General features: G+C 40.9%; 3 protein-coding genes and 1 long non-coding RNA gene across 6 annotated transcripts; 2 read left to right on the forward strand and 2 right to left on the reverse strand.

Moving 5' to 3' along the window:
* Positions 1–16,457: 16,457 nt before the first annotated feature.
* Positions 16,458–17,174, forward strand: MPC1L (mitochondrial pyruvate carrier 1 like). The gene has a single exon (XM_047845065.1). The coding sequence runs from the start codon at positions 16,549–16,551 to the stop codon at positions 16,972–16,974; it is 426 nt and encodes a 141-aa protein (XP_047701021.1). The 5' UTR covers positions 16,458–16,548; the 3' UTR covers positions 16,975–17,174.
* A 3,057-nt stretch (positions 17,175–20,231) lies between these two features.
* CXHXorf38 (chromosome X CXorf38 homolog) lies at positions 20,232–39,731 on the reverse strand. The gene is made up of 7 exons (XM_047845064.1): positions 39,486–39,731; positions 39,182–39,316; positions 33,299–33,418; positions 31,255–31,404; positions 30,561–30,740; positions 23,293–23,455; positions 20,232–22,843 (listed from the first exon to the last, which is right to left on the reverse strand). Exons 1-6 carry the CDS (start codon positions 39,699–39,701, stop codon positions 23,294–23,296), a joined length of 963 nt encoding a protein of 320 aa, XP_047701020.1. The 5' UTR covers positions 39,702–39,731; the 3' UTR covers positions 20,232–22,843; position 23,293.
* LOC125157948 (uncharacterized) lies at positions 38,309–96,347 on the forward strand. The gene is made up of 3 exons (XR_007149095.1): positions 38,309–38,385; positions 52,884–53,068; positions 96,247–96,347. It is a non-coding gene; the product is annotated as an uncharacterized LOC125157948 (long non-coding RNA).
* MED14 (mediator complex subunit 14) lies at positions 42,167–109,944 on the reverse strand. Of its 3 annotated transcripts, XM_047845060.1 has the most exons (31): positions 109,379–109,942; positions 104,713–104,739; positions 102,292–102,397; positions 97,803–97,976; positions 96,840–96,969; positions 96,222–96,350; positions 95,791–95,898; positions 95,153–95,285; positions 93,999–94,149; positions 92,822–92,933; positions 87,374–87,499; positions 85,298–85,376; positions 80,390–80,549; positions 75,740–75,934; positions 75,182–75,316; positions 72,039–72,115; positions 66,732–66,892; positions 66,476–66,622; positions 65,693–65,784; positions 64,368–64,520; positions 63,794–64,063; positions 60,109–60,249; positions 58,396–58,507; positions 55,641–55,772; positions 53,450–53,632; positions 52,298–52,533; positions 50,591–50,770; positions 49,950–50,057; positions 47,637–47,762; positions 47,031–47,223; positions 42,174–44,419 (listed from the first exon to the last, which is right to left on the reverse strand). In XM_047845060.1, the coding sequence occupies exons 1-31, from the start codon at positions 109,591–109,593 to the stop codon at positions 44,346–44,348; spliced, it is 4,365 nt and encodes a 1,454-aa protein (XP_047701016.1). In that variant the 5' UTR covers positions 109,594–109,942; the 3' UTR covers positions 42,174–44,345. The 3 variants fall into 3 exon arrangements, with proteins under 3 accessions (XP_047701018.1, XP_047701017.1, XP_047701016.1); XM_047845062.1 differs by lacking the exon at positions 50,591–50,770 and having other exon boundaries at positions 42,167–44,419; positions 109,379–109,944; XM_047845061.1 differs by lacking the exon at positions 55,641–55,772 and having other exon boundaries at positions 42,171–44,419; positions 109,379–109,943.
* Positions 109,945–144,179: the final 34,235 nt, after the last annotated feature.

Here is a 144,179-nt window from a genome sequence, read left to right on the forward strand (position 1 = left end):
AAGACACCTTCAGATTGAAAGTAAGGGTATGGAAAACCATCTATCATCCTAATGGTCAGCAAAAGAAAGCCAGAGTAGCCATACCTATATCAGACAATCTAGACTTTAAAATAAAGACTGTAACGAGATGAAGAAGGGCATTATATCATAATTAAGGGGTCTATCCACCAAGAAGACCTAACAGTTGTAAACGCTTATGCTCCAAATGTGGGAGCACCCAAATATACAAATCAATTAATCACGAATGTAAAGAAACTCATTGATAATAATACCATAATAGTAGGGGACTTCAACACCCCAGTTACAGCAATGGACAGATCATCTGAACAGAAAACCAACAAGGAAACAATGGCTTTGAATGACACACTGGACCAGATGGACTTAACAGATATATTCAGAACATTTCATCCTAAAGCAGCGGAATATACATTCTTCTCCAGGGCACATGGAACGTTCTCCAGAATAGATCACAACTGGGACACAAATCAGCCCTCAACAAGTACAAAAAGATCGAGATCATACTGTGCATATTTTCAGACCACAATGCTATGAAACTTGAAATCAACCACAAGAAAAAATTTGGAAAGGTAACAAATTCTTGGAGACTAAAGAACATCCTACTAAATAATGAATGGACTAGCCAAGAAGTTAAAGAGGAAATTAAAAAGTACATGGAAGCCAGTGAAAATGGTAACACCACAGCCCAAAACCTCTGGGACGCAGCAAAAGGCGGTCCTAAGAGGGAAGTATATAGCAATCCAGGCCTTCCTAAAGAAGGAAGAAAGGTCTCAGATACGCAACTTAACCCTACACCTTAAAGAGCTGGAAAAAAAAAAAAAAAAAAAAAACAGCAAATAAAATCCCAAACTAGCAGCAGACAGGAAATAATAAAGATTAGAGCAGAAATCAATGCTATTGAAACAAACAAACAAACAAACAAACAAAAAAAAAACAGTAGAACAGATCAATGAAGCCAGAAGCTTGTTCTCTGAAAGAATTAACAAAACTGATAAACCACTAGCCAGTTTGATCAAAAAAGGATCCAAATAAATAAAATCAAGAATGAAAGAGGAGAAATCACAACCAACACAGCAGAAATAAAAACAATAAGAGAATATTATGAGCAATTATACACCAATAAAATGGGCAATCTGGAAGGAATGGAAAAGTTCCTAGAAACATATAAACTACCAAAACTGAAACAGGAAGGAATAGAAAATTTGAACAGACCTATAACCAGTAAGGAAATCGAATTGGCAATCAAAAATCTCCCAAGAAACAAGAGTCCAGGGCCAGATGGCTTTCCAGGGGAATTCTACCAAACATTTAAGGAAGAGTTACCACCTATTCTCTTGAAGCTGTTCCAAAAAATAGAAATGGAAGAAAAACTTCCAAACTCTTTCTATGAAGCCTGCATTACCTTGATTCCAAAACCAGACAAAGACCCCACTAAAAAGGAGAACTATAGACCAATTTCCCTGATGAACGTGGATGCGAAATCCTCAACAAGATATTAGCCAACCAGATCCAACAATACATTAAAAAAATTATTCACCATGACCAAGTGGGATTTATACCTGGGATGCCGGGCTGGTTCAATATCCACAAAACAATGTGATTCATCACATCAATAAAAGAAAGGACAAGAACCACATGATGCTCTCAATAGATGCAGAGAAAGTATTTGACATAATACAGCATCCGTTCTTGATAAAAAACCCTCAAGAAAGTAGGGATAGAAGGATCACACCTCACACCTTGAGATCATAAAAGCCATATACGAAAGACCCAACACTAATATCATCCCCCAGGGGGAAAAACTGAGAGCTTCCCCCCTAAGGTCAGGAACGAGACAGGGATGTCCACTCTCGCCACTGTTATTCAACATAGTATTGGAAGTCTTTGCCTCAGCAATCAGACAACACAAAGAAATAAAACGCATCCAAATCGGCCAGGAGGAGGTCAAACTTTCACTCTTTGCAGATGACATGATACTCTATATGGAAAACCCAAAAGATTCCACCAAAAAACTGCTAGAACTGATGCATGAATTACACAAAGTTACAGGATATAAAACCAATGCACAGAAATTGGTTGCATGCCTATATACTAACAATGAAGCAACAGAAAGAGAAATCAAGGAATCGATCCCATTTACAATTGCACCAAAAACCATAAAATATCTAGGAATAAATCTAACCAAAGAGGTGAAAAACCTATACACTGAAAACTATAGAAAGCTTATGAAAGAAATTGAAGACAACACAAAAAAAATGGAAAATGATTCCATGCTCCTGGATAGGAAGAACAAATATTGTTAAACTGTCGATACTACCCAAAGCAATCTACATATTCAATGCAAGCCCTATCAAAATAACACCAGCATTCTTCACAGAGCTAGAACAAATAATCCTAAAATTTGTATGGAACCAGAAAAGACCCCGAATAGCCAAAGCAATCTTGAAAAAGAAAACTAACGCAGGAGGCATCACAATCCTGGACCTCAAGCTGTATTACAAAGCTGCAATCATCAAAACAGTATGGTACTGGCACAAGAACAGACACTCAGATCAATGGAACAGAATAGAGAACCCAGAAATGGACCCACAAACATATGGCCAACTAATCTTTGACAAAGCAGGAAAGAATATCCAATGGAATCAAGACAGTCTCTTCAGCAAGTAGTGCTGAGAAAACTGGACAACGACATGCAGAAAAATGAATCTGCACCACTTTCTTATACCATACACAAAAATAAACTCAAAATGGATGAAAGACCTAAATTTAAGACAGGAAGCCATCAAAATGCTTGACATTGGCCACAGCAACTTCTTACTCAACACATCTCTGGAGGCAAGAGAAACAAAAGCAAAACTGAACTATTGGAACCTTGTCAAAATAAAATCTTCTGCACAGTGAAGGAAACAATCAGCAAAACTAAAAGGCAACTGATGGAATCAGAGAAGATATTTGCAAATGACGTATCAGATAAAGGGTTAGTATCCAAAGTCTATAAAGAACTTATCAAACTCAACACCAGAAAAACAAATAATCCAGTGAAGAAATGGGCAAAAGACATGAATAGACACTTCTCCAAAGAAGACATCCAGATGGCCAAGTGACACATCACAAAATGCTCAACATCTGGCACAAAAACAGACACATAGACCAATGGAATAGAATAGAAACCCCAGAACTAGACCCACAAACGTATGGCCAACTCATCTTTGACAAAGCAGGAAAGAATATCCAATGGAAAAAAGACAGCCTCTTTAACAAATGGTGCTGGGAGAACTGGACAGCAACATGCAGAAGGTTGAAACTAGACCACTTTCTCACACCATTCACAAAAATAAACTCAAAATGGATAAAGGACCTAAATGTGAGACAGGAAACCATCAAAACCTTAGAGGAGAAAGCAGGAAAAGACCTCTCTGACCTCAGCCGTAGCAATCTCTTACTCGACACATCCCCAAAGGCAAGGGAATTAAAAGCAAAAGTGAATTACTGGGATCTTATGAAGATAAAAAGCTTCTGCACAGCAAAGGAAACAACCAACAAAACTAAAAGGCAACCAACGGAATGGGAAAAGATATTCGCAAATGACATATCGGACAAAGGGCTAGTATCCAAAATCTATAAAGAGCTCACCAAACTCCACACCCGAAAAACAAATAACCCAGTGAAGAAATGGGCAGAAAACATGAATAGACACTTCTCTAAAGAAGACATCCGGATGGCCAACAGGCACATGAAAAGATGTTCAGCGTCGCTCCTTATCAGGGAAATACAAATCAAAACCACACTCAGGTATCACCTCACGCCAGTCAGAGTGGCCAAAATGAACAAATCAGGAGACTATAGATGCTGGAGAGGATGTGGAGAAACGGGAACCCTCTTGCACTGTTGGTGGGAATGCAAATTGGTGCAGCCGCTCTGGAAAGCAGTGTGGAGGTTCCTCAGAAAATTAAAAATAGACCTACCCTATGACCCAGCAATAGCACTGCTAGGAATTTATCCAAGGGATACAGGAGTACTGATGCATAGGGCCACTTGTACCCCAATGTTCATAGCAGCACTCTCAACAATAGCCAAATTATGGAAAGAGCCTAAATGTCCATCAACTGATGAATGGATAAAGAAATTGTGGTTTATATACACAATGGAATATTATGTGGCAATGAGAAAAAATGAAATATGGCCTTTTGTAGCAACGTGGATGGAACTGGAGAGTGTGATGCTAAGTGAAATAAGCCATACAGAGAAAGACAGATACCATATGGTTTCACTCTTATGTGGATCCTGAGAAACTTAACAGGAACCCATGGGGGAGGGGAAGGAAAAAAAAAAAAAGAGGTTAGAATGGGAGAGAGCCAAAGCATAAGAGACTGTTAAAAACTGAGAACAAACTGAGGGTTGATGGGGGGTGGGAGGGAGGAGAGGGTGGGTGATGGGTATTGAGGAGGGCACCTTTTGGGAGGAGCACTGGGTGTTGTATGGAAACCAATTTGTCAATAAATCTCATAAAAAAAATGCTCAACATCACTCATCATCAGGGAAATACAAATCAAAATCACAATGATATACCACCTCACACCTGTCAGAATGGCTAACATGAACAACTCAGGCAACAACAGATGTTGGCAAGGATGTGGAGAAAGAGGAACCCTTTTGCTCTGTTGGTGGCAATGCAAGCTGATGCAGCCACTCTGGAAAACAGTATGGAGGTTCCTCAAAAAACTAAAAATAGAACTACCCTACGACCCAGCAATTGCACTACTAGACATTTATCCAAGGGATACAAGTATGCTGTTTCGAAGGGGCACATGCACCCCGATGTTTACAGCAGCACTATCAACAATAGCCAAAGTATGGAAAGAGCCCAAATGTCCACTGATGGATGAATGGATAAAGAAGATGTGGTGTATATATATACAATGGAGCATTACCTGGCAATCAAAAAGAATGAAATCTTGCCATTTGCAACTATGTGGATGGAACTAGTGGGTATTATGCTAAGCAAAATTAGAGAAAGACAAGTATCATATGAGTTCGCTCATATGAAGACTTTAAGAGACAAAACGTGAATATAAGGGAAGGGAAGCAAAAATATAAAAACGGAGGGGAACAAAACATAAGAGACTCATAAATATGGAGAATAGAGGGTTACTGGAGGAGGTGTGGGAGGGGGGATGGGCTAAATTGGGGAAGGGGCATTAAGGAATCTACTCCTGAAATCATTGTTGCACTATATGCTAACTTGGATGTAAATTAAAAAAATAAAATAAACACTTCAACAAAAAAAAAAAAAAGAAGAAAAAAGAGTCAGATGCTTAACTGACTGAGCCACCCAGGGGCCCCTGGGCATGTTTTTGAGGTTCGTTTATGTCACAGCATGTGTCCACAGTTTGTTATTTTTTACTGATGAATAATATCCCTTGTATGGATATACCACATTGTGTCTATCCATTCACCATTTGGGGCTATTATGAACAATGCTGCCAAAAACACCATAAAAAAGTCAAAAGACAAATGACAAACAAGGAGAAAATACTTGCAACATACACCACAAAGTACTAATATGTCTAATACATAAAAAAACTTTCCAAATTTGAGGGGAAAGTCCAAAATTCCGATTTAGAAATGAGCCAAAGACATGAATAGACAATTCACCTAAAAAGATACTAAAATGACCCTTAAACATATGAAAAGAAATTCACTCATACTAAGAGTGCAAATTACAAATGTTATCGAGAACAGTGACTAGGATGGGCATGAAAAAAGGCAGGTAATTACAAGTGTTGGCAGGGATGTGCAGAAACGAACCCTTGTGCGCTGCTGGCAGGACTGTAAAATGTGGCAGCCTGTTTGGAAGACAGTCTAGCAGGTCCTCAAAAAATTAAACAGAGTTACCATATGATCCAGCAATTCCACTCCTGGGTATCCAACCACGAGACACGAAAACACACACCCACACAAACACTTGTACGTAAATGTTCACAGTGGCATTATTCACAACAGCCAAAAGTAGAAACAGCCCAAACGTCCATCCCCCGATGAATGGATAACCAAAATGTGGTCGACGCACCTAGTGGAACGGTCTTCTGGCACAAAAAGGAATGGAGTATCACTACACGCCACAACATGGATGAACCCAAACAATATGCTAAGTGAAAGAAGCCAGACATAACAGCCACATTGTATGCTTCCACTCATACAAAATGTCCAGAATAGGCAACTTCTTAGAGTCATAAAGTTTACAGGTTGTCAGGGGCTTCAGGGAAGGAAGAATGAGGGGTGACTTACTACTAGGTACAGGGTTACTTTTTGGGGTGATGAAAATGTTCTAGAATTGATTGTGGTGATGGAGGCACAGCTCTGTGAATATTCTAGGAACCACTGAATTGTGCACCCTAAATGGGTGAATTATACAGTATGCGAGATATGCCTCGATACGGCTGTTATTAAAAAAAAAAGAAAGAAAGAAAGAAAGAAACTACCGGAAAATACCATTTCTCTACTGTCACAGCAGCAAACATTCTAAAGCTTGATAATATACTCTGTTGACAATGCCGTGGGGGTAACAGACACTCCTATTGTGAGAATGCAAAATGGAAGGCAAATTTGATCATATCTAACAAAATTAAATTTATATTTACCCTCTGATCCAGCAACAACAATAATAGGGCCTTGCTCTTCTTTTAAGGTTAGTTTATATATGTATGTATGTATGTATGTATGTATGTATGTATATAATCTCTACACCCAATGTGGGGCTCAAACTCATGACCCCAAGCTCAAGAGTTGCATGCTCTTCCAACTGAGCCAGCCAGGTGCCCCTCTGGGGCCTTACTCTTAAAATACACCTGTAATAACAAGAAAATACACAAGCATATTCATGATTACTCACACCTGCAAAACAGTAGAAACTACCTAATCATCTAAATGAAGGATACTGGCTACATAAACTATGACACATCCACATAATGGAGTACTTTGTAGCTGGAAACAAAACAAAGAAGATGTTGGGGGGCACCTGGGTGGCTCAGTTGCTTAAGCATCCAACTTTGACTCAGGTCACGATCTCATGGTTCACATATTTGGGCCACGCATCGGGCTCTGTGCTGACATCTCAGAGCCTGGAGCCTGCTTCAGATTCTGTGTCTCCTCCTCTCCCTTCCCCTCCCCCACTCACGCTCTGTCTCTCGCTCTCTCAAAAATAAACACTAAAAAAAAATTTTTTTTTAAAGATGTTGGAAGATCTCTAGAGGATGATATGGTCATTTCCAAGAAAAATTGTAAAGTGAAAAAGAATATAAATAGTCTGTTCCCATTTGTGTAAGAAAGGGGAAATAAGTAAAAATGCACTTTATCTCCTTATTTTTGCAAAAGGAAACACAGGAAGGATGAACCAGAAAAAAAAATGAAAGTAGTTACCTATAAGTAGTGTGTGTGTGTGTGTGTGTGTGTGTGTGTGTGTGTGTGGTGGGGTGATGTGGGGGTGGGGTGGGGGGGTGGACAGCATGAAATAAATCGGGGAGGGAACAGCCTTTGCAGGGTATATCATTTTGTGTAGTTTAATGCTGGGGTCAGAGGGGACAGCTTCGAAGGGCTGCCACTGTCCAAATATGGACCAACTGGAGCATCAAAATTAAGATGACAGTAAAGGATTCTAATCACTGAATAAAACAGGAATCCAGGAGACCAATTTAGTAATAAACAGGTAAGTATATACATGGGGGAGACGGGAGGTTCTTCCTTACAGTAATGCTGACATATATATGGAAGGACTGGTAGGATTGGAAAATCTTCACCTTGCTTCCATCGTAGTAAATATTGATTTGGATGAGACTCATCCATGGATGCTAAATCTCTGGGAGAGAAAGTCTGATAAGGAGCAGGATATTTATATAGTTTTGAAGTATCCGTCTATTGACCACTTATTAGCTCCAAGGGGCAAAATTGTAACTACAGTGGGGAACCTGGCCAGTGCTTTGACCAGCTGATCAAAATGAACATCACAACCATGGGAAGGTGCACACATGCTTCTGGATGCAATCATCGCGGAAGGACACAGATCACTGATAGTATTTTGGCTGAGAAAGTATAATCTTTCTGAATCTGTGAGGAAACATCAGGCAAGCCCCGACTGAGGAACAGTGCTATAAAATATCTGGCCTGTGCTCTTCAAAAATACCCATGTCATAAAAAGTGACCAAAGGCGGAGGAACTGTTCCAGATAAAAGAGGAATATGAAATGCCCTGCATGACACTGGACAGGATCCTGCACTGAAGGAAAAAATGCTATAAAGGACATTATTGGGACAGTTGACAAAACTGAAATATGGACTAAAATCATATAAAGCATTGTATACAGTGTTACATCAATGAGTACTGTGGTTACATGAGAGAATCTATTTGTTCTTCTCTCAAATGGTTCAGACAAAATACACAGTAATGTATGCTTGGACATACATATGTAATCTAACACACACAACACACACACACACACACACACACACACACACACACCTAGAAAGAAAATGATAAAACAAACATGGAAAAACTTTTTTTTTAATATTTCATTTTTAAGTAATCTCTACACCCATCATGGGACTTGAACCTACAGCCCTGAGATCAAGAGTTGCACACTCCACTGACCAAGCCAGCCAGGCGCCCCAAACATGGAAAAGTTTTTAATTGGCTGGAATGGTCTGTACTGTGTCAACCTGGTTAAGCCAGAACCCTGTTTCCCAGAGTCGCCTTTCCCATATGTTTCCATGTCTGAGACTGGACATACAGAAGTAAAACACGACTCTCCAAACGCATTCGGGGTTAAATGCAGTGCAAGAGGCAGAGGTGTTGGCAGATTCCAGCTTGTTCTATTCTCTGCTCCATGGCCAGCTCTTCTTCCTAACTGCAGGTCTTACTGACCAACAGTGCCACCCTCCCCAGGTCCATCACCGGACTCTTGGCTGTAGCACCTCAGAGGCAAGAGTCCCCCAGGCCTGTCTGCCAGCCTCCCTTTCAGTGCCCCAGGCCCTGCTTTGGCAGCTGAATGGGCCAGAGTCTTCACGATGACCTGACCAGTTGGTGACTCCTCACCCTCCAAGTTCCCCTTTCAGACACAGTCACATCCCCAGCTCCTCCCACGGCTCTGTTCTTTTCCCTATAATAAATCCCTTCTCACTCACAGTGGCCCTGCCTCCCTGACAGAACCCTGCCATTGGTGAATCTGAGTAAAGGGTATATGAGAGTTTTTTGTATTCTTAAAACGTTTTGGGAAACGTGAAATACTTTGAGAACAAAGTTTTCAAAATTCAAAGTTCTATTTTGGTAAAATTTTAAATATTGGATGATCCATTCACTAAAAGGTTAAAAAAAAAAGGTTTTTCGTTTCTGGCGCCAAGACTATGTAGAAGTAGGCACAGCTATTTCTGATGACAGGTTCCTCCAACGAGGCCCTGGCGAGAGAGTGGGTGGAGGGTGGCTTTGCAGCCTCCTGCTCTGTTCTCCACAGACTTGATGGCAGGACACGTGAATAAGGCAGACATCACAAAAGATTGTAAGCAGTTCGCTGGACCCTGGACCCAACCTACCCCCTTCCAGCCACGTGATTGCACCGAAGTACCCAGACCAGGCTATGACATGCTTTACAGCTGGAGAAAGGGGGACACAGCACACTTAACTGGTGTTCTCATGGCTACTGAAAGATGCACCCACCCAGCCTTCAGCCACTGTATTCACATGAGGAAAAAAGAGCACACGGAAAGGCAAAAGATTAGAATCAGGGTCACAGATGGCTCTAAAATTACTTTCAGCAGTAACTGAAAATAGCAGAGTCAATATACCTACCTACTGTTTTATTCATCTAGTTAAAAAAAATTTTTTTTAAGTTTATTTATTTTGGGGAGAGAGAGAGAAAGAGCACAAGCAGGGAGGGGCAGAGAGAGAGGGAGACACAGAATCTGAAGGAGGCTGTGCTGACAGCACAGAGCCTGACATGGGGCTTGAACTCACAAACCGTGAGATCATGACCTGAGCCGAAGTCAGACGCCCAACCAACTGAGCCACCCAGGCAGCCCTTTTTAAATTTTTTTTAATGTTTATTTAGTTTTGAGAGAGAGAGCGCACGCAAGCACAGCTTCTTTTGAGGCACTATGCTATTTATTCCCTTTGGTAGAATTTAAGAGCAAATACTCCAAGGAGATCAGCATAGATGTGGCAAAAAAAATTTTTTTTCATAAAATACCCAAGTCCTAAATGTTCGGTTTTCGTAGCCATAACTCAGGAATAGTCCTATGTTTTGTAAATGTTGGCCAGCATTCCAGGACAACTTTAATGAAATACATTTCTGACTTTTGTTTTAAACCAGAAGACTAAAATTGTTTAAAAAAAAAAGAATGCTGCCATCTTTAGAGTAATACTGAATTCAGGCAAGAATCGGCAATGGGTGCTAAAATTAGTAGCTTAAGTATTTGATGAGAAAATAGATATTTACATAGTCTCAAAGTACCTCCCCACAAATTACTTATTACAAAGGGGAAAATACTGACTTTACAGTGATGAAACCTGGCAAAGACTGCCTTACTATTACTAATAACCAGACACACAGATATCACATGCCTGCCTCCTCATGTGACGCACTGGTGACAAAACATCCCCTTCGTGGGGTTCCTGCCCAAAATGAACACCCTGAAGATGGGCATGAAGAAACATCAAATAAACCCATAATGACAGACATTCTATCAAATATCTGGCCCGTACTCTTCTAAAATGTCAAGGTCATGAATGGCAAAGAAAGGCAGAGGAAGGTGGAACTGTTCTAGATGAAAGGAGGTAAAAGAGACACCACGATGAAATGCACTGTATCATCCTGGTCTGGATCCGGGACTAGGAAAACGAAATTGTGAACAGGACATTACTGGGACAATGAACGAAGTGTGAATAAGGACCGCAGATTATGGTATTATATTGTTAAACGTCTTGATTTTGATGGGTGTATTGTGGTAATGCAAAACAAAGTCATGGGTGTCCATGTGCTGAGGAAATACACACTGACATTCTTAAGAAATACCCTTAGAGGTAGAGAAAACTTTACAGGGACTGTTGCAAAATGTTAGAGTTGGTAAACCTGGGTGAAGGATAGGAGGGTGTTCTTTTGACACTCCTTGCTTTGTTACACTTGCTTTAAGCTGTTTTAACTTTTCTGTGAGTTTGAAATTATTACAAACTAAAAAGTTAAAAAGAACAGGTAAAATAAAAAGGCATGCTCTCTATGGTCCACTGCATTGGAACTCACTGAAGGGTCGTGTACTGCGAGAATTGTTAACATCAGGCAGGATTTCACAGGACCTTGTGAGCTGGAATCTTGGTTAGAGGAGAGGACTGGGCAAAGGTCTGAACCCACCTTTGTATTTGGTTGTCTTCTCCCAACGTTTTCCTCTGAAAGAGGATAGTGAACTGACTGACCAAGTTCACATTAGTGTCTCCAGGCTGAGTCGCGCAGTAGACCCTGACAGCTTTATGCTGGGAGAGGCAGCACGGTGGGGAGAAACACCACTTCCAATAATATTAATGGTAAAGAGATGGTATTTAAAATAATGATAAACCTTCAGCTGTTTAGTCTCAGCTGTTAAAACACACTGGGATACACAGCAGGGCTCACTTACCTGTGGGGAAAGGTAGTCATTGGCCAACATTAACTGTAATAGCACCCGGCTGGTCTTAAGGGTTAACCTGCTTTCAAGTTAACACACTCCTCGCTTGCTGACCTAAGGCCTTTGATCTGTAACAGAATTGATTTACTTTCTTTGAGATATGCAGACCACTGGCCTTGGGAAATGAAGGACCAGAACTTTCCCAGGCCATAGAGGCCAGCAAGTGTGTTTGAGGCTGCGTCAGCTTTCCGATTAGCCCAGCAATTTTTTAGCAAAATGTTTTCTTTTTTTAAGGTCACATAAATGACTTTACTGACCTCCCTTTGTGCATCTGTAGACCTTGCCCTCCTATGCAGAAAGAACAGGATATTCTTGCACAAGACCCTGAGTACCAAGGAACCATATCTTCTTCCACAACCACCCCCGCAAAGCAAGGAACCAGAACTTCTTGCACAGCCCGCCCTCCTGCCTCCCGGGCACCAAGGAACTAGAACTTCTTGCACAACCTTCAAACACCAAGATAACTCTGTAGCTGGCATCATCGAGTTGCACATAATCAAGAAATGCCACAGACCACCACACTCCCTTAACTGATTAAACTCCTTTCAAAATTTCTAGGCCAGGCAGAAACCTTAGAGTTGGCTTTTGGACAAGAGTCCACCTTCTCCCCAGGTGGCAGGCCATGTGAATACAGCTATTCCTTTCCAATCAACGCTTGTCTCTTGAGTATTGGCCTTTCAAGCGGCAGGCAGCCAAACTTGGGCCTGGTAACATCACTTATGTTCTCTAATCCTAAGACTGTTTTGTCACCATCTTTGCTTCAGCCAGGAAGAAGTCTCTGTAGCTGTGCTCACTCCTAGCCCTGGATCTTTCTCCAGTTTCCCTTCAAGTGCTGGCCAAGCTCCATTACTATGTCTTACCCTCCGCCTGGGCCATTCTCATAACTGTACCAACCAACACGTACCTACCAGGCACAAACCTTATACAAAGACATTACTTGGCCTGCATCTACCAGCCTGGAATCTACCAGGAAAGCCACACATTGCGTGTACCTCCATTTCTCTAGCTGTAAAATGCTCCACTGAAAGGCAGACCCTGTCTTGTTCAATTTGTTCTGGGCCATATCCAGTCAGCCTATTAAAAGGGCTCACGGGGAGAAGGAACAGTTTCTTTGGTGATGTTTTCCCTGGTCTGAGGGAACTCACAATATGGTAGGAAAGACAGAAACACATCAGATGTTAAAGTGATTTGTGCAGAGGACTGATGTGGTCTATTGCAAACTCACTGTATCACCATGGCAGATGACATGATCTCTTCAGGCTTCATGCCTCATTTGTAAAATGAGGGGGTTCCAGTGGATGATTAAAAGGTAACAGAAATTCACTGAACACTTGTTATATACCAGATCCTATACTCAGCCCTGAACAAGGATTATCACATTGAAATCTCACAATACTGCTGTGAGGTAGGTCCCACTGTCCACATTTTACAGATAAACTGTGAGATCCTGTCAACTCCAATGTTCTATAATTCTGTGATTACAAAGTAACATGGTAAACTCTGTTTTCCAAAGGCGGCCACAATATTTCCCATCCCACATGCTCTTTTTTTAAGTTTATTTATTTTGAGAGAGACAGAACCAGCAGGGAAGGGGTAGAGAGAGAGGGAGAGAGACAGAATCCCAAGCAGGCTCTGTGATGTCAGTGCAGAGCTCAACGTAGGGCTTGAACTCACGAACCGTGAGATCATGACCTGAGCCCAAACCAAGAGTTGGATGCTTAACCGACTGAGCCACCCAGGTGCCCCTCACATGCTCTTCTTAAAGTATGACTTTGGCACTCACACTACTGCCTTTGCGAGGTGGGTCTATGTCCTCTCTCATTGAATTTGGGTGGGCTTATGATTGGAGAAAGCGATGTTATGTGACTTTAGAGACTAGATCACAAAAGCCAATATAGCTTATATTAGTTTTCCATTGTGGCACAACAGATTACCACGAACTTAGTGGCTTAAAACAATACCCACTTATTATCTGGGTCTGTAGGTCAGAATTCTAGGCACAGCATGGCTGGGTTCTCTGCTCAGGGTCTCACAAAGCTGAACTGAAGGTGTTGGCTGGACTGAGTTCTCACAGGGTCGAGGGGAAAATCCACTTCCAGGCTCACTCACATTGTTGATAGAATTCAATTCTTTGTGAGGACAGAGGTCTGCCCCTCTTTGCTGGCTGTCAGCTGGGGCTGCACTCAGCTCCTAAAGGCTACCCAAATTCCTTGCTAATGTGGCCACCTCCACCCTCAAAGCCAGCTGCAGATAATCTCCCTCACGTCAAATCCCTCCCACACTTCAAATCCCTTGATATCCTCTATCTCTGGCTTCTAGAATGGACCCAGATTTAAATGGCTCAAGTGATTACTTAAGGCCCACTTGTAGAATCTCCCTAACTTAAGGTCAATTGATTTGGGACCTTACTTACACCTGCAAAATCCCTTCTGTCATATAACCATGGGAGTGAAATCTAATCATATTCATAGGTTCCACCCATCCCAATGGGAGATATGCCAGGGCAAGGGTCATTGGGGGTAAAATTCTGCCTACCACAGGGCTTCTATTTGATTCTCCTGTTGCGCTTATTTTTGAAGCACAGCCACCATACTGTGAGGAAGTACAAGCAGCTTGTGGGAAAGAACTGAGGCCTTCCAGCCAATGATCCCAGTGGAGCTCCCAGCCAACAACCGGTATCAACTTGCCAGTCATGTTAGTGAGCCACTGTGAAAGTGGATCTTCCAGCCCCAAACTGAGCTGCCCCAGCTGGTGATGCTTGGAGCAGTAAGCAGTCCTTATGGAGTCCCATCCAAACTGCAAATTTGTGAGTAAAATAAAGGACTGCTGTTGTTCTAAGCCACTAAGTTCTGGGGTGATTTATCACACAGCAAGAGTTAATCAAGAACGACGTAACAACCCAAGTTTAGCTGATCTACAAGTACTGAAAGTTTTTTTATGGACAAGGAGTGGTAGCTTACATTTCTTTCAGGACACTGGAGCATCTGACGGTGTAGGCCTAGAACGTCACTCAATTCATGGTTGCTGATGTGTTAATTCAAACTAGTACTGAACCAATTTAGTATTCCAGTCATCCATATTTGGAAGCCCAACATTTTAAAAAGGTTATCTAAAAATGATGCTGTTTTCCTTTTGAGCAACGGCTATATTATATACTTGGAGCTATATTTGCAAAATATTTGGGGTGTAAATAAACATAATTAATGTACTAATTTTTATTTTTATTTAAAAAAATTTTTTTTTCAACGTTTATTTATTTTTGGGACAGAGAGAGACAGAGCATGAACGGGGGAGGGGCAGAGAGAGAGGGAGACACAGAATCGGAAACAGGCTCCAGGCTCTGAGCCATCAGCCCAGAGCCCGACGCGGGGCTCGAACTCACGGACCGCGAGATCGTGACCTGGCTGAAGTCGGACGCTTAACCGACTGCGCCACCCAGGCGCCCCAATGTACTAATTTTTAAAGCTACCATGGTCTTGTTTATAAATCACTAAAGTATTAATATTTCAATGTATAATTTTCACGTTATTTTTAATTGGAAAAATAGAAAACACTTGTAAGATAATTATCAGTTGTGTCATTAAGAATTTTCATCAATGTATATTAACTATTAGGTGAAAGACTGTTGAAACAGAATTTCCGTACACTCTCAGAGAGGCTCCCCCTGTATTATTTTGTTGATTACAGAGGGGGAGAAACCTGGCAGATAACCCCTTAACCAGATAATCAAACTTAATATCACCAATGATGGAACAATGGGATATCATGTGCCTTCCACTGTGATGCACTAAGGAGACAACATCACATGTGTAGTATTCTTGACCCAAAATGTTTAACCTAAATCGAATTATGAGAAATCGTATAAATCCAAATTAAGGATATTCTGAAAAACCCCTGACTTGTACTCTTCAAAAATATCAATGTCATGAAAGACAAAAAACGCTGAGGAACTCCTCTATACTAAGGGAGATTAATCTAAAAGACGTAACTAAATGTGAATCTTAACTGGATCCTGGATCCCCCCTCTCCCATGTCAAAGAAAAAAAAAACAGCCCCAAACTATAAAACTTACATATGCACTGCATATTAAATAGTACTGTATCTATTAAATAGTACTGTATCTAATGTTAAGCATCTGAGTGGATTATTGTACTGTGGTTAAGTTAGGAGAATGTCCTTGTTAAGATCCAGATGCTGAAAGATTTAGGGGTGGAATGTCACAGTGTCTGCAATGCTCAGGCAAACTGTATAAGGACTAAAATTGTGTACTTGGTTGAAGGATTCTGTATCAACATCTAGTCAACACTGTCCACAGACTGGGCAGAACAAGCCAAGTTTTCCCCTGGATAGTTGAAGAGAAGCACACAGCTGGACGGACACTCACCTCCCTGCGTGCCACGTGGATCCCTGAGAGTTCTACGATGGCCACACCCCAATGGCGAGTGAAGACGAGGCTGCGGTCTCACCTTTGTTAGAGGAACGAACACACATACACACACACACACACACGAGCACGCACGCTCTGCATCCTTTCTGGCAGCGCTGCTTACGGATGATGGCGAGGCTACGCCTTCCATCTCCAAACGCAACGGAACCTCGTTAAGTGCTTGTCAGATACACTTTACGGCCGTCACGTGAAGGCGGAAGGGCGTGGCCACACCTCCTGCACTTAAAGGCACGTGCGACAGAGGCATGCGCTGTGTGGAGCACTTTATGGCAGCCACGCGAAGGCGCGAGGCCAGCGGCCGATGCTGCGTGGGGCGGGGTCTGCGTCCACGTATTTGGAGGCTGGCTGTTATTCCGTTGGTGCCCCTACCGCTCGGCGATCATGGCGACGGTGGCAGCACTGTGGCGGAGAGCGAGGGACTACATGAAGACCAAGGAGTTCCGGGAATACCTGACCAGCGTGCACTTCTGGGGTCCTGTGGCCAACTGGGGCCTGCCGCTGGCCGCCTTTAAGGATATGAGGGCACCGCCCGACATCATCAGCGGCCGCATGACGACGGCGCTCATCTTCTACTCGATGGCCTTCATGCGTTTCGCCTATCGCGTACAGCCTCGAAACTTGCTGCTGTTGGCGTGCCACACCACCAACGTCATGGCGCAGAGTGTGCAGGCGGGCCGCTTCGTAATCCACCACTACGGCGGCACCGCCACCACCACCGCTGCCACCACCACCACCAACGACCCCACCATGGTTCCCACCAGCGACCGTGTGTGTGCTAGCGACTTTGAGGATGACAACTCCTGCTAGGCAGCCCCCGGCTCCAACCCGTCGTCCTCCAAACCTGGCTGAGTGGGCCCGATTGAGTTTTTGCAGCTTGCAAGCACTGAACTGTTACTCTTCCTGAAGAAAAGGCCAGTGAAAAGTTTGGTTTTGACTCAAATAAAACAGTTCGAATCTGATTTAAACCTGCAGTTTGGTTAATAAAAAAAATAGAAAGTAGCAAAGAACGGAAGCTGCAGAGTGTTTATTTCGTGCTCTGAAAATACAGTGTTGTTTAGGGGAGGGTAGATTGGCTGGTCTTTCTCTTCACGGGACCTGCACACACCTCGAGGGGTAGTTTTTACAGGGGAGGAAGACTGAATGAAAGCTCTCTTGGGATGTTCTGTTACTTGTTTTGGGGTGTCCAGGCCAAGTAACGGTGCCTAATAGCATTCATGATTTTTAAAACTTGGTACAGGCATTAATCTCTTACAGCAAAAATAACTCGGGGGCTATGTCTACCAAGGGAAATACTTCAAAGTGGGTTTAAATGAGTTCAGTGAAACCCAGTTTGGACTTTTAAAAGGGGTACTTATTAAGAGAACCTAGAATCTCTTGGTGGCTGGAGAGCAATGACAGACTCTACCATAGAAACAAGATAAACAACTCTGAGGTCTGTTGCTGTCAACCCTGGATTTTAGGTAACTAGAGAATAAGAACGACAAAATCCTAACCCTTTCCTCTTTTCTTCATGTCTAGATGTGGGGGGCGGGGAATGGCAGCTGGTAAAACTGGTAAGCCTATTGCCCTGTATTAAATGCTAGCTAGGGGTGGGGGTGGTGGTCAGTGGTCAACAGTATTAGCCCCGTGTTCCCCTAGGAATCCCATGGGTACTAAGAACTTGTCAAACCAGGTTGCATGAAGTGGGGAGAGAAGGGTGGGGATGTGGATGTGAGGCCACTACCTCTGCAGCAGAGGCTACCCTCTAGGATTTGACCCTGAATCTCTGGCCTCTGGAGGATGCAGGAAGTTCCAGAGTGGTCTGCTGGGTGAAGACTACTTAAACCTTACTTTGGTTAAAGATTTCAAATGTAAAGAAATTGACAACTGACTGAAAGGTTCTGAAGACATCAGGTCTTGGACAAGACAGGCACAACATTAGTGGAACTCTGGAAGATTCCCCTTTATCTTCTTTTTTAAAAATCTTTTTTTTTTTTTTTTTTTTTTAATTTTAGAGAGTGCAAGCTGGGGAGAGGGGCAGAGGGAGAGAGAGTCTTAAGCAGGCTCTACGCTCAGCACGGAGCCCGACACAGGGCTCAATCCCATGACCCCAGGATCACGACTTGAGCTGAGATCAAAGAGTCTGATGCTCAACTGACTGAGGCACCCAGGCGCCCCCACCCCTCCTTTATCTTCTGTGGCATCTAAGCAGTAGTCCTTTTTGTAGGCAGTTTCTGCATTTCACACTCTGCATTCAGGGGGAGAACAAACTCTGGAAAACTATTGTGTATCAGTAACAAATCACCCAAAACTTAGCTTAAAACAACAAATACTACCTCACGATTTCTGAGGGTCAGGAATCTGGGAGTGGCTTAGCTGCGTGTTTCCAGCTCAGGATCTCTCAGTTGTCGGCTGGGGCTGTAGTCTCTGGACTTGCCTTGGGCTGGCGGATCCATTTCCAAGCTCACTCACGCAGTTGTTTGCAGGTTTCATTCACTTCCTTGGCATGGGGGCCACAGGGCTGCTCATGACAGGGCTTCCCTCCACGTATTCCAAGAGAGAGAAAGCCCAAGATAGCCATGGTCTTTTGTAGCGTAATCTGGGAAGTGACACACAATCACTTCAGCTGTGTCCTGTTGGCCCATTTCTGGTACACTGTGGGAGGAAAATACAAGGGTGGGAATACCAGGAGGCAGGGATCTTTGTTGGAGGCTAGCTACCACATATGGTTCTGAAATAAAAATCCTCACGCCTTTCTGAAAGTCAGTGGAAGGTAATAAAGCATGTCAGGTCAGCACCCACCTTCCCCCAAAGATGTCACAAAATGCTCAGTTTACAGTTTTGTAGTTGTAACTAACATGCACATATCAGAGAGCATGGGTTTGAGAATCAGGAAGGAAGTCTCTGGAAGATAGTATTTTAGATAGTTCAGACTATAATGTAATAATAGAAACCAGTTCTGAAAGTTTTGAAGTGGGTCATAACCTTCTTTCAAGATTTTTATTAAAACTTTAAAGGAATTTTCCCCTTCACTAATGTCTGAGTAGGAATTAATATATTTTTAGATCTGTCTTACAACATGTATTTTGTAATTTGAGTATATTCCAATAAAAGGCAGGTAGGTTTCTAATTAACCTGGTAAGAGAAAAGTAGGTAATAATCCTTCCTGATAATTTCCTATCACTTTACAACATTTATAATTTAGAGGGCAAAATGATTAGAGAAAAAATCCAAAAGATTGCAACGCCTCCTACTCTAAGGCAATGCTCCACTTACAGGATCTAATTTGCAGTATGCCCACCCAACACGTAACCCTTTGTTGCCTAAGATATTCATGTTTCAAGCCATAAGAGTGATTAACACTTTAATAGAAATGAGCATTTCAGGGCGCCTGGGTGGCTCAGTTGGTTGAGTGTCCAATTCTTGATCTCAGCTGAGATCTTGATCTCAGGGTTGTGAGTTCAAACCCCACATTGAGCTCCAGGCTGGGCATGAAGCCTACTTAAAAAAAAATAAAAAATAAAATTTTAAACCTTAGGGTAACAATCATTTCATAATCTTCCCCAAACTCTCAAACAATCCTTTCTGGCCCTGGCCATTTAACCTGTCTACAGATCTCTTCCACTACTTATGAAGCCATTAACATTTTCTGAATTGGCAGAGCTATTTTTCCAGAAGTTTTTGTTATGGACACACTTTGGTTATTTCCCAGAATTCGTGTTTTATACTGAGTTTAATAAGTAATGTCTTTCCCCTTAGGTCCCCTGAGCTCCCTGGCAAAAAACGGGCTAAAATCCAAAGAACTACCTCACCTTTGCAACCATAATGCTGAAATGATTTCTCTCCTCTGATTCTTTCCACATATCGTGTCCCAGGGAGAGGCTGAGAGAGTAAATCATATTGCTGGATGAAAACCAGGCACTCCGAGATGAAACACCCCTGTGTGGAAAGGAGACCACTTCCTGGGCTTCTCTGGACCCTGATGCCTCACAAGTGCCCCTGGAGGTGAAGCTGACCCCCACAAAAATGGAGGCTACAACATATTCCGGGAAACGTAACACATAAGTCATGGCAGTTTGAATTTATATTGTTTACGCCTCTTTATTGTCTTGAAATGAAAAACTGTACTTAAAAACTTTCAAAATACCAGGAGTCCATGTTTGTTGCAAAAATTTCATGCAGGGGTATGCGAAGAGCAGGAAAGCCAGATTTCTAACTCCCCCACTCAACCCCAGTTCCTTTCACAGAGCTAACACTGCAAAAGAGCTTGGGAAAAGCACACAACTTTCAAGACCTTTTGTTGAAAGATACAAATAGTTTAACAGCATGCCACGCATTGTTAAACATTCTGCTTTTCTATTTAGTAGGTGTTCGAGAGCATTCCACGTTACTGCATTGCAGCATTAGTTTATACTTCTTAGCAACTGCATAATGCTCTGTAGCATGGATGTGCTGGGATTTAACCCGTCATCTCGATGGCTGGCTGCCAACGCTGCTGTGAGCGCCCTTTTGTGCACATCCTGTGCCGCGCGCACAGATCCGTAGAGAGGCCCACAGGTTGATGTCCCTGTACACGCTACATTTGCTTTAAAGCTCTCTCTGGGCATGTCTTCCTTTCTTCAATTTCAGTGTAATTAAACGTTGCCAGCATAATGTTTTTCTGAACAGTATCTTGAATTTATCAGAGCAGACAATAAATCCAGAGAGGACACCATGTATACCATTGTCCACACCCTATGAATCCTCACATTTGCATCTATTCCAGGGCCTGACCCGTGGCTAACACGTGATAAATGTTGGAGAGAGAAGGAAAAGCTAACTAGATACAAGGGGCATGAAATGAAAGTGTTCATAACCCTAAGTTCCTAAAGTTAGAAATCAGGTCTTAAATTGGTTAGGGACTCAAAATTTAATTTGATCCCAACTCTTGTACCTTGTATCTAGAAGCTAGGAAATGTTTCAGCAAACTTCTCGGTTTGGGGATAGTTGTGAGATGAATGAAAATTCTTACTTTACTGTTGATGTCTTCTAAAGGAGCTGCATGAAATGAAGGGAGAAAGAAAATGTATGATTCAAGACCAAATAGTTAAGTTACAGGCACGTTTGTATTTATCCAGGGTTTACAGCATTATATTACACTCATTTTAATATAAAAATATACCAAATACACCTCACCCTCTCCCCATTCTCTAGAGACCACATCCTTTTTTTTTTTTTTTTTAATGTTTATTTATTTTGAGACAGCGTGCGCTAGCAAGGAAGGGGGGAGAGAGAATTGTAAGCAGGCTCCACACTATCAGTTGTCAGCGTGGGGCCCAGTGTGGGGCTCCAACCCACGAACCACAAGATCATGACCTGAGTCAAAATCAAGAGTCGGACACTTAACTAAGCCACCCAGGTGCCCCTACAGGGTCACATCCTTGATGGGCAGCTCAGTAAGCAAAGGAGGATGGCTTCATTTGGGGTTGGAGTGGAAGCATCTCCTCCAGGAAGCGGGGAATGAGGCAATTCTGTTCCTAAAGGTCCAGAGGTGACATGGCCCAGTTAGGCACTGCTGGCTTTGAACAGGAGCAGAGGTAGGGAAGGGTGAGGCTGATCCCCTGGACCACTGCATATGACTGGACAGTGGTTTTGCAGTTTAGGAAACAGACAGGATAAAGTCAGAAGTAGATGACTTTTGGGGATAGAGGAAGTACAAATGAATCTGTCAATCTGCTGAAAGAAAAATGATGCCTTTGAATTTCTAAAAGAATGTTGGTATTTCACCCTTAAATCTCATAACAAAGGACCAGGTTGGTTTAGTTAATGGTCTAACATTCATGTGTATGAATAAGCGATCTGTGGATCCTTCGGTCAACAAATATTCATGGAGCACATGAGGGCTAGACCCTGTGCACTCAGGATATTAATGAGCGGAAAGAGGGGATTGCCACGGGAGTTGACTTTTCCCAGGAGTACCATAAACAGGTCAGTAACTGTGAAGCTATCCCCGACATTCCCGTTTGTGAGACTGGCATGGGCCTTCTGCCTGCTTTGGTCAATCAAGTCACTGTGTTCTCTGGTCCCCACTGACCAGCCTGGGCCCACCTCCTTGCCCTAGTGCCCGGGGCTACCAGAAATAGGTAGCAACAGTTCTGTACTAAATTGGAAATGGCTAGAAAATGGGCAATCTCTTTTCTTGCCTTCTTTCAAAAAGGAAGGATTTACATCACAGCCTGCCCCTTGGGCACCCCTCGTAAGCGAGACTTTTTTTAGGAAGGGGGTAGGGATAGGGCTTGTGTGCCAGCTGGCAGAGAACTCTTTGTGACCCTTCGCCCAGGGCTGGCCAAATAGCCTTTACTGTGTTAAGCAGCTTAAGTTTAGGATCAGAAAAGAATAGCAAAAACCTTCCCGCAAAACCAATAAACCAAAACAAACAAAAGAAAAAAAAAAAAAAAAACCCTGGGTGACAGCAAGTTTTGGCACAACAGTATCTAACATTTTTTGGTGGGTTACAGATAACACAACACCAAGCTTACGAATATTAAAAAAAATATTCCCAAAGAGTCAAAGGAAAGTCCAAGAAAAGACAACAAAAATTCCTTTTTGTTTGGGTGGTGCACTCTGTTAAGTTTTTCCTTTTGCACAGAAAAGAAGGGCTGAGATTGAAGCCATGCCGACCTTCACATAACATGCCTGGGTTTTGTCAAAGGGCAGCCTAAAACAAGAGAAAATGTTTAATTTTCTTTATTTGAAAGGAAAAATGTAAAACACCAAAGACAGTTATTTTAACAAGTTTTTCTTATGGAAATTAACAAGTTGCTAGTAATGCCACAGGGAAGAGCTAGGGATCCCTGGTGTCATTTTAGGGCTGATGTGCTTTTGGATTATGTTAGAAAGTTGATTTACTTAAGACTAGACCAATGACCTCAGGTATATTTGACTAAACACAGCTGACAGGCAGATTATGTTGAATTACTTCACAGATGTGAGAACCATCAATTAGAAAGAGCGTAGGGCTCAGTGTCCTTTCTTTCAAATAATAAGGACACAGAAAAACTTCGGGTTAGACTAAATTGTGAGTTCATTATGGCCTTACATAAGAGAACAGGCATCAGAGAAATGAGGTTATTCTATCCTTACTTAACCTCATAGGTCTAAACTCACCTCAGGCCTTCCCTTCAGGTGTCTCTGCCCCAGGTTCCTTTGAACTTGGTTTTTGATGCTGTAGATGGAGGTTGTCTAGCTTCTGTATATCTTCGGTAAGACCATTTCTAAGATCCTCATTGTTTCTCAGAAATTCTTTCACTACTTCCAGTCGATTTAAGATCTGCAAGAGGAAACCACACAATGTATGGCTTAGAAAATTTTATAGCAGGCTTATAATTCTGATGAAAAACTTACTAGCTTCAAGACTGTCTCTTGCTCATGTGTCCACCAGTAGCTGGTTCTGGGGCTACACAAAGGGGTGTCTGCTTGTCTCAAGTTTTTTTTTTTTTTTTTTGCTTTTAGGGGCCAACATCCAAAATATATAAAGAACTCGTACATGAAAAGGTGCTCAACATCACTAATCATCAGGGAAATGCAAAACAAAACCACAATGAAATCTCACCATCTGCCTGTCAGAGTGGCCATCATTAAAAAGACAAGAGGTAATAGATGCTGGTGAAGATGTGGTCAAAAGGGACCCCCTGTGCGCTGCTGGTGGGAATGTAAACTGGTGTAGCCACTATGGAGAACAGTACGGAGGTTCCTCAAAAAAATTAAACAGAATTACCATGAGATCCAGCAATTCTACTTCTGGAAATATATCTGAAGGAAATGAAAACACCATGTGGAAGAGATATCTGCAGCCCCATGTTCATGAGCAGCATTATTAACAACAGCCAAGATGTGGAAACAGCCTAAGTATCCATCGATAGATGAATGGATAAAGAAGTTGTGGTACATATATATACCATGGGATATTATTCAGCCATAAAAAAAAGGAGGAAATCCTGCATTTGTGACAACGTGGATGGACCTTCAGGGCATTATGCTAAGTGAAAGAAGTCAGAGAAAGACAAATACTGTATGATTTATACGTGGAATCTTAAAAAAAAAAAAAAAAAGCCCCAAAAAGCAAACTCAAAGACCAAGAGATCAGAATTGTAGTAACCTGAAGGGGCGATGGGGTGGGGCAGAGAGGGAATGAGAGGGAGGGGATCAAAATGTAACAAACTTTAGTTATAAGATAAAAAAGTACTAGGGATGGAATGTACAACACGATGATTACAGCGAACACTGCTGTGTGATATACAGGACATTTGTTACAAGAGTAAATCCTAAGCGTTCGCATCACCAGGAAAAGTTTTTTTCTTATTTTTTGTTTGTATCTGTATGAGCAGATGGATATTAACTAAACTTACTGTGGTAACCATTTTACAGTATATGTAGGTCAAATCATCATGCTGTATGCCTTAAGCTGCATGTCAATTACATCTCATAAAAATGGGGAAAAAAATTTTTAACTCTTTTTGCTTTAAAACTTCCTGCATTTGAAAAAAAAAAAAAAACTTCCTGCATTTGTAGGAAAGGGCTATATATCTGTCTCTATCTCTATACGTGTATGTACACACACACACACACACACACACACACACACACGGGCACACATGTATGCACACATATATATGTATACTGTAATATTAAAACAAAATGATGCCCTTTCATTTGGAATTTATAGCTGCACATTTATTACTATTGAATATGTGTATATTAAATACTTATAAAATATGTGTATGTTTAATAGTAATAAATGTACATGTACAGAATTCAAATTTTTTTTTTCAACGTTTATTTATTTTTGGGACAGAGAGAGACAGAGCATGAACGGGGGAGGGGCAGAGAGAGAGGGACACACAGAATCGGAAACAGGCTCCAGGCTCTGAGCCATCAGCCCAGAGCCTGACGCGGGGCTCGAACTCACAGACCGCGAGATCGTGACCTGGCTGAAGTCGGACGCTTAACCGACTGCGCCACCCAGGCGCCCCTAGAATTCAAAATGAACACAGGGGAACAAGGTAAAAAGTCAGTCTTCTTCCCCACCCTGTCCCCAGTCACCCAGCTCCTATCTTCAGAGGGGACCACAACAAAGTTTCTTGTGTTTCTTCCAGAGACTTACATGTGAGCACACATATATACATGTATACATACACATTTAAAAGTTTTTTCACAATAACTATGACTGACACATACACATTTTAAAAAACACAAATGGCAGCATACTAGACGCTGTCCCTCAACCGAGTTTTTTTTCTGTGGCCTCATTATTTTTTTTTAATGACTATATAGTATTTCAGTTATGGATGCTTCACATTTTAACATATTATTTCAAGTCTTCTGTTAGGAGCAATAATGCTGAAGTAACTAACCTGGTACACGTGTCATTTTGCACAAGTGACAGGCTATTTGTAGGATCTGTTTTTAGAAGTGGAACGTGGTGTTAATTTTGAGTTTTCTCTTTTACTGTTAATAGATTTTGCCCAAACTACCATGTATAGAGGTTACTGTGCTGATTTAAACTCCCACCAATAATGCATACTTCCCAACGCTTAAACGAATACAAGTACTCTCAGAATAGTACAATGGAAGTGTTTTCACTGGGCTTATCCTCAGGATCCCCTAACCGGTCACTTTGCTTAAATGAGAGACACTCATATTTGGGGGGCATGGTGAATTTTTTTAATGGGGGACCCTGAACTCCAAGCTAAGTCAAGATGACTTAAATCTGATGAAGAAAAGCAATGGAGTACCTTACTCCTAGCAGAGTGGTGGTTCTTAAACTTTACAGAGAATTCATAATTGATTCTGATGCAGTAAATGTGGGGCGTAAGCTAAGCACGCACTCAGGTTATTGTGATGTAGGCACATGAAACAGCCAGATGCTGGATGATGGCGGGATGGGAGGGAGGGAGAAGACTGGCTGTGGCTTGTGGCTAGGACGAACAGGGATCCGGGAGGGCCAGCGAGGAGCTAAAGACTGCCAGAGATCTCCAGACAGGTTAGTTAAGTAGAGGGGAACAGGCTGTTTATTACACAGCTGGAAGCAAGTCTACTGCTCCTCAAAGTTACCTGGGCTTTAAATAATAAATCTGGAAACCATAAAAATGTGAAAGATCACACTGACGACATTACCCCCAGCACACGTTGGTAACTGTGGATACTGCACTGTTAGCACTTATGCCTGTGCTTGGTACTGGGTTCCCATCAGATGCCCATGACACCGCTGGCTGGGTCTGCGAACTGCACACACTCCAAGATGGAGTGGGGGCCTTCCTCCCCCTCTCCAGAGACATTCTCATTGGATGACTTGGGCACTGTGATCCTTTTGCTGTGACCTCTTGATCCTCTGTGCCCTTGAAATGTGCTTAAGAGGGGTGATTATTTTAGTTTGGTGGGGTGGTGGGGGCGGTGCAGAGACACAGTCAAAAAATTTTTTAAATTAAGAATAGGGAAGACTTCTGCACGTTTATATGTAAAGGGAGAAGAGGAAATAGAGACGGAAAAACTGAAAGTACAAGAAAAATCACGGAATGTAGTCAGACAGACTTGGATTTTGAAGCCCAGCTTTACCACTTAACCAGCTGTGTAAGTTTGGGTAAGACACTTGACCTCTCTGAGCTCGCTTCCACATATGCCAATGAAAGATGAGGCTACCAACACCACCTAGGATTCTTGTGAGCACTAGAAATAATCTACTCTGGGGCGCCTGGGTAGCTCAGTTGGTTAAGCATCCAACAGCGGCTCAGGTCATGATCTCGAGGTTCATGGGTTCAAGCCCTGCGTCAGGCTCTGTGCTGACAGCTCAGAGCCTGGAGCTTGCTTCGGATTCTGTGTCTCCCTCTCTCTCTGCCCCTCCCCTGCTCATGCTCTGTGTCTCTCAAAAATAAACAAGCATTAAATACAATTTTTTTTAATAAAAAAAGAAATAATCTACTCCAAGAACTTAGCATTGTGTCTGGTACATTCATTCCACAAATACTTATCAAAAGCCAGTCTACTATGTGCCATGTGCTGCTCTAGGCAAAACATGCTTAGCATCCCCATTCTTCTGCTTAATCCCAAACCCTTGGACTTGTCTTTGACGTCTCTACATGCCCCCATGTGCGCACCTTCTCACCATACCATGTCTACACTTCTGTCCTGGTCTGAACCCGGTAAGTGCAGGAGCCTCCTTGTGTGTCTCCCTGCTCCTGTCCCACAGCGGCCATCGCAGGAGTAAAAGCCTACGTCCTTCTGATGGCTCACGGGCCAATATGACCTGCTTTCTTCGCCTTACTTTCTCTTACCTCCTCACACGCTTTTCTTTCTCTATCCGCACCCCAGCCATCCTGCTCACATTGCTGTCCCCCCTGCCTGAAGGCTCTCCCTGCACATGTGCACATGGCTAATCCTCACCTTTTCCAGGGGGCCAACGTGACCACCTGGTTGCAACCTGATACTCGTCCCCACTCTGCTACTCCTCGTCCCCCATTCTGTGCTTGACACAGTACTTCTTCTAAAGCTGAGAAGCGCCGTTTGCTTACTACATTGACTCTTTACTGTCTCCCCCTACGGGGATCTTTGTTTTGGTCACTGATGCACACCAAGCTTCTAGAACTGTGTCTGGCACATAGCAGGTACATGCTCCGTAAATATTTTCTGGAATATAATAAATAAAGGGTCATTTCAATCCTTTTTCTGACTGAGTCAGGTACATCTGTCACTGCCCCTTCTGCTTATGTCTCCCCAGGGGTCTCTGTGGAGATGGTCCCTTCACCAGGGTTTAAGATATCAGGAATGGTTTTAAAGAATGCACAAATTCCTTACATGTTTTTTAGCCACTTACTGCGCTTGACATGCTTTAGCTGAATTAAAAAAAAATTTTTTTTTAACATTTATTCATTTTTGAGAGAGGGAGGGAGAGGGGCAGAGACAGGGACACAGAGGATCTGAAGCAGGCTCCGTGCTGTGAGCGCAGAGCCTGATGTGGGGCTCAAGCCCATGAACCGCGAGATCATGACCTCAGCTGAAATTAACAGTCAGCCGCAGCTGATGACATTTTCAATTCACTGCCATTTGGCTTAGCAAATCTTCAGACTTTGGAGGCTCACCCTAAAGAATGTGGATAATCATGTATGGTGTGGAACTTTCAAAAGAGATCAGTTCCACGCATCATGGAAAGCCAACCTTCAAATTCTTTCAGATAATGTGCCAATCAATCCTAACTTACATTTTGATCGATTGAAATATCAAGAGAAATGCCATGGTCTACTGAACAGAAAGCAGGAAAAATGCAAATTTATCAATTCTATATAGAGGCTTTGGGATGCAGAGGACAGGCCACCCAACCCCAGTTTCCTCTCTGTAAAGCAGAGGTAATGAGGGTTCAGAATTGACAGCTGCCAGCACCTCAGCGATATGAGATCTGCAGTGCCGCATGTGGAAAGGCACAGGACCAGAGGAGGGAGACCCCTGCGCCAACCCTCACACTCTTCTGTTCCTGCCTGCTCCTTGGGGTTGCTGCCTGGCATGTAAAGCAGGGGATATGGTGACCGCCAGGTTCCCTTCCAGCTTCGAAATTACACAGACTCCTGGCTTGAGTGTGCTCCTGTACAGATGCATTTTGCTGTGTGTTACACAGAAAAAAAAAAGAACCACAGGTCCCTCAAGAGAGAAGACAGAGCTAGTGACCACTCAAGGGGCTTGAGTCTGACCCCTCCTCTCCAACCCCATCGTTGTCTTGTTCTGTTCTACACTGCTTCTAACAAAAGCAGCAGAAAGAAAATTGGGGCCGGTTCTAATGGTATTTTATTTTTTTTATGTTTATTTATTTTGAGACAGAGAGAGAGAGAGAGAGAGAGAGAGGGCAAGCACACAAATGGGGGTGGAACAGAGAGAGATGATGGAGAGAGAAAATCCCAAGGAGGCTCCAAACTGTCAGTGCAGAGCCCAACACAGGGCTCGATCCCACGAACCTTGAGATCATGACCTGAACCAAAATTGAGAGTTGGATGCTGAACCAACTGAGCCACCCAGATGCCCCTGGTTCTAATGGTATTTTAAAATAAAGTAAGGTAAAACACCCGGGTTTAGAAAATACAAGACTTAACTGTCCTCTTCATCATTGTAAACACCTATGCTGTGCTGGGGTGGGAGCATCCAGAAACCAGTGGTACCTGGTCCCGCTGCTAAATTAGGAGCTCACCAGGCTGAATGAATCATCTAGGTCAAGGTCAGAATGATTAACATATGCATATGGACCAGTAAGGAGCACGGCTTAATGAATGAAATACTTTATAGTAAATAAACACTCTGTGTTTAAAGAGGCAACCAGCAAAACTACTTTGCTTGGATAAGGTACAATGGAGAGGAAAAATGATTTGTCCAAGATCTCCTGGTGATGTAAAATTCCAATCCAGCAAGTACTGGAATACGTCTGAATTTTACCAGAACACTGCTTTTTTATACCTTGCATGTAACAAACGGGATTCATTTCTCCTGTATTCCCTATCAGGACTTACGGCCATCATTAGCCTGCAGGGGCCTAAGCTGGAAACCTTGATCCTTTGACCCCCTCCTTCCCCACCTCCTTCCAGCCCCATGCCACACTCCAAGTAATATAAGCATCCACTAAGAGCCATCAGCTCTACCCAAGCAATGCCTCCAGAATGCGGCCCCTCCACCGCACCTCTAGTTTCTGTCCTTTCTCCAACCTCGCACGGCTGTGACACCATCCTGCAAGTCTCCAACCTCCAACTACCATGAGTTAACTTTCTAAAAGCAATACTGGATCCATTTGATTAACTCTTTCTGGCCTAAAAACACCCATTGGCTCCCTACTGCTTTTTAGGAATAAGGTCCAAGCCCCTTGGAACAGCACAACAAACCTTTCAAAATACGGCTTCAAACTACCTGACTGCCCTCGCATCTGACCACATCTTCTATGCTGGCCTTACCACTGCTCAGGCCCAAGTTATTCTTCTGTACCTCTGCAAGTGCTGTTCCTCCTGCCAAGAACGCCCTTCCACTCATGCCAGTTTGCCAAACTCTTACGTGATCCTCCTAGTCCTGGCTCAACAGCATCTTCTCAGCAAAGTCTTTTTTTGCAATCCCCTCTCGACCTGCAGAGAATCCCCAGAGCCTTTTGTTCAGAAACCTGTTGGAGCCCTTACCGTGTTGTGCCACTCTGTGCACACATTAGGCACTCAGATGTCTGCTGATTGAGGGAAAATATTTGTTTCAAGGTAGTGTTAGTCTGTGTCAAAAGAACATGCATTTCTGGAAATGATCGGACTTATAAATCAGAAACATAACTGGCAATATGTTGAAACAAGCTACTCTTCCTCCCTGGTGCCTTTCTTTGGTCTACTCGCACAGAGAATAGAATACTTTTTTTTTTTTTTTTTTTTTACCTCTTCAGGCAACACGTCTTGTTCTTGTGCTTGAAGATAGATCTCTTGAAGTTTCTCCTTTAGTAATTCCATTTCTATTTCATTTACTTGGCTCTCACTCAGGTAAACTCCTGTTTCATATTCACATCCATCTAGCTGATCTTCTGCAGGGATGTGAACAGCCCAGTCAGATGTCAACAGCTGTTTGAATCATCAAACAAATATATGAATAATGGAATGGAAAAGATGTTTCACTGGATTGCTCAAAGAATTTATAACTAAACCTCTTTGACTGTATCCATTTTACTAATATCTTGTGACCACAGAAAAGCTTCTTAAGCCCAGCACAATTCTGCATTTCGTATCAACATTTTTCCCCCTGCTTACATTCTAAAATTTCATTTAAATCCAACAAACTTCAAATTCTAAATGAGTGACTGGAGTTGGCTTTTTTCCCATAGTTGTTTTTTTTTTTAATGTTCATTTATTTATTTTGAGAGAGAGAGAGAGAGACTGTGCATGCACGGGGGAGGGGCAGAGACAATTCCAAGCAGGCTCCACGCTATAGCATGGAGCCTGACGTGGGGTTCGATGCCACCAACCTCAAGATCATGACCTGAGTGGAAATCAAGAGTCAGACACTTAAACCAACTTAGCCACCCAGGCGCCCCTCTCCTTAGTTCTTTATGCCAGAACTGTTCAATCTGATTTTTACCTGTTCTATTCTGGCGTAGGCTGCCACAATCTCTGGAATATTCTTGAATTCATTCAGAAAATTTTGGATCTTCATCTGAAAATCTCGAAGCCACAGAGAAGACACTTTCATCTCTGAAGAATGCATGATCTCATTACGACATCTAATCACCTACAGAAAGGCAAAAAAAGATAGAAGGTTTCAAAGTCAAATGATGGGGTAAATGGAAATTCTGGACTTCCCAAGAAAAACTGCAGAAAGGCTTTGTTAATTATGAAATCCACAAGGCTTCAGGGGGATGTTTGACCGCCTGCTACTTGGAGTAACGAGTGAGAAATACAAACAGGCCTACAACTATTGTCGGCTCTTGAAATCTTGTGACTGGCTGGTTATCTCTTACACAACCTCCCAAATCTCTAAACTTAAAACCCACCTGCCAGGGGTGCCTGGGTGGCTCAGTCACTTGAGCAGCCGACTTGGGCTCAGGTTGTGATCTCGTGGTTTGTGAGTTCAAGCCCCACATTTGGCTCACTGCTGTCAGCACAGAGCCCACTTCGGATCCTGTCTCCCTCTCTCTCTGCCCTTCTCCTGCTCTCGTTCTCTCTCAAAAACAAACAAACAAATAACAACAACAACAACAAAAGACCACTCTTATCAAAAACAAACAAACAAACAAACAAACAAAACCACCTGCCAAAGAGCAAGAGAATTGGTTACTGGCTCTACGTATACCCAAAGGCTGAAGCAGACAATGCAAAACTCTTTTAAATATTGTTGGAGCTCCAGGAAGGTGGGCAAAGGGGGTGTTTTGATGTGGCAAGTCTGATGAAAACAAAATCAACTTTTGCCTATATTGTATAACAAATGCTTCTGTCTCATTGTGTATTAGTATACAATTCACATAAAGTCTTCCACGTTCTTAGCTAAAAGATATGAAGAGGTCGACTTTGTACTGTGACAGTTTTTGTCTGCTGATATTATGAAAGATTCTCAGTTCTTCCAGCTGCTAGCATGCCAGCAAAATACACGTGCATTTTCTCTATATGTCATATATAATCCAGGTACGTTGTGTACTCTTTTCGACAACCCTCAGACTAATCAATGTGCGAGAGCTGTTCTCTGGTGAAACAGAGAAAGTCTAAATCCCCCAGAGGAAATCTGACAAGCATAGTGATCTATTCGGAGACTGCTTGTCTGTTAGGGTTAGCCAAAGAGATTCAGAAGGGCAGGATTCAAATGCTGGCACATGACCGACAGAGTGATGCACTCCTCTCTGTTTTATTTTTTATTTTTTATTTTTTAAACGTTTTATTTTTTTAAGTAATCTTTACACCCAACGTGTGGCTCGAATCTACAACCTCGAGATCAAGAGTCACATGCTCCACCGAGTGAGCCGGCCAGGCGCCCCTATTTTTTTTTTTTTAATATGGAAAATTACCTGACTTCTGTTTATGGCAGACCAGGGGAGAGAAATTGGTGGCTCATCTATTTTAGCAGTGAACAGAAGATCAAGGTGTTGGGAAACTTCAGTGAGGGAGAACTCAGGGGCCAGTCTCCTACCTGCATTCTCATAGGGGTTCTTGGACACACAGAAGGTGCATGCGACGTGGGCCCCACTAGCCCACTTAGTGTTGCCAACCTTGAGCCAAAGTCTAACTTTCCCTGCACGACACTGTTCTGGGGAGAGACCGTCTGCTACGTGGGTGTGCGCACGGCTGCTTGAGCACCACAGGGTGTCTTTCTCAGCTGCCCTTCACAGCACCGACCCGACTGACTCTCACTGGATGATTTTATTTTTATTATTATTTTTTAATGTTTAATTATTTTTGAGTGAGAGAGAGGGAGAAAGAATGAGTGGGGAAGGGGCAGAGAGAGGGGGGGATAGAGCATCTGAAGCAGGCTCCAGGATCTGACCTGTCAGGATCTGACCTGTCAGCATCTGAGCATGATGTGGGGCTCAAACCCACAAACTGTGAGATCATGACCTGAGCCGAAGTTGGACGCTTAACCAACTGAGCCACCCAGGGGCCCCTCACTGGATGGTTTTACATGTGACAGCTCTTACCTCTGTGACTTTCTTTCGATCAATCATGAAGTGATCACAGGAGTTGATGAGGCTTAAAAGGGCAACGGCATCACATTCCTCAGGGCCTGTTTTGTCTGCCAGTCCTCGGGGCATGAAGGCCTAGAGTAGGGGAGGCACAAGGGACACCTGAGTCTCCTCCAACCCTAGGAACCGGTGGGCAAATGTTACTTACCTGTTTCCCAAATGCTGATTGGAATGTTCTTACTGCGGTTTCAAGGTAGAGCCTTGTGAGTCCAAAACACAGGTTGGGAAAGAGTGTGAGAGCTAAGGCTTGGCCAAGTGTGATCACCGAAGGGTTGCTCTATCTATCCCTCTGCTATCAGAAATACTTCAACACTTGGCATATCTGTCCTTTCTTAATGGTGGACAAGCAGGAAGCATAGGTAGAAAGCAGTCCTTTTCTTCCCCCTCTTTTCCTTCCTGAGGTTTCAGTGGCTGAATTGTTAAAGAAGACTTAAAATTTAAAAGTGATAGTTACTCCCAAGTGAGCCTGGGCTTTGGAGTGTGATAGAGCCAGGTTCACATCCCACCTCAGCCACCTGCCAACTTGGGGGACCCTGGGCGAGTTACTTACCCTCAGAGTCCTCATTGGTAAGTAGGGGATAACTGTCCTCGTCTACTTCGAAGGATGTTGTGAGAATTACATGAGTTAATGCAGGTGAAGGACGGTGTCCGGCACACGGTAAACCAACAGGCCATAAATGTGGGCAATTACCGTGCTGATAGTGCAACGTGAGCATGACCTACCTAGGAGTTGCAGATGGGATCCTAGGGTTTGAGATACTAGATATATCAGAAGGCCCTCGTTCTAGTGTGATCTTGCCTTCTGTAGGATTTTATGGCACAGACCCCCAAAATGGTGTCACAGCAAGGCTTGGGCATATTTCTCTCCTGCAACAGTTCCAAATTTACATCTGAATGCAATAATTTTACCAAGCTCAGCAGCTCAAGAGTACATTCCTGCCAAGGAACTAGAAACGATGACATAAGCAAAATTACTTGCAATAAGAACTCTAAATAGAGAGACCTATTTTCCTGAAAACAGACACATTTCAGTAGGCAGGCAACCACATTTCCTATAGTGCTGCTCGTAACGGTATTACAGAAAGGGCTTGTGGTCAGTGCCAACACACCCCAAGGAGAGTCATGGCTATGTTCCTGATGGTGGTGGAATCCTCCACTGGAGCCTCACACAATTAAGAACTTTGGGGGACGCCTGGCTGGCTCAGTCGGTTAAGCATCGGACTTTGGCTCAGGTCACGATCTCACCGTTTGTGAGTTCGAGCCCCGTGTGCTATGTTGAGAGCTCAGAGCCTGGAGCCTGCTTCAGATTCTGTTTCTCCCCACCGCCCCCCCCTTCTCTCTGCCCCTCCGCTCATGCTCGCTCTCTCTCTCTCAAAAATGAATAAACATTAAAAAAAAAGATACAGTAGCCAGTACCACTGTCTTTTCATGTCTTAACAGCCACTGACTTGCTGATCCTCTGAAAGTCTATAGTGGATGCTACAATGTTTACAAAGAAGTTAACTTATCACAGCCAAAGCAGGGCAGTAACACTGGAAAAAAAAAACCCAAAAAACCCACCACCATCATCAACAAAAAACACTTCAGCTCCCACTGGGAGGATAATCCCAAAGTTAAGAAGGGATCTTAGGTGCCTCAAAACCAGGCACAGTTTTTCTTTTCTATTACAAGGAACGTCCCATCTGGCATTTTCTTGCCAGTATAAAACTGTCTTTCCCACATTAACGTTTTATTCTAGGACTTATTCCTTTTCTTCAGAACTAGAAGCCGACAGCGAGGCTTTGCTGCCTCCTTGCCACTGAAAGGAGTTTCTTAAAATGGTGTTGCATGCCACCGTGTTCCAGATGTCAAAGGCACGTGGTGGGAAACACCTGTTACTTGCCTCTCACTATCCTCTACTGCGTGTTCAGTGAGTAGGGGGAGATGAAGTTGGAGAAACAAACAGGGGCCAGGTCGTGCTGGGCTTTACTGGCTCTGGAAAGGGGTTTGGAGTTTATTCGAAGGATATCAGGAAGCCACGTGAGGGTTTTAGGCAAGGGAAGAAAATGAGCCAATTTACCCCTGAACACCACACATCCTGCAGTGTGGAGAACGGACCAGAGGTGATCACAAATGACCAGAGCAGCAGAGGTGACTGGGATGGAGGCTGCAGCCAGAGGCCAGGCAGGAGAGGTGAGAGTTGTGACGTGGAGATGGAGAGAAGCATCCACAACTATTGTGCAGGTGTAAACAAGGGGGTGGAGAGGGAGAGATGAATTGAGGGTGGTTGTAGGTAGTTGCTGCTGGAGTGTGGCCGTGGGTTTGGTGGCGGGGGTGGGGGGTGGTGGTGGTAGAGATGAAGACTCCTGCTCGAGGAGTAAATACAAAGTCCCCAGGAGGGAATAAGGAGAGGGGTCGAGCACGCACTTGCATATGGGAAGGGCCAGGGGTACGAAATGGGGAGCCATTAGCATAAGGGTAGTCTTTAATGGTGAACTCCATGGCCGGGGCGATATCCCCAGAAGAGAAGAGGGGGACAGAAGAGGCCTGAGAAATGTCCACCAAGGACCAGGAGGAGGCCGAGGAGGAGGTAGAGCCAGAGAGAGAGGAGGAAACCTGTGGGGGAGAATGATGTCACAGAGCCACAACTGTTTCAAGAGTGGCCAGGAGAGCCAAATGTCTGAGAGGTAAGAAAGATGAGGCTGGAGAACTGGAGGTCAAGTGTGCCGACAAAATAGATGCAGTGTGCTGGGAGGGGCAGAAGCCACGGTGGAATGGGTTGAGGAGTGACCGGGAGCTGAGGGAAAGACAACAGGCATAAAACCCTTTCTGAGACGCTCTGCTGGGCATGCACATGGGAGGCAGGCAGAGAGATGGGGAGAGTGCTAGAGGGAATGGCTCAAGGGAAGCATTTCTTTCTTTTAAAATTTTATTTTCCCAAATATCTATTCAAGCTTTTTTTTTTTTAAACGGCTTTATTGAGATATAATCCACATACCATACAGTTCACCAGTTCAAAGCATACAGTTCTTTCCAACAATGTGAATGGATCTTGAGGGCCTTATGCTGAGTGAAATAAGTCAGAGAAAGACAAATATTGTGTGATCCCACTTCTACGTGGAATCTAAACCAAACCAAAGCAAAAACCCAAGCTCAGCGATCCAGAGAACAGATCGGTGGTTTTCAGAGGTGGGGGGTGGGAACGGGCAATATAGGTGAAGGGGGTCGAAGGGAACTGACTTCCAGTTATAAAATACATAGGTCCTGGGGATGTATTGTACTGCATGGTGCCTGTAGTTAATAATACTGTGTTGTGTTTGAAAGTAGCTGAAACAGCAGATCTTAGAAGTTCTCATCACAAGAAAATAAACTTTTTGTAACTATGTATGGTGATGTGGCCAATCACTCGATACTCCTATCAAACCCTTCTGTTGCACATCTAAAACTGATACAATGTCATATGTCAGTTACACCGCGATACAAAAAATGTACAGTCCAGTGGTTTCTGGTATATTCACACGGTTGTGCAACCATCACCAGTTCGTTTTAGAACATTTTCATCACCCCAAAGAGAAGCCCTCTACCTCCATTCACTATCACTTCCCTCTTACCCCCAGGCCCTGGCAACCACTAACCTTTTACCTCTACATATCTGCCCATTCTGGACGTTTCATATAATATATGCCTGGCTTCTTTCACTTGGCATAATGTTCTCAAGGTTCAACCAACTTCATTCCTTTTATGGCTAAATAACACCTCATTATATGGACAGGCCACATTTTGCTTATCCATTCATCAGCTGATGGACATTTGTGTTGTTTCCACATTTCGGCTATCGTGAATAGTGCTGCTAGGGATACTCACACACAAATGTGTGTGGTTTTTGTGTGGATGTATATTTCTAAATTCATTCAGTATAAACCTAGAAGTGGAATTGCTAGGTCATGTGGTAACCCTATGTTTAATCTTTTCTTTCTTTTTCAAAAAAAAAATTAAATAAACTGAGGCAACGTTAAAGCTATTTGTATGGTGATGGGACTAAGCTGACAGGGAGAAAGGGTGGATACTTGAAGACTGAAAGTCTGTGGGTAGGTGGGAGGGAACGTGGTCTGACACACAAGTGGAGAGCCAAGGCGGTTACAGATGCCCTTCCAACTCTAGCAGAAGGAAGACGGTGCACATGGAGATAGGCTGGTAGGTCTGGCAAAAAGATGCAGAAGCATGTATCTGAGGGCATGCATCAACTCCAGGAAAAAAGTCAGCAGCTGGGGGTGAGGGTGGAGGAGTGGAAGCTTACAGAAGGAAAGGCAGCAACAGCTGTCTCCAGAAACAGGAGCCCTATACACAGGCGAGGCCAGAGCAATGGGACTCGTGATCAAGAACTAAAAGTGATACCAGTCAGCTAACCTTGGGGTGCCTGGGTGGCTCAATGGGTTAAGCGTCTGACTTCTGATTTCTGCTCAGGTCATGATCTCATGGTTTGTGAGTTTGAGCCCTCTGCCCTTCTCACACGCTCTTTCTCTCAAACTAAATAAATAAACTCAAAAAAAAAAAAAAAAAAAAAAAAGAAAGAAAGAAAGAAAAAAAAAGCCTGGGTGGCTCAGTTGGTTAAGGGTCTGACTTCCACTCAGGTCATGATCTTGCATTGACTTTGGACCCCGTGTTGAGCTCTGTGCTGACAGCTTGGAGCCTGGAGCCCACTTCGGATTCTGTGTCTCCTTCTCTCTGTCCCTCCCTCGTTCACACTCTTTCTCTCGGTTTCTCTCAAAAATAAACAAACATTTAAAAGAAAGAAAGAAACAAACAAACAAACAAAGAAACCAGTCAGCTCCCTCAAGAGATTCTTCCCCTGAGCACAAACAGATTATAGTGTTATCAGGGTTGGGGGTGGGTCATGCAAGTTCAGAGAGGAGAAAAGAGGAGGGTGTGGCTGGGAAGAGAATATAAATACTCTGGTAGGACTGGAAGGTCTTTTGATGACAGCAACAGAAAGGGGCATGAACAGGTGGCAAGGGCTTCAAGAGGATGCCAGGGGTATGAAAGCAGCAACAAAGACCAAACAGGTAAGGGACAGTCACAGTCAAGGGTAGAATTTTGGGTTTCTTTCTTTTCTGGGTAAAAGTTGGCAAGTCTATGGTGGCAACAACAACAACAACAAAAAAAAACGGGGAAGAGGGTGTAGATGTGGTGGGTTTATGGGTCCACGATAGCCACCAGCCTGGTGGCCACTGATCAAGTCCAACTTCCTCATTTTTGAGGTTAGGGTACAGAGGCTGGGCTACTGTCACACAGCAGCAGCTGAAATGGGACTCTGATCCCTGCTTTCCCGGCACCAAGCCTGTGCCTGGCTGCTAATTAGTATGCAGATTGACTGCAAAAGTTAATTTGTGTTAGGAAGTGACTTTGCCCCTCCCCACTCCCTACAGGGCTTCTAGCAAACATCAAAAAGTTCTTAAAAATTCCCCAATTGTCTCAGCTAGTAAGTCATAGTGCAAAGATCTGAAAACAGGCCTAATAGTCTTCTATCTGGCTGCACACTTCACCGCGACCTCCTCAAAGTTTTACTCCTTAGCTGGGCCTGTGCTCATGATGCTCACTCTACATCTGGTGTCGGCATCTCTTGTCGAAATTTTCCTTATAGCGGGTAGCAAACTCAACTGCCTTGTTAGCAGAAAGGTAGAAGAAAGCTTCTACTTCCCTAACCTAGGTTAGATCCAGTACAACAGCCCTGAACCTCGTAAACACTAGACCCTGTATCAAACACCCTTTCCTCTCTCCCGCATCTGTTTATGAGGCTCTGGGCTTCAAGTGACCAGTTACCTGGTGGGTCACCTCCTATCCTCCCGAGCAGGTGCTTACCTTGGCCACCTCCCAGGCGTCGACGGGCCACCGGCCCGGTCGGCAGTTTCCCCAGTGGACGTCTCCATTCCTGTTGGTGTGGTGTTTCAAAATCTCCTGTTTCCACTCTGCGCATACCTGACACTGAGGCTGAAACTACAGGGGGCGGCGGTGAGAAGGGGTCCCGGGCGGAGGGGTGCTGTTTTGGGCAGTGAACGAGGAGCGTTGCGGTCGGCCCCGCCCCAGGGAGGGCTCGGGACACCGCGCTCGGGGACCAGGACAGGGGATAGGGTGCGGTGGTCAAGGTCCCCGGCCCTGGCCTCACCTGACGAGCGCGCGGGCTGCACCGAGAGCCGCTGCAGCAGGTGGCGCGGGGGCCCAGGTTGGGGGCGGCGGCGAGCAGGCCGCGGTGGAAGGCGACCACCTCGCGGGCGACGAAACCCTGCAGACAGCCGCGCAGCAGCAGCAGGCAGTGGCCCGCCTTCACCCAGTTCTTGTACTCGGCGCAGTTGAGGCGCGCTGCCAGCTCAGACAGCACCATGTCCCGCTCGAGCCCAGGAGGCAGCGGGGCGAGGGGCGGGGCAGGCGGCAGTGCGCAGGCGCGGAAGCCTGGGAAGACGCCGTCGCCGGCGGCTGCGCAGTGGGCGGCGGCTGCGCAGTGGGCGGCGGCTGCGCAGTGGGCGGCGGCTGCGCAGTGGGCGGCGGCTGCGCAGTGGGCGGCGGCTGCGCAGTCGGCCTGGCCCCGCCTGGAGGCAGGCCCCACGAGCACGGCGAAGGGAGGGGGTTGAGCTCCTCGCGCAGCCTCCTTGATCCCTGGGCGGAGCCTTCTGGCTTAACCCGTACGTGCACCACCCCAGCGTTAGGGGACCGCAGACGCCTAATTCCTTTATCAAGTGCTTGCCCAGAGAGCCTGTACCTGAAACTCTTCCGCCCTCTAGTCTATTTCCCTAAACTGAAACCCTGCCAGTCCCCGATTCGACTCCCCCTCCTGGTGTCCGTGCCTCTTTTATTGTAGAGATGTGTAAGGTGCTCAAGGTACACTTCTTGAATTACAGATGTTCCTTGCATTATACAATTCTATTAAGTTTATTTAGTTCCTAAGCCCACACATTGGCTGTGGCAAATAAAGGCATTAGTGCGGTGTGACCGCCGGCTGCCTGTACCACGCCATCTACCATGCTCCTGCAGTGTGCCAAGGTGACACAAAGTTCAAAAACATCCGCCACTGGGCCATTTAGCAGAGGCAAACAGGGACGACGCATGCCCTGGATCCTGGAGGGCTGTACTGCCCTGAGCCCGGTAAGAGCTTCTTCCACTATGGTCCTGAAGCATCCAGCTTAGATGATGATTATTTAGTATTCTCGGTTATAATTAGCGCTTCTTACATAAGGCAGTCTTAATTAAGCTCCGAATAAGTGTAATGAGGGTCAGAAGGTAATGGACTGTCAACCCTATGTGACAAGAGGTCCTTTCAGTTTTAGTTGCTTTTTAGTGAGCTTCTTGAGCTTGGAAAAGTGTTAAAATTGTGTGGAGTCAAAGGCTGTGGCGGAAGAGCCTACACAAAACTTTCCCCTGACTTCATGGTTAAAAGCAAAGTGGCACAGTGTGTAGGAATGCTAGCTCTGGACTCAAACTGCCCCCTTTTAGCTGTTTGATCTTAAGCAAACTTAATTTTATCTCAGCAAATTTGAAACTTCATTTCTCTGGGCCTCAGTTTACTCGTCTGTAAAAGGAGGATATTAATACATATCCTACTGAGTTGATGGGAGGATTAAACACACACTGAAATACTTAGGCCAGTGCCTGACAATAGTAGCTCTCAGTGAATATTAGCTCTTATTTTATATTGATCTAAATGTGCCTTTTCATCAATGTCATATTCCTGGGCAAGGTATTTGAATAAATCACTTGGCCACTTGGAAGTGGAGGCGACTTAAAGAAGATTGTGAGATATGATGTCCTGGGGTTGTGCAGCACAATGCTGTCTGGCCTCTTATTTTCTCTTAATAACCTCGATACTAAATCCATCCAAAGTAAACTTCAAATCATTCCCTTAGACATACTGTCCACTCCCATCAAACGAAATGAAAGAGAAAATTCCACAAGAAGTAGTGAAACACCCATGAACATTTTCCCTTTCCCTTAAGTTTCTGGTAAGTTCTTAAAATTTTCTGTATACTGATTTTAGATCAAGAACACCTGGCAGGGGGGCACGCCTGGGTGGCTCAGTTGGTTAAGTGTCTGACTTTGGCTCAGGTCATGATTTCACAGTTCATGAGTTTGAGCCTAACATCGGGCTCTCTGCTTGTCAGCGTGGAGCCCACTTTGGATCCTCTGTCTCCCTCTCTCTCTGCCCCTCCCTGGTTCATGCTCTCTCCCAAAAATAAACATTAAAAAAAAAAAGAACACTTGGATAATAAATATTAAAGTAAAATATAACAGGTAGTACTTGGAGGGGAAAAATCATGAAAGAAAGGAACTTTTAATAGAGAAACTAGATTCCAAATTATAGCAAAATTATACTTCTTGAAGTTATCAAATTAATCATGGTCCAAAGAATGACTAACAGACTGTTAGTATCCTGTGGCTGAACAAGTTACTGTATTAACTGCAACACCGTTATTAGTGGTATTTACATTCATTATCATGTATATTTTAGTTTCTGCTTGCAGTAGCTGAGGGTAAACTTTCAAACATTAAGGTTCAGCCCCTGTTACTAATAACTTGATATGTTCTGTTGACTTTTTCGCTTTCTTCCTAATTCTGAAAGTATTTCTGTACATTCCAAAACATCATTTCCACAAATGAAAAAAAGAAGGTGGCAGATCAGGACCAATTTCTTCTTTTGAGATCAAGCTAATACTAAACCAGACTATTATCCAAAATATCCCCGTGAAAATTAACTAGAGAGAGTTGGTAGTTCTCTGAAACTTGTATAAATTTATTACCAAAATTACTAAAATCACATTGAAAACACCTTAAAGTTAAGACCCAAACCACCTATCAGAAAAAAAAAAAAAATCACTATAGGCATCCAGTCCCTTTGATTGAACCTGGGTAACAAAAGAGGCAAAGGACATGGTTTGACATGGAACCTAAGATTTGAATGCTAGTATTTTCAAAGCTTTAATAAAGTATATACCGATTCCAAGTCCCAAGCATATCAAAATTCATATCATGGGTTTACTCTTAAGCAGCAAAAGCAAATTCTGCTCACTGAATCCTATCTTTTGATTTGCACAAGGCATTCGGAGATGAGTTATAATCAGGAAAAAAAGTGTCCACTGAATGCATCATGTTTAAAAATACAATTAATGTCTTGAAACCACTTAAAAGGGAGGATACCTGAAAAGCTTACTCTACTTGTAAAATTTGAGACAATATTGTCCTGCAGATAAAAATACATTTCTTGTACATACATGTAGATTTCTACATGAAAGAAAGGACTCAGCTCCAAATAGGAAAGTGCTGACCCTTGATAAAGACATCGTAGATTGCCAAACTGATGTGATTCCCATTATAAGGAGAACTGAAAACTGAAGGATAAAGGTTAAAGGAAGGATAAAGTTCAGTCACCTGCTCCTGAATAGCACAGAGCTTGGCAAGAAGGAGGGGATAAAGGTAGAAGTAAGACACAGAAGAAAGGCAAAGAAGGCCTCAGTTCTGACCAGAAGTGAATGGAGAATCAAGCAAAGTTGAGAACAGATATAACTGCAGTGAGATGTTTGAAACTAGAATTTGGTAGTTGATAGTTAATAGAAGCTCGAATCAACTTAAAGGGGAATTAGAACATCTAAAATTTACTGGAGGGCCAATATTACAGTGACCAGATAATTCAGTGCAGTATTATCATATAAATAAACTTTCCCAAATAACATTTAAGTCACCAGAAGACCTTTGCTTCTGATCACATTCTTTGAAGCTTAAAAAGGTCCCTGACTGGGAGAGAGCACAGTGCTCCAAAAGGAAACTCTGCTGAGATGTGTCAGCACCAGAAACTCCATGTGACCCTGGATGGGCACTGGATCTTGGATTCTTCAAAGTGGGGGGACTGTGCCAGGTTTCTTCCAAGCAAAACATTGTACCGTTTTGGTGACAATGAATTAAGTTGGGATTGTGTAGAATAACCCCAATTTTGGTGGGGGAGGCAAGGGGGAGAGGTTAATAAGCAAGATAAAGAAATGTCACAGAAATTTCATGCAAGGGTAGGACATCCAAGTTCTGTGTTTCCTATTAAATGCTGTATGCAGAAGCATCCTGTAAGCTAAATTTGCCTAACAGAAAAAAGTTCCCGTATCTTCAATGGATGAGAATGACTGCAGTAATTTGGGATCCTTGATCAATATGAACTACTCACTGTCTCTTCTCAAAGACTGGTTCCTTCTTTTTTACCCAAATCCTACACTAAAAGACAACTAAGGTGCAAAATGTTCACCATGGGTCAAGTTAGGAATGTTTGAAGAAAATAAATTAACCTTGAAACAAAGAAGCGGATGTTTTTGGTAAAATTCCAGACATGTATCATTAGAAATTAACTACTGGCCCCACCAGGTGAAAGATGAAGGGAGGCCCTGAGAAGTCTATAGAGCTGATATACACACAAGTGAGTGTCACTGTTTTTTTTTTTTTTTAAACCTAGTTTTATTAAATATTGCTGCTTTGGGATGTGTTTATAACAACTCCCAGAACATTTTCATGTAAGGATTCAAAGCGGGCATATTAAAATACAGCTTCAATATAAAGTTTATCACAGTTTTACAGTATTCAAAAAAGACAGACCTGCCTTAAAAAACAAACAAAAACCAAAAGAAGGACTATTACACCCAAAACATAAGAAAACAATTAAATAAACAAGTTTGGCATTTCCATAACTTTATAGTATAAAACAGAATATTAAATCTATTACTGGCAAGCGGACACTGATGTTTTACCTAGTTTGAAATGTGTCCCATTTAAACACACTATACAAGTTCACTATACAAAAGATTGATGGTCTTTTTGATGAAAGAAGTGCACCCTGAAAATTTTTGCCAGTTTAGAATATTTATCTCTAAAAGTCAAAAAAGTCCTTTTTCTTTTTAAACTGAAGGCTAAATTCAGATTTTTTTTTTTTTTTTTTTTTTTTTTTTTTTTTTTTGCTGTTTTGTCTCATTTGTCAGCCTTCCTGGTTTAAAAACAATAGTGTCTATGGACGCCCACCAGGGGGCAGTGTAAGATTAGCCATTAAATCACGAACAGCTGCAAATATTGTGCATTCACCTGCAACAGAGAAAAATGGTCATTAGCTATTCGCAATACAGGAAAGATGATGTCAACACACCGGTGGGGGTAGGGTTAATTAAATCTAAAAATCAGATTAAATTAAATTTAATTTAAATTTAATCAAATTAAATTAAATCTAAAAATCTAAAATCAGAAAGAACTTTAAGGGTCAAAATAAAAGACTAAATTTTAACTGCACAGATTATAGGGGATTAAGCTTTCGTGTTAAGTATCAAATGATACTTGGTTAGGGTTTTGTTTTCCTCATGGGGAAATTTTGGGTAAGTCCCAGTTAGGTGTGAATGTAGTAAGATAGGCCTAGAGTTTCTCCATAGAAACACTGGAGCATTGGATAAGCCTTTAAAGTTGGGTTTCGAGGCTGCGGACAGTTTGTTTATGCATTTTGAAGCTAATGCAAAGATCTAGTTCATATTTGTGTATCAGCTACAACATCTATGATGTCCTTCTAATGTTGCTTCAAAGACCAGATAAAAATGTCTAACGATAGCACTGTCCAGTAGAACTTTCTGCACTAATGGAAGTATTCTAGATGTGCACTATGGCTAGTGTGACTGAGGAACTGAATTTTAAATTTTATTTCATTTTAATCGGCTTAAATTTAAAAAGCTACATGTGGCCAGTAGTGACAATTATATTGGACAGTGCAGTTCTATGACATATATTGGAGTTTTCTCAAAATTAACGGAAATGATAACTTCTGGAGTTCAACATTAAATTCAATGGAAAAAAAAGTGATTTTTCGTAAAAGCACTTCACTGGGAGGGGAGAAGTAATGGGTTCGGGGGGGGGGGGGGGGCGCTGAAGTATGGCACACCAACAATCCAAAAACAAGACTTGCTTGCGGGTGGAGGGGAGGCTAATCATTCATCCTTTCGATTTCCCCTTTGCTGAAAGAAACCAAAGACCCTGCCTCTTACTTCTTGTGAACATGACATATATTTAGACATAATCAACTGAAACCAGCTGTAAATAATATAAACCAAAAGCTGGCTCCCTGTCCTGGAGCATGGCCTGGTGCTACAGTGGCTACAAGTGAGAGAACCAGGGACCCCAATTGAATAATGAATGGCCTTTTGGCCAAGGGTGGGATGTGCAGTGACCCTGTGCAAGTTACTGCACGCTTCTTTCCAACCGGTACAGAAAGAAAATAAAACCCAAAGTTTGCCCCGTCTAAGGTAGAAATTAAAAAAAGAAAAGAAAAAAAAAAAAAAAAAGAAAGAAAGACAAACACTCCCAAAACATCCCAACAAGTTATATCCTTCTTTTTCCTTTTTAAAAACACATTTTCATTATTGGTAGGTAGAAAAACTTGTTTGATCCCAATAGGATCAAAACATTCTTTCCTCTTAATTGTAAATTCCACAAGACATAATAATGATAATCATCTGCTGGTGAAGGAATGGCGTTATCATCAAAGTTCTACTGGATTGCTACTTTGAAAATTCTTTTAGCTTTAAACTTTGATTTTTAAGGACCTATTTTTAGCTGAAAGAAGAGATAAGTCAAAGGATGAAAGCAGAAAATTGTAAGAAGTAGAAGAAGTATTACGACAAAAGAAGCATACCCTTCTCTACTGCCCAGTTCATTCCTTATAAACTGTGCTTGAGTGAAAACTTGCCGATGTATACAATATGGAGAAATAAATGGCTACAAATAGAATTTCTCCCATGATTCCTGTCTCTAGTAAAATTTTGACACTGTGGTACCTAAAAATGTTTCAGAGAACAACTTTCCCTCATTTAAAAACATAATTCCGTTATCGTACTATTCTGAACAGAAAGCTACACAGGACTTCCTTAATATTAGATATAAGCAAATTTAAATGTAAATTTAATTTCCTGAAAATCAGAAACAAGGAAAATGGAAGAAACGTTCTCTTTGCTGAGCTTTTATGTGTTGTAACCAAAAATTTAGCACTGCCAGGAGGTGTGTGTTAAGTGTAGGCTACTATGGTATCGAAGGGACCTTGTTTATCTGCCAGAAACATTCAGGTTTCCTTGAAAATGTTGTCTGAGAGCTTCCTTGTGCACTTGGTGAAAAGGTTCACTTGCACCCACCTGACACTTATATAAGAAGCCCAAAAAGCAGTGATGCCATTTGTATCAGCTTTTATTCTTCACAAAACATTTAGAAGATACAGAACTTTGAATGATAATATTCTATTCATGATTGAACCATGAAGTATGAGAAACCGACATGCATTTCAACTGGTGATGTACAGAGTGGCAGGTTATCGATGGTAGTAGGGCAGGAATTCACGGCCATGAAAAGTCTATCATCCTAACCTAGGGCTCTGTGGCAATGTGTGCTATGAACACAAGCTTCTGGCATTAGCAGCTGGGTCAGTCCCGATAGTAAATCACTAACGAAAATGAAGTCCAGGCAGCAGAGACATGGACAAAAATGAAGAACCAGTGAGAAAGGAAGAAAGCGACAGGCAGACGTTAAGAGGGCCACAGCAATCAGCGCTCTAGTACTAGGATTGGGGGTGGGGTGGGGAAGGAGGTGGGGTGGGGGAGGAGGAGGAATCTCTCAAAAGAACTCTTAAAACATATATGCAATACAATAGCATGTACCGGTCATGTACCTTGTCGCGGTGGGTTCATCTCTGCAAACCTCTTCAGAATGTTGCTGACCATCATGGGCGCAGCAACAGAAGAGTTCTGCTGTCTGGGAATGTCTGCCTGTTGGGTGGTGCCTGAGGCCATGTCATAAATGATTGGAACTATAATACTAACAGGCTCTTGGGGAGGGACCGATGTTTTCTGAGTTAGTTGAAGCTGAAGACACACAACACATACAAAGAGAATAAAAACGTAGTAAGAAAAAACATTTGCCTAAATTTATCAAGGGTACTATCATGCACTCTATCAGATTAAGTTACCTCAGGCAAAAGAAAATGAAGTAGGACAAGAAAAGTGACAACTGAGTATTACGCTTAAGATACAACGGTGCCACACAATTATCTGGTTCAGTAAATTTCTGTTCTTACTAAAGGAACCAGGATTATGTCAAGTCTAAACTGACAATTAAGGAATCTGAGCCTATGTTTGGCAGCGAAGGGTAATCCTGCAGTTATCCCGAAGTTGTTCTTCTATCCTCGCACGGCTTTTGCCTCAGGGGCTCTGCGCGTGCGCACGCACACACACACACACACACACACACACACACACACACGCTGGATGGTACTTACAAAAAAAAGCATTTTGGATTTCAGCACCACAGCGGGCGTCCCAGGAGGCGCGATCGGTGGTGCACTGGGAGGAATGGTCAGGCAAAACTGAACGTTCCATTTTAGCTGTGTTGCCTGGTCAGGAAACTGTTTTGAAAAGAAATCATGATCAAGTCATATGAACATTTAAAATTATACTCTAGTACAGGAATATGAAAGGTTAGCATTTTATCTTATACTCCATTATTAACAGGACATAAAGATGATAGCAGCCTGTATTATTTCAAAGAAAACGCATCCATAAAGTTACTAAATAAAAGTCAACTCCAGATTTCTGGGATGTGTTCCACTTTCCTTCCCTCCCACTCCATTAATTCCTGAGGCCTGTGTGTTCTGCTTCCTTGGTGGCTCTGACATCTGTTCCCGCCTCTCTATTTTCACTGATGCCACCCAACAAGTTCCAGGGTTCGTGACTTCTCCTGTAGCCCCTAATGGTCCCTTCTGGTGGCTGCCTCTCCCAGTTCCTTCTCCCACTACTGCCAGGCAAATTCCTAGAGCACGGTTCTCATCAAGCTCACAAATGATCAGTGACACACAATGACACATGCTGTTCCCTTCCCCTCCCAGGACCGAGACCCGGCATTCAAGGCCCTTCTTAGCTGGTGCCAACCTAGACTTCCCAGTCTCATTTCCAACCCCTTTCCTAAAACAAACTAGTCAAACTGTCAAACTGTATTAATAATTTTAAATTGTATTCAGTGGTGTCTTTTTTAGCTACATGAATACTTATTCCTTTAAAAACACAAAGGGCATCCTTTTTGACATAAATGTTTCCTATAGGCTATCAGAAAGAACAGAAGCAAATGTTGAGACTATTAGCAAAGGAACACCGCTATCCCAATATTAACAGTAAAACACCAACTGGAAAAAGGAGTGAGGTATTTGGAATTAACCAAAGCAATACTAGAAACATCTGAATGAAAGTGTTGTAAGCTTGGAAAAATATAATCAGCTGCCATCTGAATTTCATCTATATGATACACTTTCACAGGAGAGAAGTGGAATTAGTCTCCCCAGAGAAGACAGTTTTGTTTTTTTTTTTTTTTTTTAATAAATGATATTAGGGCAATTGGGGGCATCAGAAAAAGCTAGATTCACACCTCACATGTGATGGTAAGATATATTTTATTTTATTAAAAAGTTTTTTTAATATTTATTTTTGAGAGAGAGAGACACACACAGAGACAAAGACAGAGAGTGAGTGGGGAATGGGCAGAGAGAGAGGAAGACACAGAATTTGAAGCAGGCTCCAGGCTCTGAGCTGTCAGCACAGAGCCCGACACAGGGCTCAAACCCATGAACTGTGAGATCATGACCTGAGCCAAAGTCAGATGCTTAACTGACTGAGTCACCCAGGTGCCCCAACACTAAGATATATTTTAAATGGAACAAAAATTTAAATAAGTAATTAAAAAAATTAATCTATAACAGTATTAAAAGAAATATTAAAAGAAGCCACGGGAGCACCATCTCAGTATCCAGGAGCAGGAAGAGTGTATTAAATACATTTGCTTTAAATTTTTTTTTAAATCTTTTTATTTTTGAGAGTGAGAGAGACAGAGTGCAAGGAGGGGAGAGGCAGAGAGAGAGGGAGACACAGAATCCGAAGCAGGCTCCAGGCTCTGAGCTGTCAGCACAGAGCCCGATGCGGGGCTTGAACGCACAAACTGCGAGATCATGACCTGAGCTGAAGTCGGACGGTTAACCGACTGAGCCACCCAGGCACCCTTAAATATATTTGCTTTAAAAATTTTTTTTGTGATGTTTATTTTTTGAGAGCGAGAGAGAGCGAGAGAGAGAGCATGAGCAGGGAAGGGACAGAGAGAGAGGGAGACACAGAATCCGAGGCAGGCTCCAAGGCTCTGAGCTGTCAGCCCAGAGCCTGACGCGGGGCTCAAACTCAAAAGCCATGAAATCATGACTTGAGAGCTGAAGTCGGACACTTAACCGACTGAGCCACCCAGGCGCCCCAAATGTATTTGCTTTTAGAAGAGGTACAACTTGGGTTGCCTGTGCGGAGGGAGACTGGATGGCTGTACAGGGATAGATGGGAAATTTTCCACTGTATCATCTTGATCTAAATTCAAAAGATACAGGAAGACTGTATTACTTACTCAAAGATAAAATACAATTCAAGTTAAAAATTAAGAAGAGTTTAAGAGAAAAGCAGAGTACATAAAAAGGGGGGAAACCAATAAACATTGCTCCCACTAACTCCAATCCCTTCAGACAGATCTTGCTATACATAAAAGTGTGTATTTCTCTGTAACTTACCAGCTCTAGCTTCATAATATGCACACAGTCCCTGAGGATGTGTGTAGGAGCTCCTAACAGCTTGGTGAAGGCTATTAAAGTATTGGCTTTAAATGGCGGTCCTGCAACCTATAGGGATAAAGAAAGCAGGTTACTCTGCATTCTACGTCAACTCTTCTCTTTTGTTGATTATACAGGCAGACCTTAGAGACGGGAGTTCAGTTCCAGACTGCAATAAAGCAAGTATCGCAATGAAGCGAGTCGAACGAATCTTCTGGTTTCCCAGACCATATAAAAGTTATGTTTACACCATAGTATAAGTGTGCAATGGTGTTATCTCTAAACAGGGTACACATCTTAATTAAAAAATACTTCACTGCTAAAACATGTTAAGCATCGTCTAAACTTGCAATGAGTCATAATCACTGATCACCATAACAAAAATGAAGAAGTCTGAAATATTGCGAGAATTACCAAAATGCGACAAAGAGACTTGAAGTGACCAAATGCTGTTGGGAAAATGGCCCCAACAGACTTGCTCAGTGCAGGGTTGCCACACATCTTCAATTTGTAAAAAATATACTATCTACGGAACGCAATGAGGTAAAGTGCAATAAAACGAGGTATGCCTGTATGAAAATTACGCGTTAATAAACACATACTCTTGTTTCAAAGAATTTCTCTAAAACTTGAAGTTCATCAGGTTTCCACTGTCCTGCATTTTCAGGTGTCACTTTTAGCTGAAGTGTTTGGTTGGTTTTGGGACTAAGGGCTACTCTGCATTTCAGCGCATCAGTTTTAAACATGATCACTCCAGGTTCGTTGGAGTTTATCAGCTGCAGCTGCAAAACATGAAGGGTGCATCAAGTGAACATGTGAGACAGCATGTAAGAAACAAGAAAATGAAAATGCTGCTGATAAAATGGTTTCAAAGGGAAAACAGCTAAGTTGATACCTGTTCCCAAACAAAAATATCTAGGCAGTGAGCACCACCAGCTGCTAACATCCTCAAGAAAAAAATGTACATGATGTGTCCTTGATGGAAGAACAGAACACAACCTATGGAATAGTTTTGTAAAATAACAACAAACTTGAGCGTGAACTCAGTAGTTAGATCTGTGGATGGACCAATATTATAGAAATATGAGGGTCAAAAGAACATGTTAAATAATTCCAAAGGGATGCAATGTTAGATCTGGACTGGGGTTGGCGATTTTTTCTGTGAAGTAATGGAGAATAATTATCTTCGGCTATATGGTCTCCGTTGCAACCACTCAATGATGCTATTACAGCTGAATTTACAGACAGTATGTAAATTAATGGGTGGGACTGTGTTCCAGTAAAACTTTTATTTACAAAAACAGGTGGTGGATAGGACTTGGCCCCTGGGCCAGTAGTTTATTGACCTCTGCTCTAGCTTAATATATTGATTATGCAGATGAGCAAAATGAAGTTCAAAGAGCTGAAAGCTTACACGGCTCATAAGTGGCAGAGGTAGGGTAGATTACAGATCTCATAATAATCATTTTTTAAAACACTAATTTATTCAACTTACGTTAAAACCTCGATTTTTCAAAACATCTGAATATATAGGTTGCAAATTACCTTGGTGCCATCCATGGAGTAGATATTTTAAACATTCACCATTCTACTTCATTAAAACATACATACATCAACAGTTACCAGTAACTAAAATGTACTGAAAAACACTAAGACATTATGCTAAGGGCTTTCTATGAAATACCTCAAATTTCCACAATTGTTATGAGGTAGGTAAATACCACTATCTACTCTTATCAAAAAGGGGAAGAGATTTGCCCAAGCTTGTACTAGCACGTGGCATGGCCTGTGTACAAACCCAAGTGGCCGGGCTCCAGAACCGGTGCCATCAACCCTGAACTATCTCATAAGGGTTATCACCACAGGACAGAAGTTTTTTCTATAAAAATTTTACCTCAATTCAATCGTCCATGTATTGAAAAAGTTTTCCACTTTGTGATCATAAATAATTTTAGTTCAGTGGAGAAGCCAATTCCAGAGGGCAAATAGTCACTTGTATGCTAGTCTCTCCAGAGCCAGATCTTGGATACGTTTGTCCTATGACATTGTAGGGACCTTGTGGGACCTATCCCCAGATCCATGTTAGCCACAGCAGAGCAAACGTAAAATGCAGGAATATGTTAATGTAAGAATGGAAAATAAAATAGTGGAGTGCATTTTTAACACCAGAGCAAGGTGAAAAACATAGTTCTAAACAAGCTAGTTAAAGGAGGTGAAGGAATATCAATTTCATTCAGATCCTGTTCTGTGGGGCAGCTTAGCACCCGCCTTCGACAATCACCACTTTTGAGTTCACTAGGTACCCGTACCGTTTCTTGTTGAATAATTCTTTGAAGGTGTCGTCTCATGATGACGGATCCAAGGAATCTCTCGAGTGGAGAACAAAGGTAACTACCTGCCAGGCCAGGCACAAGGCCTGGTGTTGGAGAGGGCAGCAGTAAAATGTTCAAGGCACTGTGAGTGAGGATGGTAGGTATGGAGGCTGCCCAGGAGCGCTGAGGTAGTTTACGAGGTGGAGGCATGTTTGTTGGCAAAGTCTGGGAACCTGTGGGAAGGAAAACACGTCATTTCATTTACAAATCACACTGTCTCGTTCTGTTTCGCTTTTATTATAAATCTTTGATGTTCTAAAGCAACCCATACTGTTCATCACTCCTTGTGTATAACAATCATATTAGCTTCCTGTTAGCAAAATGGTCAGACTTATTCTCCCCATAGCTAGGTCCATTGCAAACTGGCTTTGTAGCAAGTCTTTCAAGGGATGGAGTCTACTTTACCTGGTACTCTGGGCTGGCCCTGTGACTTGCTCACTTACAGAATGTGGTAGAAGGGACATGGTGGCAGCAACAAACCTAGGGTTCCACTCACGTTTCTGAAACCCTGTCCACCCATCAGGTCAACAAGCCTGTGTTCGAGTATGAGACCACATGGAACAGAGGAAGCCACACCAACTGGGACCACTTTAAGCCAGTCAGGCCCCAGCCAACCCAGGAGCTGACCACAGAAGCGTGAGTGAGCAAAACAGAGTCTGGAAAACTTGCCCAGCTTGGCTTAGCCCGAAATCACCAAGCTACACAATGGTGAGTTAATACAAGATTGTTTTAAGTCATGAAGTGTTACATGGCAAAGCTAACTAACGTATGTGTACAATTTTTCTCTTCTGTGTTAACTTGCATAACCTTATCAGTTAACTTTAGGTGTCTTTTAAGGTCTAGTAGCTAAGTTAGTAACAGAACAAAGGGGGTCAACCTCACAAGATTTCTGGAGGAGACTTTTCTTTCTTACGTTTTGCTTAACTTTGCAAACTATTGTTAACCAATTTACTAAGTGGATAAAAGTTTAAGTTATTAAGTATCCCCATTTAACAAGTAGGTCATGGCTTTCAAATGTGAGGATGGAAAAAAAATAGGTCATTTGGAGGTTAGACTAAAAATGAACACAAAAATGGTGATGACACTCACTTGTTCCAGCTCGAGGGGAATGAGAAGCATCTGGAACCGGAGAATGTAGTGATGGGTTGGCTGGTGACATTCCAGGCATGCGCGTTGCTGGTGAGGGGCCAGACACTTGAGGAGACCCTGGCCAGTTCCCGGCTCTTCCACTTGGTGACACCATAGTGTATGGAGAACTAGGGTCCAGGGTTCCTGTAAACAAGTAAACAGATGGTTTTCAAAACCTGTATTTTAATAACTGAGAAGTACTTGACAGCACTGAAACACTCAACACTTTACAAGGTGACTGCTTTATTTTTTCTTTTGCTATTTCACTGAAGTATGATGCTTCTTAACATGATACAAAATTAGAAAAATACAGACCGAGGCAGGATAAAATTTACCTTCACCCAAGCTTCAACATGGACATTGTGTAACAACCTACTATTTTCAAAGCCTATTTGCAACCATGTTTGAAAATATTGAGCAAAAAAATCTCAAAGCTCATCTAAGGGCAGAAATCTACTTTTCAAGTAACACTGACAAATTACATTTTCATTCTACTCAACGCTGAGGACAGGAAAATTTTGTTTTATTTACTAAAGGCTACACTGAGAAATGAACCAAGAATCAAGTTTGTTTGTTTGTTTTTTTTTTTTTTTCCAACATTTTTTTATTTATTTTTGGGACAGAGAGAGACAGAGCATGAACGGGGGAGGGGCAGAGAGAGAGGGAGACACAGATTCGGAAACAGGCTCCAGGCTCCGAGCCATCAGCCCAGAGCCTGACGCGGGGCTCGAACTCACGGACCGCGAGATCGTGACCTGGCTGAAGTCGGACGCTCAACCGACTGCGCCACCCAGGCGCCCCAAGAATCAAGTTTTGAAAGCAGCAACTTCCTGAACAATTTGATATTTAAATTTCATCCTGCAGATACCGTTAACATATTATATATACACCCCTCCGTAACCAAACGACAAACTGAGAAAACACTTTTACCATGTATCAGAGGAGAGTAGACGGTCCCAATTTCAAGTCTTATAAATAGTTCAGAAAAAAACACAAGAATATATAGGCAGGGCATAAAATGAGAAATACCAAAGATCCATGGGGGGCAGGGGGAAGGTTCAATTTCATTAATAATCCAAGAAACTTTCACCTATCAAAATGACTTAGATTTTTGAAAATCATTAATACCCTGTGTTGGCAACGATGCAGGAAAACAGATACTCTTGTTTGATGCTAGAGGAAATTGACATAGCCTTTCAGGTGAGCAATTTGCAGTATGCTTCAAAAGCCTTAGAATTTCTCAAACCCTTTGAAACAGCAATTCCACTTCTAGTAACTAACCTAAGGAAATAATTAGGTGAGCAGAGATGATACCATTTTTAGTTGTAAAAAAAAAAAAAAAAAAAGGAAACATTCTAAACATATGATAGGAGGACAGTTACATTACAGTATGCCAAGACAAGGGAATACTATGAAGTCATTTAGTATGACGATGTAGAGTTTTTACTGACAGAAATGTTCCTACAAATATTAACAGTAGAGAGTAAAACCACAGATGCTACATAGCTGTAATTAACTGGGAAAGTTCTTCATGTTGTGATTTGGCATGGCATTAGAATAAAATAAATGAAAAAAGTAAGGCACTGAAGAGTGTTGTCATGAGTGTAAAAGAGAAGGGGAGAGTACACTTACAGGTATCTGCTTCTGTACGCATAAAACACCTCTGCAAGAACACATGAAAAATTAATAACACTAAATGCCTCTGGGAAGAGGAACTAGGTGGTTGGTGGCATAGAAACCCTTTACTGGCTACCTCTTCTTTGTGTGAACCAATTCAAAATAGATTATTTTTAGTTAAAAAGTTAGAAAATCCAAGTCTCAATACATATGGTACAGTCCCAACTATCGGGGGAGGTGTCTGAGGGGAGAGACAAGCAGACAGGTGGAGGGCAACAGAGATGCAAGCAGGCAGGCAAGCAGGGGGTGCGTGACGGGAAGAGCAAGGCAGAGCGAGGGAGAGAGAGACAGAGGGTTCAAAGCAGAGAGGCCAACTGGTAGGTCTCTGCGTGGTGGGATTAGGACAAATTCATTCTTTTGCCATTTCCCCAATAAACAGAGTGCTACTTTTGCAATACGAAAATAATTTATTTAACAAAACAACGACTTTCACGTCAAACTCTTATGCTATCGCGATTTCCATGTACAGACTCACCATGTGGACTAGCAAAACTGGCCCCTGGTCCTATTGAGATTCCATGCGAGGATGGGGGAGGAGTTGGAACAAATGACGCTGGTGAAGGGGCTCTCAAAGCCCCACTGGGGGAGCTGGCGGCATGCAGATTCCCTAATGAAGGAAAATAATTATAGATGATCTTGCAGGACACATATTATGTCCTGGCCGAGGACCTCAAGTTAAGACTCTCTCAACAGACTAAAGAAATAAGTAGTAAAGCTCCCATAAATAGCATAAAGAAAATCTGGAATGATTTTGTTATCGAACGAGAGAGAGACAGAGAGACAGAGAGACAGAGAGACAGAGAGACAGAGAGAGAGAGAGAGAGAGAGAGAGAGAGAGATATCAATTCCCTGGGGCCCAAATTCTAGCCCTTATATTGACTGAGTTCTACAAAAATATCCAGTGTACTTTTTTTTATTGGCTCATTCATTCAGCACGTGGGCATGAATGTCAATTTCACGCCAAGCACTGTTGTAGGCACTGGGGATGCAGCAGTTCACAAGAGACAAAAATTCCTGCCCTCACGGAGCTTATATTCTAGTAAAATGAGAAAGACAAACCAATATATGTCAGTGATAAAAACTATGGAGAAAAACAGGGCAAGGAAAGGGGGCAATTTCATGTAGTGGCGGAGGTGGGTGCTATTGTTGATATAAAGCAACCCGAGAAGACCGCTCTGAGAGCATATGGGCCTTGTCACAAAGAAACTGAAGGGTAAGGCATGAAGATACCCAGGGGATAAGGTATTCCAGGCAAAAAGAAGAGCTAGTACAGAGGCCCCAGAGGCAGGAGCATAAATACCAGGGAGGAGGCCAGTGTGGCTGATCAGTGGGTGCACAGGGTCAGTGGGAGGAGATGAGGACAGAGAGGTGGCTGTGGGGGGTGTCCCCAGATCACACGGGGGCTTGTAGGCCCACTCTAAGGACATAGGGTTTACCCTGAATGAGACAGGAAACCACTGCAAAGTTTGGAGCAAAGGAGTCATAAACTAGCTTCTGTTTCCAAAGGATCACTCTAGGCGTTGTGTGGAAAATAAGACTGTAGGGCAAGGGCAGGGAAACCAGTTAGAGGCCACATTAATAATCCGAGTGAAAGACGGTTAATGGCTTGGGCGAGGGCGGAGGCTGAGGAAGTGAAAAGCGGTTAGAGTCTGGATAAATTCTGAGTACAGAGCGGACAGTGACCGGTAACTGCTCAAGTGGGTGCACGAGGAAGAGGGGTCGGGCACGACTCTAACAGCTCTGGCCAAGCGGCGAGAAGGAAGGGGCTGCCATTTCCGGAGATAGGGTGGGGGCAGGGGCGGGTGTTAGGAGTTCAAGTCTCAGCCACTGTCTAGACATCTACAAGGACATGCTGACTAGACAGCTGGGAGATACAGGACTTGAGTTCAGGGGAGAGGTCTAGATGGCAGATATTAAAAAACTGAGAGCCAGAAGCTTAAAGATGGGATTTACCACAGGACTGGTTTCAACTGAGGATCAGGAAAGGGGGAACCATGCTACCAAAACTATAAATAAATTCAACACTGAAATACTTGCTACATTACCATAACTATCCTCCGTACCAGCAGGTTTTAAATTCTCTACTGCGTGAGAGAATTTCATATTTTTTATGTTCTACACGTAATGTAGTGCCTTACATTCAGTAAATACGTTCATCAACTCGACTAACCTTTAAGTGTCATACTTAGATAGTTAGCTGTGGGTTTGCTGTGGGGATTAAATGGATGAAGTGCTTAGAACATGGCCTGGCACACAGCAAATTCTATATACCTGTCTGCTTCTAGAATTACTTCAAAATTATTTCTACTTCCTTTTATATAAAACCTCACTCATCTTCTAGAAACACACTCCCCCTTGGGTTCTATGCTCATGTCTCCTGTTTTTCTCCTTGCTCCCTGGCAGCATCTTCTCAGGCTCCTGCTCCTGGGAAGCAGCTGCCAGTACTCGTCAGGGTCTGCGCTCACCCACCGAACTCAGCCTTCGGTGACCTTAGACGACAGGACAGTAACTTCCAAATCCTCATCTGTAGTCCCAGCACCTCTGATGAACACATAAGGGATCATCTACCCAAGAAATGTGATACCTATCTTCCATGCTGGATGATGAGCTGGAGAGTGGGGCCGGTGTCTGGCTCACTGCTGAATCCCCAGCACCACACAGCACTGGCACAGGGCAAGAACTCAAGCAACACTAACAGATCGTTCAGTTGCAAGTAAAAATTCGGCATCCTCAAACAATTTCACAGCGCACTTCATGGGGCTGCCAACAGAGCCATTTTGATTGGATGAGCAGGCTGTGCCCCCCTCTGAGGGGCACGTCTCACATACCAGGGCTTGGCCAACTTTTTCTGTGAGGGGTTCCAGCACAGCAGGAAAGCAGCCTCGACACTGCACGAATGGGTGTAGCTGGGTTCCGACAAAACTACAAAAACAGGTGACGGGCAGGACTTGGCCCAGGGCCTTCGTTTGTTGGCCTCTGACATAGATCATATTGTGATTAGCACTTCTTGGAGCTGTGCCGTGAGCCTGGCTCTGGGTGACAATATCTCCACTTAATTCAAACCTGAATCGTGAACACAGATTTCACAATCCTGCCATAAGGAACAAATGGCCAATCTTTAGCCAGAGATAAGGAGTTGTTTCTGAAGTCAAGGCTACATGTGTGGTGTGTGCGTGTGCGTATTCTGGATGTGAAAGTTGAACATGACAAGAGCACAGGTAACACCTTACCTGGAGACTGTGTGTGCATCATAGAGGGAGACTGATTAACTGTGCTGTGGTAAGATGTAGGGGGCGAAGTAAGAGGATAAGCGCCTGATGACCCTGGCTGCTTGGGAAATGGCTGAAAAGAAAACAAGTAAACGCTGGTCAAACGGCCACCCAAGTAGATTATATAGTACATACAGCACACAGCCTACAGCTCAAGTGTTAACATTTACACATTTCACTGGTTACAAAACAGGAAACATGATATGAAAATGTGCAAAATACACAATAATTCAGAAATTTAATAACTCTCTGACTTTCAAAATGTTTAAAACACAGCAAGAATCTCACTCCTGACCTTGTAATACCCTTGCTTATATCCCTCAAAATGTTTTTTGCTCATCTTATCTACCATATCACTGATTTATCTGTATCAGTGATCTACCATTTCACCGATTCTAAGATTTTCTTCCCCTCCACGTTTTCACATCTCTGAAATCAGGGTGTGTCTTTCAATTCATGGCATGGCATAGCGAAACTGGCAGTGTTGTTTCTGGCAGATCATAAAACACAGTGCAACTCCCATTTGGTGGAGATTTAAAGGCAGTGAAACATGGTAGTTCAGCCTATCTCTACTCACCTTTACCTTCATCTCCAGCAAAGAAAAGCCTAGGACGACGTAATTCTTCCTAATCCGGTTTTTTATTTGAGTTACAAATCACATATAGTCAAGTACACACATCCTAACAAACTCACGGTCTGATGGATTTTTACAACTGTAACTGCCACATGGATCGAGACACTGAAGAACGCTCCCAGTGCCCCGGAGGCCTCCCTCATACACCTCCCAAGTCTTTAGCACCTTCCCAAAGGTAGGCACTATTCTGACCTCTGTCACTCAAGCTTGATTTTGCCTCTTTTCACATTTTACATCAATACTGAATGTACTTATTAGTGTCTGGCTTCTTCTGTTCAACATTATGTCGGCAAAATTCGTCATGCTGTTGCATGCAGCAGGAAGTTTGTTTTTTTATTTCTGTAAAGTATCCCATTGCATTAGTATACCCCAACTTATTCACTCATTCTGCTGTTTGATACTTGGGTAGCTTACAAGTTTTAGATAAATCAGGCTGATATGGATATTCTTGTGTTTTCTGGGGCATTTCTGTTGCTCATACCCCTAAGAGTAGAATTGTTAAGTCAGAGGTAAGCGTAATGTTCACATTTAACACCCTGGAGCACTTCTAAACACCACTACAAGGGAGCTGTACCATTTTATGCACCCTCTACTAGTAAGTGAGTTTCCGTCACTGCTAATACCTAATGTTGGCAAGAATTGTCAGTTTTCTCCTCCAAGCCATTTTTGTGGGTGTGGAGTATTCTCTCACTGTGCTTTCAAGCTGTATTTCTGTGATGCCAAACGATGTGGAACACCCTTTCTGTGCTTACTGGCCAGCTGGATATCATCCTCTTTGTGATCACATGGGTGATCACCTCACAGCATTTTAAGTCTGAGGTTAGAGCTAATTCACTTGCCATTACTAGAATGGTACTAATTCACTTGCCATTACTAGAAGCTTCTTCCTCTCCCTCTGTCTCTATTTTTTCATATGGACGTCCTGGACATCTTGGGCCCACCAAGGACCTCCTTGCCTTTCAACAGAGAAGCCCAGACACCCGTAGAAGCCGTGAAGTTAGGCAAATGTGATACCATTTGTAATTTCAGCTAGACATCACCTGTTGCTGGGGTGGTGGCTGGAGCTGTGAGATTAAAGAATCCATCATATCTCCCCCTATGGGAGAAGGGGGATTATCATCCTCGTTTACAGACCTTCTTCGAGCATCCTGATTGCTGTCAACAAACATATTCAGGAATGTCTATGGATATAAACAGGTAGAATTCAGATTATTTTACCTACCTTTAGTAAGATATGTTTAATCATTTAGATTATTTTAACACAAACAAATACACCATGCCCAACTCTGAAAGGTAAGTTTGATACGTGGCCACTTCCAGGACAAACTGGAAGACATATTGATAATTTTGAAGGAAGGCGGGGAAAGTGAGGAAATAACATCTAAGTTAAAAGTCCTCTCAAGAAGTATCGTGCAAGTACAAAGTTGAAGAAAGAAGTATACCCTGGTACCTCCCCACACCAGGTCCAAGTATTTTCTTGTTAACTTCTGAATCAGAAACACAGGAAAAAAGAGAAAAGTTGTATGTTGGCCATATAAATCACTTCAGTGACTTTGTGAAATGTCCTATTTGGTAAGAGTTCTCTACCTTCTGAGCTAGAAAATATGACAGAAGAAAACTGAATACAGAAACCAAGCCATCTTTCCTCTTTTTATCTTAACGCGACTGAAATCTTGAACCACCAAGAGTGGGACAATCTTGTTTTATGGTGTATTTCATCAAAATTTCAGCAAGGCGACCAGACTTTGCATCTCAAGCATTCTCTTCCTTTTAATACGCTCCACCTTCCCAATCTTCAAAAACATAGATCAAAAGCTTATCAGGATCACTAGAAAGCTTTTCAAAGTATGCTGTCTGATATCTAATAAAAGATGATGGATTGACAATGCACATTTTATCTTTTCCGAGTAACCCACTGAAAGTCCTAAAACTTTTTTTCAAGCATTAAGTCACAAAGACAGAACGAGAGAAGAGAAAAATAGCCATGAATTCTGGAGGCTGCAGAGCAGATGGCTGAGTGGTAACTAAACTATCTGATGTGAGGAAGTTGTAGCCTAAAGCGAGCAGTGGGGAAAGCCAAGAAGCAAAGCTATTTCTGTCCAGATCCCCAAGACATGTAGGAACCGGCAGCACTAGACACCTCTGGAAGGGGGGATGAAAAGTGAGACTAAAAATAGGACTGCCCGAAAGTCTTTTTAGGCGACATGGAAAGCCTCCCAGAACCTCTGTCAGGCTCACTGGGTGAGGCTGACCTCTACCACTCTGGTGGAGAGTCTCTGACTAGGGGGGTTCCGGTGCCAATTGAGAGGAGCACCATATTAAAAATGAAGACCACGGGGGGTCTGGTGGGCTCACTCGGAAGAGCATGTGACTCTTGATCTCAGAGTCGTGAGTTTGAGCCCCACGCTGGGGGTGGAGATTACTTTAAAAAAACAATGAAGATTAAAGCTTACATACTGAATGTTGAAAATAGTATTCTCCTTCTCTTATTTGACTTGCCAGAAACTGGGGGCCAGATGCATCCCATCTATGCAGAGACTTGAATACTCCTCCCCTGGCACTCCCACTGGCCCAACAGAAAGACCTAAATCTACTGACACTGGGAGTTAGCCAAAGAAATGGCCCAAGCAGGTGATCCTGCAGTGAAAACCACAGTCAGCAAGTCTCACCTTTAAATAAGAACAGCAAGGGGGCACCTGGGTGGCTCATTCAGTTAAACATCTGACTCAATTTTGGCTCAGGTCATGATCTCATTGTTCGTGTGATGGAGCCCTCCCTGTGTCGGGCTCTGCACTAACAGCACAGAGCCTGCTTGGGATTCTCTCTTTCCCTCTGCCCCTCCCTTGCTTGCACATGCGTGCACTCTCTCAAAAATAAACATTTAAAAAACAAATAAATACGAGCAGTGAGTTAAGAATCACCAATATGAAAGAGATCAGAAGAACAAAAAAGCAAGGTGGATGAAATGGAAAGTATGTAGGAAGAAAAGAGGTACAAGAAGATAAGATAGCCATTTACAACAAGGTATCATAAAATGAACATTTAATGGCTATTTAGAAACAATAGAGAACTCCTGGGAATTTTTTAAAAGATCACAAAAAAATTATCAAAAATAGAAAGCTTGAAAGAAAACATGAGGAAATCTTCCAAAAATAAAGAGACAAAAACAGGGAAGATAAGAAAACTAGAGGAAAAGTCCAGGATACCAATCCGAATAGTAGGGGTTCCAGAAAGAGCTAACAGAGAAAACAAAGAAGAATTGAGAAATGATACAAGGCAACTCCCAGAGCAAAAGGATGTGGGTTTCCAGAGTGAAAGAGCCCACTTAATTACATAAGGTTCAAGAACTGGAATGAGATTAAATACTTCAGTGGTCACAACGGAAGTTAGAAGACAATGGAGGAATGTCTTCAAAATTCTCACAGAAAATGATTATAATCTCAAATTCTACACTTAGCCATTCTCTCAATCAGATGAGGGTAAACTAAAGATGTTTTTAGGCACACAAGGTCTCAAATTAACCTCCCACGTACCTTCTCCCAGGAAACTATGTAGGAGGTTTTCTACGAAAACAATGGAGTAAACCAAGAAAAAGACCTGCGGTGCAAAGCCACAAGGCATGCAACACAAGAGAGAAGTAAAGGACTCTCTCTCCCTCTTCACTATCCCTCTACAGATTCCTGAATCAAAACTGTGCAACAGGTCTGGAGCACTACGATTCCAGATTGGAGGTCAGAGGATTATAGACGAGATTTCTTCAAGATGAAACCAGTGAGGTAGCTGATATATGAATGCGCGGAGGGGAAAGTTACATACATGGGAGAGACTCTAAGGTTGAGTTAGTGATAAGTACAGAGAAAGCTAAGAAAAAAAAAAAAAGCAAATTAATAATTCCCAGGAAAATAAAATGTTGAACAAGAAAGGAAAAGTAATCATAGCAAGCTTGGTGGACAGCGTTTACATATTTATAATAATGACAACACTGAAAAATTATCTAATCAAAATTGCTGCCTAGCCACATTGCAAGGATAGGAGGAAAGAAAGAAGGTATACTGGGAGCAGCCTGGAAGGAAGAAGGAGCATATACAAATTAAAAAAGAATTAAATCCTCATCTTCCATTGTGAGAATCAGATAGCGCCCTCAAACCAAGAAGTCCACGAACAGCAATGTAAGCATTTCATTTAGGGACAGGGATGTAAATACCAAGAGAATCCTCATATAAGAGCTGAAAACAGAACAGGAAAATGGCAAGAGTGGGTTGCAAGGGACTAATTTTCAAAACAAGCCATTTGGAACCATCTGACTCTAAACTAGAAGCACATACAATTGAGCTATTATACCAGAATCTGCAGATATTGTGGCCCAGGATCCTACATTAAAAACAAACAAAAAAACCCTCATGGTTGAACTGATGAATCAAACCTTCTCAATAATCAAGGATAAAGACATTGCTGAAGTTCCTTGAAGTTCCAACTAGCAAACGGGACTCTCTGCCCTACCGTCCACCTTACTCATTACAAGGAAAGGAGAATTTATCATCTCATACACATAGGCACATGAGAACTTCCTGCTCCTTCAGAATGAAGTTGCAGAGATGACGAACTAACACAGCTGCTTATTAACTTTAAGCAGGAATTTGTTGCTTTTCCCCATTATTTCCCCCTCAAAGCAACTGTTTTAGCGATGTCTATGTTTACTCATGCTATAATACCGAAGTCGGTTACCTTTAGTCCGGGTGCAGGATAAAAACCTTCAACTAACTTGCTATTGTCAAAAAGACTATAGGCACCATCCCGTATTGCCACCACGCCTCGGCTCCGGCAGTAAATATCAATGCAATACATGTTCCTGAAGGCCAGTCTGATGTGGGTGGACGACTGTGGCAGGATGGAGAAGCACTGGTAAGCAGTATTGGTTCTCTGGGTCAAGCCCAACATCGGCACAGTGGGGAGTTTGTTGATGGCATTTAACGGAGCCTGAGTATCAAAGAGTACCTAAAAGAGACACAATGAGAGCAACCAGTTTCCATACAAATGCTAAAGCCTCAGAATCTCTTATGGTCATAAGTGAGACAATGTCTTTCTGGCACGTTCCATACAACGTTCCCTTGAAGAGAATGCAAATTATATCACTGCATCTACTTTGAATCAAAAGAAAATTCCCCAAGAAGAATGAAATATATAAAAGACAAAAATACACATCCTGTCACTGAAGACAAGACCACACGATTTTTTGAGGGGTCTTACATGAGACCCTGACACTGACTCTTATTTTCACACAGAAAGTAAACTTAATTACCTGTAATAACTGAACCACATTCGGTGTTTTGTTGAACATTTCTTGAAGCTGATGGAGAATGGTATTGTGACAGTTACTGCAACCTGAGTTTGGACCAACAGTTCCCAAAGAGATGTGAAATTTCTGATGTATGGAATTCCACTGGATACTAATCTAAATCAAAGAGATTACAGGTTTCAGAAACTGAGAAAGTAACAGATTCCAGCAGAAGAAAAAACAATGTTTCAACAGTAAGGCAAAACGCCAAAGATCTACATGAGGTCTTTTTGGAAAGCCAGCCAGAAGGCTGGACTCTGTGAACTCCAGATGTACTGGTACTATGGGCCAGTACATTTGCAGACTATGTATTAGCCCACTTCCACTAAATAAAACAGAAAGAGAAGGTGCTAAAGAAGACAATTTGGATTAAATTTTATTTAAAAACCATCATGGGGTGTTTCTTATCTCGGACTGAAGAAAAGTCACCCTCTGGGTGAGCACTGTCGTAAAGGGAAAGGAAGCCACCTCCAACACAGATGCCTTCAGTTAATAGATTTTAAAACACTCAAGGAATTTCTGATATTACTTGATGTAGAAGAGTCCTGAAAGAAGCCAGCTGGCTGAATTTTTATGCGAAATTTCTAGGACTTTACATATGGGGTGGGAAGAAAATAAGGAAATAAGAGATTACAGGGAATACCTTCAAGACTGAGACAGGACCAAATAATGTTGATAGTCATGTGACCAAAAGCAGAGACATACTGTATTGTTCAAAACCATTCATAATCTTTCATTAAAGTGATCCTGCTGCTAACCAGATTTGAAATCCGTGAAGAAAACAAATACAAACCCCAAAAGTACATTACCTTGTCCAAAACTCATCAAGATTATATACCCCATCAAAGAGGTCATAATTTTTGCTTTTGATTTTAAAGAGTTAAACATTATAATATATTAAATATCACCAAAGTACTTAAAGTTTATCATTTTTATCCCCAATATTTATTTGAGTCCTCAATTATTTCAAGGTAGTTTTCATAGTTTTGGAATTCTTGCTTTTTAGAAGATTTAGGAGATGGGGCACCTGGGTGGCTCAGTCGGTTAAGCATCTGACTTCGGCTCAAGTCATGATCTCACGGTTTGTGGGTTCTAGCCCCGCGTCAGGCTCTGTGCTGACAGCTCAGAGCCTGGAGCCGGCTTCGGATTCTATGTCTCTCTCTCTCTCTCTCTCTCTCTCTCTCTGTCTCTCTGCCCCTCCCCTGCTCTCTCAAAAATGAATAAACATGAAAAAAAAATTTAGAAGATTTAGGAGAGGAACTTCAGTTTTAATAAATTCACAGACTTACTGAGCTTCCTTTGGTGGTTCCATAACACAAGATAAGTTTTCGATAATTATAAACACGAACTTCCGAGAAAATATTTAGATGCGCAGGTATGTCTAGAGAGAGAAGAAGCAAAAGGGAGATTAAGATAACTCGCAAAACTTTAAAACACACATGGTGGCAGTATCATATGCCCAGACAGGCTGAGAGCTCTAAATATGTGATTTCGTTACAGAAGAATTGAAAATAAAACAAGGAAAGCAACGGCATGGATGGTGGGCTTCCATTTCCATTTGGAAACGAGGGGGGCAGGGCAGGGCAGAGAGATACTGAGGCAGTGTACAGCACAATGGTCAGGAAGCTCCACTTGCAGCTCTACCCTTCACTAGCTATGCGACCTTCAGCAAGCTTCTCAGTCTCTGTGACTTGTTTCCTTCATTCGTGAAATGAGGAATAATAAATGACCTACCTCACAGGGTGACTGCAAGGATTAAATGGGTCAACACAAGCAAACTGTTTATTACATCATATGGCATGTAGTAAACTCTCACTAAATACTACCTATTACTATAATGCGGTATAGCTAGGAGTAACGATTTCTGGATACCTAAGAAACTGAGTCGAGAACTCAGAAACTGGGGGAAGGAAATAAAAGCCTGAGGTAAAAGGGAAACTTATTTTTTCATTAGATATTCTCCTGAAAAAAAAGAATTTTTTTTTTTTTTATGATGTGCATCTTTTACTTCTTCAGTTAAAAAAAGGAAGGGGGGGCTTCCCCCCCGACAAAAGGAAGATTATCGCACGTACCTGGTAGAGAACGTGCGAATTCCAACACACACTCATATAATCGTGCAATGCTATTCCAGTCATTAAGGAACATTTCAACAACTTTTCTACCACCAACTGGTTCGGACAGCAGGTTTTCGTATGTCAGATAAACATGCCGGGATGGCCCTACAGGATTAAAAAAAAAAAAAAAAAGAAAAGAAAAGAGGATTAATAGCTATCAATATGAAAAAAAAAAAAAGAGATATGCAAAGACAAAATGTGTGAAGCATCTCACCTTGCTCCCTGGTAGAAGTGCCATTAAGTGGGCAATTTGCGAACACTAGCTCTGCCACCCACGTGCGGTTATTTCTACCTTGCAATCGGAAAGTGCAATCAAGGAGAGAGCGGTCCAGAGCCTTTTGGGTTTCCTCATTCACACCCTTACAGGGAGGAATTCTGGCGGCGAAAGATAGCACATGAAGTGTACTTGGCATCACAGAAAGACAAAAGCACAATCTACACAACAGGCAGTTCAAACTCCACTACTAGGCACCTTCTGCAAAAGAAGGAAGTGATCCATAGCAATTCACGGCAATACACAGCATTTAACCCGTCTCCATTCACGCCAACATGGATTAGGACCTCTTGGCTGAACAAAGTGTGTGTCTGAGTGTTTTAACAGTGTTTGTCTTCATCCTTAATCTCGTTATTAGAAACACCACGATTCTTCAGAATGAAAATCAAGGATGTTGGCTTTCTATGAAATCTACCTAGAACATCCTCAAGGAAAACCTAAGGAGAACAAAACACTCGTAAAACCCCTCTTCGAGGGCAGAATGATACAGTGGAAACAATGTGGGCTTTGGAGTCATAGACCTGCATTCTACTTCTGACTCAGCCACATTTAACCTCTCTGAATTTGTTTCCCTGACTACAAAATGGAGATAAATAATTACCTTGTGGGTCACTGATCTTAAAACATGACACAACATATGTAAAGTGCTCATGGCAGCTGATACGGTCGGTATTCGTATTTGTTAGTTCCCCTTTGCAGTAAAACCAAGTCTCGCTCGCTGACTGCCAAGACGAAACGCCAGGTTCATTATCTGCCCCCTCCTCTCCTCTTCTGTAGAGGGAACACTCATGGGATGGAGCTTTGCATGTCTCAACTCATCTAACATATTGTTACTTACATATATCTCATATAGAAGAGGAATGTATCAGTTTTGTTACTTACATATATCTCATATAGAAGAGGAATGTATCAGTTTTGTTACTTACATATATCTCATATAGAAGAGGAATGTATCAGTTTTGGTGTCGTAAAATACCTACCTACTAAAATACCTACCTACCCGTTTTCTTCTTGCTACTTTGTGGACATTTTCACTGGTTTTTCAGTCACAGATGAAACAATGAGATAACAGATTTTTTAATTACACATTATACTTTAACTCATAGGGAAGGTAGATTAATTCTCAGACTTGGTATAAAGATTATCTATATCTAAGTCAAAAAACAATTGGAAATACGGAATCTTGATTCAGGCCTCTTATTCAGAAACACCTAGAACAGGGTTCTCAACCTCGGCAATACTGACATTTTAGGCTGGATAATTTTTTGTTGTGTAGCCTTGGCCTCTGCCTACCAGATGCCAGTAGTAACTCCCACCCCCTCTTCTCAGTTAATAATAACAAAAAACACCTCCAAACATTGCCAAATGTCCACTGGAGGGCAAAATCACCCTTGCGTTGAGAACCACTTGCCCAGGATAAACAATTTATGAGAGCAAAAGAGGGACAGAGATTGCATACGATAAAAAACAAAATTTGTAGGAGAGAGAACAGCTACACAGTTTACACAAAAACAGAATTCACATAGTACTAAAATTTTCTCATTGACTTAAAAATTCCACCACAGCTCCTCTGAAGTGTACAGTTTTTTTAAATGTTTTCAAAAGTTATTCTTTCATACTACATACCTTTATCACTCATTACCAGAAAGATTTTGTCCAGTGTTGCTAGGGGTAACTATATATAGTAACTGCATACATTACATATATGCTTCTCATGAAAACTTCATAGGTATACTGAGGACTTTTGCCTGTTCTTATCCCTGAAAACATAACCCCAACCATAAGAGATATAAAGCAGCCAATTCAGACAGATTTTTAAATCTTGATTTAAGAAATGTAAATGCAGCACATTATCTTCCTTTCACATAAATAGGTGTTTCACGAAATCCATCTGGTTAGAAAATGAACACACAGAATCCAGCATGTTTTCAAAGAAGAAAAGTAAGACTCCTTTCAATTTATGCTCTGAGGGACAGCATGAGCCTGACAATGCATTCTATGTCACCTTCTTCATCTGTGATACAGATAGAATTGGCTCTACTTCAAGGAACCTGTAACCTTTCACTTGCTTTTAAGGTTACAAATGTAACAGAACAAAAATAAACTACAGTTATACCTTTAATCCTCCCCCATGTGAGGAAACCTGACAAATTTATTACAAACTCAAAATACTATTATATTCACCAAAAATTAAGAACCGTGGGAGAGGTTTCCTGGACCATGGGTTAAATTTATCTGAAAATTTCTACCAATCCAAAAAAGTTTTTTTTAACGTAAACAGCTACCCCTGGCTGATTTTTCTCCTAGAATTCTGAGTATGGAAAAAACGTAGGAACTAGGCTCTGGTCTTCCGGGGCAAGGGTGTGTTAGCGCCACGGCGTGCCGCATGTCGGTTCCGTTCTGAGGGGTTTTACAAACGTCAGGGACCACACTATGGTCCTGTGGTGCACAAGCGGGGAGGTCACTGAAGGTGCTAGTACAAGAAGCGCCATGCTGCCTACAAGGAAAGTGAAGAGGGTTTTATAAAGGCTGCACCTGCATATGCAAAAGGACTGAGTCACTCCATTGATGTAAGCTAAGTCCCACAACTTGCAAAAATGAGCTGTGCCTATGCATTATTTGCATAAGCTGCAAGAGGCAAAGAAACACAACGGACAAGACAAAAAAAACCTTGTGGGTATGGACAGCAGACCAGCACCAACCATTGACTGGTACTGTAATGTTAGTTCAGAAGAAGGGAAGTTGGCTCAAGAGCTCAAAACTAGGCACTGTGAGCATGCTGCTCTGGAGATCTGTGTCATCTGTGCTGTCAGATCAAGGCTCTTTGGAATCTACACGAGGCAACACACCCATGAGCCCTAGCAATCTAAGGTGTTTACCATGATACTTTCACAGATACATCAGGGAAGCCTGCTCAACAGATTTTCAAAAAGTTGTACAAGAACAGAACATATTTTTAACAAAGCAGAGAAAAATGTCCTCAAATTTAAAGCTTTGAAGTATCAACAACTCATATACGCATTTAATATTAATGTATCTAGGACTAAGGCTTAGGACCTTCTAAAGATTAAATGCGTTAAAGCAATTACATACTAATTAGACCTTTGCCAGATTTTAATTTCATAAAACCATGTTTACACATTTATTGCTTACTTTTTCCGTCTTCATTTCATTCTACTACCCCCATAGTAGACAGCAGGCCTCAGACAGACTGATATCTTTAATTTATCCATCTCTATTTTCTCCTTTTAAGTTCTGAATAAAATAATAGCCAGGATATTATAAAGACTTTTAAAAAACTATTATAAGATGAAGCTTAAAACACAGGAAATGCTTCCTTCCTAGGTAGGACTATATTATGGGTTCTCTTGAATTCAAGAAGGAAGGGGGTTGGAATTTCTTTGTTAATATGCTGAGAACAAGATATTTTAAGGCTTGCAACACATGAAAAACATAACTAAGAGGGTAGAACACAAATGTTAACATTATTTATTTATCTCCAGTTACCAAGAAGAGTGAAAAGATTAAATAAAAAAAAAAAAAAAAAAAAAAAAAACCAATCCCCTATACTTTAGGCAGAAGTAATTCAAGACCAAAAGCCATTAAAAGTATCACATTTCTCTACTGATTTTCATTACAAGGCCAGCTCTCTCGAGACCCTGAGAACTTTTTGTAGAAAGGGTGTTTACACAGCCAGGAAGGGAAAGCTATTCTTTCAACTCCAACTCAAGTGAGCACCATGACGCAAGGGTGGAGAACGTGCTATTTGCTAGCCCTTCCCATCTTCCACAGAAACCAACTGATTCCCAAGTAAATAAAAATTAAAGACCCACTGGCTCAAATCATAGAGCTGCCATATTTTGTCAGACAGAGAAATTCGAGAAGTAAAAACTGCTTCTGTGATTTGTATTATTAAGCAACACCTAAGAAACAATGCAACACCCCCCCACCAACACACATATACCCTGAAAAAAACTCTTTACTGCACCAAAAAGGTTGATCTCTTAAATGGCACGCTAGCTTTGCAAGTCCATCCTGGTCACCTTATGTAGCACATGCACCATCTTAGCTTTCCTTCTAAGCATCCTTTGGCCTGCTGTCCTCGATCCATTTAGAACCAAGCCCTCTGCCCAACTCCCTCGTATACTCTTTCCTGGCAATCTATTTTAATATCCCAGCTCAATTACTATCAGCTTCGTGATGACTCATCTACTTCTCCTGCCCAGGCCTGTCACCTGAGCTTGATACACAGCCCTGCCCGGCCAAAGGCATGTGTTGGCACCTCAAACCTAGCAAAGCCCCTTCAAACTCACATCTTAGGTATCCCTTATCTCAGGAAACACCACAATCATCCATCACGTGCCTAAGATGAAACGAACAGGCCTCTGTGCCATCTTCTCTTTCTTACCTTCAACATCAATCTCATCACCAACCCTTGAATATTCCATTCCCTGAGTCCTTGTGGAACCTTACGAGGTCTAAGCTACTAACAACTCTGGCGTGAACCACTTCAGCGACTGGTTTCACTACTTAGTCTTATTCCCCTGCAATTTATTCTCTATATGGCTTTCAGGATAAGCTTTCAAAAACACCTATCTAATGATGTCAGCTGCTGCTTAAAATCGCCATTAGGATAAAGTCTACATCCCTTAAGGACACTTCCAAAGTCCTTCAGGATCTGATCCCTTTCCCCCTTCTGGCTCCAGCTTCATCTCTCTCAACTCCTGACACTCTGACCTCCTTTCAGTTCCGGGACATAGAGCTTTCTTTCTCTTGCCTCCAAGATTCCACATCAGCAATTATCCCTCCTAGTTAGGACTGCCCACGCCCCCCTCAGCTCCCTCTCCTCTACCTAATTCTCACCTCACTTTCAGTTCCAGTAGACAGGTACTCCCTCAGGGCTACCCTTTCTGGCTTCCAAACCAACTCAGATCCTCCCACCCACGGCATCCTGAAGGGCCCTATCAGAATTCAAACCTGATACACCGTTGCACTCAGGAAACATCCATTAAACGAATGAAAAGAAATGCAGAGGAAAGACATCCTCAAATACCAAGTGGTGCTGGACCTCCACTCAGCAGGTGAAAAGAGAATCCTCCCCCAGACCTCAGTAATTCCGTGCAGAAATCAGTGATGTGCACAAGTTGGGAACTCTGCTTTATGCAGTCTCACAGTAGGAGAGGAGCGGCTCTAGCAGATGTGACTTCTAATGCGTGGCCCTGAGTGAGACACAGGACGGAGACTTACTTTAGTAAGCGTATTGCGTGGCTGAAGCCATCACCTTCCATCTGCACTCCCTGATGGGGAATCTCCAGATTGGACAACTGGTAAGACAGAAGTAGTTAGATCAGATCAGCAATTTTACAGAGGAAACTTCCTTTTCTAAGTACTACTGTCCACTCTCATGGTACCTCTTCTAGAACTACTCTGTTCCAAAGTTACAACGTATTAGGCATGCACACTGTCCTCCATCATTTGATTTCCTGGGCAACTATGTCAAGTCCAGTGAGACTCAAAGGTGACCCAGTGCTTCTAGTTAAAAAAAAAAACACCTCCAGGTGGCAAATCTTCAGAATTCTGGAGATTGATCTACTTTGGCAGCGAGCCAAAAGTAATCCAGAATCAATCCTGATGGTTCCAAATGAGGCAACTGCAAAATAAGACTGGTTTTCTTGTGTAATTCAGTTATGTTTGGTCAAAACATAGTGTTCAAAACACTAGGTCTAAGGCCTAGTCACATCTCACTTTTAATCACAAACAATAGTTTGTAGTTTGTAACTTACCTGGAATACATTTTTAACAATTAAACCATTTCCTGGGTGAAACCCAAGAAAGAAAAGATTTCCAATTTATGCAGTTATCCAATGAGATATCTTTCTCAACTGGAAGATTTGGAAAGTGAGTTGAAAAGACCAATGCAGGGACAGTGCCTGAGGCCCCGTGAGTGGAACTGCAGGTTATGTAGGTATGCCAAAAAGTCATCTGATCTACCAAAGAGAAGACTGCCTTTGGCTCATATTCCTGGGTCTTCTATGGCAGGCTATTTATTTATACCCACCTTTTTCCAGAAAGGATTTAAAACAGCTCTAAGTATTTGACTGAGCCCTGCTTTGGGCCTGGACAGGGCACATGTTTAAGAAAAATAGCTGCTGACCAAATAGGCCACAGGAGTTCAGGTTCAAATGGAAGCAACGTGTGGGAAGACTCAAAAACATGGTCTCTATCCTATGGATCAGTGATATAAACATCCCTTGTAAGATGAGATTTATTCACATCTCAGTATAAATTAAGCAGAAAATGTGCTTGTCTTTTGTCTTCAACATGTTTTTTTATTGAGAAAAGAAAAAGTAGACTGTTTAAGAGTTTGACTGAGTTTGACAAAGTACTACAGAATGTTCTTACATGTCCTATATGTGCAACAGGTATAGGCACACAGAGAAGGGGGACAGAGAGGACATATGTCTATAGGTGTTAGTCTTTGCGGGTATTACAAAGGCACAATTTCTTGCAATTATGAGCCTGTAGGTGGGGAGGGAGGAGAGCAAGCAGGGAGACAGACAACACATTGCCCCTGGGTACCACGTAGCCTCCCTTCCCATGATAAAGGTAGTACGTGGATGACATTCGTGTAATCAATCCACAGGGCACAGCACAATAAAGAAGTCCAAGAACACAGTCAAGTAGATGGGAAGCATGGACCCTGTCTGTACAGTTTAGGAGCTATGGCTAGTACCCAGACAAGACATTTATCAAGCTCACAGTTCTAGGAGCTAGGGCATCAAGGACACGAGCGTCTATTTTAGGTAACTGTTTCTGGGCCTCGATTTCTCTGGGCTATTCCTGCTCTTTATAGTTTTACACCTTACCCTCTGCCTTCAGATCCTAAAGCTCGATAAAGCAGGGGTCAGCATACAACAGCTCATGGGTCAAATCTAGCCCACTGCCTGTTTTTGTAAATAAAGTTTTACTGAAACATAGCCACATACATCAACTATGGCTGAGTCACACTACAACAGCAGATCTGAGTGGCTATAAGAGACCATGGGACCCCCTAACACCTAAAATACTTACTATCTGGCCCTTCATACAAAAAGTTTGGTGAATTTGCAACAACGTGGACAGAACTAGAGTGTATTATGCTGAGCGAAATTAGAGAAAGATAAATATCATTTCACTCACATGTGGAATTTAAGAAACACAACAGATGAACATAGGGGAAGAGAAGGAAAAATAAGATAAAAAGAGAGAGGGAGGCAAACCATAAGAGATTCTTAAATATAGAGAACTGAGGACTGATGGAGGGGAGGTGAGTGAGGGGATGGGCTAAATGGGTGATGGGTACTAAGGAGGCCACTTGTTGGGATGAGCACTGGGTGGCATATGTAAGAGATGAATCACTATACTCTACTCCTGAAATCATTATTACACTATATGTTAACTAAGCCGGATTTAAATAAAATTTTTAAAGAAAGAAGAAAAAGTTTGGCAATTCCTGCTCTAAAGCATGAAACTGTTCAACAAGTCTTCCCAAGATTACCATCGTCAGTTTAACTGAAATAATTCACTTCCACATTGTCAGGTCCCTTCTTCTTCTTCTACTTTTTATATCCTCAGTTGTTTCACTCATAAACATGTTTTTTTTCTTTTAAAAAATTTTTTAGTTTTAATTGTGGTAGAAGTCTCCACTTCATTCATAGTAATTTACAGAGGGAAGGAGTCTTACAAAAAGTAAAACTTTAAAATAGAGCGAAATCATTAACGTCGTGGTGTATCCCTTTAAAGGGATGCCAATCCTTGGCCAAAGCCTTTCTTGGAAATGTAAAAATGCAGGTTCTGTTACCTCCCTTTCCTCTCATGTTTGGGGATCATGCTGGATATCACAACTGCATATTCTTGAAAGACACTAATTATATGTAGGTCTATTCCTTACTCCATGTGACAGAGTAAAAATTGGGTTTAATAGTCTTTCTGGTCTGCTTTTCGAAAGGAGCCCAGGTTTATTAGTGTGTAAGCAGTATGTATGGCTTCACCAACTCAAAAATAAGCACCCCATCATCAACTAACTACCACAAAGAGATAATGCTCCTACTAAGAGGTATACAAGTTAAGATGTTAATTTTCAAAAGATGTCTTTTTTTTTTTTTTTTTAACTTGGAAAGAATTTACTTTCCGTTTCCATAAAGAACAGAATGCCCACAATTTGGAATCAGAAAGACGAAATAATGTGTGTTTTACAGGTACACCATGAGATGCTATGATTTCAACCCCATCCCTCCCCAAATGAACAAGATCACAGCTATTCTGGTTTTCTTAATGGAATCCACATAGCTGTAAGCAAGGCATTTTAGAAATTAGTCTTTCATATACTCAAAATTGTTCCAAAAAATTACCTCCAACCGAAGTCCTACGAATGGCATATTTGTATCACACATAGCAACAAAGTGAGCTAGAACTTTATTGAAGGCACACATTTCTCCTGATCGTTTGCTTTTCTTAGGTTCTACTGGACACAGATCATCAGACAGCTAGAATTTAAGTGAAGAACACAAGTAGGCAAAAAAAAAAAAAAAAAAAATACAGGTGATGCAATTAGTTAAGACAGTTAAAATGACTATAGCTCAAGATTAATCAACAAATGTTATCCATTCAACAAATATTTACTGAGCAAATATTTTGATGTAAATACTGGAAATTTAAGTAACTACTGTGTATTTAGCAAACTTTCTGGTGGAAATGGTGTATAATTAATTATTAATTAAAAGACAGGCATTTTCAAGAAAACATAGACAATTGTTATTTAAGCCTTATTGCCACCCAATCTCTTAAAAACCGTATCTAATTCTTATTTTTGAAACCCTATCTAGTTATCTCCCATATTAAAAATGGTTGAAGAATGCAACGAAGTTAAAACACACAAATTCTGTGCTCATTTCTGTATGTGATCATACCTTGCGCTTGGTGCCGGTCTTAGGTGGTTTCCCAGATTTTGTGCGAAAAACCAGCTCCTGGATGTTTTCCTTGAACTGCTGCAGCAAGAGCGCCATCACAGGGGCGTCCTCACGCTCCGCAGTGTTCACAGACATGAAGTAGTACTTGTATGACAGCTGTGTGGGCTTATTGGGGACCTCCAACATCTCCACAACCTAAAAAGGCCCAAATCAGAAATGAGACTCAGAGAATTAAGTGTGGTAGATTTGCCACCTTACAGCAAGTAGGGCTCAGAACTGTGAATCTAACATAGATGATTTTTCTTCTTTAAACAAGGACAAATCAATCAGGATACTCAACAAAAAAGGGATTCCTGTTAAATATATATACTTTGTTTTCTAAAAAAATAGAGCAGAAACACTGTATGCTTAAGTCTAGCAGGTATGCTAGATTTTCTAGGATGGGATCTATGGATTGATTTTTTAAAGCTTGAGAGAGAACAAGAGCGGGGGAGGGGCAGAGAGAGAGGGAGAGAGAGAATCCCAAGCAGGCTCTGTGCCTACAGCATGTGGGGCTGGATCCCAAGAACCATGAGTTCATGACCTGAGCCAAAGTGCATAGCTGGGCGCTTCACAAACTAAGCAATCCAGGTGGCCCTAGCATGGTATCTATTTTAAATTGCCCCGCTGCCCTTAACCATCAAAACATCTTAAGAATTCCACTGTTATAGCAGAGAAAAATGACAACTAACTCTTACAACTGGAAGCATATAAAAATAAACCTTGATTTTCAACTAAAAAATAGGTCACGGTGAGGATAAAGAACACCACCACCACCAATAGTCAACATGGAGGGGCGCCTGGGTGGCTCAGTGGGTTAAGCGTATGACTTTGGCTCAGGTCATGATCTCATGGTCTGTGAGTCTGAGCCCTGCATGGGGCTCTGTGCTGACAGCTCAGAGCCTGGAGCCTGCTTCAGATTCTGTGACTCCCCCTCTCTCTGCACCTCTCCTGCTCACACTGTGTCTCTCTCTCTCAAAAATAAACAAACATTAAAAAAAAAAAAGTCAACACTGATATAGAGCTTACTGCATGCCAGGTACTGTCCTGATATTGGACAAATGTTAACACATTCAATCTTCCTAATAACTCTGTAGAGAAGGGATTATTATCTTCATTTTTCTGATGGAAAAACTGCGGTGCAAAATAGTTTGGTTACTTGCCCAAGGTCTCAGAGCTGAGAAGTGATGCACTCATGCTCTGGTGCCAGTTTGGCTCCAGAGACCTTGCTCTTAACCACTATACCAACTTACTATTTTCAATGTCTACCTAAAATTTAAGAAAAGTCCCCTAAATACTTTAGGGAGAGAAAGAAATGCCATTGGACCATTGCTCCGACCAACACATACTTGCCTGTCTCTCTTCTCACCTCCCTTCTCTGCCTCTCCCCCTGCCTCCCCACACACTCTCTTCAGGAAATTCTTAGGCTAACACCTAATATCACACTGATGAACCTGAGGAAATAGAAGAATTAAAAGTAAAATGGATGCTTCACCAAAGAAGATAAAGGGATGGCAAATAAAACACATGAAAAGATATTTGATATCATCAGTCATTAGGACAACATAAATTAAGATGACAATAAAATACCACTACACATCTATCAGAATGGCTAAAATTTTTTTTAGCCAAGGGCTGGCAAGAATGCAGAGCATCTAGAACTCTCTTGTATTGCCAACAGATATGCAAAATGGCCCGGCCAATTTGCAAAATAGTTTGGCAGTTTTTTATAAAGCTGAACATACACTGATCATATAACTTAACCCACCAATCCCACTAGTTAATTTATCCAAAAGAAGTGAAAACTTAAGATCACAAAGAAACCTATGTACAAACCTATATAGCAGCTTTATAATTGCCCCAATTAAACAAACCATCCATACCATGGAATACTACTCCAATTAAAGGAATATTTGTTTTTATTTTTTAAAGTTTACTTATTTTGAGAGAGAGACAGACAGAAGGAGGAGAGAGAGAATCCCAAGCAGGCTCCATGCTGTCAGTGCAGAGCCCGACACAGGGTTCAAAGTCATGAACTGCGAGATGATGACCTGAGCTGAAACCAAGAGTTGGACGCTTAACCAATTGAGCCACCCAGGCACCCCAATTAAAGGAATGAACTATAACACCACCACAGTATGGGTGGAAATCAAAGGCATTATGCTGAGTGAAAGAAACTAGATTGATGGGCAAACCCATAAAGACAGAAAACAGGGGGAGCCTGGGTGGCTCAGTCGGTTAAGCGTCCAACTTCGGCTCAGGTCATGATCTTGCAGTCTGTGGGTTTGAGCCCCGTGTCGGGCTCTGTGCTGACAGCTCGGAGCCTGGAGCCTGTTTCAGATGCTGTGTCTCCCTCTTTCTCTGACCCTCCACTGTTCATGCTCTCTGTCTCAAAAATATTTAAAAAAATTTAAAAAAAAGACAAAAAGCAGGTCAGTGGTCACCAGCTGAAAGTGGGAGGAGGGTTTAATTATAGAGATGCAGCACTAGGGCATTTTGGGGGTAATGGATCTGTGTTCTGCTGAGATGGGGATTACAACAGTGTATGCATTTATTCCAACTCAAACACAAAAAGTCTAAATTTTTCCTGTATGTAAATTACATCTTAATAAAGCTGACAAAAGTAAAATGGCAGAAAGACATTTAAAGGTAGCAAGGCTTGGGGCGCCTGGGTGGCTCAGTCAGTTAAGCATCTGACTTCGGCTCAGGTCATGATCTCACGGTTCATGAGTTCGAGCCCCGCATGGGGCTCTGTGCTGACAGCTCAGAGCCTGGAGCCTGCTTCAGATTCTGTATCTCCCTCTCTCTCTGCCCCCCCCCCCCCCCCCGCTCACATTCTGTCCCTCTCTCTCTCTCTCTCTCAAAAATAAACATTAAAAAAAATATTTAAAGGTAGCAAGACTTTCCTCTGTACTTCTTAATGTCCGTGGTCATTTCCGTTTCTATGAATGTATCACCCCTACGTGAGAAATAAGAAGGATGAAGAGAATGTACATTCAGTTTTGGTCTAAACCATGTGAAACAACTTACTGCTTTTCAATAAGTTGTTAGTCACTGAAACTAACATTTGGCTTCTGGTGATACTAAATAAGATCAGAAATACTAAAACCATTTTGTCCGTGGCTGTGTATAAGGATCTTTGTGTGTTCATGGGTTTGATTATTATGCATATATTCTGAATATCATTTTATATGTAGACTAGGCAGCTCACCAAGAGCGGAAACAACAATCCTTTGTCATGTATCAAATCTAGTTCTACAGCTGGGGTTTTAAATTCAGAAAAAAGTGAAATTCACATCACTGACTTACTGCTCTGCTCTACATAAATAACACTAACTTAAGATATGTCAGGGTACACATGGCACTTTTTTTTAAAGATACTATCTTTTTTTTAATTTTACTTATTTGTTTAATTTTTTTTATGTTTATTTATTTTTGAGAGAGACAGAGCACAAGCAGGGGAGGAGCAGAGAAAGAGCAGGGGAGAGGAAGAGAGAGATGGAGACACAGAATCTGAAGCAGGCTCCAGGCTCTGAGCACAGAGCCTGACGCAGGGCTCAAACTCACAAACCATGAGATCATGACCTGAGCTGAAGTCGGAGGCTCAACCAACTGAGCCACCCCAGATGCGCCTTAAGATAATATCTTTTAAAAGTACAGCTCAAGACCTTAAAAAACTCACTCCTACGGGCGCCAGGGTGGCTCAGTCGGTTAAGTGTCTGACTTTGGCTCAGGTCATGGTCTCCTGGCTCGTGGACTCAAGCCCTACGTCAGGCTCTGTGCTGGCAGCTCAGAGCCTGGAGCCTGCTTTGGATTCTGTGTCTCCATCTCTCTCTTCCTCTTCCTCCCTCTCTGTCTGCTCCTCCCCCACTCACTCTGTCTTTCTCTCTCAAATATAAACATCAAAAAAATAAAATAAAATTCAATCCTATTGCCTTCAACCAACAATCTTGAATTAAGTTTTTCAAACATCTTATATTCTTTGCCAAAAATATCTACTTGGTATAAACAGAAATTTCTATAAGCAGGGAAATATATTTAGGGTGAGTTCGTATTTCAAATTCTTGCAAATTTTAACCAATTCAAAGATCTCAAAGAAACTAGAAGACACACAGAAAGAGTGAAAAAAGAACGAGAAAGGATCTTACCATGCCCTGAAAGGTACATAGATCAAAAGGATGAGAATATAAAGCTACTTCACTTCAGCCAGCCCATATTTTAAAAAGCTGCATTATGCAAGTTAACATTTGATTAAAACCAATCAAGTTTCTCTGACACCAAAAGATCTCCAAACATTCACAGTAGTTGCTTTCAAAATTCTTCTTATATAGAGATGCTTCATCCAAAGCAGAAACTAGGCCTCACTACAGGAAAGATCCAAGAGTGAGGGATAGAGGCACACCTATATTTCCCAACCCTGCCTGATCATCGTACCATTTCTTACACACATGATTTTCCTCTCTCCCCTTATCCCTACTTCCTAGGTTGAAAATCACTAAACTTAAATATCCAATAAAATATATTTGTAAATTAAGTTAAGCAATAAATCATTTGAGATACTAAGAGAATGAACTGAATTCGATCACCCAAATCACCCCTTTTCATACTTACAATGTAGTACTGTGGAAGACGGGTAAGTTTAATGAACAGCTTATTCTTAGAAAGGTTTCCAATAGGATGGGTTGAGTAATTGGACAGCTGCAATGTTTCACTGGTTAATGTAGGCAAATGTTTTATAGATTGTTTGCAACGCTGTTGTCCAAGCCAAAACCTTAATTGAAAGAAAATAATTTACGTCACAAAATCATAGGTTCTTCTGTGTGCAACTGATTTGTAAATTGATTACTGAAGACCACTAAAAAATAACAATCTGAAACTTAACTGCTAGTAAAAAGACACATAACCATACCGATGAATCATTTCTCCAGTTTTACATTGGTCTGTTAGTTCTAGTTCTTTTTCTTTGTTTTTAGAGACAGAGTGACAGTGGGGGACAGGGGCAGAGGGAGAGAAAGAGAATCTCAGGTAGGCTTCACACTCACCACAGAGCCCGATGCAGGGCTTGATCCCACGACTCTGGGATCATGACCAGAACCAAAATCAAGAATCGGATGCTCAACTGACTGAGTCACTCAAGCGCCCCTGTTAGTTCTAGCTCTAGTTTAAGGAATTGAAACTGCAATGTGAATGATTTTGATTAGTTATAAGGAAGAATTAACTAGTATTAAGGCTGGGACACTGTAGAAGTTTATTACAGAGGAGGACAGATTTCCTAGGGTTTATTAAGACAGCAATAACTAACCTCAACATCTTTCATAAAATGCCTTTAGTGTTTATAAAACAAAGAGAAAACAATAAATAGGTATAAAGGTGCCTAATTTTTCTTAAAAATTTTTTTTCAATGTTTATTTTTTATTTTTAAAATTTTTTTTTTCAATGTTTATTTATTTTTGGGACAGAGAGAGACAGAGCATGAACGGGGGAGGGGCAGAGAGAGAGGGAGACACAGAATCGGAAACAGGCTCCAGGCTCCGAGCCATCAGCCCAGAGCCCGACGCGGGGCTCGAACTCCCGGACCGCGAGATCGTGACCTGGCTGAAGTCGGACGCTTAACCGACTGCGCCACCCAGGCGCCCCTCAATGTTTATTTTTGAGAGAGTGTGCGCACGTGTGCAAGCTGGGTACCGGCAGACAGAGACAGAGACACAAAATCTGAAGCAAGATCAAGGCTCTGAGCCGTCAGCACAGAGCTCAAGGTGGGACTTGAACCCACGAACCGTGATGACATGACCTGAACTGACTGAGCCACCCAGGTGCCTCAAAGGTGCCTGCTTTTTTTAGTATCACTGGAGATACACAGTCCTAGTTGTTATACTGTGTATGTGTAAAGTGATGGGTATATAGAGTGGGTGCCAGGAAGGTATTAATTACCTTCTTTCCCTCCTCTCTCTTAGTTCAGCCACCAGATTTCAGTTTGAAGCTTTTTATAATATTTCTCTCACTTATTTCATTAGCTGTCCTTGAGGCTAGACACTGTGTGTGTGTGTGTGTGTGTGTGTGTGTATAAGATACGTGGAAAAGAGATAAAATGACTGGTTCACAAACTTTCACTGATTCACAATGAAGTAACTACAGAAAATAAGAATACGAATTTAGAAACTTTTCACAGCAATGTAACAATTATCACAACATCCCAGCTCAGTAGGCTCACCTTGTTGAACAGGGTACAGACCCGTCCGGGTGCTGCTGCACTGGTGTGGTGAGCTGCGTGTGGCACCGACCCTGTGCTAGTCACATGCAGTAAAACCTAACATAACACGTTCGAAGGCTAGTTTGTCAACTATTACCCAAAAATGTAGAAGGTCTAGAAACCTGTTTTTTTCCCCACTGAAAAAACAAATTTAACTGCAACATCACAGAATCAATTGCTAGAACTGGCCACAAATGAAGAAATGAAGAAAAATTTTGAAAATACAACTATACTTGCTTCATTTTAAGGTAGAAGTTAAAAATGAATATTCTGAACTTGCTAAAACTGCTTTCAAATCTCTACTTCCAGTTCCATCAACAAGTGAGACTGTGAGACTGGTATCCCTATTATGTATGTTTTTAAAAGAAAAACAGAAAAAGATACACATTATCTCCTGTGATGAGCATCATCATCAATCCAACTTAGAATAAGTTACAACAAGCAAGAAACAAGCTCATCTGTCACCTTAAAAATTCTAAACACACTGTAAATTCTAAATATATATAAACATGTATTCATACGAATTGTAAACACAACATACTCTTTTCAAAGCACACACGGAATGGCCATTTTACTCAACCTTTTGTCTTATTACGATTTCATGGGACAAAAAAATCTGAGCGTAAGAGTGAATGTTCCACATTAACTGCCTGTGTACACTTCCAATGAAAAACGTGTAGAGATTTTTTTCATTTTTATACTGTTTGTTCTGATTGTATTTGTTGAGATGCAATTCTGTCTGTTGATCCTTACAATAAAAAAATTGGGGCTTTTATTTATTTTTTAAGTTTGTTTATTTTGAGAGAGAGACAGAGAGAGCAAGCAGGGGAGGGGCAGAAAGAGAGGGAGAAAGGGAATCCCAAGCAGGCTCCGTGGTGTCAGTGCAGGCTTGATCCCACAAACCGTTGAGATCATGACCTGAGCCAAAATCAAGAGTCAGATGCTCAACCGACTGAGCCACCCAGGCGCCCTGGGGCTTATATTTTATACATGTTTTTTCATTTCCTTTTTCTACAATTTGTTTTCATTGCATATGACAAGAAAGGTGATCACATGAACAGATGCTCAGAATCATTTGTCATTAGAAAACTGTAAACTAAAACCACAATGCAATACCTCATCACACTTGCCAGGATGGCTATAGTCAAAAACGGTAACAAGCTTCGGCAAGGACTCAGGGAAATGGAAACCCTCAAATATTGCTGATGTGATTTTAAAATGGCATAGCTACTCTGGAAACTAGTTTGGCAGTTTCTTTAATAAGCTAAACATAAATTTACTGTATGAGCCAGCAATTCTACTCTTAGTGGAATAAAAATGTTAAGTTCACATATAGACTTAGACATGACTATTCACAGCAGCATTACTCATAACAGGCAAAAAGTGAAACAACCCACATGCCCATCAATTTAGGAATGGATAAACAATGTGGTATATATCCATATAACAGAATATTATTCAGCCACAAAAAGGAATTAAGCATCGGTAACTGCTACAACATGGATGAACCTCAAAACATTACACTAAGTGAAAGAAGCCAGTCACAAAAGACCACATACTTTATGATTCCCTTTCTACAAAATGTCCACACACACACAAAAAATCTATAAAAGCAGAAAGTAGATTCATAGTTGCCAGGGGCTGAAGTTGGGAATGAGGTTTAACTGTAAATGAACACCTGCTTGAGGTGGTGAAAATGTTCCAAATGTTCTAAAAATGGATTGTGATTATGGTTAAACTCAGTAAATTTACTACAAGTCATTGAATTATACACTTAAAATGGGTGAATTTTTACGGTATGTAAATTATACCTCAATAAAGTTATTTCAAAAAATTAATGTCCCATGACAGATTAACAGATTAGCAATAAGCTGGTCATTCACCAAAGATCATTTGAGAAGCATGATTACAAGTGATAACCAGGGGACCTTTCTTATAAATTATGTGTTTAAGTGCAGAGACACATTTGATAAGTTTAAGGCTTTGGGGACTTGGCCTTCTGGTTTTAGGTTATATCTCCTCTCGCTGGAACTGCCAGATAAACCACCTCAAGTTATGCAAGCTGTGAATTATTGAGCATTTAAGTATTTGAACCTTATTTGTTTAGCCAGAATGCACAACAATGCACCAAAAAATGCCAAAGCGCTAAAAATTTTGGAATTTGTTATTAGAGTATTCCTTACTCAGAGTAAGGAGTATCACTTTTCATACACAGTTAAACTAAACAGCTATTCAAAAGGAGGCTCATATAATATCACCAATCTGGTTGGCATTAAAAATCACATCTTGTTGGGGCGCCTGGGTGGCGCAGTCGGTTGGGCGTCCGACTTCAGCCAGGTCACCATCTTGCGGTCCGTGAGTTCGAGCCCCGCGTCGGGCTCTGGGCTGATGGCTCAGAGCCTGGAGCCTGTTTCCGATTCTGTGTCTCCCTCTCTCTCTGCCCCTCCCCCGTTCATGCTCTGTCTTTCTCTGTCCCAAAAATAAATAAACGTTGAAAAAAAAAAATTAAAAAAAAAAATCACATCTTGTTAATGAAAACACTACTTGATTATAGTGAAGCCTTCAAATATTTATACTACTCAAACTAGCAAAAGGAGAAGGGGTAGGCTAGATCACAAAGAACACTCTAGCCCTCTCCCCTTCTCCATTTGGCAGTTTGGGTTTTGACCTCCGCAATTTATTTTTATCCCTTGGAATTTTATTAATTTTAAAAGCGAGTTTGTTAGAGTTGCCATAATGGCACCTCTGTGTACCAGGGTGGCAATGAAACCTCACAGAATTGTCTTTAGCTCCATTTTCAATTTTATTTAGTTTGACAGTATGAAGCATTCAAAGGACTTTGAGACAATATTGAATGACAGTATTAGAGAAGCAGAAACAACTATTCTGAAGGGTCAGCTGGTAGATTCATACCATGAAGATTATCCTGGGTAAGAACAAATAAGACTATTGCAGAGAACACTAGAGTCAATAAAATCCATTGTGTAAGTGATCTGCAGAGTGCTTTTCCAGGAGGAAACATGGCGACGAGTGAAAGTTGAGTGTCATGCCCTTCATACCTGTATTTGCCCTAGAGGGGAACTGGATACAAAACATTGCTATCTTGGGCCTATTCCAAGACAATTTCGATTCCAAGTACCAAAAGGTGCTCAAGTTTCATGTCATAAACATTAAGGACAGTGACTGATCAAGAGTAATGATGGAGAAGAAAATATATTGTGTCAAAATAACTTTCCATTTTTAGTCTTGAGCTAAATAAATAAGCTTACTTAAGTTGTTGAATCCAAGGAATAATTCGTTTCATATCATCGTTCACAGACTTCTCCATGTCATCCAGCGTGGCCTGGTCTATAGAATATAGCACTTCATTAATTCGTTGCTTACACGAGGCACAAAATATTTAGGTAGCCCAGAACTTAAATGAAAATGATTGTTTTAGGCAAAAATTAGTGTTATTTTTGAGTCAGAGAAAAACTAAACTAAATGCATCATTAGGCATAAATTAACCTAATTTGTTTTCTCTCTTTAACATTTAGGGAGAGTTATAGTTAAGACAACTGATTAATAGCAAATGTACATTAGCAGGAAGAACAAGTAACAAATACATGAACTCATTATCTGCCTGCATTTCAATTCCCAAACCCTAGGCCTAGTTAATTAATATTTTTAACTTGCATGTATTTCTAACTCATAGTATTACCAAACTTAGAACCTTAAAAATGTAAAAACTGTAAAACTCCACTAAAATATTTATTTATTCAACACAAATGGTTTCTGGCATATGCAAGAGCTGTTGGCTGAAGTTCAGCTTCCTAAATGTCACTTAGAATTTTTAATGACACCGAAAAAATGCTAATAATAGCACGTTTTGAACAAAAGCAAAATATACAATGATTTCAGTTCAAGAAAAAAAGTATAAGAAAATTAGTGCAGCATTGCCATGGTTTAATTGTACCCCCCAAAATTCGTATGTCGAAGCCCTCACTCCTAATGTGATGATGGTATTTAGAGATGGGGTCTTTGGGAGGTAATCAGGTTTAGATGAGGTCACGAGGGTGGCACTGTCTTGATGGGATTAGTGCCCTTATAAGAAGAGTCACCAGAGAGCTTGCTCTCCTCTTCTGCCATGATGACAGGGAGAAGGCCTGGGCCTACGAGCCAGGAACAGAACCCTCACCATAATCTGACAATGCCGGCAACCTGATTTTATGCTTCCAAACTCTAATACTATGATAAAATAAATTTCTTTCTTTTTAACAACCTATTCTGTGGTCCTTTGTTATGGCAGCCTCAGCTAAAATAAGCATGTATCCCCTAAAACAAGAATGACTGCCAACAGGTAACTTTTTTTGGCTTCTCTCAGTTTTACATGGTCATCTTCTTTATCTATGAGTGTGTACTGTGTAAACAGTCAAGAAAACAGTTAAGTAAAAAAAATTCTGAAGAATGAACAACAGCTGCCTTGTGGTTCGAAACCAGTTAAACGGTAATTCATAAGTGTGTCACTAATAAGCCATCATAAAGGCGATGTGATTCAAAGTAATGAAGCCAGTTTTCCATGAACGGTTCATAGAAAAAGCTATCTTTTTTTTCTTAAGTTTATTTATTTTTTTAGTAATCTCTACACCCAATGTGTGGGGCTCAAACTCATGACCCCGAGATCAAGAGTCAAATGCTCCTCTGACTGAGCCAGCCAGGCTCCCTGAAAAACTTACCTTTACAACTATATGAGCAGAAAATCATTTATTTTCGCTAATCTAGCTTAATATTAATTTCAAATGGTAAATGTGCTAATATATTCAAGAACACTGTTCCATTAGCAATACAAAAACACTACGTTCCAAGTAGTTCATCATTTCAGAACACCAACTTGGTAACAGAACATGGTAAATCAAACTTTAATTTTGACTGTGTTTAACTCAGAAATATAAACATCCTTTCCTTCAGGATTCTGTACCCTAAGTCATCTTTTAGATGTTTATACTGTCATTCGTATATGTTCTTTGGCCATTAGAATCCCTTGTAGTCATTTCCATGTCACCTGACTATTAGTGGTAAAACAGTTCATCTAAAAACCATCAGCCATCACCATTATTACTTCTACACAAGAGAAACAACGTAAATGTACTTCATACTGGGAAATTTAACTTCTGGGAAGAGAAAATCCCAGGCAGGGTTAAAATTGGCCCCAAGGAACGGACATCAGCCAGAGTCATTCCTTCCACATCTACTTTCTGTACTGCTGATACCACCCCTTCCCAATACCTAATGGCAGAAGAATTTTGTTTTGCTTTTGTCAAAATATTTTTCCTTACACTGAGTGACCATGTCATTGGGTAACTTACCAAGTCCATAAAGCATCAATTGAAACATTCCAGAATGCAAATCTACAAAAATGTGTAGACACTCCGAGTTACCGCAGGGCTCCAAGATGGGAACGACAAGAGCTGGAAGTGCAGTCTCTATGGAAGCTGAACAGTTAAGAATGAAAAAGTGTATTTCTATCTGAATATTTTCCACAAAAGATCATTTCTCAGTGTGTAGAAACAAACCAACTATCAAACAATCCTGAATATCAGAGGAAAAACATGATTTTGCAAAACTGGACTGGTACTACTATGTCAATTAGTAGCTCAAAAGGAAGGATGTATTCCTCAGGGTGACTTGAAACGAACATACCCATCTCAACCGCTACAGCAAAAAAAAAAAAAAATCCCAGGATTCCTTTAAAAAAAAGGTTAAAATAGCTAGTGAAAATATTAACTTCATCAGTGAGCCGAGTTCTAGTTTTAAGTGTTTAAGAAAAACACTTGAAAACCATTAAACATTATTGTTTATATAGGAAAAACATTTTTTTCACGTTACTTCTATACCTCATTTTCAAGTCACAGATGAAATAAGAACATAAGCAATTGTTACACACAAAGTCCCAAGGCTGCCAATATACTCGTTCTCAAGTTTCACAGTATTTCCACCTGGCCCAATTAACTCTTCCCTTAATCCCACAAGCTGGCATAACGAAATCCAGTAAAGGAGCAGAGCATTCATTGAAATCACACCCCGTGCTGGGGCGCCTGGGTGGCGCAGTCGGTTAAGCGTCCGACTTCAGCCAGGTCACGATCTCGCGGTCCGTGAGTTCGAGCCCCGCGTCAGGCTCTGGGCTGATGGCTCAGAGCCTGGAGCCTGTTTCAGATTCTGTGTCTCCCTCTCTCTCTGCCCCTCCCCTGTTCATACTCTGTCTCTCTCTGTCCCAAAAATAAATAAACGTTGAAATCACACCCCGTGCTGATCAGGTGGAGAAGCTCTAAAGAAATATGCTCTTCTAGTTACCATGGTCCTCTAATGCTACAGCACAGAAGAAAAGGCAGGCAGTGAGGAGAGTGGTTACATAGGCCCAGCCTTTCACCAGGTGTGACTTCTCTGTGCTACTTTGTTAAACAAGAACAGTAACATCTTCCTGTCCATGCCTTGGGTCCTTAGGAGGAAGAAATGACAAGTTTGAAAAGGTGCCTTAAAAAGCAAAGTGCTCAACAATGTACATTCTCTATACCCCTTTCATGAATCAAAGAAACAAGCCAAACCCTCTCATCAGGAATCTGCACAATAATGAAAATGGGCAGAGTTACCACTGGTGCTATCTATACAAAGAAATTATCAAACGAGTTAATAAAGCAAAGAGAGCTGCAGGAGACATATTTAATCAGATGAAAACAAACTGCTTTCCAGTCCATCTACTACATTTGTGAAGAACTGTTGAACATACAGGGCCAGCAGAGCTCTCACCTAAAACACACACACACACACATATACATACACACACACGAAAGAACAAATAGGTACAAACAGAAATTCCTCTTACAATATCTTATAACTCAGAGCAGGAGGACAAATTAGTTCAAATGATGTTTTGCTGAATTTACCAGGTTAATATAATAAATAGTGCTTACAGATCTGAAGCAGGGTTGCTAGGTTTCCACACCTATCTGGACTGTTAATAATTCCCAATGGAGAAGGAATGTATTCTTAGTGTAGTAATGGTGTAAAACTAATTCTGACAATTGGGATAACAATGATCATTCCAATCTAATTATCAAAATTGAGTATTCTTGAAAAGACAGGGCATTAGAGAAGAATATAGAAAGCACAGTCCAAAAGATAAAATATACTTTGATGTATCTCTAATGACTGCCAATGTCCACATTTTTCTTTGCAAAAAATAAAATATATAAGGCCCTAAGCATTTAAAGGCAACTGGCTTGAAGGTATCAAAAATGGCAAAACTTAAAACATAGAAGGGAGAGTTAAAGGTTGTGCAAGATGACAGGATGGTACACTGCTCTTTCCTGAAACAGAAATATATATACATCTCCTCTTTGATTTCTCCCTATTTACCAAGGACAAAATGAGGAATGGACCAATACATAGTAATGTAAAGTGTGAAGACTAAAGAGAAGCAACTAAAGCCCAGGTAGGAATAGCTGCGTGTGGTTCTCAGCTTCTGAACTGCCCTGGATACCTTGATTCTGGCTCTGACAGAGCACAACACAAGGGAGACTCCCCTGCCTTTCAAGAGACGGGAATGCTGCAAGCGAGGCCACCTGGGGCAAGTGACCTGAAGTGCCTTGCACTGCCTTTTTTGACCTTCTCTCCAAAGTTCTGCCTACTCTCCCTTGAGACATTCCCACCCCCATGAAACCACATGCTGCCATCTAGACCATCCAAACCTGCTATCTGTACATTCCCCTAGCCCTCCCTTGAAATGCTCCATTGTCCAAGCTACTCACTTCCTTGGCTTATTCCAGGGAGGAGCTGGAAGAAAAGCCAGGTGATTAAGGGTGATTGCACAAAGGGATTCCAAGAACAGCCCTAGGTCCCAGTAAAGGATTTGACTAAAGCATGCTTTCCCATCACAAAAGGGATCAAGTAAGACTACACGAAGAATACAAATGCATGAACATGAATTTTAAAAACAAGCTAAAGCATAGGTAATAAAATGCTGGGTCAGCAGGCCCTTTCCTATAATGGCCCTCATATCCACAACCGTTCTGATTAAAGCAGGTCTGAGGGGCCCAACCCCACACACAAGTACCGACCTCTCCTCCAAAACACAGTCTCCAAAGCACCCTTCTCTCACACCCGGAATTCTACAGACACCTAGAACTAGAAAACCGATGCTGGAGCACACTCCCACTAGAGTCAGAGATCTAGGAAGGGCCTGGACTAACATCCTTGAGTTACAGATTAGAATGGAGCCCAAAGAATGCTACTTGTTCAAGAGCATGCAGCTCAACTCACACCTTCTGGCTGCCCAACCAGTGAGATCTCTACAAAATGGTGCTAAAGAAAAATCTTTGCAACTTACATTAACAAGACACAAAAGTACGTTTCTTATGTAAACACCTGGTCACTCTATTTTTCAAAGTAATTTAAGTTATCTCCTGGGCAATCATACTGAGTTCTTACTTAAAACAAACTAAACCTTGTTTACAGATGATACTAAATTAAACCAGAGCTTATCAAAATATCAAAAGATCACAAACCCTGATTTTCTACAATCCCAACAAATGAATTTTAGAATTTTACTATTTTGAAAAATCAGAAATAAAAAAAAAAATTGGTACCTAATAGGGTTCTTTACGAACGCAAGGTATATTTCAACAGGGTGCCAAGACAACTAAATGGGAAAACTTTATTTTTTCACCAAATGTTACTGGAATGAGTGTGTATCCCCCTACAAAAGAATGTAGTTGGACCACCACCTCATACCACATGCAAATATTAACTCAAAAAGTAATCTAAATGTAAGAGCTAAAACTACTCAACAGAAGATGTTTAAGAATCATTAGGTAGATTCAAATCAAAACCACAAAATCAGTTAGTTCACACCCACCAGAACAGCTAAAAACAAAAAGGACAATAACAGGTCTTGGTAAATATTCAAAGAAACTGGAACCCTCAAACACTACTGGTAGTGGGATTAAGAGGTGGTGTTAAACATGTAAAAAGGTAAAACAGAGTTACCATATGACCCAGCCCTTCCACTACTGGGTACATGGCCAGGAGAAATGAAAACAAGTCCACACAAAAACCTGTACAAGAACGTTCATAGCAGTGTTATTCATCATAGGGGGAAAAAAAGTGGAAGGAACCCCATCAACGATGAATGGATACATAAAATGTGGTATATCCATGCAATGGATTATTTGACAATTAAAACGAAGTACCAAAGCATGCTTTAATATACACAAACCTCAAAAACGTTATGCTACCAACAATATGCAGAAGACCACACATTATATGATTTCATTTAGATGAAATGTCCAGAACAGGCAATTCTATAGAGACAGAAGGTAGATTAGTGGTTGCCAAGAGGTGAGGGGAGGGATGAATAGGGGAGTGACTGCTAATGGATACGGAGTTTCTTTGGGGGATGATGAGAATGTTCTAAAATTAGACTGTGGAGATAGTTGTACAACTTGAGTATGTTAAAGAAAAAAACCACTGAATGAGTGAATTGTATGCAAATTATACCTCAAAACTATTGCTAAAAAAGAACAAAACAGGAGGGTGGTTATGTGTGCTTTCTAACCCCAATGAAAGTTTTCGTTTTTTTTTTTTTTTTGAAAGTTTTGATTATACTTCCTAATCAGAAAATTTAGGTCTGTATTTATAACATCTTTGCTTGAGGGATTAAAGTGGGGGCAGGGGAAGGAGGACTTCCATGTACCTTATAACTAAATTAAAATCATCAAGACTCGATAAATCTAATGTTAAGCCCTGTTGGGGCTGGTGAACATGCCCCCTCAAAATAGATTAAAACACTACATTCATTCATCCGATGTCTAGCATACTTTGTATTTAAGGCCTGCACTTGTTTAGTTAAGCTGTTTCCACTTAGTCTTTAGTCTGTCTCAGACCCTCTTTCACACCTCTGTTCTTTCACTTTCTTTGAATGACTATGTATTCTGAATACAAATTTATTTTCCTGTCTGTCCTCTCTTCAGGCAGTATTTTTAGCTAATTCGTCAAAGTGGTACCGAAGAAGCTGCTTTTTTAAGTATAATGGATTGAGCTGGGCTCTGTGACGGTGCAACACAGTACTTTAGCTACCACAGTTATTAAAGACATCATTTTTGCGGCACTTCACATACATCATTTCACTTAATTAAAGGCTGTTCACTGTGGGCACAAGGTCATCACAACCAAAAACTGAGGTAGGGATAGTGTATGCTCATGATAATACTGTGAAACTATTACTAGAATGAAAGCACTTACTTTCTAAATGATTGTCCCCCGAAGCTCTAAACGTACTAAGTGAACTTAGAAGATTTTTCGCTATGAGTGTATATGTGTTTCTTATTTGAGGCCTGCTCATGTATTAACAACTAAATAAAAATCTTTAAAAAGACAAAGGATAAATTCTGCTTCACTCAAAGAGACATATTTTATAAATAACATCATAAGTATCTGCAAAGCTACCTTATTCTTAGAAGATGACCTAAAAGAAATGATTCATATTAAAATGTTAAAATAACTTCCATTTCAATAGGAAAAAAAGTTTTAAGGAGGTTCAATATGCATACCTTTAAAAAATAAGGCCAAACAAAATAATTAAAAACAGAATTAGAGAAAAATTTGGACAAGCTTGGTAGATCACAAGTTAAAATGCAGAAATGCCCAACTCCACGATAAAACCAGGAAAAAAGTCTAATTAAGAAAGACGTTTCATAAAATAAAAGTGGATACTAATGCAAACAAAAAAAAGGTGGAAATGCCAGTTTAAAAGAACCTACAGTTTTCGTTGGCATTGAAGCCTCTCAGAATAGCCTTCAGCTCCTGGAGCTTCTGATGAGCTCGTGCATGGACGCTGTCAATCAGGAGCTTTTCTATTGATAAGTGATCAATCTGCATAAATAAGAACAGAATCATATGTGCAATTTAAACATTTTCACTTTAAAAGTCTGAGAGTAGATTACTGTGGCTCAAGATAGTTCCTTTTAGAATCACACTGACTGTTAACCAGTAGAAGAAAGCAAACTTAAAGATAAAAAAGATAAACTTAGATGGTATTGGCAGCTTAAAGACTATAGCTAACATTTTGGCAATTACAAATCAAGATAGGTTATGTACTGGTTATCAGTGATTAAATGTCAGACCTTAAAAATAAAATGGTGATATGACCTAAATATTAAAACGTGAAAGAACATCTTACGAATTATACATAACGTTAGTTATTTAAAAAAACAAATGTGGGGCACCTGGGTGGCTCAGTCGTTTAAGCATCCAACTCTTGATTTCGGCTCAGGTCACGATCTCATGGTTCCTGAGATTGCGCTGATAGTGCAGAGGCCACTTGGGATTCTCTCTCTCTCTCTCTCTGCCCCTCCCCCACTTGCATGCGTGTACTCTCTCTCAAAATAAATAAACATTAAAAAAAACCCACAAATGCAAAAGCCTAACATTCACATAAAACAAGTTTAATAAAGGGTTTTAGGAACAATCAGGTATTTTATCTTTTTATTTTAATATTCATTTCTTTTTGAGACAGAGACAGTTGAGAGAGACAGAGTATGAGCAGGGGAGGGGCAGAGAGAGAGGGAGACACAGAATCCAAAGCAGGCTCCAGGCTGTCAGCTGTCAGCACAGAGCCCCACGTGGGGCTCGAACTCACGAACCGTGAGGTCATGACCCCAGCCGAAGTCGGCGCTCAACCGACTGAGCCACTCAGGCGCCCCCTTTATTATTTTTTACGTAGGCTCCATGCCTGGTGTGGAGTCCAACACGGGGCCTGTGCTCATGACCCTGAAATCAAGACCCGAACTGAGATCAAGAGTAGGACACTTAACTGAATGAGCCACCCAGGTGCCCCACCATGTATTTTAAAGAATGTGTTAAAAGTTTAAGAATAAAGTGTAAGTTATATATATTCATTTAATCAAACCAATATTAAAATATATTGAGATCTCTTACCTTCATGGCTCTTTCTACTAACTTGGAATCAGAAGCTGGCAAAGGAGGATCATGAAAAATCTGTAAAGGCTTAGAGACATCATTTTCATCAATTTTAATTGTAACTTTGTGAACAGATGCCGTCCCTGTTTTTCTCCCAAGAACCTGTTGACTAAAGAGAAAAGAAATACTAATGATTTTTTTCAACACAGCCTGTTAATTTTTGGAATAAAACAGAAACAATCTATTGTATGCCTTAGCCAGAGCCTAGAACATGATAGGCCCTCAATGTCTGTGGAGGGAATAATTTAATATTGAGAAGACAGCTATTCTGTAATCCAACGCAGTATTTGATTTACATCCTTTTTAAAAAAAAAACAGACACAATTTAAAAACAAAACACACATGGGGTGCCTGGGTGGTTCAGTCAGTTAAGCTTCTGACTTCGGCTCAGGTCATGATCTCACGGTTTGTGAGTTTGAGCCCCACATTGGGCTCTGTGCTGTCAGTTCACAGCCTGGAGCCTGCTTGGATCTGTGTCTCCCTCTCTCTCTCTCTCTGCCCCTCCCCGGCTCATGCTCTGTCTCTCTTGCTCTCAAAAATAAACATTAAAAAAAATTTTTAATAAATAAAAAATAAAAACACATGCACACAAAGAAATCTGAAAACAAAACAATCTGTCTTCTACATGGTGTCTATTTATCTCTAATTCCTTTACAGAAAATGAGAATCAAGCAAAGTTCAAACAGGGAATTGAGGATTATAAACAGCCTAATACTGATTTTCCCCAAAACTCTCCCTCAAAAAAGACATTAAGAGGCACAGTTCAAAATATAAAATTGTGATAAGCAAACATGTTTTAAAAACATACCCAACAATCTTAATGGTCTTTCAGCAATCTGGTATAAGGCCAGAGTAATCTAACTTTTTGAGAATAGCAAGTCTTAGTACAAACAGATGTCTACATATTTAAAACATGCCATGTTCTAAGAAAGGAGTCAATTACAGATGTCTTATGTGGTTTATATGATACCATGGGACTTTACTATATAAAATCATGTTGCTAGAGGTACATAGCTATTGGTCTATAGTAAATCAGATATAGGAAAGAAAAAGAGAAACATAAAGGATATTTACAGTCACAGCATGAACTTGCCAGAATCAATTTCACTTACTTCCAAACTGAGAGGGAGAGGCACTTGCCAGCATGGTACCTTTCCACCTGTACAAGGTCTCCCCACCGCTCTCGGATTAACATTAGAGTTTGGGAATGTAGCACTTCTAACTGAAGCGACAAGCAGAATGAATCTGATGGGGTTTGTTAAGCAAATTTAATAAATCACTACAAGGGCCAGTGAACTACAAGCAAACTTCATTTAGCAAAAGCTCTATTCCCCAAAAGCTGGCTATGAGGGAAATTTCTGGAATTCTATTTCTTTGATGACATATACTAAAAGGTGTGATCAACTGTGGCACAATTTTAGAAAAAGGTTTTATATTTCATTTTGAACCGACATAAACAAACTATAAGGCCCAGGTTGCCTGCGAATTCATCATGGTTTAGAGAATATGAGTAGAACAAATGGCACTATTTTCTCCCCTCTAGATTTCTTACTCATTTTTGTTTTACCAACAGTAAAATTTAAAACTTGGTCTATTATAGATGTATCACTATTCTCCACACTCACCAGTTCCCCAGCCCCATTTCTACTCCAAAAAAGGAAAGTTCAGGATAGGGGGTACATGGAAATATGGGGAGAACAGGGACACATGAATTCCTTACAAATACAGGTCTCAAATTTGAAAAGGATACGTAGGCAGTTGTACATGTCCTGAAGAGGTTTTTCATCAGCAAAGAGTCTAGACTGCACCAGCTGATGGATAAAGTTGATTTGCATACTATGAACCAAGGCTCGCCCATCTTCCATTGGCAGGAGAAAAAAAGGCGGTAAACCAGAAAAGTGTATAGATCATATCATAGTACCAACTAAGGAAGAGTACACCGACTAACAATAAATTAAACAAACAAACAAAAAAAAGAACTGAAATTATCCATGGAAATCAGAGAACATTATACTTGAGAAACACTAAAATCTCCATGGAAAGTATGATTATCACAACATCTACTTCAAATTACAGAATAAACTGCCAAACATTTAGTACTCTGTAAGAATGTTTCAATAATATAAAAACACCAAACATCTGAATTAATATTTATGATTTAAATCAGTATTTATGATTTACCTCCCGTTTCCTTATCCTCAACTAGAATTTCTAGCTTGAGAAGACGCCATGGTACATCCGGATCATCTCCCATCACGGTCAAGGTGGCTTCAAATTCTCCCTCAACTCGAAACTTCACCCGGCCATTTGCTTTTAAAAGAAGAAGAAGAAGAAGAAGAAGAAGAAGAAGTCGTCTACTTTGCTAGAAAATAACCAGCTTCCCGCTAGCCTAGAACGTTCAATTTTGCTTACAAGAAATTTTAAATAGCTTGAAAGTTCTTTCAGAAGTGTCCAAAGAACTCAGTAGTTCCTGCATAAGCAATAGCCAAAGGCAGTGAACACTTCTAACATCAACTGACAATTTTCTCTTGAGGTATAACTCTGGGGCTTCATCTCTCCTCCAGCCCCAGGTGATCTCCCTGTTCCCAGCTTCACATACCACCATTTTATCTCCAGGTACTAAAATTTTATCCGTTGGTACTAAAGAGAAATGATCGGTTGACAAGTCGCAGATGTGAACACTACCTGAATTGCAGACCAAACCCTCAAAATGAGAGTTCTTTGAATGAAACCCCAAAAGCTGTTTGAAAAAAATTCTAACAAGTCAATTCTTAAAAAAGATTAACTTCCGGTACATACCAACTGTAAGATTGGCTAACTGAGGAGGGAGATCTGTGGTCACAAGCCTATGTCTAAGAATCTGATTGAGCTGGTGAAGTGTGGCTTGTTTCTCAATCTTGGTAATTGGGTCTGGAGGAATAATTTTATCCTACAAAAAAAATTCAGTGATTTTATAACCATGTACAAAGAGACACAACTCTTACCTGCACCTGTCTTAACATAGTATTTTCTCACTTTGCCCAAGAGGATCTTAACACTCATTTCTTAAGTCGACATCCAGTAATAGTGATATGCCCCTTAACTATGGTGCATCAGAGTGCCACCCAGCTGAGACAGTAATGCAACATGATCTTCTTCACGTTCTATTTATGAAATCAAGTTCATGTCACTAAATGACTTTCACCACTTCTTAAAAGTATAAAATAAAATAGCACCACATCAGTAAACTATTACTGCACTACTTAAAAAAAAAAAAAAGCTTCCAAAAAGCAACTAGCATACCGTATTTTCACATATGAAATAGATGTAAGTTAATTTACACCTGTTTACCGCTCCCCCCCCCCCCAATTTATCTATTTTGATAGCTATTCACATTTTGGCCTCAATGTATTCCAAAAAAACACAATTCTAATTATGGAGAAAAAAGTGAATTACATGAAATCTTTTAAAATATAGAACAGGGGCACCTGGGTGGCTCAGTCAGTTAAACATCCAACTCTTGATTTCGGCTCAGGTCATGATCTCATGGTTTGTGAATTTGAGCCCCGCCTTGGGCTCTGCGCGGACAGCTTGGAGCCTACTTGGGATTCTCTCTCTTTACGTCTCCCCCATTCTCTCCTACTCTCTCTCTCAAAAATGATTAAATAAACTCAAAAATGTATATATAGAACAGTTGTTTTTCTGGACAATTTAATAACACAGTAGACTCCAATGCCAAAGCCTTTAACTTCTAAGAACAGGAGTGGTGAGCAGTGCACTTACCCTAATGCAGGTGGGCAGTCGTGGGTAAGATCCAGTAGTCAGTACATCAATGGCATATGGGATGGCAAAACTAGGCAGGCGTGCATGGACTAGGGCATCTCTAGCTAATGAGGCCAGGCGATCAGCAGTGTCCACGAACAGAATGGCTTGCTGATCTAAAAAGCTTGAAATCATCTTTAAAGCAAAGGGTAAATGTATTAAACTTCATTGAGAGCTAGCTACTTTGCACTTCAAATATCATTTATTCATTCCAAAGTAAACTCTGAGGGACATTAATATAAGTTTCCCACATTTCAAAATATTTCCTCAAAAATTTTTCCAGTAATGTGAAGAAATATTTAATACATTTATATTTAACATTAAAAACAATAACTTCCTATCACTTTAAGTAAAACGTTTTCCAATTTGTTTCTCCATCCTTAACATTACACATACATATCAGAAGTTAGGAAAAACAGAACAAAATGCTTTTTCCTCTTACAGATTTCTAGAGTTGGCTGGTAATGAAGTAGTTAAAAGCATGGCCTCTTGGACCCAAACTGCCTTGGTCTCCATTTTAACTCTGCAACTTACTATCCCTGTAACCTTAGGCAAGTTACTTAACCTCTCTGTACCTCAGGTTTTTCAACTGTAGAATAGAGATAATGATTTCCAACCTTACAAGGTTGTTCTGAGGAGCAAGAGTTATTGCACACAAAACCTTAAGAACAGTGCCTAGAACACATAAAATACTCCATAAATGCTGTTATAAGACATCTAGGCCATCTTCATGCCCCAAAACGAAATCCTTTCCATCAGTTCTCTATTGAATGCGTTTCTGAATAGTAGAGCTCATCATGGAGCTGCAAACTCCTTCCTTGAAACTTTTCTATTCTGGAGCAGTAATGTCTCCCATGTCCTTCCAACACGGGGAAGCCCACCCTATCTTCAAAGCTAAACATTCCAAGTCACTTCAATTTAGTCTTTACATCTCCAAATTTCTATCTCACCACCCTTGTTCTGCTGCCTTGGAAAGGCTCCAATTTATCAGTGGCTAACTTAAAACATGGTATCCAGAATTAATACCACATCACACCCACAATTAATACTAGCACACAATGCCCTACATTTATTTTCTCAGTATTTCCATACTCATTTTATTATCTGATCTTCACAACTCCAGGAAACAGACAAAATCAGATAATTCCTATCACTTTAGAGATGAGAAAATTGAGACTCAGGTTAAGACAGGGGCACCTGGGTGGCTCAGTCAGTTAAGTGGCCAACTCTTGATTTGGGCTCATGTCATGATCTCACAGTTCGTCAGATCGAGCCTTGAGTGAGGTAGCAGATTCATACAATTCAACTATAAAAAGGAATGAAATACTACGACGTGAATGAACCTTGGAAACATTATGCTAAATTAAACAAGCCAGTCACACAAGACTCCATCATGGTGCCATTTATATGAAATGTTCAGAATAGGCAAATCTATAGACAGCAGATTAGTGGCTGCTTAGGGCTGGGATGGGGGGCACTTGGGGTGACAGTGAAAGGGTACACGTTTTCTTTTTGAGATGATGAAAATATTCTACAATTGACTGTGATGGTTGCACATATCTGAATACACTAAAAACCATTGAATTAGACACTTTAATGGGTGGATTGTATGGTATGTGAATTATGTCTCAATAAAACTGTTTCTCAAAAAGCTCTAGGAATAGGATTATTTTCTCTTTTTCTTAAATAAAACATTATCCAGACTGTTTCACCATTAGAATTCTACAAACTATGTACTTACACACTCAGCTACACACATAATATGTCTGGTATGGCTAAAGATCATTATCTATTAAGAACCTCAAATGAAACTAGTTAAATAATCATTAGGTTGAGAAGAGTTAAAACATGAATAATCTTCTAATTCTTCAGTTGATGGACCTTACACCTGACATAAACACATCTGTGTCTACATTCACAAAATACCAAAACTTTACAGAAGTTCAATATGAGACTTCATTCAGAATGTGATTTATTTGAACAGCCAACTCAAGAAACTAATAGAAGAATACTCTACTTTCAATTAATGAAAGATGAATTACAATATGGCTCAATATTAAAACCAAGAGTTTTGGATTTTCCCTGACACTATGTTACTGAACTCAGTAGTATTAAACAGGTAAGTGAAATACCTATGATATAATTAGGAATTTAACACCAGATTTGAAAAATTGAACACTTGGATTTGATTTACTTCAGTGACACCTAACTTTTCACTGCAAGTTTGAACATCTTTAAGAAAAGATTGCTCCAAATTAATTATTGAGAAGAAACCCCAGGCTTTTTAGAAACAGTATACCATGCTACCTCATTTCAGCCAAAACAGATTTACTACATTTGGTGTCCAAATTTCCAGAACAATGAGTTGTAAAACTTTCTGATAAATAAGCTTGGAATGAGTCTGTTTGTTAATATTTATAATCAAAACCATTCTTTGTATGATGCTTTACGGTGTACAAAAGACCCTCTGAATATAAACTTTAACTTCCCTATCATACCAACAGACAACCGATGAATAAAAGAATGTTTTCCCCCATAAGGAAAATGTATGGTACTAAATACTGTCCCTCTAAATAAACCCTTGATTGATATTATATAGAAGGATGACAGCTTACTCCTACAGACAAAAGATATGTGACTAGACTGTGTCTTGGTAGAATTCTTCCAGTTTGATCACTAGCTTAGTTGGTAGAGCTGGAATGGAGTATCAACTTCAATGAAGATTGGGTTTTATTTTTAACTTAAAAACAATTATTCTCCTAGAATTTAAAATTCTCAACTTCTTCACAGCCCCTTTTCTCCTTTCACTTTAGCACCTTTCACACAGACTTGGGGTCTAACGATAAAGGAGCCTAGTAAAATCGAGGGCAGTGAATGCAGTGGCTACAACAGAGGTGAGAAGTCATGAAATCACGTGCAGAAACACAACTGTGCTGTAGATTCCTTTCCGAAGTGCGATTTTATGGAATAGGTAAACCCTGACAGATTTGCAAATATAAAATTACTCTAAAAATATTCTAGACTTAGCTTGTCAGAGTGCTAAAAATACACTTGTTATGGTACCTCTATGCTAAGTGGGTAGCTGCTAATTTTAATTTATCCAGGAAGTCTAGTAAACTTTAAGAGAATTTAAAAATGACTCAAATAAAATTTAACCAAAGTAAAGTTGTTTTTCTGCCTTCACCTATTAAAACTGACCAAAAAAAAATTTTAATGTTATTACATAACTGAATGGAAAAAAAAAGAATATGAGCATCAGTATCAAGCTCACTTAGAGAATCTACCCACTTTCCAAATAAAACTGACTAGTGGCTAGATTACTTGGACCTTGTAGAGCAGACCTCAATTAAAGTGAGTAAATGCTCTCATTATTTTAGGACTTTATTCATTTTATGATAATTACCCTCCCCTTTCCAGTATGAAAAGGTACTCTACTCTTTCCATTCTCCTCACCGGAAATGACCAAAGGAAAACAGAAGGGAGTAATTGGGAGGCACCATCCTCCCCAAGTTAGGAGCTCAACAGGCTAACACAAGACCCCTACTGATGTTTTCCCTCAACACTTCTTGAATACAGCTTCAAAATTTTTTTTTTGTTTCGGTGGGGGAGGCGGGGAGGGAGGCACAGATTTTAGCATCTCTGGTATGTAACAGTCAAAAGACTAAGAGCTTTGGGGCACCTGGGTGGCTCAGCTAAATGTCTGACTTCAGCTCATGTGATGATCTTGTGGTATGTGGGTTTGAGTCCCGCGTCAGGCTCTGTGCTGACAGCTCGGAGCCTGGAGCCTGCTTCAGATTCTGTGTCTCCCTCCCTCTCTCTCTCTCTCTCTCTCTCTCTCTCTCTCTCTCTCTCTCTCAAAAATAAATAAAGATTAAAAGAAATTTTTTTTAAAAGCTATGAGCTTCTTGAGGGTAGGGGCTGTGCCTTACTTGGGTGTCATCCACTATACCCTATACTCTGTGCTCACTAAGGGTTTGGAGAATGAATAGATGAACAGCAAACAGATAAATGCTGTCATCAGCTCTGTGGCCCTGACTGAAGCCAGTTAGTTTCTAAAAACCTTATTCCCTCATCTGTAAAACAAGAAGATACCGACTCTGCCATACTCTGAGGGTTTTCAAGAACAGGCAAAATTCAAGAAGCACTTTGCAGACTTTAAGGAAGTGTACAAATGTAAGGCTGTTCCCCCCTTTAATTCAAGTCTTTGTCTTTAATGTCTTCCAGAGTAATGTCTTCAGATACGGCCTACTCTTTTTTCTAGTCAGGTAATCAAATACTAAGTTTCTACAGAAATATATTACACATTTTCATACAGAATTACTCACTTAAATAATGTCTCTCAAACAAATCAGCAGATATAAATTTAAGCTAAAATCAAAAGTTATATCTATTACAAGTTAACATTCCAAAAAGTTACTTAGTATAAAACATAATCAAAAGTTTAACTCACCGCACATTTTTCCACCTTGCCAGCGTTATTAGCCCATTTTACTAAAGCTAATAATCGAACAAAGAGTTGACGTGTCCGGCTAGCAAACTGCACTATTTCTATTTTCCTATAAAATAAAACAATTCTTAATGAACCAACATAGTTGAAAAGAATATTTAACAATTTATTTCATCTGAGCTAAAATATGACTCAATCTTTGTTTATAACCATTACAACAAAATGAATCACCTAAAATATTTATAAGTATGAATTATTGTCACATTTTGCATACTGGCTGCATTTATAATTTTCTACTTCAGGGTAATAAATCCAATAGTATCAGAGTAACAAATCAGAATCACATTTTAAAAACGAATTTTGCAGGACAATAAAAGTTGCTCACTAAAATATACCCAATTCACAGATATAAAAGTACAATATAGAAGTTAACCAGGTCACAGAGGAGATCAAATTAGGAGTTAGGAATTTCGTAATTGTGATTATGAGTTATGAATTGGCAACCTTTTTGGTACAAGAAAGGAACTGAAATAGATCTTTACCAAAGCTTGAAACTGTCTTACTTCTACAAAAGCAAGGGTCCATTTCCCATCTTGCAAGAGCATGATTTAAAAAGCTGAATAATCAAAGAACTATCCAACTCTTTACCAAACTAATTTCAACGACAAGCTTAGATATTAAATTATCTGAACAAAGTTAAGGAAAGTAAGTTGACTACTAAAAGTAACAGCTAGATGGTCAGTCTGTATCTATTTTTATGCTATACCCACTATGATGCTTTTGCTCCCGATACTCATCCGTATTTTTATCATCTCCTCATAAAGCCTTAAAAGCTTTACATTGTCAATCAATGTGTGAACTAGACCTCTCAATTTCCTGTCAGCTATAAAACTGAAAATCACTTTCATAGTTTACCTTAAGATACCGAAAAAAAAAATATTGAACAGGCCAGGACTGATGACAGAACCCAGCAGGACATCAGCCTCCTGCCAAGTGGACTCTAACCTGTATTAGTCTCAGTACAGCTGTTCAATGACCTGCAGATCCAAACCACATCCCTGCATCTCACCAACAGCAACACCATGAGGCAATGCACCCAACCAAAAGTTTCTGTTGAAGTATAATCCTGACTGACTACAGAGTCTAACTCCTAGTGAAAGCATGTGTATGGAGCCCACAGACAACGTGAAAGGCTTAAGATTCAGCCAGCAATAGGATCAGTGGTAGTACAAAGAGAAGAATCAAGGACACAGATACAGTTATGACTCTTTGCCACTGTCTGTGAAGGATCTTAAGAGATAAAACTACCAGAGCATCACAGGCAAGATTGGAACACAGAAAAAATATTCAACGCACATTACAACCTGACAGCCACCTCCATGCTAGGAGAATTAGCACCATCATTCTAACTCAGCAACAACTTACAGAGCAGGTGAGGTTGCTCTCCTAGAGCAAGCATATCTGTATATTATTAACTTGCTTTCCCAAATGAGCTCCTCTACTGGAAAGCAAACACCCACCTTTGTAAACTATCGTAACGTGATCTTTTTGACACCATGCAATCTCAGGTGATAAGCAGCATGAGTCTGTTTTTCCAAGGTCCAGTTTCCCTTCCTACCCCAGAGTGGACAGAAGAAATCTGGATTTTCATTTCCTTCCTTTAAAACTGACCAGCCAACCTGTCTCCCCCATCTCTGCCTTTTCAGTCTAATTCCATCAGAAAGAGAGCTGGTGGTGGGGATGGAGCATAGTCACTAATAAATCCTCCCTAGTGACTTGGTCTTTAGAAAAAAAAAAAAATCAAGGAGCATTAGTGCCAAAGATGCAGTCAAGTAGTCTATACTATAGCCACAATTTAAATCTCTATCACAGGATTGCCTTGAAACCTTAATTTATCTTGTTCCCTTGGCCTATGGAAACATTGGTGTCTAGTTATGTCTTAAGCCCCCAACTCCAACTCAGTAACAATTATCTCAACTATAAAGCAGCAACGGAGTAGGCAAATGTCAATTCTCTAAAGATATCTGGCATCGTGGTAAACTAGCAGCCAACTTTCTAAAGTGAATCTGTTCCTCAGCTTCTTTATTAAGTTCTAAGTTTTCTACATCTTTCTACCCCCCTCAGGACTTGACCTGGTCAGTGACTCAACAAAGGTTTCTAGAACAAAAGGTCCAGAGCTGGTCTCACACCAAGAATTGTCAAGGATGAGGAAACCACATTTCCCAGGGCCCCCTAAACAAATGGAGTGAAACGTCACCCTGGGTTCTCTAGGCCTAGGTTTCCAATCCACAGCCCTGCCACCCACAGACACACAAACACACACACACTTTGTCTCTCTCCCTCTCTCTCATATACCATACACATATACACACTCCCATAGATCTAACAACACAGACACAGATTTAAGGTTTTTTTCATACTTACCTTTCCACATCAGATTTCCTTGGCAGTCTAAGAAGGAAAAAACACAAAAGAAATTGACTAAATATATGCATACCTTCATCAAAATGATAACGGTCTTTATTCTGACTCTATTACACACTTTAGCATTTCAGAAAAGCTGGATCAATAGCCACTACAAGCTTGTGTGGCTACCTACTCTTTTTTATGAGTTTCCAGCAATATGGCCATAAAGGACAAAAATCAACAAAGGAACATTCCTCTCCATTCAAAATGCTCCAAAAGGTATTGCATGAGCCTCAAACATTGAAAAAGCTCAAGTCTTAACGTTACGCACACTACTATATCACAGAGTCATAGAAAATACTCTTTTAAAACCAAAATAGTCACGGATGCAGAATACTAGTTGTCAGCCTCCCTGTATCCAATGGAACCTTGCCTCCAAGCAATAACCTCTCCATGTTTTGTTAGGGTGGGCAAAACTGGAAGCTAAGCACACAAAAGGACCAGTGTCAGCCAAAGGTTTTATGGTAATTATAACGTTGCATGGTGGTTAGCTGTAAATGATTACTTTTAAACAGCTCCAATAAGGTTTTGATTTTTTGCTAGTTTTCCAGTACAACAGCCAGCTACCACTGTCACCATTTTCCCTGTTAAATTATACTATTTAACACTCTCACATCCACTGATGCTTACAGAGGTCCCGATCTAGCCTCATGAATCACCACATTCTAGAAACCCCTATCCCATGGCCCAAGATTCAACTGCCTGGGCAACTCTAAAACCTCCTCTACATATAATCACTTTTTTTTTTTTTAACGTTTATTTTTGAGAGAGAGAGACAGAGCGTGAGCAGGGGAGGGGCAGAGGGAGACACAGAGTCTGAAGCAGGCTCCAGGCTCTGAGATGTCAGCACAGAGCCTGACGCAGGGCTTGAACCCATGAACCGTGAAATCATGACTTGAGCCGAGGTCTGGCGCTTAACTGACTGAGCCACCCAGGAGCTCCACATCTAATCACTTCTTGAAGAACACACACTTAACTACTTAGATCCTCTCCCCCACCCCACCCCCACAGACCACAGGTGCAGAAACAAAACCAGAGATTCAAGGCAGAAGGAGGGGAAACTATGAAAATGAGCTCTGGCTTGTAGATAACTACAATTCGGAGAGTAGACAGTGACACAGAAGTTGAAGTTATGATCTGGTGATAAAGGAAGCTGGGTAGAAGCTGGATGAGCCAGCAGATCAGATGAAGCATACATTAGGCCTTGTTAGACTACAAGTAAAAACAACTACTGGTAAGTTCCTCTACATGTGAAAGCTCCTAACACTCCCCAAGGAGCCACAACCCTCATCCTCAAGGGAGGGAAAGAATGAGAACCATGGATGCTTGTGTGTGCTTAACAGACACAGAGAAACAAAAGAGGAGAGATTTTGCGGGTAGAAAGAACAAGAAACATTGTTCCAACTCTTTCCACAAAGAACAAGAAACATTGTTCCAACTCTTTCCACCTGCCCTGGACACCCTAAAAGGATCACCTCATTTCAGAGGTGGTATCATTTTGGGGACCAAGATTATAAGGCTCTGTTGCCTGCACCACCACCACCCCCCCACCCGCCCAATTCCTCCTAATCTATTTAAAATTCCTTTATGGATAATGAATCCACCATTTGGGGCAAAAGCCCTAAAACACAAATTTTTGGAAGTCACAGAAACTTACACCAAAGTGTGATAAGACAAGTTTATGTGATGGAGATCTTAGCATTTTCTAATTTTAATTAAAACAGGCAAAAAAAAAAAAAAGAAAGAAAGAAAGAAAGAAAGAAAAGAAGAAAAAAGTAGGACCTACATCCCTAAAAAGTCAAGGCAGAGTATAAACTCTTAGATGAGAGTGTGTAAGGAGGTTGGGATAGACAAGGAGAAGGAAAAAAACCAGAAATCCATGGCCCAAAACAAACCACTGAAATTGTCAAGGCGGTCCTTTTTACTTTCAATAGTTCACAGACAAGCATCAAATGTGGCAGAAATAAGATTCGTATTAAGTATACCTAGAACACTAGCTTTGCATCAATACGTTAATTCTGACAGCTTCCAGCTGGAACAAGGGAAAACACAGGATTTAGGAACTCCAAGGTAAGTTCTCAAACTAATTTTGGCTTGCACAAATCAAAAGAGAAAAGAGTTATCTTACTCTTTTCTAAGTATTAAGAACAACAGTGTATTTTCCTGTTAAATACTCCATGGTCTGCAATTACAATTCTAAAAATTCATTTGTTGATGTGTTAAGTCAATAAATACTTACTTAATCCCCGACTATGTGCCAGACGCTGTTCTAGGCCCACCGAACATAGCAAACAAATCAAAATCCCCATCCTCATGGAGCCTCCAGTAAGGAAGAGACACAATAAACTAAGAGTACCCACTAGTGATTAAGAGAAAAAGTGAGTTAAGAATGGACAGCAGGGGCAGAGTGCTTTTCATGGGTGGTCAGAGAAAGTCTTTGTGATAAGTTCTATCTGAACAAAGACCTAAAGGAAATAGGAAAGCAAACCACACAGATTTCTGGGGGAAGAGCAAAGGCTCTAAGGTGGGAGTGTGCCTGGCACTATGAAAAAACATCAAGAAGGGCAATGTGGCTGAAACAGAATAAGCAAAGAGGAGCGTATTTGGAAATGAGGATAAAGAGGTAAGGGAGAGAGAGAAGGCTCAGACCACGTACCCTTGTTTGCCCAAGATAGTCCTGGTTTGTGCCTGTTGCTCCAACATTATTATTAACAGCACCACCTTTCATGCTCAAAAGTGTCCTGACTTGGACCACAACTTTTATGGTCACTCCATATATAGGTGACTATAAAACCTTTTTACTGTAAGTGAGATAGATGGAGAACCGCTGGAGAGATGTGAGAAGTTTTAAAAGGATCATCCTATTTTATGGATGACAAAAACTGTAAAGGGGCAAGCTAGCAGTGGAGATATCAGATGGCAGACTACTGCAGTTAACAGGGGCAAAGGAATCACACTTGATGGAAATGTTGAAAAGTGGTCAGATTCTGAAGTCAGAGGAGATGATCAGTACTTGCTGACGTACTGGGTGTAGGATTGGAAGAAAGAAGAGCCAAGAGTTACCCCCAATTTTTGGCCTAAGCAACAACAGGAAGAATGGAGATACTCTTTAGAGAGACAGGAAAGGTGGGGGGGGGGGGGATCAAGTGGAATCAGGAGTTTGAGTCTGGACTTGGTACACTGAAATACCCATTAGGTATTTAAATGCAGGCGTTTGGATATAGAGCCTGGAGTTCAGTGGAGAGGTCTCTGCTGAAGATAGAAGTTTGGGAATCATCATCATATAAAGGGTGCAGGATTAAAATTATGTACTTATTCTACAGCAGTAAAACAGATGTTTCTTCATAACTAAACTGTAAAATAGTAAGAATGCAGTATAGCTCGAAGAATTTCTACAAATCCTCTATGAAAAAACAAATTATACAACCACTGATAGCAGTTTTCAACATTTTTCCCTAGCTATACATTGGGTAGGTGACATTTACATGTATGAAATTTTCTCATGGATACTCTTAAATTTTCATGATATCTACCAGTAATTGGCTCAGACAGGTATATTACTACGACACCTAATCATGACAGCTATTTAAGTTTCTCATTAGGCAGGGGTAGTCTTCTTTCTCTTCCATTCAATAAAGTACAACAAATCCAAATTGAGAATGATGTTTTGCAGGAATAAGGAGAACCTATTCTAACTCTTTCATTCATCTGCAAACAAATATTTTTAGTCTCTAGTAACAAATTAACGTTCCACTTGAAAATACTGATCTGCAATCTAACAATAGATCAAAGATAAAAACTACAATTAAAAACTTATAATTCTTAGTTTTTCTGAACCTGGATTTAAAAATGTAAAACAGTAAAGTACATATACCCGCAATTTTATAATGCCTTTTCTTCACACACTAAAAATCATTAGTGTAGTCTGATCCTATTCTGAAGGGATTAACACCCTAATCATGTCCCATGGCATTTCATTGGTAACTTAGTGATCTATAAACTCCCTTCATACTCCAAGAGACAATAACAGAAGACCAGTTACAGCTTTTACTTACACTTAAGGCGTTAAGACTCAGAACACTCTCAAACATTCCAGAAAAAAAACCACACATACACACACACCTTGGATTCCAAATTGTTGGATTATCTTATACACAATACATCTCCTGAGTTCAAACTTTGCCAGAAGCAATTACAACCTTCGTTTAAAATGTACCGTCAAGACGCTGTAAAACAGATTTCCTGTCTTTAGGAATTCGAATATTATGTATTCCTAAACCCTAAAAGTGGGCTTTCGGCTAAAAAGCTTCCAACCAAGAAATTAATAGGGTTCGGTTGGCAACTCGAGCAAAAATCCCAAAGATGAGATTTTCAGTGCAAGTCTAACATGCATAATTAACAAGTGTCCGTTGCTTCATCTCCAGAAAGACCCCAAATGCAAAGCTTTTCCTCCACCTCCGTTGAGCCCCAAGAGTTCAAAAATTCTAGATTAGCCCAGAGGAAAGGAGAAAACAGCAGCCCCTTGGAGAGAGGGAGGTGCGAGCCTATCTAAGCCGGTTGGGCGGGAAGAGCGGGGGGGGGGGGGGGGTGCCTGGAGAGCAGGCATGGGTTTCGCGGCACTTACAGATCCGTCAACACCATGAGCTCCGAGTAGGCCCGGTGCAGCAGAAATTCGATAAGGGTGCTCAGCCGGTAGCCGGGGCTGGCCGCAGCTGCAGCTGCCGCCGCCACGGCAGCTCCGGGAGGAGGAGGCGCCGGGGCTGAGGCGGGACCGCCGCTGCCCCCGCCACCGCCTCCGGGAGGGACCAGCTGGTGGTTCTCCAGTTGCACTGGGGCCATGGCGGCGCAGGGCCGGGCTTGGTGCAGCGGCACAAGATGAAGCCCTCGATCTTCCCGGGCGCTCGGTCACCGCGCCGAAGTGGGCGCGGGCAGAGTCGCCGCCGCCTACCGCCAGGCCGCCTCCGAACAGGAAGCCGTGAGCCGGCCGCGGAGGCCCGCCCCCATGTAGCAACGAGCCCGCCGGCCCCAGGGACTGGAGAGAGGGGCGGGGGAGAGGCGGGGAGGGCGGGGAAGCGGGGAGGCCTCCGCAGAGAAGCTGCGCCTCCGCAACCGATCAGAGGCCGCTTCGCCAAGCAGCCGCAGCGTCCATGTTGACGGCCCAAAACGGAAGTCGTTAGGCAGAGCGGAAGGGGAACCTGCAGGGGGACTTCCGACAGCAACCTGTGCCTTTTCTCCGGCTGTCCGGTGCCGTGACGCTTGGGGGCGCGTGGGAGTGGGGCGGGGCCGGAGCGCGGGTGGGGAAAGCGGAAGCGGTGGCCGCGCGTCGCCGGAAGCGGGTGTGAGGGCGGAGCCATGGACGTCACCGTTAACGTCAGTAGTTGCCCCGCCCTTGCCCTCGCCGCCCTCCGGTGTTTAAAAGGCTCCAATGTACCCTGAGGTATTTATCAGCGCTCCCCAGTGCGGGGCGAACGCGGCTGGGTAGGTTTCCTTCCTAGATGTTCGTGAGTTGTGGTTCTGGAGTCGCGAAGAAATTGTTGCGGCTGCGCTCTCGTGGCTTCTCAGACCTTTGCTCCTCCCACAGTCTGCTCATGCGCCTTTCGTGGGATAGAAAACGTTTCCGTCATTTTTTTTTTTAACTGTGGGAAAAGATGCGAGAAAATATGATGGGGGATAAGAGCAGGGCTGCTGGCAGAATAACTTCACTTTAATGGAGTTGGACATATGCCGACCTCGTTACCGAGCCCCAAATCCGGGGAGTTCTACCACAGAGACAGCCTTTAAATCCTCTACCGCTGGCTCTCACTCCCTTCTTTCTTGTCCCTGCCCTTGCGGTAGACGCCCTGCCCTCCCAGGGTTTTCAGTTTTTCTTCTATGTTCTGCCTCCACTTTTCCCCTTCAAAATTTTGCTTCCTGCTTTAAAACAGTGATTCTCAACGTAGCCTTCACGTTGGAATCACCGGGCGGGGGCGGGGGCGGGGTTTTAAAAATACTTATGCCACGCTCATAGATGCGGCTTTAAGTGGTCTGATGTGAGATCTGGGCTTCCAGGTTTTAAAGATTCCTAGGTGACTCTGATGTGCAACTAACGTAGAAGTCTATTGTTAAAAAACGTCAAATGCTCCTACCCTTTTTTCAAACATTTTTGCAGATTCCTATCTGTAACTCCTAGGTGTAAGAGATACTCTTGCTGTTCTTTAAGGTTAAACCAATCTTACTCTTTGTAAAAATTTTTTTAAGTGTATTTAATTTTGACAGAGACAGAGTGCGAGCATGAGCGGGGGGGGGGGGGGGCAGAGAGAGAGAGACACACACAGAATCCGAAGCAGGCTCCAGGCTCCAAGCTGTCAGCACAGAGCCTGACGTGGGGCTCCAACTCATGAACCATGAGATCATGACCTGGGCCGAAGTCGCATGCTTAACTGACTGATCCACCCAGGCGCCCCAAAATAATCTTATTCTTGTCCACTTGTGTAATTCTCAGTAATTCCTGAAGGCCATTCACCTGTCTTCTGAAGGTGTAACCTTTGGAGTATAGTCGCTTGCTCCCTCTTTTGGGACCTTAAAGCACACTTACACGCAATATCATCATGATACTTATCAAAACGCATTAGTGTTACACCCCTTGCTGGAGGGCAGAGATTATCATTCCTCCCTATGCAAGCTACCTTAGGGAACAAATTTTTATGTTAGCTAGAATGGTACCATTTCTTTTGCAGTTGTTTTGATTTGTTTTACTGAAGATTTTCCCTCTTTCTTGAGAACTACTGACTTAAAACCAAACAAAAAAACCTGATGATCACATACCCAGGAAAGTTGGTGGTTGTACAAGGTGGTCTTTAAGGTCTTTTCTAACTCTCAGATTCTGATTCTGTGTGATGTTGATAGGATTTTAACTCTGCCTTATTGCATATATTAAACACAGTTATTATACACCATGTCTTTTGGTATACGTTCAATTTGGCAGTAAGGTTCTACCTAGAGACAGCACAACCAGCTTGCAAATGAAAGGAAAATAATTAATTGGATGAAAAAATTGTTTTAGGATAGAGAAAATTTCACTCACATCCATCAGATTAAAATCTTTGGAAATTTCTGTTTCAATAGATACCTTTAAAAATTGAAAAGTACCTTTTAAAAACGATATTCTAAAGGAAAATAGGGCAAAAATCTTACTAATACAACTGTGAGATGTGCTATGTTTGAGTTGTTGGTGATCAGGGAGGTAATATAAATGAAAGCTCCTGAAAGAAGTGATAACCCTCCCTCCCAAGCTGATAATGTAGCCACTAAACAAATACAGGAAGTGCAAATAGAAGAAATGAATGGGGATGGAGAAAGAATGTTAGCATGTTTGGCGGAGTTACTAAAGGAATGACTCACATCCAAATCACTTTTGGAAATCCTATAATTTATCATTTTAAAACTTACAGTACAATGTTTGGCACTATAGTATATATACATAATTCTTTCACATTTTTCAATTGTTCCTCTATTTGGTCATCACCAGATTCTGTCACACTTCAGATAGTTTCAGAACTAGCAGCATGATACTTCCATGGCTCTTCAATTGAACTAAACACTTGAAATCTTTCATGAAGCCAGTCCAATTTTAATAAAAGAAATTGATTGCAAAATATGGAAAAATGAAATAACATTTCCTTTTGAGCCCTTTTGCTGGAAAAATGAAATTGTGATAAATATAGTTTCATTTTGAAACATACAGCTGCCCCTCAGACACAAATGAGTAGGAAAGGGATTGAAAAGTAGTTTTTTTCTTCCTTTTTGTGAGATACTACAATTAATTCCTCTAAAACAGAGGGCAAAAGCAGTAACTGCATTCATTCAGTAGATGCTCCATTCATGGTGAAGTTGAGGGAAGGTGGTCACAACACTCTGAGTATGGTCTGACCAACCTAGAAAAAATGAGAACACTTTAATTGTTTTGCCTATAAAAGAAAACCCAAACTTCTTACTGTGGTCTCCAAAGCCCCTAAGAGAGTGATCCTTGTCTGCTTCTCCACTGCTATCTCCTACTACTCTTTCCTTTGCTCACTACACCTGTAACCACACTGGGTCTAGCACATGCTGTTCCTTCAGTGTTAAGGCTTGTCCACTGTTCCAGATATGGGAAACACTTGTTTCCCAGCTCATCACATGTTTCTGGCTTCTCATCCTTCCAGTGTCAGCTTAAATGAGAAAATCCTTAGGGAGGCCTCCCTTGGCTATTTGATATTAGGAATATATAAGGAATTCCATTGCAGCATTGTAGAAGCCAAACCATATGATCTTAACTGTCTCAGTAGAATGGTTAAGTAAATTACTATATTTCCATGTAACTGTTCAAGTGAAGGAATTAGACCTACATGTGCCAACATGGATTCATCTCAAAAACAATACTGAATGAAAACAGCCATCTTTTTTGATACCATTTCTGTCCATTTTTATTTTTTTATTCTTTAAAATTTAGTTTTAATTCCAGTATAGTTAACATACACTGTTATATTATTTTCAGATACACAATATAGTGATCCAGCCGTTCTATACATTACCCTGTGCTCATCATGACAAGTTCACTCCTTAATCCCCATCACTTATTTTATCCATTACCCCACCCACCTCCCTTCTGGTAACCATCAGTTTGTTCTCTATACTTAAGAGTCTGTTTCTTGCTTTGTCTCTCTCTTTCTCTCTTTTTTCCTTCACTCATTCGTTTTGTTTCTTATCTGTCCATTTTTAAAGCACACAAAATAACTGTAATTTTATATATTGTAGTCAAGGTAAAAAATGTCAATGAAGATGATAGCACTTTCAGGATGGTAGTTACTTCTAGGGAGGGGTAAGGGACGAAGTAGTGCTTTATGGGATATTAGCTATTAGTTATATCTAATGGGTTTACTGAAGAAAAACCTGAAGGATATGTGACAATATTAATATCTATTAAACCTGGGGAGAGAGAGATGATTGTAAATATGTTCTGTACTTTTCAATATTTTTATAAAGATTTTATAATTAAAAAATGTTTAATGTTTATTTAATTTTGAGACACGGTGTGAGGGGGAAGGGGCAGAGAGAGAGAGGTAGACAGAGAATCTGAAGCTGGTTCTGCGCTGTCAGTGCAAAACCCTACATGGGGCCTGAACTGAACCATAAGATCATGACCTGAGCTGAAGTTGGATGCTCAAACAACTGAGCCACTCAGGGGCCCCAAGATTTCATAATTTTTTTAAGTTTAAATTAAAATGTTTCTATTAGTATAATTTATACAAACTGCCATAACAAACCCCCAATCTCAGTGACTTAACATGGTAAGAGTTTATTTCTCGTGTTCACAAAGTTCAGTAAAGATGTACCTGATGGAGAGGCTCTCTCTAAGTAGTAACCCAGAGATCTAGACTCCTTTTTTTTTTTTTTAATGTTTATTTATTTTTGAGAGAGAGAGACAGTGAGAACCAGGGAGGGGCAGAGAGAGAGGGGTAGACACAGAATCCAAAACAGGCTCCAGGCTCTGAGCTGTCAGCACACAGCGCAATGTGGGGCTTGAACTCACGAACATGAGATCATGACCCGAGCCAAAGTCAGACACTTAACCGACTGAGCCACCCAGGTGCCCCAGGACTCCTTCTATCTTGGGAAGCCATCGCTCTAACTGGGAGATTTTGTCTATGTCCACCCACATTCCGTTAGTCAGAATTAGTTACATAGCCCTTTTAAATGCTAGGAGCTGGGTCGATCCATGTTGTCTCACATGGCAAGACCTTATTCTTTTTTTATGGCTGGGTGATATTCCACTGTACATATACCACATCTTATTTATTCATTTATCAGCAGACACTTAGGTTGTTTCCATGTCTTTGTTACTGTAAATAATGCTTCAGTGTAGGTCAGGGAGTGAGGGGTAGATGAACTAGGTGAAGGGGATTAAGAGGTACAACTTTCCAGTTATAGTAAGTCACAGAGATGAAAAGTACCACATAGGAAATATTGTCAACAATATTATAATAATGTTATATGGAAACAGATAGTGACTACACTTCCGTGGTGAGCACAGCTTAGTGTATAGAATTGTTAAATCACTATGTTGTACCCCTGAAATTAATATAATATTGTATGTCAATTACACTTCAATAATACATTTTTTTTTAAATAAAGGCTAGGGAGCTGGGAAATAGTCTTCTTGTGTGCCTAGGAAGAAAATGAAATGGTTTGGTGAACAAAGAATATTTCTTTTTACCACAAGACTAAAGTAGTCTTCTCTCTCTCTTTTTTTCCCTTAGAGCATGGTCTCTGGAGTCAGACCACTTAGATTAAAGTCCTAGCTTGACCACTTGCCATCTGAATGCTCTCCAGCAAGTTATTTCACTTCTCTGGGTCTCAGTTTCCTCATCTGTAATAATAGTATTTACCTCAGAGGATGACTATGAAGAACTAATGAGTTAACATTTGCGAACAGTAAGTGATCTATAAATATTAACTATTACCACCATCATCACTTAGGAGTAATAATTCTTATATTTGGTTTTTCACCTAATAACCTATGAATTTACTGTCTTTCCCTGCCCTCATGTGGCTCTCGCTCTGATAATCCCAGCACCTAGCATAGTACCCTAGCTATCTGGTTTTAATGAATGGGACAGGTATATTCCTTCACCTATACACTGTAGTTCTATTTATATTGCATTAACCTATTTGGGATTAAGATTGACTTACGTGTATTTATGTGTGAAAAAGAAGTGTCTAGGCTTTCTACAAAAACACTTAAGAAAAAAACTTGGTGGAGGTAGATGAACTACAATTGGCAACATGTTGACAGTTATTAAAGTTGATGATGGATACATTCTTACACTGTGTTCTTTCTCCTCTTTTCTGTATGCACGAGAACATATATAATAAAAAGTTTTGAAAAATCAAAACTGGGTACTCAACTAAAGGTCCAGATCTTTTTTTCTTTCCTAATCGACAGCTTTTAATATATGTATCTACTCAATCTTTGAGAGTTTTTAAAACATTTTTGTAATTTATGGAGTGTTTAACATTAAAAAAACTACAAGGAAACTTAAATTATAACTGCTTGTAAAAGGAATGAATGTGTCAAATATTTTAACAATTTTGGTTTCAGGCCTTGGAATAAGAATGTTTGCAAGGAGCTCTAAAAAAAACTTATCCAGATTTATAATCTTAAGAATTTCTAGCTGTGCTAAAATTCAGTATCTTTTTTTTCACCTCACAGTTACTTTTTAAAAAATTTTGTGGTGAGAACATTTAAGATCTACTCTCTTAGCAACTTTAAAATATACAGCACGTGTTAACTATAGTCACCATGCTGTATATTAGATCCCCAGAACTTATTCATTTTATAACTGGAAGTTTATACCATTTGACTGTCTCCCCATTTCCCCCACCCCCGGCCCCTGGCAACCACCAGTCTACTCTTTCTTTCTATGAGTTTGGCCTTTCTGGGTTCCCACATGTAAGTGCAACCATACAGTATTTATTTTTCTATGTATGACTTACTTTAGTTAGCATATTGCCATCAAAATTTTATCCAAATGGCAGTGTTTCCTTCTTTCCTTCTTTTATGGCTGATTAATATTCCTCTGTGTGTCTTTGTGTGTGTGTGTGTGTGTGTGTGTGTGTGTGTGTGTACACAGATAGATGAGTATCACATTTTTTTAATCCAGTCATCCATTGACAGACACTTAGGTTGTTTCCATGTTTTGGCTATTATGAATAATGCTGCAGTGAACATGTGGGGTGCAGATACCTCTTTGTAAAATTCATTATCTTTTAAACAAATAATTTCTAATGGGTGAACAAAGGAAGAAGAAAAAGAATTCTAAGAACTATATTTAGAATGCTGGTATTATATTCATCACTAAGACAAAAATCTTATCTTGCCTTATTCTATCTTCATTAGGGAAGAATGCCAACCTCTGGATGCCAGGTGTTGGTGCCATCCATAGGTGGCATCCATAGGTGCCAGAGTAATCCTCAGCACAGATCAGAGTGGTCAGATTAAACCTCAGCACAGCAAATAGCAGGGACATCGGCATGATAGCTCTGCTTCTCATGCCCCCAAGTCCCATGAAATGATGTGATGGACCCAGATGGAGACCCTGTGCTCAGTGAGTTGCATCATGGGTGAGAAACCCAGGGCCAAGGGTTCAACACCTTAATTCTCATCAGTCAGATTGAGAGCTTGTTTGGAGGTTCCAGCAGGGAAGCACAGATAGTCGTATACCTCTGACTGATGAACAGTCCTCCTCTATCGGAGAAGGTCGTCCTCTTCAACCAAGTGTGCAGCTTCGGGAGTGACGTACATGGAGTGGTGAGCTAGGAAGGGAGGCCCGCCTAGCCAGCCAGATCAGCCGAATAAACCCTGGCGATCAATGGAGTGACAGAGGTCACAGCCAGATCACCCTCATATCATCATCAGTCAGACTGAAACAAGATTACACTGGTGCACACGTGAGAAGGGATCTGAAGTGTCAGGCACAGCCAAGCAGTCCTGCTTTCATCGGGGCATCGGACAGAGCTGAATAGTGCTGCCATCCCGAGGGTGTCCAGCACAGGGGAATAGTTCCAATCTGGCCGCATCCACAGGAGTTTTTCTGTTTTCCTAGCTCAAGGATGAGATGACAAACCCAGCAGCAGGGTCATAGTGTCAACTGTAGCTGCTGCTTGACTCATGTGAACCACGTGATTGTTTTGTGATGCTGCAGTGCTGGATGAAGGGGACAAAGAAAGCATTAAATGTTCCCACCTCTTCCCCCCCCCCCACCCCCCGCACACACCTCACAGGGATGCAGGCGTTCCACCATCAGGTACCAGGGTTATTGTTCTCTTTCCATGGCCGTGAAGGTCATTTGTTCTAAGTCAGTAGCCACTATGTCTCTCTTCACTCACCTGACTCCTACCTCCATGCAGACCTTCTTCCATTTCAGATGCGTGCTGTGATGGAACTTGGTAGAACCAAGAGTTCCCTCACCATCAAGCAGGCCACCGTAGGGATACTCCAGGGCTCATAAGTTTCACCAACTGACTCTTATCCTCATGGCCAGCAGTCTTCCTCCCCCAACAACTGAAACCAAGTGGTAGCAGAAGCAACAGATGCAGTCACCTTCCCTTTGTGGTCCAACTGCCACCTTAAGATGAAGCCAGTGAGGCTTCCCAGGTACTAGGACCAGAGGGGGAAAACGGTGAGGAGTGACTAGAGGTTGTCAGGGTGGAATCACAAACACAGAGTCCCAGACTCCCGTTGCTCCCAACCTTTCAGTCCTGACCTTCCCTACACGGCTGTTCCAAAGGAGATGCTCCCTTGGAAGCCTAATAGGCAATATGGCTCCATTCAGTCTCACCCAGGTGTGGACTCTTTCTACCAGTGTCTGCATGGGCCACATGAATGTGCTATTGGCCTGTAGCAATGGCTTTTCAGAGTTCACAGCCCCACAGAGCAGTGTTTTTACTGCTAGGTGCCTGACCTGAGAGCTAGAGCATTAGCCACAGCCTGAGTCAGTTGAACATATAACGTGGATGGTCCTTAGCAGTATCGCCTAAGAGAAGAGTAATGCCTATAAGCTTGGCCCATTGTACTGACCAGTCCTTACCACAGTTTTTCTTCCAGACCTGTTGGGGACACACAGGTGCTGCCACCCAGGACACATCATCAGCTTTAAGTTTGGCTGAACCATCAGTAAACCAAGCCCAAGGACCCTTAGGGACACTCTGGAAGTGGGGTCCCTAGGTAGCTGGAGGCTGGCCCTGTGAGTGATCTAGGAGGGGGAGCTACGATGGCCCCTAAACCTGTGGCCCCAATATCTTCATGTGAGGAGGACACACCTGTGGGGCTAAGCACGCTATTTTCATTAAGTAAGAAAAGACTGTTGTGCCTTTCCAACACTGGTACCATTGAGTGGACCCAACCTAAGAGAATATCTAGGTGCAGTGTTACCTGGAAGTACTGGGTAAGATGCTCAGTCTCCCCAAGTGCCCACCTAATAGCAGACCAGTAGCTGTTTTGCAAATGGAATGTTGTGGGTAGGTGCTAGGGTGGCAGCAAGTCCAGAGTCCCAGGGGATGCCTCCAAGCAGAAGCAGCCTCCCTTCACCAGAGGTGTATGACAAAGGTCCAAAAAGCCAGACTCAGATGGTTACAGTTAATTCCCTTCCTCATATTACTTCATTTCCAATTCTGGCCAATTGAACGCATGGCTGTGAACGAGCTCTGGTATTCAAGTCATAGAAATTTTTATCCTGCTTCCTTGCCCTCCCTTCACCTCATTGTACCCTCATTAGAGACTAAGGCCTCTGGTCTGCCCTGGGGGTGGAGAAACTTCAACCCCCACCCTTAGTCCCCTTTCTCCTTAAAGGCAGTTAAATCAGAATACATAGTTCATGGTCAAGTGGTAAAGGTGCTGAAGGAAGAATTTGTTTTAAGGCAACCACTTGGCTTCTTAGTTCCTCCAGTAGAGAGAATGATTTCTGTGGAGGGATCTGGTTTCGCAGAGGCACTCTCAGTTCCAACTGGGTCGATGACTAACTGGCTGCTGCCCCCTCCCCCATAGCTCAATATCCAGACCAAATCTCTTTGGTCCTCACCCTCTCCATGTCTTCTGTGCTTAGCCCCTGCTTGAACAGCCATATCCACGTTGCCTTATGGGTCCCTTTGGAGGGAATTTGATATTCCCTTCCTTAGTTTTGTCTTGCATTGCAGTCTTTGCCTTGTTTGGGTTGCCCATCTTTATCCCAGGCATTTTTTTGGCTCAGGGTCAGCAGTGCCCACACAGAGGGCCTTCAAGTACTAAAAACAAAGGTAGTGGAGTCTTCCACCTGCGGGGGGCAAACCACAACACCCTTTCAGCCATTCTCTGAAGTGAGGGGCTCATCATGAAGGCTTTCATTGTGTCCATTTTGCAGTCAGTCTGGAGCATCTACAGCACTCAGGCTTTGAATAACTTCTTCCCTGGTGTTCCATGGCATTTTTAAAACCAGCATTGGGGAAAGCTTTCTGGTTTGGCCATATGTCATCATTGAAACAGAAATTCACAGGTGCCTGGGTGGCTCAGTCGGTTGAGTGTCTGACTTGGGCTCAGGTCATGATCTTGCGGTTTGTGGGTTCAAGCCCTATGTAGGGCTCTGTGCTGACAGCTTGGAGCCTGGAACCTGCTTCGAATTCTGTGTCTCCCTCTTTCTCTGCAACCCCCCCTTCCCTGCTCGCGTTCTGTCTCTCTCTCAAACATAAACATTAAGAACTTAAAAAAATTTTTTTTTATCATTTATTCATTTTGGAGAGAGAGAGACAGAGCATGAGCAGGGATGGGGCAGAGAGAGGGAGACACAGAATCCGAAGCAGGCTCCAGGCTCTGAGCTGTCAGCACAGAGCCCAACGCAGGGCTCGAACTCACGAACTGCGAGATCATGACCTGAGCCAAAGTCGGACGCTCAGCTGACTGGGCCACCCAGGTGCCCCAATATTTAAAAATTTTTAAAAATTCAAAGTAGCAAGCCTTGTTGAGGGCATAATTGTGTCCCAGTTACATAGTAGCTTAAAGCATGTGAGACAGCCTAGCTGCTGCCATTCATTCTCACTCCCTCATCACACAGACATACCAGCCAGGTCTTCAACAGCTCTCCAGTCTGTCAGCCAAAGCCATCCCGGGTGTCCCTCACCAGAATGGGTGGATTGAAAACTGATTTTGTTGGACTACAGGTTTGTCCCTGGTGATCTTAGGCTGATTAGGGTAGGATCATTTGGAGTTTCTACCCAGGTATGGTCAAGCCCCTCACTGCTATGGACCAGCACCCTTCATTTGGTAATAATGTACACATCTGCAGCCCCTTGCATCGCATCCACTTGAGGCATCTCTATCCCTAATAACATGGATTTTACACTGAATCTGGACCCTGATGATCTCTTTGGCTCTTTGGTTGTCAGATTTGTTATAGCATCCTGGGATTTTAGAGTTCTGATCAATCTGTGGTGGCCTCTGATGAAATATGCCTTTTAATACCATCCTCTGTGTTCTGCATGTCCATCATCTTGTATGTTGTCTGAGAACTTAGAGATTGGCCTTGGGAGAGATCTTTGTAAATATTCTGTCCTCCAGGAGGCTGCTGATTTCTCCAGTCAGCAGTTGAAGTGATTTAACATTAGAGTCAAGGTCCCAAGTCATTCATAAGTGATATTTTTATGTTTAACTGAGTGTCAGCTAATGTCCCATGGGGTTTTTGGCTAATGAACATACTAACTTCTGGCATAACTTCACTGAGGACAATTTAGAATTGTAATGGCCACTTTAGGCAACTTTGACACGAATAAGATTGTTCGTCTGAGAGGGGCTTTAGAACAAAAAGAAAAAAAACTCACGAGGAGACTACCTTGTCTAAAAAAAAGATACCACATTATTTTCCCATACATTGAGTATTAATAAGCACTGAATTTTCCTGGTATGACTTGATAAAATTACCAAGGCCCTAAGTTATTGGTTAAAACACCTCCAATGACTGTTGTGGATAGGTGTATATAACTGTCAAAATGGGTGTTTAGCTTTTGCAGTGATAATTTCATTCTGAAACCGGTTCCTTCTCTCCTTTTACAGTTTTTCTTTTTCTCTTTGCCTCACTTGGGAAATTTTAAAGATTATCATAAAAATTATTTTGTCATTAGGTGCATATTCTAGGAATATCTAGTACAGATAGTCATAAATGTCTATGAGAAAGAAAAAACATAATAAACTTTCTTTCACTTTAGAAAACATGACAGACTTAAATAGTGGCCTTTTTTAGTAGACTTACAAGGTGAGAAGAGTGTCTTCTTTTGGTTTTAATCTGTAAAATTATTGCAAGTCAGTGTTCTACTTAAGCAGGCTCCATGCTCAACACAGAGCCCAATGCAGGGCTTGATGCCACGAGTGTGGGATCATGACCTGAGCTGAAATCTAGAGCCAGATCCTCAACCAACCGAGCCACCCAGGCCCCCTATGAATATAATCTAAAAAGTGTATTCAGGGAATCTTGGCTAGAAGGTTCTTGATTTCCTGTCTATTGGTTTTCTCTGGGTCTGGAGAAAGCCAAAGTTGGCTGGGGAGATTAGAGATAATAAAAATAATTATACTATATGCAATATAATAACTACGTAAAACATGAATATGTATACAGGAAAATGGATATTATTTGTCTGTTAGGGAAATTATTAAGTTTATTAAATTATTAAACTTATTAAAATAGTAATTTCAATGTAATTCATATTTTGTTTAATATGTCAACACTAATTATGTCTTAAAATTAAAGCCCTTAATTTAATTTTTTTTTTTTTAATTTTTTTTTTCAACGTTTATTTATTTTTGGGACAGAGAGAGACAGAGCATGAATGGGGGAGGGGCAGAGAGAGAGGGAGACACAGAATCGGAAACAAAAGCCCTTAATTTTATTGTGTATTTACATTGCTATATGTTTACATACAAACACATTCATATGAAGGTATATTAAGGAGTGATGTCACTGCACGTTGCAGAGTAGGGAACTCCAGGGCTGCATCCTCCCCAGAAGAAACCAATGAGCTGGCAAAAACTATCATAATCAGCTTTTGCAAAACACTAGAATCGAGTCAGTTATAACTACCAGAGGAAGGCTTGATGAAGACAACAGCTGCTGTGCTGTGGAAAAAGAACATAGTGGCCTTTTAAATTGCCCACTACGGTCCCCCACACCCTAGATTGGGAGCACCAAGAGGACAGCCGTCCACACTCTTAGTGCAGGTTGCTAGTGCCTAGGAGAGCAGTATGGACCTTATTCTCAAATAATTGTGCTTGTGGGTTTAGAATTGTCTGGTAGCTCTCTAAAGGACCTGCACAATGTTTACCTTTGTTTCTGTCAACTCAGAGCATTCCTGGACCTGGGGCACCTTCCCAAGCAGCTTTTACCAAAAACATTTAAAGGCCCACATATTGTCTATAGCAGCCTGGGAGCAAGGGACAACAGTCAGGACAACAAATAGACCATAAAGCCTAAGAAGGAAGAGATTGGGAAAGGAGATACATGGAGAATTAGGGACTTTTAGAAGCTCCCACATATACCTGGGAATCAGGAAGGCCTCATGTGTGCCCAGGGCTGGATACATCCTCAAAAAAACCCTGAAAAGACCCTAAGCTTTTACCTCCAGCTCGACTTCAGGCTCCATACAATCAGGATGTGAAGGCTAAGGCAGAGTCACAAATGGCCTGGCTAAGCATTGGAGAAGTGCTCCCACATTGAGCCAATCTTAGAAGACTGGAAGAGTAGTTTATTTTTTTCTTTTTCCTTCCTTCTTCCCCTTTGTTCTTCTTTCTTCCTCCTCTTTCTCTTCCTCTTTCTTCTCTCCCAGTATTTACAGAAACTCTGCAAAATAGTAACTGACCACAAAGCTAACAAAACAGAGGCTTAGGTAGCCATATGTGACAAAGAATACAGATTTTACAAATATAGTTTAGAAAAGTTACTAAACAAGCAACAGCATAGATCAATGGAATAGAGTTGAGAATTCAGAAAGAAACCTGTATATCTATGGCCAGCTGATTTTTGACAAGAGTGCCAAAACCATTGAATGAAGAAAGAATTGTCTCTTCAATAAATGGTGCTGGAAAACTAGGTATACACATGCAAAAGAATGAAATTGGACCCTTACCTTATACTATATACAAAAATTAACTCAAAAATGGATGAAAGATCTAAATGTAAAAGCTAAAACTATAAAACTCTTAGAAGAAAACATAGGGGTAAAATTTCATGACTTTAGATTTGACAATGGATTCTTAAATATGATACCAAAAGCACAGACAATAAAAGAAGAGGGAGATAAATTGGACTCCATCATAATTAGAAACTTTTGCAAAAATGAACTATTGGGACCTCATCAAAATAAAAACTTCTGCACAGCGAAGGAACAATCAGCAAAACTAAAAGGCAACCGACAGAATGGGAGAAGATATTTGCAAATGACATATCGGATAAAGGGTTAGCATCCAAAATCTATAAAGAACTTATCAAACTCAACACCCAAAAAACAAATAATCCAGTGAAGAAATGGGCAAAAGACATGAATAGACACTTCTCCAAAGAAGACATCCAGATGGCCAACAGACACATGACAAAATGCTCAACATCACTCATCATCAGGGAAATACAAATCAAAACCCCATGAGATACCACCCCACACCTGTCAGAATGGCTAACATGAACAACTCAGGCAACAACAGATGTTGGTGAGGATGTGGAGAGAGAGGATCTCTTTTGCATTGTTGGTGGGAATGCAAACTGGTGCAGCCACTCTGGAAAACAGTATGGAGGTTCCTCAAAAAATTAAAAATAGAACTACCCTATGACCCAGAAATGGCACTACTAGGTATTTATCCAAGGGATACAAGTATGCTGTTTCGAAGGGGCACATACACCCGCATGTTTATAGCAGCACTATCAACAATAGCCGAAGTATGGAAAGAGCCCAAATGTCCATCGATGGATGAATGGATAAAGAAGATGTGGTATATATATACAATGGAGTATTACCCGGCAATCAAAAAGAATGAAATCTTGCCATTTGCAACTACGTGGATGGAACTAGAGGGTATTGTGCTAAGCAAAATTAGTCAGAGAAAGACAAATATCATATGACTTCACTCATATGAGGACTTTAAGACACAGAACACGTGAACACATGGGAAGGAAAGCAAAAATAATATAAAAACAGGGACGGGGACAAAACATAAGAGACTCTTAAATATAAAGAACAAACAGAGGGTTCCTGGAGGGGTTGTGGGAGGGGGGATCGGCTAAATGGGTAAGGGGCATTAAGGAATCTACTGAAATCATTGCTGCACTATATGCTAACTAACTTGGATGTAAACTTAAAAAAAATTTTTAAAAGAATTAAAAACTTTGGTACATCAAAGGACACTATCAAGAAAGTGAAAATATAACTACAGAACAAAAGAAAATTTGTGCTTTGTGAATCATAAATCTTAGAAGAGTCTAGTATCCAGAATATATACAGGACTCTTACACCTCACCCAAAGACAAACCATACGGTTTTAAAATGTGCAAAGGACTTGAATAGACATTTCTCTAAAGAAGACATACAGAAATGGGTGCCTGGGTGACTCAGTCAGTTAAGCCTCCGACTTGAGCTCAGGTCATGATCTCATAATTCGTGAGTTTGAGCCCTGCTTTGGGCTGTGTGCTGACAGTGGGGAGCCTGTTCAGATTCTCTGTCTCCATCTCTCTCTGCCCCTCCCCTGCTCATGTGCTCATGTGTGCTCTCTCTCAAAAATAAATAAACATTAAAAAAAATGAAGACCTACAGATGGACAATAAATACATGAAAAGATGCTCAGCATCACTAATCATTAGGGAAATGAAAATCAAAACCACCATGAGATACCACTTTCCACCTAGTAGGATGGCTGTTATTTAAAAAAAAAAAAAGAAAGAAAGAAAAGAAAATAGCAAGAGTTGGTGAGGACGTGGAGAGTTGGAGTCCTCATGCATGGATGATGGAAGTGTAAAATGGTGTAGCTGCTGTGGAAAACAGTTTGGTTGGTCTTCAAAAATGTTAAACGAACAATTGCCATATGACCCAGCACTTCCACTCTTATGTAAATACCCAAAAAGAACTTAAAGCAGGTAAACAAATACTTGCACACGAATGTTCAGAGCAGCACTATTCCTAATAGCTGAAAGATGAAAACAACCCAAATGTCCATTCAACCAGTAAATAAACAAAATGTGATACACACATACATACAAAGGATGTTGTTCAGCCATAAAAAGGAGTGAGATACTGGCATATACTACAACATAGACGAACTTCAAAAACATGGCAAGTGGAAAAAGCCAGACACAAAAGGTCATATATTGTGTGATTCTACATATATGAAATACCCGGAATAGGCAAATCCGTAGAGACAGAAAGCAGATTAGTTGTTGCCTAGGGCTGGAGGGAGTAGAGAATGGGGAGTGAGTGCTTAGTAGGTATAGGGTTTCCCTTTGGGGTAATGAAAATGTTTGGAACTAGATAGAGGTGATAGTTGTACAACACTGTAAATGTGCTAAATGCCATTGAGTTGTACACCTTAAAATAGTTCATTTTACATTATATGAATTTTACCTCGTTATGAAAGTATATCAATTTTTAAAAGGTCTGTAAATGGCAAAAAAGTGTATGTCCAATGTTGATAGGTTTACTTATTTAAAAATGCATATATGGGCGCCTGGTTAGCCCAGTCAGAGGAGTATGTGACTCTTAATCTAAGGGTTGTGAGTTTTAGCCCCACATTGGTTTAAATGAATGAATGAATGAGTGAATGAATGAATGAATGAATGAATAAAACTTTACAAAATAAAATAAAAAGGTATATAAGTACCTTGCTGCAAATTATTACATAGATGACATACAAAAAAAGTAAAATTAGATTTATTTTTTAATAAAACAACCAGCTACTTCTCTGCGTAGATAACAGAGGGTTTCTGTTATGAGTTATTTAAAAATCATAGAGCATATTTTGTTAAGACCAAAAACATTATTTTTACTTTTTGTACTTCTAGCAAAGTCTTGAATAATTCTGACAAATTTTTTTTATTTTTTTAAGTTAAATTCCTTTTTAAAATAACACTGCTAATTATTACTGTGGTTTAATAATTTGGGGTTTAAAAACTATGATTGCACAGTTAACAGGAAATAATATTTCTCCCAAGGACATACTATAGGTATAGAATGTCATAATAACCACCTTCTTTGGGTGACTAATGCTGCCATACTAATGGAGAAACTTTAGTCTCTAAAATTATAGACTATCAGAAACTTTGCTTTTTGAAAATATATCTTTAAAAATAAAGCGTCCCAGGGGCGCCTGGGTGGCTCAGTCGGTTGAGCGTCTGACTTCACCTCAGGTCATGGTCTCGCAGTTTGTGAGTTCAAGCCCCGCGTCGGTCTCTGTGTTAATAAACAGTTCAGAGCCTGGAGCCTGCTTCAGATTCTCTGTCTCCCTCTCTCTCTCTCCACCTCCCCTGCTCATGCTCTGCTTCTCTCTGTCTCTCAAAAATAAATAAATGTTAAAAACAAAAAAATAAAAAGCATCCCAGGGGCACCTGGGTGGCTCAGTCAGTTAGGCGGCCAACTTTGGCTCAGGTCACGATCTCCTGGTTTGTAAGTTCGAGCCCCCATGTTGGGTTCTGTGCTGACAGCTTATAGCCTGGAGCCTGCTTTGGATTCTGTGTCTCCCTCTCTCTCTGCCCCTCCCCAACGCTGTCTCTTTCTCTCTCTCTCAAAAAATAAATATTAAAAGAAATTTAATAAATAAATAAAAAATAAAGCATCCTATTCTTGCTTGGAGAATCTTAAGTCACTTTGATCTAGAGAAACAGCTGCAGTTTTCACCCTAGGTGCAGAGCTTCAGGTTAGGGCTCTGGCTTCAACATTCTGCGTATATCCTAACTTGGTAGATTCCAAGGAATCCAAGGGTATACTTTGCTGCTTAGAACTGATGTTGGTCCCTTTACACACAACCTTGCTTTAAACCTCCTGCTTCATTTAAATTTCCCCTAAACTCTAATCTCCCCCCAAATTCTATACAGACTCTATCTTACCCTTCCTTTTTTAAAAATGTCCCATGGTTCCTCTGATGTGACCTCCCTCATTGCAGTGGATCAGTGAACCTGATTTTGTTGTACTCTAAGCTTGTTTTTGGTAGCCTGATGGGGCTAACAGAGTAAAATTCCTACTTCCACACATGTCAGAAAAGTAGGCAACAGGATTCAATCAATCACAAGACGCTTTATTACAGCATAGCAAGCAGTAGGAGCATCTGCATAGCAGTGGCAGTTCCTGTGCCCCCAAGTCTCATGTTGTGACGTGAGGGGCTACACGCATAGTGGATTGTGCCACAGCTGAGAAACTCAGTGCCAAGAACTCAGCATGTTCTGTAGCAAGCATCAAACAGGGCAGTTCCCCTTTCCCAGGGAGCAGTGACATTGTAGTCATCTTTTGGTCACCCTGACCAAGCTAACTGTGTGTGTGACTCTATACAAACCAGTCGGTATCAGGGGATGGTTAGGCCTTAGCAAGGCAATGTAAGGATGCTTCAGCCCTGGGGTGACCACCTCTCCTATAAACCAGTGAAAATATTTGTATTGAATGCATTTTTACTTCAAAAACCTTTAGCTCATTATTTCTAGAGATTTTTGAAGAAGATAGAAAGAGTCAAAAGGGAAGGAAACTCCTAATTCTAAGCCAAAAGCAAAGTTTAGAGAGAAAACAATGCTCCTTGGAAAATGTGATTTATAACTTTGGTTTTTGTTTGATACTTATGAAGGATGCCAAACTTACTTCCTCTGGACATTATCAAAAGATTGTTGAATTGGTTACTATCAAGAGATAGGCAGTGGTATAGCAGCGTATTCACTAAACCAAAGATCCAAAATAAGATTGCCAAATATGATGACATTGTTGATTCTTCACTAATTTCCTTTATATATGTTTTCTTAATCTTTCAGAGTTTTCTATTTTGGCCAACTCAAACAACCAGAAATGTATGTGTTGTGTTAGAACCTAGACTACATTGAGCCCAAACGATTTGATTTTGAGGGCCACCAAGATATAAAAATACACGTGGATACATCTATACCTTGAAATCTGATTTTGGGTTAAGCTTATATCATCCCCTGGAATCACTGTAGGTGACAATATTTTCACTGCACGAAACTTAGAGCACATTGCTTTACATGTGGCAGTGGAGTAACAGTTCTGTCATGCTGAATTTCCATATTGGCCATTTATTTCCCCTTTATAGATGTTGTGTTCAATTATTCTGATATTATAGGTTATTTTTTAAATGTTTATTGATTTTTAAGACAGAGAGAGAGTGCAAGTAGGGGAGGGACAGAGAGAGAGGGAGACTCAGATCTGAAGCAGGCTCCAGGCTCTGACCTGTCAGGACAGAGCCAAGCACGGGGCTCAAACTCACAAACCGCAAGATCATGACCAGAGCTGAAGTCAGATGCTTAACTGACTGAACCACCCAGGTGCCCGTGTAGGTCGTTATTTAATGCCAAAGTATTTTCTCTTTGACAACAGAACACTTTTGCAGATAGAACAAATAATAAATAGATTTAAGAGACCATGCAGAAACTTGTATTGATGGATAGTGCCACTGAACAGTAAAGCATCTGTCTTTGGTATGTAGTTGTCACAGCCCATTCAGCCTTTCCCACATCTGGTCTTACCTCAGGCAAATACTAGATTAAGTTTTGAAATCATTAGGACTGTGGACACTGACTTGAGAAAAACAGAATAAATGAAAGTCTGCCCAAATAAAAATGAATTCTACTTTTTTTTTTTAATTCTCAAAGCCAGAATATCTTCAATTGTATCAGCTAGGAATGATTTTGGCTGCAAGAACAGACAGTGTGGCTAATGATGGACAGGAGTTCATTTTTCTCACATAACAAGGTGTCTGGAGATTTGTGGCTGCTGGGGAATTGGTTTAATGTCTCAACTGTATCAGGATCCTCTGCTCTATAAGTTCATGTTTGCAAGATGGTTGCTGTAACTCCAGACATGGCATGAAATAGAGAAAAAGAAACGGACACAGGATATTTGTCCTTTTCGTTATAAAGCAAAACTCTTCCAGGAGTCCTCCGATAGATTTCTGCTTATAGTTCATCAGTCACACAGTGAAACATGGCCACTAATGGCTGCAAGGGAGACTGGGAAACCAAGGCTTTTTGTAGCCTCTAGAATGGAGACAAGGAGGGGGCAAAAGCAGATGGGTACAGACCTGGGGTTACCCTATCAACACATGTGAAACATATGTAACTTCTATGCTATTCGGTTCTATTCTGTGTGACACAGGGCAGCAAAATTAAGGAGAAAATCAAAGAATTTCTGTCTGCCTGGAGTTCATAATGTCCTTTCATCTATTTTCCCAAAATAGAAATCAAAGCTACTATTCAAGCTTTATTTACTAATATTTCCTTTAGTGTACTGTATGATCTGACCCAATTTGATTTCCTGCCTCCATGCATTTTCTCACGCTGTTAGCTCAGCCTGAATAGACCTCTTCCCATTTCTACAAATTAAACATCTTATTTGTTCTTCAAAACCTAGCTCAAATATTATTTCTCTCATAAAGTGTTCCCTACTCTCCCCAGCTTGAAATTATCTGTGAGCTCCAAAGACACATTCTTATTGCCTAAAATAACAATAGCTTGAGTTCTTTACATAGACCATCTCAATCTTCACAACCACCCAGTGAGGTAGGTACTATTGTTATTCTATGGTTGTTGAAACTGAAACTTAGGAAGATGAAGTAATTCAGTCAAGAACACACTGCTTGTAAGTGCTGGTGTGAAGATTTAACCCCAGTTCTATCTGATGCCCAAATCCATTCTCTTAACACTATGCCATACTACTTTCTTTATCTACCCACTGGTTGCAAGAGGGTAAATTAAGCTAGAAACAGAGTCTTATTCTCCTCTAACTAGCCTCCCCTCCTTTACTCATTCACTGCCTTGATATTCAGAGGCACTCAGAAAGTTATTAAATAAATAAGTAAAGCTGGGGGTGCCTGGGTGGCTCAGTCGGTTGAGCGACCGACTTCGGCTCGGGTCATGATCTCACGGTTTGTGAGTTCGAGTCCCGCGTCGGGCTGTGTGCTGACAGCTCAGAGCCTGGAGCCTGCTTCTGATTCTGTGTCTCCCTCTCTCTCTGCCCCTCCCCCACCCATGCTCTGTCTCTGTCTCAGAAATAAATAAACATTAAAAAATTTTTTTTAAAAATAAGTAAAGCTGAAGGCTCTGCCAATATGGCAGCAAAGTAGTACGTAAGAAGGAGATTCAAAACCAGACTGTCTGGGTTTGAATCTTGGCTTATTTGAGCAAGTTATTTACCCTGTACCACAATTTTCTTGCCAGTAAAATAGAAATAATGTCTCTGTCTTACAGAGTTATTTTTATTAGGTTTAAATAAAATACTACATATAAAGTACTTAAAACAGTGTTGGCACAAAGTAATTGCTTGATAAATGTTAGCTACTATTTATTTTTTCAATAGCCCTTTTTCAAATTGAGATTAAAGATGGTAAGAATAGAGGGACCATTTTCAGATGGGCCTACCTAACAGGCTGTAATGTAAATGGATTGCTACAAATAATTTACTGAGTAGTTCTGTTTGTTTAATTCTGGTTACATTATTTCAATGTATTTTTAATAAACAAGTAGCATCAATAAATACCTATATCTTTCTAAGTCCACACCCTACCCTGACAAAACAAGAACTCTAACATGCATTCAGTTTCCTCTGCTACCTGTGCTCCTCACATATAGAAATCACCTGGGGATTTAGTTGGACTGGTTTCTGTTGGTTTTTTTGGGGGGGGAGGGGGGGTGGTTGTTTTTGCAGTACACAGCAATATTGACTTAGATTTGTTTTCTTTTTTCTTCTTGCCTCATTTTTATTTTGACAAAGTACATCTTGAAATAATTCTTTCAAAAATAGTTTACATGTCTAGACACTGAGAAATTTTGCAGTTGTTAGGGTCTGGGAAAAACAATTTAGAGGTGCTAAAGAGAAATGTTTCATTTAGCTCTCAAGGTTGAATGCTAGTGAGGCTTGGTATAAAATTCTAGGATCAAAACAGTTTTCCCTCAGAACTTTCAAGATATTGTCTTATAGCATCCATGGTTGTCAATTTTATTCTCATTTCTGTATTAGTAACCAGCTAATTTTTCTCTGAATGCTTTTGGATTTTCTTTAAATTATAAGATGTATATAGGTGGAGGATTTTGTAAAAAATCCATGTGTGTGCTTGGTGGGACCTGATGGCCTGAAGACTGACATCCTGAACTCTGATAATGTTCATTATTTCTTTATATATATAGTTTGTATATGTGTGTGTGTGTGTGTATATATATATATATATAGATATATATATATATATATAAACTTTATTATTTTGAGAGACACAGTGCATGAGTGCTGGGGTGGCGGTGGGGGGGGGGGTGCAGAGCAGAGAGAGAGAGAGAGAGAGAGAGAGAGAGAATCCCAAGCGGGCTCCATGCTGACAGCAGGGCTCAATCTCACGAACTATGAGATCATGACCTGAGCTGAAACCAAGAGTTGGACACTTAACCGAATGAGCTACCCAGATGTCCCCATTATTTTTTTATTCCTTCCCTTCCCTTTCACTGTTTTACCATGAATCACAATCGTGTGGATATTTAAACTTCTGAATCTATTTTCTATGTCCTTTGGTATGTCTTTTCATTTTTTTGTCCCTATGCATTGTATTCTGGAAAAATCATCTGGCTCATTCTTCATCTGTGTTTAAGACTGAAATTAAGCCAGTATACACTGTTAGGTCATACTATTCCAAGTCTTACTGGTTAGGCATATATTCTGATTATTTGATAACTGTGTCATACTAGTCAGTAAATATTTTTAAAATCATTCTTAGGTGTGTTTGTTATTCTTTTTAGCCCATCTCTTGAGTTTTTAATTTCTTTTTTTTTTTAAACATTTATTTATTTTTGAGACAGAGAGAGACAGAGCATGAACGGGAGAGGGTCAGAGAGAGGGAGACAAAGAATCCGAAACAGGCTCCAGGCTCTGAGCTGTCAGCACAGAGCCCGACGCAGGGCTCGAACTCACAGACCGTGAGATCATGACCTGAGCTGAAGTTGGACATTTAACCGAGTGAGCCACCGAGGCGTCCCGAGGTTTTTATTTCAATGATCATATATTTCACTTCTAAAAGCTCTAGCTATATCTTTTCTCTCATGTATATCATCTAGAATATCTCTGGGATATTATACTTAATTCTAAAGTCTTCTTTAGTTTGCTGTGTTAATTATTTCTAACATTTGGGGAGTTGGCTAATTTTCTTTCATGGTTGTTCTTGATTTTGTGCTTATATTTCCTTCAGATACTCTGTTATTCTGTCTATGGATTTTTGTCCCATGTAATGGATTTGGCATTGTTAGCAGTAAGGGGTTCTAGATAGGTTTCAGTTTTGTGAATTAATCTGTAGCACAATTCTTTCAGTACTAAAACATACAAGTATTTTTGCATAAACATTATCATGGCTATATAATTACCTGCCACATAGGATTAAGGCCTCCTTTATGAGCTGGCAATGCTATATGGGAAGTTTTGAGGGGAGGGAGTCTCCCTGAAAAATCAAAATTCCAGGAATATGCCTCTTCTGGATTTGAAGTCCATATTTACACTGCCCACATGGTTTGGTAATCCCAAAATAGGCAAAAAATGTAAAAAATTAGACCTGGTCCTAAAGGACCTGTTGCACCAATTATCAGTTTATTGACTTTAAGCTTTAAATCTACCTTTCTTTGTCCTGTTTTGTGATACCGGACCTTGTAAACATTTCTCCTTGGCTGGACAGTATAATGTTAGGCTTTGTCAGGTGAGGGTGCTGGAGGAACAGTGCAAGGAAGCAGAGGCAAGAGCTTATCTTTCTGGTCTGGAGTGGGTTTGTTTTTTTTTCCTGAATCTATCATGCAACTGCCCGTGGTATGCAGAAGACCAAGTGGTGCTCATTCAGCAATTTACACCAGATTCCAAGCAGGCAGCATCCTTGCTAGCAGTGTATAGGAGGCCCAGGGGCAGCCTGCATCCAGTGAATTTCCTTTGCACCCAAACAGGCAGGTGCCTGTCTTCTAGCTCTAGCTCACTAGCCCCAGCACACCAGCACCCTGGTGAGCAGCTCCCTGTTTGCCGGCCTTGGCCTGCCAGTTATGGGCAAGCTCTGATCTGTTCTACCTCAGAGGACTCCTTCACCATCCGGTGGGCTGCAACCCACCCTCTCTGCCAAGGTCCGAGTCCCAGCCTGAGATGGTGGTAGAAGGGGCAGTGCTTTTTCAAGTCCTTGGATCTTCTCCCTCAGCTCTAGAGGTAATAGTGCTCCCTGCAATGCTATTCATGTATTCTTCAGAGTTCTCTTTTATCCTTTTAGTAATAACCTCTAGCTTGTTAGTAATTATTTGTATTAATTATGTTCAAATCACTGGCATGGTTTCTGTGTCCTGACTGGACTCTAATTGATACACCTGGCAAAAGTAAATGCCAAGAGCCCAGGTTGCATTGGCTACACATAGAAAAATAAATGCCACCAACACACACATTGAACTTAGAATAAAAACGTATAAAACCTCACAGGGAAACAGCCCAGCACAAGCAGAAGTCAGCAGACATAATCAGTGGAAGGATTAAAGCCCCTCAAACCAGGGATAATAGAATAAAATTTGAAAGAGAATATAAAATCAGTATGTTTTAGAGACTTTAGAAGCCCAGAAGAAGGATCAAAACACTAAGAGCAAGACACTATGAACAAAGAACAGACAGATTAGGAAAAACAACTGCAGAAATATAAAGATAAAAAATACAGCCACCAAAAAGCAATTTAATCGATGAGTTAAAAAGCAAATTAGACACAGATAAAAAGAGAATAAATAACCTGTAAAATTGATTTAAGGAAATGTCCAGAATTCTGTGATACAGAGTGACACAAAGATTGAAAATACTTTAAAAAGTTTAAGAGGCCTAGAAGATAAAATGTGTAAGACCCAGGGGAGCCTGGGTGGCTCAGTTGGTTGAGTGTCCGACTTCAGCTCAGGTCATGATCTCACAGTTCGTGGGTTCAAGCCCCGCATCGGGCTCTGTGCTGACAGGTCAGAAGCTGGAGCCTGCTTCCAACTCTGTGTCTCCCTCTCTTTCTGCCCCTCCCCCGCTCATGCTCTGTCTCTCTCTCTCTCTCTCTCTCTCTCTGTCAAAAATAAATAAACATTAAAAAAAATACATAGACCCAGAGCAGTGTTTATACTTTGGTACCATGTGTGTAAGAAGAAAGTAAAACTGTGTATTCATATTTTATTATATTTCCATAAGAAAAGGCACACACAAAAATTGGCAAAATGTACATGTGCACGAATATGGTGGTGATGAGGGAAAATGGTAGATGTGGGCAAGGGTGGGAATGAGACTTTTATTACTTGGATACATTTTATATTCATTTAATTTACAAATCTTCTGCATTAGTTTAGGTCCTCTGCAAAGCAGAAGGCAAGATGAGATTGGATATGTAAGAGACCCATTGGGGAAATTGCCTTTGAGTGTAAAAGGGGAGGGAGCCCCAGAAGGTGGAAAGAGTGTTCAATGACCATGCAGATCTGACCCCCTGTCAAAGAAGGAGGGTTGCCCAGGCAGATTGTAAAGACTGCGGTGGGGTTGTAAGACAAGTTCAGCCAGGCTGATGAGGAATCCTCAAGTCAAAGTAGCCTGTCAAAGGAATCACATGTCTTGCAGGAATGGGTCTGCCTTACTTTCCTTGCCATGCTTAGTCACTGACTGTGAGCAGCCTGTGTGAAGTGTGGCCTGGTGTGGCCTCCACGCTAACATGGTGGTGGATTCAGAGTGCAGCAGCTGAGGCCATCTGTCAATTACACTCCTGTAGCAAGAGAGCTGAGTGGCCTATTTTCATAGCCACCACACCGCGTGATTCAATTTTGTATTCAAAGAAGAGCAAAATAAAGACATTTTCAGACAAAGACTGAAGGACGTTATCACTCACAGAATGTCAGTCTAGGAACCCCTGAAGGATTCACTATGGAAAAAAATTTTGAATCCTGAAGGGTAGTGCAGGATGCAGGAAGCAATGATGAGCAAATACATTGTGTATAAGAGGTCCAGCTTCTCTACATCCTCACCAGCATTTGGTATCATCATTATATTTTCTTTTTGTTGTTTTAATAAGTTTATAGTGATATCTCATTGTTGTTTAGATTTGTATTTCTCTAGGGAGTAATGATGTTAAACATCTTTTCAGGTACTTATTTGCCATCCACATCTCTTTCTGGGTGAAATGTTTGTTCATGTCTTTTGCTCTTTTGTAATTGGATTTTTTTCCTGCTAAGTTTTGAGAGTTCTTTACTTACTTACAAAGAAAGCTTTTGCTGGAAATGTCATTTGCAAATATTTTGACCACACTGTAGCTTGTCTTTTCATCCTCTTACTAAAATATTTCACAGCATAAAAGTTTTTAATTCTGATGAAGTCTAAACTATTATTTTTTCTTTTATGAATAGTGCTTTTAGTGTCATTTTAAAGAACTCTTCAACTAGTTCTGAGTCCTGAAGATGTTCACGTGTTTTCTTCTAAAAGTTTCAGTTTTACATTTTACATTTAAATCCAAGATTCATTTAGAATTAAGTTTTCTATATGGTAAGGTGTCTAGGTCAAGGCTTAACTTTTTCTTCTTTTTCCCCCCTGTATGCATGCCCAATTGTTCTAGCACAATTTGTTGAAAAAGCTATCCTACCTTCATTGAATTGCTTTTGGACCTTTGTCAAAAATCAGTTGGACGTTTCAACAAATGATGCTGGGAAAACTGGATATCCACATGCAAAAAAATGAATTTGGATTGATACTTCACCACATATGCAAAAATTAAAACATCAGAGACTGTCTTCTCCCCAGCAGTTCAGCAAAGTACAAAGATTCAAAGCATCCCCTTTTTTAATTTTGTAGTTCTTTACTGTGGAATAGCTCAGAATGTCAGTTTTGTTTTAAATAACAGAATTGATGACTGAGCAAGGAAATATAACCTGGATTATAAAATTATCACCTTAATAAAAATTCCTTAAACAGTAAAAAAAAAAAAATGTATCAAAGACCTAAATGTAAGATCTCTCCATTGTTCGGATTGTGTAAATTCTATTGATTTGTCTTTGAGTTCTCTGATTCTTTTTTTGTCTTCTCCAATACACTGTCGAACCTAACCAATGAGTTGTTTTTTTTTTTTAATTTCGGTAAGACTTTCCAGTTCTATAATTTCTGTGGTTCTTTTTAAATATCTTCTTTTTTTTGCTGAGAATTTCTATTTCATTTGTTTCAAGAGTGTTCATAATTGCTCACTGAAGCATTTTTAGGATTGATGCTTTAAAATCCTTGTCAGATAATTGCAACATCTGAGTCATCTCTGTTGGCATCTACACAATCGTCCTGATTTTTGGTGTAATGAGTCATCTCTGATTGTATCATGGATATTTTGGGTATTATGTTGTGAAACTCTGGACCCTACTTAATCATTATAGGCAGGCTGTACTGTTTAGTTGTAGGGAACAAGTCCAGCTTTTTGTCCATTTATAAAATTGGTTTGTTTTCTTATCAATGAGTTGTAAGAGTTCTTTGTATATTCTGGATATACAAGTCCTTTATCTGGGTATGTAATTTGCAAATATTTTCTCCCAGTTCTACGGCTTTTATGTGCATTTTCTTAGGGTGTTAACTGGTGTTTCTTAGTGGTGTTTTGAGCTTAGGAGTTCAAAAACTTCCAATTTTGATGACATTGGATTTATTAATGTATTCTTTTATGAATCATACTTTTGGGGTCATACATAAGAAATCTTTTCCTAATTAAGGTCCTTAAGATTTTCACCTGTTTTCTGTTACAGGTTTTATAATGTTAGCTTTTACACTTAGATCTCTGATTCATTTTGAGTTAATGTATGAGTGTCATGTCATGTGGATATCCAATTTTCCCAGCACCCTTTGTTGAAAAGGCTATCTTTTCCCCAGTGAAATGCCTTGGCACCTTTATCAAGCATCAATTGACCATGAATGTAAAAGTTTATTTCTAGATTCTCACTTCTTTCCTTTAGATCTGCCTGTCTTTGTGCTAGCATCCTGCTATATGGATAACTATAGTTTATAATAAGTTTTGAAATTGGGAAGTGAAAGTCCCAATTTTCCTTTCAAACTTTGTGTGTGGGGGGGAGTATTCTAGGTCTATTTCATTTAATTTTAGGATCAGTATTAAGTCAAAAACTGTGAGGGGTCTGAGATTTTACCCTACTTTCAAACTAAGTTAGTCACAGTTTCACATGCATATACTGACAAAGGACAGCAGATCCCTGTGCCAGGGACAAAGATGGTAGATTACTCCTGGCAAAAGTGGCATCCAGAGTAGCATCTGCATCAATTCCCCATGCGGCAGTTCTCCACAGAGAAACACAAATGAAGGTCAGATGTTTGCCTGTATGTGCAGTGGGGTTCACTGCAGGAATGGACGCCCCCCCCCCCTAAATTATGAGACTCTAAGTTCATATAAGGTTTGCTGGCATATCTGCCCATTCTTCTCTTTTGGAAGAGAGAATGACTTTGCCTTTACTCTGGAATGTAAAGAAATCTTCTCTGGGGAGGGGAGGGAGAAGGTCTCTAGATTTATAACCTTGGAATGTGAGCAAATGTCTCTTAGGGAAACATATCTCTCAATCGCTAGCTTCCAAGGTCTTTGCTGTTCAAACATGTTCTTTGCTCAGAAGACCTACACTGTGCAGAACTGTAGAATATCCATGGAGAATTGTCTCCCAACAGTCAGCCTATCAATTTCCACATACACAAAAAAATTGTTGGAATTTTGGTAGGGATTGTGTTAATCTGTAGATCAATTTGGGGATGTCACAGAATGTCTCTCCATTTATTTCAGTCTTCTTTGATTTGCCTCATCAGTGTTTTTAAATTTTCAGTGTACCTGTTTTGTACTTATTAAATTTATTCCTACGTGTTTTTATTCTTTTTAGTGCTATTGTGAATGGAATTACTTTCTTAATTTCATTTTGAATTGTTTATTGCTTGTAAAGAGTAATACAATTGATTTTCATATACTGATTTTACATCCTGAGATTTTGCTGAACTGATTTATTAGTTCTAATAGTTTTTTGTTTGTTAATTCCTTACAATTTTCTACATATAGGCTCTTGTCATTTGCAAATGAAGACATTTTTTCTTCTTCCTTCACAATCTCGATGCCTTTTATTTTTCTTGCCTGATTGCACTGGCCAGAACCTTCAGTACAATGTTGAAGTAGCAACAGTGAAGTGGCAAGAGTGGACATCCTTGCTTTGTTCCCAATTTAAAGAGGTAATATCCAGTCTTTTATCATTAAGTATCATGTTAACTGCAGGGTTTTTGTACATGTCTTTATCAGCTTAAGGAATTTCTCCTCTATTCTAGGTTTCTTGAGAGTTTGTATTATGAACATCGGATGCTTGCTTCTATATCTATCTAGTGATTAGGTAGCTTCTGTTATTTATTTTATTTTGTTGTTCATTTTCAACTGAATTCCTTTTCCTGAACTTTTAGAAATGATTTATAAATTTGTGGCTAGGGCCCTCTCCTACTGTCTTTGTGAAGTGTCAGAAACTATGGTGGCTTAATTGCTGGGGTTTCTAGACTCTGTTCCCCTCTTTTAATTTTTCTGAATCTGTTCTTTCCTGTGTCTCTATTGTCTCTATCCTGTTCAATTTAGATTCACCAGTAAAGATCCTCAGTGTGGATCTTTACCCTTAAAGGACGCTTTAGCTGGTTAGTTCTAAGAGTTTGTATGTGTTAGCCAGACTGTTTTAGCCCTCTTAGACCTTATTGCAGGCCCATGGTACTCACTTGACATTGGAATATTAAACCCTTTACAGTTTTAACTCCTGTCCTCATGTTGGCTCTATGAGCTTTCAGTGAGTACTTGTTCGTTGTTTTGTTGTTCTCAGGTCAATGAGAGACTCTATTGCTTCCCTATGATTCCTTCTGGATATAAAATAATAAAATAATAATACTTTTGGACAGTATTGTGCTTGTCACTAGTCTGTCCCCACTTGCTCATATTTTGGTTTTTTGGTGGGGGGATAATTTATCAGCTTGTTTTGTTTTGTACAAATAACTCCTATTTAGAAAGAAAGCTAGCAGCTACATAACTTGAACATGAAAACGAGAAACCAAAGAACAAAAGTAAAACATGTCAACTCCTGGGACCAGGACTGTGACAGATGTATGTGTATGTGTGTGAGATAATCCCTTTTGTTGGACCACATCTTCTGTGCACCAGGTGGCAGAAATAATTGGGAATGGACAGGGAGTAAACAACCAAAAAAAAAGTGACAGTCTTCACCTCCACTGCTTCAACTTACTAATTTTCTTTTTAAAAGATTTAATGAAAATTAAGTTACACGAGGGAGCCTGGAATTATATTTTACACAGGTAGTTATGAGTGGAGAAGAAAGGCAGTTAATGAGCTGGTGCTTTGGTGTTGTAACAGATGTTATTTGAATCCTCCAAACAAAGATTTTGGACTCTTTTTTTTATATCATGGTGAAATAATGAGGCTTGTTATTATGGTATATTCTCTCTTCAAAGAGGGAGACCTTGAAAATGGATTTTACTCCCATGTGCCATCAGTAGACAAATAAAATAAACAAATACTCATAACCTAAGTATAAGTGATTACTCAATAAAGTCCAACAAATTTGAAACCCGGAAAAGTAATCTAGAGGCTCTAGGTAAATACTTGAAAACCAAATAACTGTGCCTTTGAGCATACCATAAGATGATTTATTAAAAAGACAAATATATAGATTCAAATTTAAAAATAAATATTTTTAAATCTGGCATGCTATGTGATTAGAATTCTCAGTGACTATAACAGGGAATTTCCATTTTTAAAAAGTAAGATGTTGGACTTTTGGATATTTCAAACCCACCTCCACACACACTATTCTTATCCCAAGAATTTTATTTCAGCCATTGTGTAACATTTTAAATTTCTCCACAAATAACTTTATACTTTTGTCTTAAATTCCCCAAATGCTTAAAATCATGCATTTTAAACCTTAAGAAATTCCTAGTACACTTAGTAATTTAATGGTGCCCAAGTGTGGAAATGTAATTCTAGTTCATTCGCTGAGAGTAACTTCTTAAAAGTTACAATCAAAAAAGTAAAGATTAACAAAAGCATTTATCTTGAATATTGAGCCTTCATAATAAAAAGTAGGGGATGTACTTCTTGTCATTATATTTTATTTAGAAGCCGTAGAAGGAAACACACACACTTGCAAAATATTTTTAATATTTAAATTTTTTTTAATGTTTATTCATTTTTTGATAGAGAGAGAGAGAGAGAGCCCGCGCGCGCGGGGGGAGGGGCAGAGAGAGACGGAGACACAGAATCTGAAGCAGGCTCCAGGCCCTGAGCTGTCAGCACAGGGCCCGATGTGGGGCTCGAACCCATGGACCGTGAGATCATGACCTGAGCCAAAGTTGGACGTTTAACCAACTGAGCCACCCAGGCGCCCCAACACACTTGCAAAATATTTTTAATGTGCATACATTAACTTTTAAATCAATCTAGTTTCAAAAATTTTTCTGACTGCCTAATATATTCCCATTAAATACCATAATGACTGGCTATGCTTTAAAATTACAGGAAGAGGGGCGCCTGGGTGATTCAGTTGGTTAGGTGTCTGACCTCGGCTCAGGTCATGATCTCGTGGTCCCTGAGTTCAAGCCCCACCTTGGGCTGTGTGCTGACAGCTCGGAGCCTGGATCCTGCTTTGGATTCTGTGTCTCCCTCTCTCTCTGCCCCTCCCGTACTCGTGCTCTGTTTCTCTCTCTCAAAAATAAATAAACATTAAAAAAGTTTTAAATTATAGGAAGAATAAGTAAAGGTTATAGTCTGGAAAATTAAAAACATATTGCAGAGTGGTATGTCCAAATAATTTGAAAAACCAGCCTAAAATTAATGGGCAAGTGCCTCATTAAACATCATCAAGTAATTCTGATATTTAAGGAAAACAGATGCTAGTTGAAGAAGTCTCCCCTGCCTCCTTCTTCATCCTACCAGTGCAGTCTGTACATGTTGTCAACAGAGAGAGCTTTATAGTAAGCACAGCCTGAGGAATAAAACTGTATGTCTAATAATACATATATCTAAGAAATGTTTATTTTTTTCAACTAAGCCTGTTCAAAATTGAGATAACACTGAAAAAGAGATCAAGGTAAAAGATGAAAGGTTTTCCTGGATATCAACTACTCTCTTAAATTTTTTAGGGCAAAGAGTGGGGAAGGAAGATGAATGACACAAGAAAGGAAAGAGATCACAAAGAAATTTCTAGAAGAAAGAAAAATATATACCTAAGAAAAAACTAACAAAATCCTGGCTCATTAAGATCTGTAGCCTGAAGAAGAAGGAGGAGCCTATATTCACAATTCTTTTATATGCATTAGATGGGGATCTAAGAGACAAAATTCTCTTTCATTATTTGGAGTTATACCTATTGATATAGTGAAAATGTGATTGAAAGATGTGGAAGAAATAGGTTACAGAAAATATTTGCCCCGTGACCAGCCAGTCAACCAGTCATTCCCTTTTGAAACACGAAATAGGCAACATAATTCATTTAAAATACTTGTTGAGCGCCTACTATGTGCCAGAGTTGGTTCTAAACACTGAGACCAAAGAGAAAACAAAACAGACAACAGTTCATACCTTCATAAGATTATATTTTGGTGGGAAAAACCGATAAAAACAGGATAAATAAGTAAACTTATAGAATACAGATATAAAAAGAGCTATCAATCAATAGCGCTACATGCTATGGAGAAAAAAATAAAGCCAGGAAGGAGGATAGGATGTCTCAGTCAAGAGTGATAGTAGTGGTGGTGTGGAGATGAATAAGAAGGTGACATTAAGTAATATCCAAAGGAAATGAGACTATCTGGGGAAAGAGCATTCTAGGTAGAGGGAAGAAGAAATGCCAAAACTTTGAGACAGGAGCTTGTCTGATGTGCTGAGTGAATTACCAGAAGGCCACTGTGGCTGGAGCAGAGTGAGTGAAGGAACGAAGAATGACAGTTGAGGTCACCTGATACAGTTACAAAATCTTCTTTTCTTTGTGGGTACTTCTAGGATCTACTATTAGCAACTTTCAAATATGCAATGCTGTATTATTAATGGTAGTCACCATATTGTATATTACATCCCCAGAGCTTATTTCTCTTATAAACTGGCAGTTTATACCTTTTGACCACCATCACCCAATTCTCTCACCGCCTAACCCCCGCCTCCAGCAACCCACAAATCTGATCTCTGCTTCTATGAATTTGTTTTTTTTTAGGTTCTGCATGTAAGTGAGATCATACGGTACACAGCATACACAGAACTAACTTCTGTGGCATGACCAGATGGATAAATGGTGGCTATTAACTAAAGTCATCGTGGTAATTATTTAGCAACACAGGTATCCCCCGCATTTCAAAAGTTCACATTATACCAGTTCGCTTTTACAAAAAACGTGCATCAGTACCTATTTTTGCTAACCAAAAGAAATCCAAAGAGGATTTTTGTTTTTTCAAAAAGAGGTGAAAAGCGAAAACAGCTTTCAGCATTTGTTTTGCGGAGAGCCATTAAAGAGAGCACACCCCGAGAGCAGTGAGAGCGGCCCTGCCAAGCTCCTTCCCCCAGAACCACTCTCAGCAACTCCACATCAGGCCCCCAGAGTTTTCAACTACATCTGTGAGCATCTGTGCCTTATCTCGATTTATTCTGCACATCCATTGGCAAGATGTGTCCTAAGGTATCAGACAAGCCTAAGAGAGCGATTTTGAGGGGCTGAAAACACTCAAAATTTTTCCATATAAATAATGGTAATTATGCCATTTTGGCTTATGAGAAGTTTCATAGGAACACCCTACTTTTGGATAGTGGAGGGAAACTGTATATACATATTATCAAATCATTCTGTTACACACCTTAAATCTATATTCTGTTACATGTCAGTTATATCTCAAACTGGGAAAAAATGATGACAACATCAAGTGCTGGTGAGGATGTGGAGAAACTGAATCTCTTATACACTGCTAGTAGCATGTAAAATGGTACAGCTACTCTGGAAAACAGTTTGGCGTTTCCTTTAAACCCTAAACATACACTTACCATATGGCCTAGTAATCACACTCTTCGGCATTCATCCCAGAGGAATAAAAATTATGCCCGCATCAAAACCTATACATGATTATTCTAGCAGTTTTATTTATAGTAGCCTAAAATTGGAAACAGCCCAGATGTCTTTCATAGGTGAACGGCTTGTGGTACATCTGTGCCATGGAATATAACTCAGCAATAAAAAGAAGTAACTATTGGTGTTTACAGCAGCTTGGAGGAATTCCAAGGGCACTATACTCAGTGAACAAAAGCCATTTTTATTTTTTTTTTTTATTTATTTTTTTTTTTTAACGTTTATTTATCTTTGAGACAGAGAGAGACAGAGCATGAACAGGGGAGGGGCAGAGAGAGAGGGAGACACAGAATCGGAAACAGGCTCCAGGCTCCGAGCCATCAGCCCAGAGCCCGACGCGGGGCTCGAACTCCCGGACCGCGAGATCGTGACCTGGCTGAAGTCGGACGCTTAACCGACTGCGCCACCCAGGCGCCCCCAAAAGCCATTTTTAAAAGGTCACATATCGAGGCACCTGGGTGGCTCAGTCTGTTAACCGTCTGACTCTTGATTGCAGTTTAGGTCTTGATCTCGGGGTCCTGAGTTCAAGCCCCACATGGGGCTCCG

This window comes from Prionailurus viverrinus, chromosome X, assembly GCF_022837055.1.
Source record: "Prionailurus viverrinus isolate Anna chromosome X, UM_Priviv_1.0, whole genome shotgun sequence".
Taxonomy (NCBI): Eukaryota; Metazoa; Chordata; class Mammalia; order Carnivora; family Felidae; genus Prionailurus; species Prionailurus viverrinus.

Coding starts and splice junctions, on each gene's coding strand:
- MPC1L (XM_047845065.1), top strand. CDS start 16,549: ATGGCGACGGTGGCAGCACTGTGGCGGAGAGCGAGGGACTACATGAAG.
- CXHXorf38 (XM_047845064.1), bottom strand. CDS start 39,701: ATGGTGCTGTCTGAGCTGGCAGCGCGCCTCAACTGCGCCGAGTACAAG. Junction 33,419..39,181: donor ACGCCTGGGAGGTGGCCAAG/GTAAGCACCTGC, acceptor CCCCTACTCTAG/GCCTTCATGCCCCGAGGACT. Junction 30,741..31,254: donor CCTACGCCAGAATAGAACAG/GTAAAAATCAGA, acceptor TGATTCAAACAG/CTGTTGACATCTGACTGGGC.
- MED14 (XM_047845060.1), bottom strand. CDS start 109,593: ATGGCCCCAGTGCAACTGGAGAACCACCAGCTGGTCCCTCCCGGAGGC. Junction 95,899..96,221: donor TGAGGATAAGGAAACGGGAG/GTAAATCATAAA, acceptor TGCCAATGGAAG/ATGGGCGAGCCTTGGTTCAT. Junction 80,550..85,297: donor CCTTGGATTCAACAACTTAA/GTAAGCTTATTT, acceptor CTTTCAATTAAG/GTTTTGGCTTGGACAACAGC.